The sequence below is a fragment of the Procambarus clarkii genome, chromosome 21 (genome assembly GCF_040958095.1).
Source record: "Procambarus clarkii isolate CNS0578487 chromosome 21, FALCON_Pclarkii_2.0, whole genome shotgun sequence".
NCBI classification, from domain to species: domain Eukaryota; kingdom Metazoa; phylum Arthropoda; class Malacostraca; order Decapoda; family Cambaridae; genus Procambarus; species Procambarus clarkii.
Genome location: NC_091170.1, coordinates 11,587,046 through 11,731,224, shown reverse-complemented (window position 1 = coordinate 11,731,224; position 144,179 = coordinate 11,587,046).

Genomic DNA, 144,179 nt, shown 5'->3' with positions numbered 1-144,179 from the left:
CTGCCCGCCAGACCACGCTGACCCGCTCCTGCAGGTGTGGAGCGACCTACATAAGACCACACCGGTCCGCTCCTGCAGGTGTTGAACGACCTACACGCCAGACCATACCGGTCCGCTCCTGCAGGTGTGGAACAACTTTCACGCCATGCCACATCGGTCCGCAACCTACAAGCCAAACAACCCCAGTCCTCTTCTGCAGGTGTGGAGCGACCTATACGCAAGACCACACTGATCCGCTCTTGCAGGTATTAAGTGACCTACACGCCAGACCACACCGGTCCGCTTCTGCAGGTGTGGAATGACCTGCATTCCAAAATACATCGGTCCGTTTATGCAGGTGTGGAGTGACATACGCCAGACCACACCAGCCCACTCCTGCAGGTGTGGAGGTACCTACCCACCAGACCACACCAGCTCGATCCTGCAGGTGTGCAACAACCTACGCTAGAAATCAACGGTCCGCTCCTTCAGGTGTGGAGCGACCTGCACGCCAGATCACACCGATTCGCCTCTGCAGGTGTGGAGCGACCTGCATGCCAGACCAAACCGGTCAGCTGCTGCAGGTGTGGTGGCAACCTGCCCGCAAGACCACACCGGTCCGTTCCTGCATGTGTGGAGCGACCTACACGCCAGACAACACCAGTCCGCTCCTGCAGGTGTGGAGCGACCTATTCGCCAGACAACACCGGTCCGCTCCTGCAGGTGTGGAGCGACTTGCACGCCAGACCACACCGGTCCATACCTGCAGGTATTGAGTGACGAACGGAAGACCACACCGGTTCGCCCTTGCAGGTGTGGAATGACATGCATTTCAAACCACACCGGTCCGCTCCTGCAGATGTGGGAGCGACGTGCCTGTCTAACTCACCACTCGGCTCATGCAGGTGTGGAGCGAATTGCACACCAGACCACACCGGTCCGCTCCTACAGATGTTGAACGACCTACTCGAAATACCACATCGGTCAGCTCCTGCAGGTGTGGAGCGACCTACACTCAAAACAACCCCAGTCCGCTCCTGCAGGTGTGGAGCGTCCTACACGCCAGACCACACCGGTCAACTCCAGCAGGTGTGGAATGACCTGCATTCCAAACCACATCGGTCCGTTTCTGAAGTTGTGGAGTAACGTACGCCAGACCACACAAGCCCACTCCTGAAGGTGTGGAGGTACCTGCCCACCAGACAACACCAACCCGCTCCTGCAGGTGTGGAGCGACCTGCACGCCAGACCACACCGTTTCGCTACTGCAGGTGTAGAGCGACTTGCACGCCAGACCACACCCGTCAGCTGCTGCAGGTGTGGTGGCAACCTGCCCGCAAGACCACACCGGTCCGTTCCTGCAGCTGTGGAGCGACCTATACGCAAGACCACACTGGTCCGCTCCTGCAAGTGTGGAGTGACCTACACGCCAGACCGCACCGGTCCGCTTCTGCAGGTGTGGAGTGACCTACGGCAGATCACACTGGTCCGTCCCTGCAGGTGTGGAATGACCTGCATTCCAAACCACATCGATCCGTTTCTGAATGTGTGGACTTACGTACGCCAGACCATACCAGCCTACTCCTGCTGTTGTGGAGGTACCTGCCCACCAGACCACACCAGCCCGCTCCTTCAGATGTGGAGCGACCTACACGCCAGACAACACAGGTCCCCTCCTACAGGTGTTGAGCGACCTGCTTGCCAGACTACACCCGTCCTCTCCTGCTGGTGTGGAGCGACCTGCACGCCCACCACACTTGTCCGGTCCTGCAGGAATGGAGCGACAAGCTCGCCAAACGACACCCGTCAGCTCCTGCAGGTGTGGGGCGACGTGCTCGCCAGACCACACCGGTCTGCACCTGCAGGTGTCGAGCGACCTACATGTCAGACCACACCGGCCCGTTCCTGCAGGTGTGGAGCGACCTACACGTCATACCACACCGGTCCGCTCCTGCAGGTGTGGTGGCGACCTGCCCGACAGGCCACACAGGTCCGTTCCTACAGGTGTGGTGGCGACCTGCCCGCCAGACCACTCCGGTCAGCTCCTGCAGGTGTGGAGCGACCTGCCCACCAGACCACACCGGTCCGCTCCTGCAGGTGTGGTGGCGATCTTCCCGCCAGACCACACAGGTCCGTTCCTGCAGGTGTGGTGGCGACCTGCCCGACAGGCCAGACTGGTCCGTTTCGGCAGGTGTGCCGGCGATCTGCCCGCCAGACCACTTCGGTCAGCTCCTGCAGGTGTTGTAACACCGCTCTATTGTAACACCACTATAATGCACCACTATAATGGAATACTAAACTAATAATGTAAACACTACTTATCCTGAGTAACACTTCCCCATCGGTTGCACTTGATAACATTGTTATGAGCTGACATATGATGGTTACACCGGAACCAAAAGTACACTGCCAACCAGGGAATGCTAACCCAGGATTAAATACGCTGCCACCATCTGCCTTTGACCATTGAGACTATATCAAGCAACGAGGCAAGAAACATTGCTTGACTTGGAGAGTACTTTCTATGATTGTCATTAATTATGAAAACGGTTGTCAGCCACTATATCCAAAAGGCTAAGAGGATTCAACAATTGACACAGACGGGAAATTTAACATGAGACTATTGAGACCAAAATTATGCTAATCACCACTTATAAATTCTACTCTAACACTGGCAAAAATTTAAGAAATTTGGACATGGAACAAAACCTCAGAGATCACACACATTACCTTAAGATATCTGTCTCTCCCTGGCTGAGATGTTCTTCACAGCCCTCTCTGGGCCCTGGTGTCCGGCACTCTGTCCTTACTAAGTCCCTACAGGACCTCTATATACATCCCCCACAGGGGGGAGGGGGGAGATCTGTTGTTGCTACCTACACCAAGAATGTAAGAGATCGGCCACACGTGTACAAACTCTCAAGAAATATTTCAATAAGCTTGTTTGACATTCACCATACACTCTTCAAGAGAGGAGTTATTAATTACGTGTGTGACTGACCTCTGACCTGGCCAAAAGGGGGAGATCCAAGGATGTTTACACATAAGGATCTGGAGTCTAATTCCCTTGCATGACATATTACATACTTGAAACTATGCTGACTAAGACTAACCCAGGATTTTTTTTTAATCAACATACAAGATAAACCAGAGGTCATCTGGGCTGACCTCTTGGAGAAGGCTTCCCTGGGTGTGAACTCTAAGAGGGGGGGGGGGAGGTCCTGGGTGTGAACTCTAAGGGGGGGGTAGGTCATGGGTGTTACAGCTCCCTTTCCCCGGAGTTAAGACAAAATCGGGTGTATGATAATTAAGCCCAATTTTGTCTTATCCTAACTCATCCAAAATACCACAACTAACCCTAAAAGAAAAAAAAAATTGCCAGTGACATAATGATAAAAGTAAGCTAACTAAATTAACATGATGCAAAGTACATTATACAGTTACACTTCAGTAAGAACAACACATAAATGTACAATGAAAGAAACAAAAGTACAAAAATCCTGGCAAAAATACCAGCAACGATACCCTCACACATGATACGATTCTGATATCATAATAAGACAATAAAATATATCAATGAAAAAAAAATAATCCCGACTGCACCAAGGCAGTCCAGCAAGGCTCCCTCAGAAGGCTGGAAGGCCAAAACAAAAATCGCCTTAAAACAAGCATGACATAAAAAAAATAAAAAAAAATTCTAATGGAACAGGAAAATTACAAGTAACTAAAAGTAATATAATGTCAAAATACAAGGGATAACACAAGGCTACATAATACAACCCTGAGGTACAATATATGGCAATAAAGACTTCTATGAAACAATGACATATCCTGCCTGCACACTAGGCAGACTAGCCAGTCTTCCTCAGAAGGTCTGAAGAACAAAACATACAAAATAAAATGATCACCAACATGAAAAAAATATATATATAATATTCCTACTGTAACATTTAAATCTAAGTAATTAAAAATAACAGGAAACATTATACCTAAGTGGGGCATACCCCAAACATCTGCTGGGTACCTCATGACCCACAGCCAAACGTATGAGTATTACAAGTTATAAAACAGGGTAAAAATACAACAACAACTGACATGAAAACTCTGCAACAGAACCGTAAATTAACAGAACACTTGTGGGCCAATCCATATACCGCACAAGACAATAGTGCCAGGGTCAACCTCCATGCACCCTGCACACACCGATAGTAAGACTACCTCTTACCACAACAGAAACATTACTTAACATTACAACATTTTAATGAAATAAAAAGGCGTGCAAATATAAAAAAAATTATGTACCCATACACTGGTACCAAACAGGAAACCTGGACACTCATCACCAGGACAGACTTATCACATAGATACATACATGAAACAAAATAAATTTCAAGATAAAGTTTGTGCTAGAGACCGAAGTCATCTAGCTAAGAACACTGTCTAGGACCACTTTTTCTAGACCTAGTTACTTTACATCCCCATAAATGTTACACTTTTAACCCGATTAGACAAAACTATTTGACACCATAACATGAGTTTATTGAGCCCAAAATTATGCTAATCACCACTTATAAATCCTACTCTAACGCTGGCAAAAATTTAAGAAATTTGGACATGGAACAAAACCTCAGAGATCACATACATTACCTTAAGATATCTGTCTCTCCCTGGCTGAGATGTTCTTCGCAGCCCTCTCTGGGCCCCGGTGTCCGGCACTCTGTCCTTACTAAGTCCCTACAGGACCTCTATATACAACCCCCACAGGGGGGAGGGGGGAGATCTGCTGTTGCTACCTACACCAAGAATGTAAGAGATCGGCCACACGTGTACAAACACTCAAGAAATATTTCAATAAGCTTGTTTGACATTCACCATACACTCTTCAAGAGAGGAGTTATTAATTACGTGTGTGACTGACCTCTGACCTGGCCAAAAGGGGGAGATCCAAGGATGTTTACACATAAGGATCTGGAGTCTAATTCCCTTGCATGAAATATTACATACTTGAAACTATGCTGACTAAGACTAACCCAGGAATTATTTTTAATCAACATACAAGATAAACCGGAGGTCATCTGGGCTGACCTCTTGGAGAAGGCTTCCCTGGGTGTGAACTCTAAGGGGGGGGGGGGAGGTCCTGGGTGTGAACTCTAAGGGGGGGGGGAGGTCCTGGGTGTGAACTCTAAGGGGAGGGAGGTCATGGGTGTTACAGTGTGGAGCGACCTGCCCGCCAGACAACACCGGTCCACTCCTGCAGGTGTGGTGGCGATCTTCCCACCAGACCACACAGGTCCGTTCCTGCAGGTGTGGTGGCGCCTACCCGACAGGCCACACCGGTCCGTTCCTGCATCTGTGCTGGCGACCAGCCCGCCAGAGCACACCGGTCTGTTCCTGCAGGTGTGGAGCAACCTACTGGCCAGATCACACCGATCCGCACCTGCATGTGTGGAGCGATCTGCCCGCTATACTACACCAGCCCACTCCTGCAGGTGTGGAGCGACCTGCCCGCCAGACCACACCGGTCCGTTCCTGCAGGTGTGGAACGACCTGCCTTGCAGACCACACTGGCTCGCTCCTGCAGGTGTGGAGCGACCAACACTAGACCAAATCGGTCCGCTCCTGCGGGTGTGGAGCAACCTGCCTGCTAGACCATACCAGCCTGCTCCTGCAGGTGTGGAGTGGCCTACGCTAGGCCACATCTCCCAGCTCCTGCAGGTGTGGTGGCGATCTGCCCGCCAGACCACACCGGTCCGTTCCTGCATGTGTGGTGGCGACCTGCACGCCACTCACATCCTTTCCGTTTCTGCAGGTGTGGAATGACCCATGGCAGACCACACTGGTCCACTCCTGCAGGTGTGGAGTGACCTACGCCTGATTACACCGGCTCACTTCTGCAGGTGTAGAGCGACCAACGCCAGAGCACACCGGTCCTCTCCTGCAGATGTGGAGCGGCCTACGCTTGGCCACTTCAGCCTGCTCCTGCAGGTGTGGAGCAGCCTACGCTAGGCCACACCAGCCTCCTTCTGTAGGTGTGGAGTGACCTGCACGCCAGACCACACCAGTCCGCTTCAGCAGATGTGGAGCGACCTACGGCAAATCACACTGATCCGCTCCTGCAGGTGTGGAATGACCTACACGCCAGACCGCACAGATTCGCTCTTGCAGGTGTGGAGCGACCTGTTTGCCAGCCCACACGGATCCGCTCCTGCAGGTGTGGAGCAATCTGCCCGCTAGACCACACCTTCCCGCTCCTCCAGGTATGGAGCAACCTGCCCACCAGACCACACCGGCCCGGTCCTGCAGGTGTTGAGCGACCTACCCTGGACCACACCGGTCCGCTCCAGCAGGTGTGGAGCGTACAGCACGCCAGACGACACCGGTTCGCACCTGCAGGTGTGGAGCAGCCTACGCTAAGCTACACAGTCCTGCTCCTGCAGGTGTGGAGCGACCAGCACATGACAAAACCTGTCCGCTTCTGCAGGTGTGGAGCGACCTGCACGCCAGACCACACTGGTCCGTACCTGCAGGTATAGAGTGACGATCGGCAGACCACACTGGTCCGCTCCTGCAGGTGTGGTGGCGACCTGCCCGCGAGACCACACCGGTCCATTCCTGCAGGTGTGGTGGCGACCTGCCCGCAAGACCACACCGGTCCATTCCTGCAGGTGTGGTGGCAACCTGCCCGCAAGACCACACCGGTCCATTCCTGCAGGTGTGGTGGCAACCTGCCCGCAAGACCACACCGGTCCGTTCCTGCAGGTGTGGTGGCAACCTGCCCGCAAGACCACACCGGTCCGTTCCTGCAGGTGTGGTGGCAACCTGCCCGCGAGACCACACCGGTCCGCTCCTGCAGGTGTGGTGGCGACCTGCCCGCGAGACCACACTGGTCCATTCCTGCAGGTGTGGTGGCGACCTGCCCGCGAGACCACACCGGTCCATTCCTGCAGGTGTGGTGGTAACCTGCCCGCAAGACCACACCGGTCCATTCCTGCAGGTGTGGTGGCAACCTGCCCGCAAGACCACACCGGTCCATTCCTGCAGGTGAGGTTACCTTACCTTGAGGTGCTTCCGGGGCTTAGCGTCCCCGCGGCCCGGTGCTCGACCAGGCCTCCTGGTTGCTGGACTGATCAACCAGGCTGTTGGACGCGGTTGCTCGCAGCCTGACGTATGAGACACAGCCTGGTTGATCTGGTATCCTTTGGAGGTGCTTATCCAGTTCTCTCTTGAACACTGTGAGGGGTTTGCCAGTTATGCCCCTTATGTGTAGTGGAAGCGTGTTGAACAGTCTCGGGCCTCTGATGTTGATAGAGTTCTCTCTCAGAGTACCTGTTGCACCTCTGCTTTTCAACGGGGGTATTCTGCACATCCTGCCATGTCTTTTGGTCTCATGTGATGTTATTTCTGTGTGCAGGTTTGGGACCAGCCCTCTAATATTTTCCACGTGTGAATTATTATGTATCTCTCCCGCCTGCGCTCAGGGGAGTACAGATTTAGGCTCTTTAGTCGGTTCCAATAGTTTAGATGTTTTACTGAGTGGATTCTAGCAGTAAAGGATCTCTGCACGCTCTCAGGTCAGCAATTTCTCCAGCTTTGAAAGGGGCTGTCATTGTGCAGCAGTAATCCACTCTAGAGAGCACTAGCGTTTTGAAAAGTATCATCATCGGTATAGCATCTCTAGTGTGAAAAGTTCTTGTTATCCAACCTGTCATTTTTCTTGCAGTTGTGACGGCTACTTTATTGTGTTCTTTAAAGGTAAAGTCTTCCGACATGAGTACACCCAGATCCTTTACATTGCCTTTTCGTTCTATGTTATGATTTGCCTGAGTTTTGTACGTGGTTTCCGTTTTTTTATTTTAATTTTTTCCATAGCGCATGAGCTGGAACTTATCTTCGTTAAACACCATATTGTTTTCTGTAGCCCATAGAAAGACCTGATCTACATCTGATTGGAGGTTTGCCGTGTCCTCTATGTTGCCTACTCTCATGAAGATCCTAGTGTCATCCAGGGTTGCCAGATTGGGCTACAAGTAGCGAATTGGGCTACTTTTGAGAGCCCCGCGCTCCCAAATTTTTAATTTCGCTACTTGCGACTTTTTGTGCTAGTTTAAAAGCAAGTTTGGCTACTTTGGGCTATTAATATTAAAAAACTCAACGATGATTATTTATGCTTTAATAATATACTGTGTACAAATCACAGCCGCGTCCAACAGCCTGACTGACTAGACCACTTACCCCAGGAGGCCTTGTCCAAGACCGGCCCCCTGGGGACATTGATCCTAGGAACCTTCGAAAGAAAAAGTAACCGCAAGGCAAGGTAATCCTCCCCAGGGGCCATAGATTTCCCAACCTTGTCATTAATACTTCATCCCAAAAGCTACACCTGGTTGAACAGATCTTCATTAAGGGGAAAAAGTTATCTAGAAATTTCCAGATTGATAAATGATTGGAAAGATCCCCTACAGTTAATACCTTTGTCAGGAAGACGATGGTTGGCAAGGAGCGGTAGTGTAAAGCGGCTGTTAGATCAGTGGAATTCTCTAACAACTCATTACCAAATAGCTCTTTTCCTCTTGTGATAAATATGTTGCAAGGCAACTATTTTCAATGTACGCTGATCCCTCCAATAAGCTATATTTCACATGTCTCAAACCAATCCTAAATGATTTTGAAAGGATGATTTGACTTTATCAAAAAGATGAAGCAGATCAGTGTAGCCTTCACACTGTCTTAGAAAACTTCACTCTTGGAATACTCAGAAGAATCGTGCATCCTCATCATGCAAAGCTTCATGTTAATTTGAACTACATTTCTATGTATCTGCCCCCTGGAGAAAGTTGACTCTAGTACGAATTTTCAACACTTCGGGCCACTAACAGACAAAAAAATTTCATAACCCAGGAAAAGTTTCAAAATATTCAAGAAAGATGCGATATTTTTTTAGTGAAAGCTTGCAAATAGCTTCTTTCTCGTATTCTTAGTAATGTTGAAACTTTAAAAAAGGTGAAAAATCTGTCACCTGTCATATGCCTTAGCCACACATGTCCACCATTTTCAGAACATCCATTAGTACAAGCTGACCAGTCTAAGCTTAGTGAAATTGAAGGTCAGTGGCGCCTACCGTTAACCATTGACTGATCCAACATTTGTGAGGGACAAATTCCAACATCTGAATCGTCATTTTAGACCAAGACAATAACTGTCAAGAACGCTGCTGGCGATCCTATAATGATTGACCTCGCCCAATTTGCCTTGAAAATATACGGCTTGCAAATCAGTAATGCCCTGGTTGAACGGGTATTTTCGAGACGAACGTCTGTGAAAACTAAACTGAGAAATCGAATGGGACTTGAGCTTTTGACATCACTCTTGAGAATTAAAACATATCTTGAAGAATATGTAACTGGTTGCTCGTCATTTGAACCACTCATGTCAATGCTTAAATATGAGTCTGCAATATACAAGAACGAGGTTGTGGATGCATATCAAGATCTTGGTAATCTTCAACTGTAAAGACGTGGAAGGACTCCACACCCATTAGGCTTCATACAGTAAATATTGGTAAGTTATCATATTATCATATTGGTTAAATATATATGTGCAGAGATAATATTACCAAACCAATTAAAACCGTTTAATGTACTCTATATATCATAATATATTACTTTGAAACCCATATTAGTCACTAAACAAATAATTGGGCTACTCTTATTACAAATTTGCTACCTTTAGACCGCCAGCTCGCTTCTTTCAGAAATTTGGATCTGGCAACCCTGGTGTCATCTGCAAAGGATGATACAGTGCTATAGGTTGTGTTCTTGTCTATGTCCGATATGAGGATGAGAAAAAGAACTGGAGCAAGCACAGTACCTTGGGGGACTGAGCTCTTCACGGTTGATGGGTTGAATTTTATTTTGTTGACTATTACACATTGGGTTCTGTTAGTCAGGAAATTGTAGATCCATCTGCCTATTTTTCCGGTAATTCCTTTTGAACGCATCTTATGTGCAATAACACCATGGTCACATTTATCAAAAGCTTTTGCGAAATCTGTGTAAATTATATCAGCGTTTTGTTTGTCTTCCATAGCATCTAATGCCATATCATAGTGGTCCAGCAACTGCGACAGGCAAGAGCGCCCTGTTCTGAAACCATGTTGTCCGGGGTTATGGAGATGCTGTGATTCCATGTATTTTGTGATCTTACTTCTTAGCACTCTCTCAAAAATTTTTATGATGTGCGATGTTAGTGCTATCGGTCTGTATTTTTTTGCCTCTGCCTTATTTCTTCCTTTATGAAGTGGTCCTATCTCTGCTGGTTTTTAGTATATCAGGGATAACTCCAGTATCTAGTGTTATGATCTCAGCCTACAGGAGAATCGAGTCTCCCTCCTTGAGAGTTATTCAGCAAACCTGACCTGATTAGAAGGTCTAGCAAATATTGAGGTAATAACCCATATGTAAAATAATTGCTTGGATATGTATAACAATTTGAGATTATGGGCAATGAAGAAGAAAACAGATAAATGACTGGCTAGATGTGGATATTTTGCTGGAGGCGTGAGGCTCGCTTCTGGAGGGGCTGTGACCTCACTTGAGTGCCAGACATCGCAGGGGAAAGCCGCGCTCCGTTGAGCTCCCGTCAGAAGGGAACCCCTAGTGATATATCTCGAAGAGAAGAGAAGTATGCAGATGTGCCAGCTGTAGAATCGAGCTGGGAACGTTGTGGTCTCAAGTCCTGGTCGACGAGCAGATATTAAATCGCCCAGAGGCATTATTGTGGGCCGTGGAAGCGCCCTGACCAAGCTCTGTCAGAGGGATAGCGCCCTCGACTAGACAATCTGTGGTAAGCACGATTTAAGCCAGTTCATAGTGATTGCTTGTAGTTGGTCGTGTGCCCAGCGACAGTAGCGATGTTTATTTATAAGTTAGACATGTTTTAATAAGGCAGAAGGCCTGAAATAAGAGAGTGGAGAGGGAGGAACACGGAGCGACGTCCGTCCCCTCTGAGCGCTGGCAGGCAACTGAGGAAGCCCGGCTCCTGACGGCGAAGGACCCTCCCAGCGTGAGTGAGGCCCGCCGGGCGAGGTGGAGTATGGACCCGCCCAAAACGGGGTAGTCACTGTATGTACAGGACAGATAGAGGTTAGAGGCAAACATATTGTGTGATTATTTTTGTTTATGTGTTAAAGGGGAAACAATTTTATTGGAGTGTCGATGGGTTGCAGGTTTGTCTTTGGGGAAGAAGTTGCTGAGAACTTCGATGCCAGCACAGATGAAGTAGTTGATGAGACTCCAAGGTAGTGGAGGCGAGGACCTCGAGCTGTGAGGAGAAGCAGTGAAGAGGAGTGTCACGTGCTTCTGTAGAGGTGGTGAAGCACCATAGTTGCTCGAGGAAACTTCATGGTGTAGCAGCCAAGAGAGCTGTGGAGGAACCTAGCAGAAGTAGAAGAGCACCATAGTTGCTCAAGGAAACTTCATGATAGCAGCCTGGAGGAGCTGCACAGGATCCTGGTAGTGAAGCCCGGAAGAACCTGAAGATATCAGGGTAGTGAACTTCCAGAGGTGGAAGGGAAGATCTGGTGGACTACTTGTAGGGAGTTGATAGTGTTTGGTTGTCATTAGCGTGCAAGACGCAGTGAGAGGTGAGTGATTGTTGGCATTCTTATGTCAAGGAGTGTTTTATACTGAAGTTTAGAGTTACAGTCGTAGGCTGGATTACCTACAGATGTATGTGTTCTAGGACTGCTAGAGTGATCAATTGATCATTGTTGTGTATCAAGGAACGTTTATAATGATATATGTTATTGCATTCAAATGCTGATTTTCTTTGTACACATTTATAGATACATATATATATTCTCTTGTTGATAGTGCAACAGTGTATGTAGACTTGATCTACTTAAGGAGGTTGATAGTATCAGGTGGTGAACCAGGAGATAGGATACCACTTGATAAGCTGATGATAGAGTTCTGATGGTGTTGGAGTGCAACCTGATTGTAATATTATAGAGTATAGGATTCATTATTATTATATGTGTGTATGTATCGTGTATGTGCTTTGTCCAGTAAATGTATCCCAATTTGCTGGTGTTTGCCCTTGTCCTAGTGAGGCTTCCCAGGAGGTAGTAAAGAAGGAGAGAGAGAAAGAACCAAGAACCACTGTTGTGGACAGGGTAGAAGGTAATACTAATAAGTCAAAGGGGGATTGAGGAGATCATATCACCTAAGGAGAGAGTGGGGAGTCACAGCGGCTCGAGTGGGTGTGTGCACGTGACAACGAGGCTAAGTGTTGGAGCCGCATCCCCTAAATGTGTGACGTTGAGCCCCTCTCCAAGGGCCAGAAGCGCCTAGTGTGATCTCCTAGCGAGGTATTAGCACTCTACCGAGTTGTGGGTTGGGTTGTCTGCAAAGGAGGAACAACGACGACAACACCAACCAACCCACAAGACTATAATACTAGGCTTTGTCTCCACAGAATGTGGAGGGCCTGCGATAGTGTTTTTTTTACAGTTCTTGATGAATATGGAGTTCCAAGAATTCGGGCCTGGTGCAGAGTGCATAGGCATACTGTTTATGGCTTCTTCAAAATCCAGTGAGGATAGGGTAACATCTGATATATGATTTGATGTTGGTATCATATCCATGAAAAATTCATTTGGTTATCAATCTTTAGTGCATTTAATGGCTCACTGAAAACAGAGTCGTACTGCTTCCTCAGTAGCTCGCTCATTTCTTTGTTGTCATCGGTGAAAGTTCCATCTCCCTTTCGCAGGGGCCCGATACTAGATGTGGTTTTTAATCTTGATTTTGCATAGGAGAAAAAATATTTCGGATTTCTCTCTATTTCACTGATGGCCTTTTCCTCTCTTTGCCTCTCCTGGGTTTTGTATGATTCTTATAGCTTGAGTTCAATTGTTTCTATTTCTCTATCTAACCTTCTTCGCCGTTCTTGAGATAGGGTGCGACTCTCAAGTTGTTCCGCAATTTGTTTTCTTCGCCTATATAGGGAACGACGTTCCCGTTCCAATCTGCATCTTTTCCTCTTTTTTTCTTAGGGGTATGCGGTTTGAACATATTTCTAGTGCTACTGAGCTTATTTTTTCCAGGCACTGGTTCAGGTTTGCATTTTCTAGCTGTTCTTTCCAGTTTATTTCTGTGAAGTCCTGGTTTATTTGCTCCCAGTTTATCTGTTTATTATTGAAGTTGAATTTGCTGAAATCTCCTCCACCGGGAATCTGGACTGGTTTTAAAGGTCTATTCCCCATGGTTGTCATAACTTCAATTAAGTTGTGATCTGAGTAACAGGTATGTTCATTATGTTCCTGATCAATTCATCATTATTAGTGAAAATGAGGTCCAGCGTGTTCTCCTTCCTAGTTGGTTCTACTATTTGCTGGTTAGAGGCAAACCTGTCGCACATCCATAGCAGGTCATTTGCATATGCCTGTTCATTTAGGCTACTTCCTGGTATTCTTTCTGATATTATTGAATTAGCCAGGTGCTTCCATTTCAGGGGCCGTAGGTTGAATTCCCCAAGCTGGATGATGTTCGGAGCTGGATTTGTGAGGTTTTCCAAGAGGTGTTCTATTTCCATTAGTTGGTCTTTAAACTGCTGAGAGTTTGCCTCCGGTGACTTATATACTAGGACAATAACTACATTTAGGATCTCTATTTTGATTATCAGCACTTCCACCATATCATTTGAGGTGTTTAGCAGCTCAGTACAGATGAGTGTGTCTTTGATGTAGAGGCTGACCCCACCCTGAAGCCGGTGTTTCCTATCACATCTGAAAAGATTGTACTCTGAGATCCATATTTCGCCATCATGGTTGTCCTTTGTGTGCGTTTTTGTTAGGGCTGCAAACACTGCATTTGCCTCATGAAGGAGGCAAATATCTATAAAGTGAACTTTGTTGGATTTTCGTGTTTTTATACCCTGGATGTTGGCAAATATAAATAATGTTATTGTGTTAGTGGAAGTGCTGGATGCCTTACCTGGTGTTAATATCTGAGGCTCTGGTAAGGAAGCCAGTGTGTTTGCGTCCTCTCTAGCATTTGACCGAATTGGTGGTAGAGTCTGGTCATTTTTAGCCATTCTTCTCCTCCTCTTGCTAAAAAATTATCTCGGTCGATGGAGTAGTGGCTGTTTTCATAGTGGTAGTCTGTCGGTTTTATTCGCCTTGTACCTCTTATATGAAAAGCTGGACATTCAGCATTGAAGCACTCTTTCCTGTCCAAAGTGTTCTTGCAAATTTCTGGGTGAAAGAATTCACAGCTTTTGGTACATTTACCTGTATTGAGGAGGTTTCTGCACGTTCTAGGGTGATCGTACTTACATGTTCCATTTGTTCTTCCCGATATCCCATGTTTACAGGTTGCCCATTTGTAATACCAACAGATTTTGGGGCCTTGTTTTGTTTGTGTCCCTTTGCCACGGACCGCACTCTGCTGCAGCGTCCCCGACACTGTGCTCTGCTCTGGGGCCTACGACACCTCACTCTGCTCCGGTGCCATCGACACCGCGCTCTGCTCTGGTGCCCGTGACACCACACTTTGCTCCGGCGCCATTGACACCGCGCTTTGCTCAGGCGTCCCCGAGTCCGCGCTCATCTCAGGTGCTCCCGACTCCGCGCTCTGCTCAGGCGCCCCCAACTCCCCGCTCTGCTCCGGCGCCGCTGTCACCGAGCTCTGTGCTGCATCTGGTTGTACCTTGGTGTCATGTGCAGTTTGTTTGAAGACATTAGAAATTGCTATGCAAGCATTTATTAGTGATTCTATGTTTTCGGCGGGAGTTTTATCTAGGATTTCCATCATCTTCAAAAAAGTTACATCATCCTTTTTGCAGAGCCAGTACACAGAGTGGTCATGTTGGCACATTTTTTGTGTATGGCTGCTGAACAGAGTTGGCATTGAAAGCTCTGTTGGTAATCTACCTTCATGTTGCATTCTATGCACGTTTTTATCAAAGATATTTTTGTCGAACACTTCTGTTCAGTGGTGGTGGCCTTACAAGGTCTTACAAGGTGGGGGTGTTAACCGTGGGTGTTGACGGACCAACTTGAGATAGGCCTGGAGGAGGCTGTATAGACTGGCAGTGTTGCTACCACGTGTCGCACTCTTAATTTGTTTTGTTCACTTGTTAGATTACATTACTTGCATTTCTTCACTAGTTATCTTACAGCGGAGGTGTCTAGTTTCTGTGTCTGGGCACTAGTTACCTGAGTACGTTCACTATTTGGAAGAACACACACACAGTGGGTAATGGGGTGGGCTTACCTCCAAATGGCCCTTGTTTACATACACACGACAGACTTATTTAGTGTATAAATTGTTCACTTGGTATTAAGATATGTTATCTTATTTTTTTAATAGACACACGTTTTGCATAGAGAGCTTAGCACTATGGGCACTGATTTCTTGATATTTCTATAGCGAGGGTTGTGATTTAATGACGACTTGGCAACTATCGCCTAAGGCCTCCTGGCACCACGAGGGCAGGCCTTGACTACACACGAAATTCACATATTTTTCCTTGAACACAAACGGTCGGATGGTAATCACTATGATATATTGTTTAATATGTTGAGACACACTTTAAAAGTTATCTGACTGTGTTTAGTTCGTTTTAGTTTAGTTCGTTCGAGGTGGCGACCTGCCCGCCAGACCACACCGGTCCGTTCCTGCAGGTGTGCTGGCGACCTGCATGCCATACCACACTGGTCCGATCCTGCAGGTGTGGAGCGACCTACACGCCAGACCACACCGGTCAGCTCCTGCAGGTGTGGTGGCGACCTGCCCACCAGACCACACCTATCAGCTACTGGAGGTGTGGAGCAACCTACACGCCAGACCACACCGATCCGCTCCTTCATGTGTGGAGCGATCTGCCCGCTAGACTACACCGGCCCACTCCTGCAGGTGTGGAGCGACCTGCCCTCCAGACCATACCGGCCCACTCCTGCAGGTGTGGAGCGACCTGCCCACCAGACCACTCCGGCTCGCTCCTGCTGGTGTGGAGCGACCATCTCTAGACCACACCGGTCCGCTCCTGCAGATGTAGAGCGACCTGCGCGCTAGACCACACCAGAAAGCTCCTGCAAGCGTGGAGCGACCTGCCCGCTAGGCCACACCAGCCTGCTCCTGCAGGTGTGGAGCAGCCTACGCATGACCACACCAGCCAACTCCTACAGGTGTAGTGGCGACCTGCCCGCCAGACCACACCGGTCCGTTCCTGCAGGTGTGGAGGCCACCTGCACGCCAGACCACACCGGTTCGTTCCTGCAAGTGTTGAGCGACGTATACCAGACCACACCGGTTCACTCCTGCAGGTGTTGAGTGACCCACGCCAGACCATACCGGTCCACTCCTGCAGGTGTGGAGCGACCAACGCTAGACCACACCGGTCCGCTCCTGCAGGTGTGGAGCGACCAACGCCAGACCACACCGGTCCGCTCCTGCAGATGTGGAGCGACCTGCACGCTAGAGCACACCAGCCTGCTCCTGCAGGTGTGGAGCGGCCTACGGTAGGCCACACCAGCCAGCTCCTGCAGGTGTGGAGCGACCTGCACGCCTGACAACACCGGTCCGCTCCTGCAGGTGTGGAGCGACCTAAACGCCAGACCACACTGGTAAAGCTCCTCCAGGTATGGAGCGACCTGCCTGCCAGACCACACCGGCCCGCTCCTGCATGTGTGGAGCGACCTGCCTGCCTGACCACACTGGCCCGCTCCTGGAGGTGTTGAGCGACCTGCACGCCAGACCACACCGGCTCGCTCCTGCATGTGTGGAGCGACCTGCCTGCCTGACCACACTGGCCCGCTCCTGGAGGTGTTGAGCGACCTGCACGCCAGACCACACCAGTCCGTACCTGCAGGTATGGAGCGACCTGCACGCCAGACCACACCGATCTGCTCCTGCAGGTGTAGAGCGACCTGCACGCCAGACCGCACCGGCTCGCTTTTGCAGGTGTGGAGCGACCTGTTTGCCAGAACAAACGGATCCGCTCCTGCAGGTGTGGTGCGATATGCCCGCTAGACCACACCAGCCCGCTACTCCAGGTGTGGGGCAACCTGACCACCAGACCACACCAGCCCTCTCCAGCAGGTGTGGAGCGACCTACGCTAGACCACACCGGTCCGCTGCAGGTGTGGAGCGACCTGTACGCCAAACGAAACCGGTTTGCACCTGCAGGTATGGAGTGACGAACGGCAGACCACACCGGTTTGCCTCTGCAGGTGTTGAGCGATATGCACGCCAAACCACACTGGTCAGCTAATGCAGGTGTGGAACGACCTGGCCGCCAGACCACACCTGTCAGCTACTTCAGGTGTGGAGCAACCTACACGCCAGACCACACCGATCCGCTCCTGCATGTGTGGAGCGATCTGCCCGCTAGACCACACACCGGCCCACTCCTGCAGGTGTGCAGCGACCAATGCCCGATCACACCGGTCCGCTCTTGGAAATGTGGAACGACCTGCACGCTAAACCACACCGGAACGCTCTTGCAGGTGTAGACCGGCCTATGCTAGGCCACTCCACCCTGCTCCTGCAGGAGTGGTGGCGACCTGCACGCCAGACCACATCCTTTCCGTTCCTGCAGGTATGGAACGACCTACACGCGAGACCACACCAGTCAACTCCTTTAGGTGTTGAGCGACCAACGCCAGACCACACCGGTCCGCTCCTGCAGATATGGAGCGGCCTATGCTAGGCTACACCAGCCTGCTCCTGCAGGTGTGGAGTGACCTGCATGCCAGACCACACCTATCGTCTTCAGCAGATGAGGAGCGACCTATGGCAAACCACACTGGTCCGCACCTGCAGGTGTGGAGTGACCTACACGCCAGACCACACTGGACCGCTTCTGCAGGTGTGGAACGACCTACACGCCTGACAACACCGGTCCGCTTCTGCAGGTATGGAGCAACCTGCCTGCCAGACCACACCTGCCCGCTCCTGCATGTGTGGAGCGACCTGCCTGCCTGACCACACTGGCCCACTCTTGCAGGTGTGGAGCGACCTGCAAGCCAGACCACACCGGCCCGCTCCTGGAGGTGTGGAGTGACCTGGACGCCAGACCACACCGGTCCGTACATGCAGGTATGGAGCGACCTACACGCCAGACCACACCGATCTGCTCCTGCAGGTGTGGAGCGACCTGCACGCCAGACCGCACCAGCTTGCTCTTGCAGGTGTGGAGCGACCTGTTTGCCAGACCACACCAGCCCGCTCCTCCATGTGTGGAGCGACCTACACGCCAAACGACACCGGTTTGCACCTACAGGTATGGAGTGACGGACGGCAGACCACACCGGTTTGACTCTGCAAAGTGTGAAATGACCTGCATTCCAAACCACACCGGTCCGCTCCTGCAGATGTGGGAGCGACGTGCCTGCCAAACTCACCAGTCGGATCCTGCAGGTTTGGAGTGAATTGCACGCCAGACCACATCAGTCCGCTCATGCACGTGTGGAGCGACCTACACGCCAGACCACACCGGTCCGGTCCTGCAGGTGTGGAGCGACCTACACGACAGACCACACCGGTCCGCTCCTGCAAGTGTGGAACAACTTACATTCCATACCACATCGGTCCTCTCCTGCAGGTGTGGAGCGACCTACACGCTAAACAACCCCGGTCCGCTCCAGCAAATGTGGAACAACCTACACGCCAGACCACACCGTTCCGCTCCTGCAGGTGTGGAGTGACCTGCACGCCAGATCACACCCGTCCGCTCCTGCAGGTTTGGGGCGACCTGCATGCCAGACGACACCGGTTCTCTGCTGAAGGTGTGGGCCGACCTGCTCGCCAGACCACACCTGTCAGCTTCAGCAGGAATGGAGCGACCTGCTCGCCAGACCACACCCATCCGCTCCTGCAGGTGTGGGGCGACCTGCTCGCCAGACCACACCGGTCCGCTCCTGTAGGTGTGGAACGACCTACTCGCCACTCCACACCCGTCCGCTCCTGCAGGTGTGAGGCGACCTGCTCGCCAGACCACACCTTTCCGCTCCTGCAGGTGTGGAGCGACCTGCTCGCGAGACCAAACCCTTCAGCTCCTGCAGGTGTGAGCGACCTGCTCGCCAGACCACACCGGTCAGCTCCTGCAGGTGTGGAGCAACCTACACGCCTGACCACAGCGGTCCGTTCCTGCAGGTGTGGAGCGGCCTACACGCCAGACAACACCGGTCCGCTCCTACAGGTGTGGAGCGACATACACGTCAGACCACACCTGTCCACTCCTGCAGGTTTGGAGCAACCTACACGCCAGACAATACCGGTCCGCTCCTGCAGGTGTGGAGTAACCTGCACGCCAGACCACAACGGTCCGCTCTTGCAAGTGTGGAGCGACCTACACACCAAACAACCTCGATCCGTTCCTGCAGGTGTGGAATGACCTGCATTCCAAACCACATCGGTCCGTTTCTACAGATGTGGAGTGACATACGCCAGACGACCCACGCCCACTCCTGCAGGTGTGGAGGTACCTGCTCACCTGACCACACCGGCCCGCTCCTGCAGGTGTGGAGCGACCTACTTGCCATATCACACCCGCCCTCTCCTGCAAGTGTGGAGGGACCTGCTCGCCAGACCACACCTGTCAGCTCCAGCAGGTGTGGAGCGACCTGCTCGCCAGATCACACCCGTCCGCTCCTGCTGGTGTGGAGCCACCTGCTCGCCAGACCACACCTGTCCGCTCCTGCAGGTGTGGAGCCACCTGCTCGCCAGACCACACCTGTCCGCTCCTGCTTGTGTGGGGCTCCCTTATCGCAAGACCACACCGATCAGTTACTGCAGGTGTGGAGCGACTTACACGCCAGACCACACCGGTCCGTTCCTGCAGGTGTGGAGCGGCCTACACGCCAGACAACACCGGTCCGCTCCTACAGGTGTGGAGTGACCTGCACGCCAGACCACACCGGTCAGCTACTGCAGGTGTGGAGCGACCTACACGCCAGACCATACCGGTCCGTTCCTGCAGGTGTGGAAAGGCCTACACGCCAGACAACACCGATCCGCTCCTACAGGTGTGGAGCGACCTGCACGCCAGACCACACCCGTCAGCTGCTGCAGGTGTGGAGCGCCCTGGTCGCAAGACCACACCGGTTTGCTCCTGCAGGTGTGGAAGGACCTGCCCGCCAGACGACACCGGTACACTCCTGCAGGTGTGGAACGGCGTACGCTAGTTCACACCAATCGGCTCTTGCAGATGTGGAGCGAACTGCACGCCAGACCACACCTGTTCGATTCTACTGGTGAGGAGCGACCTACACGCCAGGCCATACCGGTCAGCTCCTGCAGGTGTGGAGCGACCTATACGCCAAACAACACTGGTCCGCTCCTGCAGGTGTAGAGCGACCTACACGCCAGACAACACCGGTCCGCTCCTGCAGGTATGTAGTAACGAACGGCAGACCACACCGGTTCGCCCCTGCAGGTGTGGAATGATCTGCATTCCATACCAAACCGGTCCGCTCCGGCAGATGTGGAAGCGACGTGCCCGCCAAACTCACCAGTCGGCTCCTGCAGGTGTGGATCGAATTTCACGCCAGACCACACTGGTCCGCTCCTACAGATGTAGAACGACCTTCATGCAATACCACATCGGTCCGCTCCGCAGGTGTGGAGCGACCTACACGCCAAACAACCCCGGTCCGCTCCTGCAGGTTTGGAGCGACCAACACGCCAGACCACACCGGTCCGCTCCTGCAAATGTGGAGCGACTTGCTCGCCAAACCACACGGGTCCGCTCCTGCAGGTGTGGAGCGACCTGAACGGCAGACCACACGGATCCGCTCCGGCAGGTGTGGAGCGACCTACTTGCCATATCACACCCGCCCTCTCCTGCAAGTGTGGAGGGACCTGCTCGCCAGACCACACCTGTCAGCTCCAGCAGGTGTGGAGCGACCTGCTCGCCAGACCACACCCTTCTGCTCCTGCAGGTGTGGAGCGACCTGCTCGCCAGATCACACCCGTCCTCTCCTGCTGGTGTGGAGCCACCTGCTCGCCAGACCACACCTGTCCGCTCCTGCAGGTGTGGAGCCACCTGCTCGCCAGACCACACCTGTCCGCTCCTGCTTGTGTGGGGCTCCCTTATCGCAAGACCACACCGGTCAGTTACTGCAGGTGTGGAGCGACTTACACGCCAGACCACACCGGTCCGTTCCTGCAGGTGTGGAGCGGCCTACACGCCAGACAACACCGGTCCGCTCCTACAGGTGTGGAGTGACCTGCACGCCAAACCACACCGGTCAGCTACTGCAGGTGTGGAGCGACCTACACGCCAGACCATACCGGTCCGTTCCTGCAGGTGTGGAAAGGCCTACACGCCAGACAACACCGATCCGCTCCTACAGGTGTGGAGCGACCTGCACGCCAGACCACACCCGTCAGCTGCTGCAGGTGTGGAGCGCCCTGGTCGCAAGACCACACCGGTTTGCTCCTGCAGGTGTGGAAGGACCTGCCCGCCAGACGACACCGGTACACTCCTGCAGGTGTGGAACGGCGTACGCTAGTCCACACCAATCGGCTCTTGAAGATGTGGAGCGAACTGCACGCCAGACCACACCTGTTCGATTCTACTGGTGAGGAGCGACCTACACGCCAGGCCATACCGGTCAGCTCCTGCAGGTGTGGAGCGACCTACACGCCAAACAACACTGGTCCGCTCCTGCAGGTGTAGAGCGACCTACACGCCAGACAACACCGGTCCGCTCCTGCAGGTATGTAGTAACGAACGGCAGACCACACCGGTTCGCCCCTGCAGGTGTGGAATGATCTGCATTCCATACCAAACCGGTCCGCTCCGGCAGATGTGGAAGCGACGTGCCCGCCAAACTCACCAGTCGGCTCCTGCAGGTGTGGATCGAATTTCACGCCAGACCACACTGGTCCGCTCCTACAGATGTAGAACGACCTTCATGCAATACCACATCGGTCCGCTCCGCAGGTGTGGAGCGACCTACACGCCAAACAACCCCGGTCCGCTCCTGCAGGTTTGGAGCGACCAACACGCCAGACCACACCGGTCCGCTCCTGCAAATGTGGAGCGACTTGCTCGCCAAACCACACGGGTCCGCTCCTGCAGGTGTGGAGCGACCTGAACGGCAGACCACACGGATCCGCTCCGGCAGGTGTGGAGCGACCTACTTGCCATATCACACCCGCCCTCTCCTGCAAGTGTGGAGGGACCTGCTCGCCAGACCACACCTGTCAGCTCCAGCAGGTGTGGAGCGACCTGCTCGCCAGACCACACCCTTCTGCTCCTGCAGGTGTGGAGCGACCTGCTCGCCAGATCACACCCGTCCGCTCCTGCTGGTGTGGAGCCACCTGCTCGCCAGACCACACCTGTCCGCTCCTGCAGGTGTGGAGCCACCTGCTCGCCAGACCACACCTGTCCGCTCCTGCTTGTGTGGGGCTCCCTTATCGCAAGACCACACCGGTCAGTTACTGCAGGTGTGGAGCGACTTTCACGCCAGACCACACCGGTCCGTTCCTGCAGGTGTGGAGCGGCCTACACGCCAGACAACACCGGTCCGCTCCTACAGGTGTGGAGTGACCTGCTCGCCAGACCACACCGGTCAGCTACTGCAGGTGTGGAGCAACCTACACGCCCGACCATACCGGTCCGTTCCTGCAGGTGTGGAAAGGCCTACACGCCAGACAACACCTATCCGCTCCTACAGGCGTGGAGAGACCTGCTCGCCAGACCACACCCGTCCGTTCCTGCAGGAGTGGAGCGGCCTACACGTCAGACCACACCTGTCCATCCTGCAGGTGTGGAGCAATCTACACGTCAGACAACACCGGTCCGCTCCTGCAGGTGTGGAGTGACCTGCACGCCAGACCACAACGGTCCGCTCCTGCAGGTGTGGAACAACCTACACGCTATACCACATCGGTCCGCTCCTGCAGGTGTGGAGCGACCTTCACGCCAGACCACACCGGTCCGCTCCTGCAGATGTGGAGTGACCTGCACGCCAGACCACAACGGTCCGCTCCTGCAGGTGTGGAACAACATACACGCTATACCACATCGGTCCGCTCCTGCAGGTGTGGAGCGACCTACACGCCAGACCACAACGGTCCGCTCCTGCTGGTGTGGAACAACATACACGCTATACCACATCGGTCCGCTCCTGCAGGTGTGGGGCGACCTACACGCTAAACAACCCCGGTCCGCTCCTGCAGGTGTGGAACGACCTACACCCCAGACCACACCGGTCTGCTCCTGCAGGTGTGGAGCGACCTACACGCTAGACCACACCTGTCAGCTCCAGCAGGTGTGGAGCGACCTGCTCGCCAGACCACACCCATCCGCTCCTGCAGGTGTCGAGCGATATGCATGATAGACCACACCTGTCCGCTCCTGCAGGTGTGAGGCGACCTGCTCGCCAGACCACACCCGTCAGCTCCTGCAGGTGTGAAGCGACCTGCTCGCCAGACCACATCCGTCAGCTCTTGCAGGTGTGGAGCGACCTGCTCGCCAGACCAGACCCGTCAGCTCCTGCAGGTGTGGAGGGATTTGCTCGCCAGACCACACCCGTCAGCTCCTCAGGTGTGGAGCGATCTGCTCGCCAGACCAGACCCGTCAGCTCTTGCAGGTGTGGAGCGACCTGCTCGGCAGACCACACCCGTCAGCTCCTGCAGGTGTGGAGCGACCTGCTCGCCAGACCACACCCGTCAGCTCCTGCAGGTGTGGAGCGACCTGCTCGCCAGACCACACCCGTCAGCTCCTGCAGGTGTGGAAGGATTTGCTCGCCAGACCACACCCGTCAGCTCCTGCAGGTGTGGAGTGACCTGCTCGCCATACCACACCCGTCAGCTCCTGCAGGTGTGGAGGGATTTGCTCGCCAGACCACACCCGTCAGCTCCTCAGGTGTGGAGCGATCTGCTCGCCAGACCAGACCCGTCAGCTCTTTCAGGTGTGGAGCGACCTGCTCGGCAGACCACACCCGTCAGCTCCTGCAGGTGTGGAGCGACCTGCTCGCCAGACCACACCCGTCAGCTCCTGCAGGTGTGGAGCGACCTGCTCGCCAGACCACACCCGTCAGCTCCTGCAGGTGTGGAAGGATTTGCTCGCCAGACCACACCCGTCAGCTCCTGCAGGTGTGGAGTGACCTGCTCGCCATACCACACCCGTCAGCTCCTGCAGGTGTGGAGGGATTTGCTCGCCAGACCACACCCGTCAGCTCCTGCAGGTGTGGAGCGACCTGCTCGCCAGACCACACTCGTCAGCTCCTGTGGTAAGTGTCCTGAACGACTGTAGATTCTCTCATATATAATCTATACTATATTTAGGTATGTAAATGTGTGACTTAGGGTACTCTAATTACCCATCACTTGTTATAAGTCATACGCAGGGAGCCCCACCCGGGGCAGCACAGTATACCAATCTGGTAGTATACTAACACACGCAGGGGCCCCCCACCCGGGCCACCACAGTATACCAATCTGGCAGTATACTAACACACGCAGGGGCCCCCCACCCGGGCCACCACAGTATACCAATCTGGCAGTATACTAACACACGCAGGGCCCCCCACCCGGGCCACCACAGTATACCAATCTGGCAGTATACTAACACACGCAGGGGCCCCCCACCCGGGCCACCACAGTATACCAATCTGGCAGTATACTAACACACGCAGGGGCCCCCCACCCGGGCCACCACAGTATACCAATCTGGCAGTATACTACCACACGCAGGGGCCCCCCACCCGGGCCACCACAGTATACCAATCTGGCAGTATACTACCACACGCAGGGGCCCCCCACCCGGGCCACCACAGTATACCAATCTGGCAGTATACTACCACACGCAGGGGCCCCCCACCCAGGCCACCACAGTATACCAACCTGGCAGTATACTACCACACGCAGGGGCCCCCCACCCGGGCCACCACAGTATACCAATCTGGCAGTATACTACCACACGCAGGGGCCCCCCACCCGGGCCACCACAGTATACCAACCTGGCAGTATACTACCACACGCAGGGGCCTCCCACACGGGCCACAACAGTATACCAACCTGGCAGTACACTACCACACGCAGGGGCCCTCCACCCGGGCCACCACAGTATACCAACCTGGCAGTATACTACCACACGCAGGGGCCCCCCACCCGGGCCACCACAGTATACCAATCTGGCAGTATACTACCACACGCAGGGGCCCCCCACCTGGCCCACCACAGTATACCAACCTGGCAGTATACTACCACACGCAGGGGCCCCCCACCCGGGCCACCACAGTATACCAATCTGGCAGTATACTACCACACGCAGGGGCCCCCCACCTGGCCCACCACAGTATACCAACCTGGCAGTATACTACCACACGCATGGGGCCCCCACCCGGCCCACCACAATATACCAACTTTGTAGAAGGCAAAGAGGAAGAATTTTGACAATCAAGTTAATTATACAAGACTGCTAGATTACAGGGCAGAGTGGGAGGGGGCCCCATCATGTATGTTCGAGGGCCCCCTCCTCATACATGCTCGAGGGCCCCCTCCTCCTCATGCATGCTAGAGGGCCCCCTCCTCCTCATGCACGCTCGCAGGGGATTTTATGCATGCAAGAGGCTTCCGAATCCCATGAGACCTGCTGCCACGCCTTAACATGCAATAATGCATGTTACCTCGACCTGCACACCCCCACGACCCTTACCCTGCACACCCCCATGACCCTCACCCTGCACACCCCCACGACCCTCACCCTGCACACCCCCACGACCCTCACTCTGCACACCCCCACGACCCTCACCCAGTCGTGGGGGTGTGTAAGATGAGGGTCGTGGGGATATGCTGGGTAAGGGTCGTTGGGGTGTGCAGGGTGAGGGACGTGGTTGTGTGCTAGGTGAGGGTCGTGGGTGTGTGCAGGGTGAGAGGTCGTGGGGGTGTGCTGGGTTAGGGTCGTTGGGGTGTGCAGGGTGACGGTCGTGGGGCTGTGCAGGGTGAGGGTCATGGGGGTGTGTTGGGTGAGGGTCGTGGGGGAGTGCTGGGTGAGGGTCGTGGGGGTGTGCAGGGTGAGGGTCATGGGGGTGTGTTGGGTGAGAGTCGTGGGGGTGTGCAGGGTGAGGGTCGCGGGGATGTGTAGGGTGAGGGTCGTGGTGGTGTGCAGAGTAAGGGTCGTGAGGGTTTAGGGTGAGGGTCGTGGGGTTGTGCAGGGTGAGGGTCATGGGGGGTTTAGGGTGAGGGTCGTAGGGGTGTGCAGGGAGAGGGTCATGGTGGTGTGCAGAGTGAGGGTCGTGAGGGTTTAGGGTGAGGGTCGTGGGGTTGTGCAGGGTGAGGGTCATGGGGGGTTTAGGGTGAGGGTCGTAGGGGTGTGCAGGGAGAGGGTCGTGGGGGTGTGCAGGGAGAGGGTCGTGGGGGTGTGCAGGGTAAGGGTCGTGGGGGTGTGCAGAGTAAGGGTCGTGAGGCTGTGCAGGGTGAGGATAGTGGGAGTGTGCAGGGTGAGGGTCCCGGGATATGCAGTTTGAGTGTCGTGGGGGTGCAGGGTGAGGGTCGTGGGGGTGTGCAGGGTGAGGGTCGTTGGGGAGCGCAGGGTGAGGGTCGTGGGGGTGTGCAGGTTGAGTGTCGTAGGGTGTGCTGAGTGAAGGGTCGTAGGGATGTGCAGGGTGAGGACCGTGGTGGTGTGCTGGTTAAGGGTCGTGGGAGAGTGCTGGGTGAGGGTCTTTAGAGTGTGTAGGGTGAGGGTCGTGGGGGTGTGCAGGGTGAGGGTCGTCGGGGGTGTGCAGGGTGAAGGACGTGGGGGTTTGCTGGGTGAGGATCGTGGGATGTGCAGGGTGACGGTCGTGGAGGTGTGCTGGGTGAGGGTTGTAGGGTGTGCTGCGTGAGGGTCGTAGGGGTATCGTGGGTAAGGGTCGTGGTGGTGTGCAGGCTGAGGGTCGTAAAGTGTGCAGGGTGAGGGTCGTAGGGTGTGCTGGGTGAGGGTCGTGGGGGTGTTCTGGGTGAGGGTCGTGAGGGTGTGCTAGGTGAGGGTCGTGGTGGTGTGCTGGGTGAAGGTCGTAGGGGTGTGTAGAGTGAGGGTCGGAGGGGTGTGCAGGGTGAGGGTCGTAGGGGTGTACTGGGTGAGGGTCGTGGGGGTGTGCAGGGTGAGGGTCTTGGTGGTGTGCAGGGTGAGGGTCGTGTTGGTGTGCAAGGTGAGGGTCCTGGGGGTGTGCAGGTTGAGGGTCGTGGGAATGTGCAGGATGAGGGTCGTGGACATGTGCAGGGTGAGGGTCGTGGGAGTGTGCAGCGTGAGGGTCGTGGTGGTGTTCAGGGTGAGGGTCGTGGTGGTGGGTAGGGTGATGATCGTAGTTGGTATGCTGGGTAAGGGTCGTGGGGGTGTGCAGGGTGAGGGTTTTGGGGGGGGGTGCAGAGTGAGGGTCATGGGGGTGTGCAGGGTGAAAGTCGTGGGGTGTGCAGGGTGAGGGTCATGGGGGTGTGTTGGGTGAGAGTCGTGGGGGTGTGCAGGGTGAGGGTCGCGGGGATGTGTAGGGTGAGGGTCGTGGTGGTGTGCAGAGTAAGGGTCGTGAGGGTTTAGGGTGAGGGTCGTGGGGTTGTGCAGGGTGAGGGTCATGGGGGGTTTAGGGTGAGGGTCGTAGGGGTGTGCAGGGAGAGGGTCATGGTGGTGTGCAGAGTGAGGGTCGTGAGGGTTTAGGGTGAGGGTCGTAGGGGTGTGCAGGGTGAGGGTCGTGGGGTTGTGCAGGGTGAGGGTCATGGGGGGTTTAGGGTGAGGGTCGTAGGGGTGTGCAGGGAGAGGGTCGTGGGGGTGTGCAGGGAGAGGGTCGTGGGGGTGTGCAGGGTAAGGGTCGTGGGGGTGTGCAGAGTAAGGGTCGTGAGGCTGTGCAGGGTGAGGATAGTGGGAGTGTGCAGGGTGAGGGTCCCGGGATATGCAGTTTGAGTGTCGTGGGGGTGCAGGGTGAGGGTCGTGGGGGTGAGCAGGGTGAGGGTCGTTGGGGAGCGCAGGGTGAGGGTCGTGGGGGTGTGCAGGTTGAGTGTCGTAGGGTGTGCTGAGTGAAGGGTCGTAGGGATGTGCAGGGTGAGGACCGTGGTGGTGTGCTGGTTAAGGGTCGTGGGAGAGTGCTGGGTGAGGGTCTTTAGAGTGTGTAGGGTGAGGGTCGTGGGGGTGTGCAGGGTGAGGGTCGTCGGGGGTGTGCAGTGTGAAGGAAGTGGGGGTTTGCTGGGTGAGGATCGTGGGATGTGCAGGGTGACGGTCGTGGAGGTGTGCTGGGTGAGGGTTGTAGGGTGTGCTGCGTGAGGGTCGTAGGGGTATCGTGGGTAAGGGTCGTGGTGGTGTGCAGGCTGAGGGTCGTAAAGTGTGCAGGGTGAGGGTCGTAGGGTGTGCTGGGTGAGGGTCGTGGGGGTGTTCTGGGTGAGGGTCGTGAGGGTGTGCTAGGTGAGGGTCGTGGTGGTGTGCTGGGTGAAGGTCGTAGGGGTGTGTAGAGTGAGGGTCGGAGGGGTGTGCAGGGTGAGGGTCGTAGGGGTGTACTGGGTGAGGGTCGTGGGGGTGTGCAGGGTGAGGGTCTTGGTGGTGTGCAGGGTGAGGGTCGTGTTGGTGTGCAAGGTGAGGGTCCTGGGGGTGTGCAGGTTGAGGGTCGTGGGAATGTGCAGGATGAGGGTCGTGGACATGTGCAGGGTGAGGGTCGTGGGAGTGTGCAGCGTGAGGGTCGTGGTGGTGTTCAGGGTGAGGGTCGTGGTGGTGGGTAGGGTGATGATCGTAGTTGGTATGCTGGGTAAGGGTCGTGGGGGTGTGCAGGGTGAGGGTTTTGGGGGGGGGGTGCAGAGTGAGGGTCATGGGGGTGTGCAGGGTGAAAGTCGTGGGGTGTGCAGGGTGAGGGGCGTGGGGGTGTGCAGGGTGAGGATCGTAGGGTGTGCAGGGTGAGGGTCTTATTAGGGAGTGCTGGGTGGGGGTCGTAGGGTGTGGGCAGGGTGAAGGTCGTAGGGTGTGTGCTGGGTGAGTGTCGGGGGGGTTTGCTGGGTGAGGGTCATGGGGGCGTGCAGGGTGAGGGTCGTGGGGGTGTGCAGGGTGGGGGTCGTGGTGGTGTGCCGGGTGAGGAACGTTGTTGTGTGCAGGGTGAGGGTCGTGAGGTTGTGCAGGGTGAGGGTCATAGGGATGTGCTGGGTGAGGGTCGTGGTGGTGTGCAGGGTGAGGGTCGTGGGGTTGTGCAAGGTGAGGGTCGTGGGTGGTGTGCAGAGTGAGGGTCGTGGGGGTGTGCAGGTTGAGGGTCGTGGGAATGTGCAGGATGAGGGTCGTGGACGTGTGCAGAGTGAGGGTCGTGGTGGTGTGCAGGGTGAGGGCCGTGGTGGTGGGCAGGGTGAGGATCGTGGGGGTATGCTGGGTGAGGGTCGTGGGGGGTACAGCGTGAGGGATGTGGTGTGGGCAGGGAGAGGATCGTGGGGGTATGCTGGGTGAGGGTCGTGGGGGTGTGCAGGGTGAGGGTTGTGGTGGTGTGCAGGGTGAGGGTCGTGGTTGTGGGCAGGGTGAGGATCGTGGGCGTATGCTGGGTGAGGGTCGTGGGGGTTGTGCAGGATGAGGGTCGTGAGGATGTGCAAGGTGAGGGTCGTGGAGAGTACTGGGTGAGGGTCGTGGGGGTGTGCAGGGTGAGGGTCGTTGTTGTGTGCTGGGTGAGGGTCGTGGGAGTGTGAAGGGTGAGGGTCGTGTTAGTGTACAGGTTGAGGGTCGTGGGAGTGTGCAGGGTGAGGGTCGTGAAGGTAGGGTGGGTGAGGGTCGTTGTTGTGTGCAGGGTGAGGGTCGTGTTGTTGTGCAGGGAGAGGGTCGTTGGGATGTGCTGGGTGAGGGTCGTGATGGTGTGCAGGGTGAGGGTCGTGGGGGTGTGCAGGGTGATGGCCGAGAGGGTGTGCAGGGTGAAGGTCATGAGGGTGTGCTGGGTGAGGGTCGTGGGGGTGTGCAGGGTGAGGGTCGTGGGGGTGTGCAGGGTGAGGGTCATGGGGGTGACCTGGGTGAGGGTCCTGGGGGTATGCCGGTTGAGGGTCGTGGGGTATTTATAGGGTGAGGGTCGTGGGGTTGTGCAAGGTGAGGGTCGTGCGGGGTGTGTAGGTTGAGGGTCGTAGGGGTGTGCATGGTGGGGGTCGTGGTGGTGTGCAGGGTGAGGATCGTTTTTGTGTGCAGGGTGAGGGTCGTGGGGTTATGCAGGGTGAGGGTCGTTGGGATGTGCTGGGTGAAGGTGGTGGTGGTGTGCAGGGTGAGGGTCGTGGGGTTTTGCAAGGTGATGGTCGTGGGTGTTGTGCAGGTTGAGGGTCGTTAGGGTGTGCAAGGTAAGGGTCTTGGTGGTGTGCAGGGTGAGGGTAGTGTTGGTGTGCAGGGTGAGGGTCGTGCTGGTGTTCAGTGTGTGGGTCGTTGGGGTTTTCGGTGAGAGTCGTGGGGTTGTACAGGGTGACGGTCATGGGAGGTTAAAGGTGAGGGTCGTGGGGGTGTGCAGGCTGAGGGTTATGGGGTTGTGCAGGTTGAGGGTCGTGGGGGTTTAGGGTGAGGGTCGTGGGGGTGTGCAGGGTGAGGGTCATGGGGTAGTGCAGGGTGAGGGGCGTGGGGGTTTGGGGTGAGAGTCGTGGGGTTATGCAGCGTGAGGGTCATGGGGGGTTTAGGGTGAGGGTCGTAGGGGTGTGCAGGGAGTGGGTCGTTGGGGGTGTGCAGAGTAAGGGTCGTGGGGCTGTGCAGGGTGAGGAAAGTGGGAGTGTGCAGGGTGAGGGTCGTGGGGGTGTACAGCGTGAGGGTCGCGGGGGTGTGCAGGGTGAGGGTCGTGGGGGTTTGGAGGGTGAGGGGTCTTGGTGGTGTGCAGGGTGAGGGTCATGGGGGGTTTAGGGTGAGGATCATAGGGGTCTGCAGGGAGAGGGTCCCGGGATATGCAGTTTGAGTGTCGTGGGGGTGCAGGGTGAGGGTCGTAGGGGTCTGCAGGGAGAGGGTCTTAGGGGTGTGCAGGGTGAGAGTCTTAGTGGTGTGCAGGGTGAGGGTCGGGTTGGTGTGCAGGGTGAGGGTCGTGGGGGTGTGTAGGATGAGGGTCGTAGACGTGTGCAGGGTGAGGGTCGTGGGGGTGTGCAGGGTGAGGGTCGTTGGGGTGTTCAGGGTAAGGGTCGTGGAGGTGTACAGGGTGATGCTCGTTAGGGTATGCTTGGTGAGGGTCGTGGGGGTGTGCAGGGTGAGGGTCGTGGGGGTTGTTCAATTTGAGGGTCATAGGGTGTGCTGGGTGAGGGTCGAGGGGGTGTGCAGGGGTGAAGGTCGTGGGGGTGTGCTATGTGAGGGTCGTGGAGGTGTGCTGGGTGAGGGTTGTGAGGGTGTGCTGGGTGAGGGTCGTAGGGGTGTACTGGGTGAGGGTCGTGGGGGTGTGCAGGTTGAGGGTCGTGGGGGTGTGCAGGGTGAGGGTCGTGTGGGTGTGCAGGGTGAGGGTCGTTAGGGTGCGCAGGGTGAGGATCGTGTTGGTGTGCAGAGTGAGGGTCGTAGGGTGTCCAGGGCAAGGGTCATAGGGTGTGCTAGGTGAAGATCGTGGGGGTGTGCAGGGTGAGGGTCGTAGGGGTGTGCAGGGTGAGGATCGTGGTGGTGTGCTGGTTATGGGTCGTGGGGGTGTGTTGGGTGAGAGTCGTGGGAGTGTGCAAGGTGAGGGTCGTTGACGTGTGCAGGGTGAGGGTCGTGGGGGTGTGTAGGGTGAGGGTCGTTGGGGTGTTCTGAGTGAGGTTCGCGGTGGTGTGCAGTTCAGGGTCGTGGGGGTGTGCTGGGTGAGGGTCGTGGGGGTGTGCAGGGTGAGGGTCGTGGGGGTGTGCTGGGTGAGGGTCGTGGGGGTGTGCAGGGTGATTGTCGTGGGGGATGTGCAGTGTGAAGGACGTGGGGTGTGCAGGGTGAGGGTCGTGGGGGTGTGCAGGGTGAGGATCGTGGTAGTGTGCCGAGTAAGGGTCGTAGGGTGTGCTAGGTGAAGATCGTAGGGCTGTGCAGGGTGAGAGTCGTAGGGTGTGCAGGGTGAGGATCGTGGTGGTGTGCTGGTTAAGGGTCGTGGGGGTGTGCAGAGTGAGGGTCGTAGGGTGTCCTGGGTGAGGGTCGTATGGATGTGCAGAGTGATGGTCAGGGTTGGTGTGCAGGGTGAAGGTCGTAGGGTGTGCTGCGTGAGGGCCGTAGGGGTGTGCTGGGTCAGGGCGTGGTGGTGTGCAGGGTGAGGGTCGCAAAGTGTGTAGGGTGAGGGTTGTAGGGTGTGCTGGGTGAGGGTGGTAGGGGTGTGTAGGGTGAGGGTCGTGAAGGTGTTCTAGGTGAGGGGTTGTGGGGGGTTTGTTGGGTAAGGGTCGTGGAGGTGTGAAGTGTGAGGATCGTGGGATGTGCAGGGTGACGGTCATGGAGGTGTGCTGCGTGAGGGTCGTAGGGGTATCCTGGGTAAGGGTTGTGGTGGTGTGCAGGCTGAGGGTCGTAAAGTGTGCAGGGTGAGGGTCGTAGGGTGTGCTGGGTGAGGGTCGTGGGGGTGTTCTGGGTGAGGGTCGTGGTGGTGTGCTGGGTTAAGGTCGTAGAGGTGTGCAGAGTGAGGGTCGTGGGGGTGTGCAGGATGGAGGTCGTGATGGTGTGCAGGGTGAGGGTCGTGAGGTTGTGCAGGGTGAGGGTCGTTGGGATGTGCTGGGTGAGGGTCGTGGTGGTGTGCAGGGTGAGGCTCGTGAAGGTGTGCAGTGTGGAGGTCGTGATGGAGTACAGGTTTAGGGTCGTGGGGGTGTGCAGGGTGAGGGTCTTGGTGTGTGCAGGGTGAGGGTCGTGTTGGTGTGTAGGGTGAGGGTCGTGGGGGTGTGCAGGTTGAGGGTCGTGGGAATGTGCAGGATGAGGGTCGTGGACGTGTGCAGGGTGAGGGTCGTTGGGGTGTGCAGGGTAAGGGTCGTGGTGGTGTGCAGGGTGATGTTCGTGGGGGTATGCTTGGTGAGGGTCGTGGGGGTGTGCAGGGTGAGGGTCGTGGGGGTTGTGCAGGGTGAGGGTCGTAGGGTGTGCTTCGTGAGGGTCATGGGTGTGTGCAGCGTGAGGGTCGTGGAGGTGTGCAGGGTGAAGATTCACGGGGGTGTGCAGGGTGAGGGTCGTGAGGGTGTGCTGGATGAGGGTCGTAGGGGTGTGCTGAATGAGGGTCGTGGGTTGTGCAGGGTCAAGGGTCGTAAGGGAGTGTAGGGTGAGGGTCGTGGGGGTGTGCAGGGTGAAGGTCCTGGGATGTGCATGGTGATGGTCGTGGGGGTGTGCAGGGAGAGAGTCGTAGGGTGTGCTAGGTGAGGGTCGTGGTGGTGTGCAGGGTGAGGATCGTGTTGGTGTGCAGAGTGAGGGTCGTAGGGTGTCCAGGGCAAGGGTCGGAGGGTGTGCTAGGTGAAGATCGTGGGGGTGTGCAGGGTGAGGGTCGTAGGGGTGTGCAGGGTGAGGATCGTGGTGGTGTGCTGGTTATGGGTCGTGGGGGTGTGTTTGGTGAGAGTCGTGGGAGTGTGCAAGGTGAGGGTCGTGGACGTGTGCAGGGTGAGAGTCGTGGGGGTATGTAGGGTGAAGGTCGTTGGGGTGTTCTGGGTGAGGTTCTCGGTGGTGTGCAGTTTGAGGGTCGTGGGGGTGTGCTGGGTGAGGGTCGTGGGGGTGTGCAGCGTGAGGGTCGTGGGGGTGTGCTGGGTGAGGGTCGTGGGGGTGTGCAGGGTGATTGTCGTGGGGGGTGTGCAGTGTGAAGGACGTGGGGTGTGCAGGGTGAGGGTCGTGGGGGTGTGCAGGGTGAGGATCGTGGTAGTGTGCCGAGTAAGGGTCGTAGGGTGTGCTAGGTGAAGATCGTAGGGCTGTGGAGGGTGAGAGTCGTAGGGTGTGCAGGGTGAGGATCGTGGTGGTGTGCTGGTTAAGGGTCGTGGGGGTGTGCAGAGTGAGGGTCGTAGGGTGTCCTGGGTGAGGGTCGTATGGATGTGCAGAGTGATGGTCAGGGTTGGTGTGCAGGGTGAAGGTCGTAGGGTGTGCTGCGTGAGGGTCGTAGGGGTGTGCTGGGTCAGGGTCGTTGTGGTGTGCAGGGTGAGGGTCGCAAAGTGTGTAGGGTGAGGGTTGTAGGGTGTGCTGGGTGATGGTGGTAGGGGTGTGTAGGGTGAGGGTCGTGAAGGTGTTCTAGGTGAGGGGTCGTGGGGGTTTGTTGGGTGAGGGTCGTGGGGGTGTGAAGTGTGAGGATCGTGGGATGTACAGGGTGACGGTCATGGAGGTGTGCTGGGTGAGGGTCGTAAGGTGTGCTGCGTGAGGGTCGTGGGGGTGTGCTGGGTTAAGGTCGTAGGGGTGTGCAGAGTGAGGGTCGTGGGGGTGTGCAGGGTGGAGGTCGTGATGGTGTGCAGGGTGAGGGTCGTGAGGTTGTGCAGGGTGAGGGTCGTTGGGATGTGCTGGGTGAGGGTCGTGGTGGTGTGCAGGGTGAGGGTCGTGAAGGTGTGCAGGGTGGAGGTCGTGATGGTGTACAGGTTGAAACTCGTGGGGGTGTGCAGGGTGAGGGTCTTGGTGTGTGCAGGGTGAGGGTCGTGTTGGTGTGTAGGGTGAGGGTCGTGGGGGTGTGCAGGTTGAGGGTCGTGGGAATGTGCAGGATGAGGGTCGTGGACGTGTGCAGGGTGAGGGTCGTGGGAGTGTGCAGGGTGAGGGTCGTAGGGTGTGCTTCGTGAGGGTCATGGGTGTGTGCAGCGTGAGGGTCGTGGAGGTGTGCAAGGTGAAGATTCACGGGGGTGTGCAGGGTGAGGGTCGTGAGGGTGTGCTGGATGAGGGTCGTAGGGGTGTGCTGAATGAGGGTCGTGGGGTGTGCAGGGTCAAGGGTCGTAAGGGAGTGTAGGGGGAGGGTCGTGGGGGTGTGCAGGGTAAAGGTCCTGGGATGTGCATGGTGATGGTCGTGGGGGTGTGCAGGGTGAGAGTCGTAGGGTGTGCTAGGTGAGGGTCGTGGTGGTGTGCAGGGTGAGAGTCGCAGAGTGTGCAGGGTGAGGGTCGTAGGGTGTGTTGGGTGAGGGTCATAGGGGTGTGTAGGGTGAGGATCAAGTGGGGTGTGCTAGGTGAGGGTCGTGAAGGTGTTCTATGTGAGGGGTCGTGGGGGTTTGCTGACTGAGGGTCGTGGGGGTGTGCAGTGTGAGGATCGTGGGATATGCAGGGTGACGGTCGTGGAGGTGTGCTGCGTGATGGTCGTAGGGTGTGCAGGGTGAGGGTCTTGGGGGCGTGCAGGGTGAGGGTCGTGAGTGTGTGCAGGGTGAGAGTCGTGGGGGGTGTGCAGGGTGAGGGTCTTAGGGTGTCCTGGGCTAGGGTCGTAGGGGTGTGCAGGGCTAGATTCGTGGTGGTGTGCAGGGTGAGGGTCGTAGGGTGTGCAGGATGAGTGTCGTAGGGTGTGCAGGGTGGGGGTCGTGGGGGTGTGCAGGGTGCAGGTCGCAGGGTGTGTGGGGTTAGGGTCGTGAGGGTGTGCAGGGTGAGGGTCGTGGTGTTTTGCAAGTTGAGGGTCGTGGGTGGTGTGCAGTTTGAGGGTCGTGGGGGTGTGCAGGGTGAGGGTCGTGAGGGTGTGCAGGGTGAGGGTCGTGATGGTGTGCTGGGTGAGGGTCGTAGGGGTGTGCACGGTGATGGTCGTGGGGGTGTGTAAGGTGAGGGTCATAGTGGTGAGCTGGGTGAGGGTCTTGTGTTTTTTTCAAGGTGAGGGTCGTGGGGTTGTGCAAGAAGATGGTCGTGGGGTTGTGCAGGGTGAGGGTCGTGGGGATGAGTAGGGTGAGGATCGTGGTGGTGTGCAGGGTGAGGGTCGTGGGGATGAGTAGGGTGAGGATCGTGTGGGTGTGCAGGGTGAGGGTCGTAGGGTGTGCTGGGTGAGGTTCGTGGTGGTGTGCTGGGTGAGGGTCGTGGGTGTGTGCTGGGTGAGGGTCGTGGGGGTGTGCAGGGTGAGGGTCGTGGGGGTGTGCTGGTTGAGGGTCGTGGTTGTGTGCAGGGTGAGGGTGGTAGGGGAGTGCAGGGTGAGGGTCGTGAGGATGTGCAGGGAGAGTGTCGTAGGGGTGTGCAGGCTGAGGGTAATTGAGGTGTGCTTTGTGAGGGTCGTGGATGTGTGCTGGGTGAGGGTCGTGGGGGGAGTTCAGGTTGAGGGTCGTGGGGGTGTGCAGGGTGAGGGTCATTGGGGTGTGTAGGGTGAGGGTCGTGGGGTGTGCAGGTTGAGATTCGTGGGGATGTCCAGGGTGAGGGTCGTGAGGGTGTGCAGGGTGAGGGTCGTGGAGGTGTGCTGTGTGAGGGTCATGGGGTGTGCAGGGTGATGGTCGTGGGGGTGTGCAGGGTGAGGTCCGTGAGGGTGTGCAGGGTGAGAGTCGTGAGTGTGTGCGGGGTGAGGGTCGTGGGGGTGTGCAGGGTGAGTGTCATTGGGGTGAGCTGGGTGAGGGTCGTGGGGTTTTTGCAGAGTGAGGGTCGTGGGGTTGTGCAAGGTGAGGGTCGTGGAGGTGTGCAGGGTGATGGTCGTTGGGGTGTGTAGGGTGAGGGTCGTGGGGGTGTGCAGGGTGACGGTCGTGGAGGAGTGCAGTGTGAGGATCCTGGGGTTTTGCAGGGTGAGGGTCGTGAGGGTGTGCTGCGTGAGGGTCGTTTCGGTGTGCTGGGTGAGGGTCATGGGGGTGTGCTGGGTGAGGGTCATGGGGGTGTGCTGGGTTAGGGTCGTGGGGGTGTGCTGGGTGAGGGGTCGTGGTTGTGTGCTTGGTGAGGGTCGTAGAGGTGTGCAGGGTGAGGGTCGTGAGGATGTGCAGGGAGAGTGTCGTAGGGGTGTGCAGGCTGAGGGTAATTGAGGTGTGCTTTGTGAGGGTCGTGGAGGTGTGCTGGGTGAGGGTCGTGGGGGGAGTTCAGGTTGAGGGTCGTGGGGGTGTGCTGGGTGAGGGTCGTGGAGGTGTGCTGGGTGAGGGTCGTGCGGATGTGCAGGGTGAGGGGTCATAGGGGTGTGCTGGGTGAGGGTCGTGGGGTTTTGCAAGGTGAGGGTCGTGGGGGTGTGCAGGGTGAGGGTCGTGAGGATGTGCAGGGTGAGGATCGTGAGAGTGTGCAGGGTGAGGGTCGTAGGGTGTGCTTGGTGAGGGTCGTGGGGGTGTGCAGGGTGATGGTCGTGGGGGGAATGCAGGGTGAGGGTCATTGGGGTTAGCTGGGTGAGGGTCGTGGGAGTGTGCAGGGTGAGGGGTCGTAGGGGTGTGTAGGGTGAGGGTCGTGGGGTTGTGCAGGGCAAGGGTCGTGGGGATGTGCAGGGTGAGGGTTTGTAGGGGTGTGTTGGGTGAGGATCGTCAGGTGTGTGCAGAGTGAGGGTCGTGGGGTTGTGCAAGGTGAAGGTCTTGGGGGGTGTGCAGGTTGGGGGTCGTGGTGGTTTGCTGTGTGAGGGTCGTGGGGGGGTGTGCAGGGTGATGGTCGTGTGGGAGTGTTGGGTGAGACTCGTGGGGGTGTGCAAGGAGAGGGTCGTGGGGGTGTGCAGAGAAAAGGTCGTGAGGGTGTGCAGGGTGTGGGTCGTGGGGTTGTGCAAGGTGAGGGTCGTGGTGATGAGTAGGGTGAGAATCGTGTGGGTGTGCAGGGTGAGGGTCGTAGGGTGTGCTGGGTGAGGGCCGTGGGGATGAGCAGGGTGAGGGGTCGTGGGGGTGTGCAGGGTGAGGGTCGTGGGGTTGTGCAGGGCAAGGGTCGTGGGGATGTGCAGGGTGAGGGTTCGTATGGGTGTGTTGGGTGAGGATCGTTGGGGTGTGTAGGGTGAGGGTCGTAGGTGAGTGTTGGGTGAAACTTGTGGGGGTGTGCAGGTTGAGGGTCGTGGGGTGTGTGCAGGGTGAGGCTCGTGGGGTTGTGCATGTTGAGGGTCGTGGGGGTATGCAGGGTGAGGGTCGTGTGGATGAGTAGGGTGAGGATCGTGTGAGTGTGCAGGGTGACGGTCGTCGGGGTTTGCAGGGTGAGGGGTCGTGGGGGTGTGCTTGGTGAGGATCGTGGAGGTGTGCTGGTTGAGGGTCGTGGGGATGTGCTGGTTGAGGGTCGTGTTGGTGTGCAGAGTGAGGGTGGTAGGAGAGTGCAGGGTGAGGGTCGTGAGGGTGTGCAGGGAGAGTGTCGTAGGTGTGTGCAGGCTGAGGGTCGTAGGGTGTGCTGGGTGAGAGTCGTGGGGGTGTGCTGGGTGGGGGTCGTGGAGTTTTGCTGTTTGAGGGTCGTGGGGGTGTGCAGGTTGAGGGTCGTGAGGGTGTGCAGGGTGAGGGTCGTGGGGGTGTGGAGGTTGATGGTCGTTGGGGTGTGCAGGGTGATGGTCACAGGGGTGTGCTGTGTGAGGGTCGTGTGGGTGTGTAGGTTGAGGGTCGTTGGGATGTGCAGGGTGAGGGGTCGTGTGGGTGTGCTGGGTGAGAGTCGTGGGGGAGTGCAGGGTAAGGGTCGTGGGGGTGTGCAGCGTGAGGGTCGTGGGAGTGTGCTGGGTGAGAGTCGTGGAGTTGTGCAGGGTGAGGGTCGTGGGATTTTTGCAGAGTGAGGGTCGTGGGGTTGTGCAAGGTGAGGGTCGTGGGGGTGTGCAGGGTGAGGGTCGTGAGGGTGTGCAGGGTGAGGGTCGTGGAGGTGTGCTGGGTGAGGGTTGTGTAGGTGTGCAAGGTGATGGTCGTTGGGGTGTGTAGGGTGAGGGTCGTGGGGGTGTGCAGGTTGAGGATCGTGGGGATGTGCAGGGTGAGGGTCGTGAGGGTGTGCAGAGTGAGGGTTTAGGGGTGTGTGCAGGGTGAGGGTCATGAGGGTGTGCAGGGTGAGGGTCGTGGGGGTGTGCAGGGTGAGGGTCGTGAGTGTGTGCAGGGTGAGGGTCGTGGGGTACTGCAAGGTGAGGGTCGTGGGGCTATGCAGGGTGAGGGTCGTGGGGATGAGTAGGGTTAGAATCGTGTGAGTGTAGAGGGTGAGGGTCGTAGGATGTGCTGGGTGAGGGTCGTGGGGGTGTGCAGGGTGAGGGGTCCTGGGGGTGTGCTGGGTGAGGGTCATGGGGTGTGCAGGGTAAGGGTAGTGGGGGTGTGATGCGTGAGGGTCGTAGGGGAGTGCAGGGTGAGGGTCGTGAGGGTGTGCAAAGTGAGGGTCATGGGAGTGTGCAGGGTGAGGGTCGTGGGTTTTGCAGGGTGAGGGGTCGTGGGGGTGTGCTGGGTGAGGGCCGTGGGGGTGTGCAGGTTGAGGGTCGTGGGGGTGTGCTGGGTTAGGGTCGTGGGGGTGTGCTGGGTGAGGGTCGTGGTGGTGTGCTGGGTGAAGGTCGTGGGGGTGTGCATTATGAGGGTCGTGGGGGTTTGCAGGGTGAGGGGTCGTGGGGGTGTGCTTGGTGAGGATCGTGGAGGTGTGCTGGTTGAGGGTCGTGGAGATGTGCTGTTTGAGGGTCGTGGGGGTGTGCAGGTTGAGGGTCGTGAGGGTGTGCAGGGTGAGGGTCGTGGGGGTGTGGAGGTTGAGGGTCGTTGGGGTGTGCAGGGTGATGGTCACAGGGGTGTGCTGGGTGAGGGTCGTGTGGGTGTGTAGGTTGAGGGTCGTTGGGATGTGCAGGGTGAGGGGTCGTGGGGGTGTGCTGGGTGAGAGTCGTGGGGGTGTGCAGCGTGAGGGTCGTGGGAGTGTGCTGGGTGAGAGTCGTGGGATTTTTGCAGAGTGAGGGTCGTGGGGTTGTGCAGGGTGAGGGTCGTGAGGGTGTGCAGGGTGAGGGTTTAGGGGTGTGTGCAGGGTGAGGGTCGTGAGGGTGTGCAGGGTGAGGGTCGTGGGGGTGTGCAGGGTGAGGGTCGTGAGGGTGTGCAGGGTGAGGGTCGTGGGGTACTGCAAGGTGAGGGTCGTGGGGCTATGCAGGGTGAGGGTCGTGGGGATGAGTAGGGTTAGAATCGTGTGAGTGTGCAGGGTGAGGGTCGTAGGATGTGCTGGGTGAGGGTCGTGGGGGTGTGCAGGGTGAGGGGTCGTGGGGGTGTGCTGGGTGAGGGTCGTGGGGGTGTGCATGGTAAGGGTAGTGGGGGTGTGCTGCGTGAGGGTCGTAGGGGACTGCAGGGTGAGGGTCGTGAGGGTGTGCAAAGTGAGGGTCGTGGGAGTGTGCAGGGTGAGGGTCGTGGGGTTTTGCAGGGTGAGGGGTTCTGGGGGTGTGCTGGGTGAGGGCCGTGGGGGTGTGCAGGTTGAGGGTCGTGGGGGTGTGCTGGGTTAGGGTCGTGGGGGTGTGCTGGGTGAGGGTCGTGGTGGTGTGCTGAGTGAAGGTCGTGGGGGTGTGCATTATGAGGGTCGTGGGGGTTTGCAGGTTGAGGGTCGTGGGGGTGTGCAGGATGAGGGTCGTAGGGTGTTCTGGGTAAGGGTCGTGGGGGTGTGCAGGGTGAGAGTCGTAGGGTGTTCTGGGTGAGGGTCGTGGGGGTGTGCATTGTGATGGTCGTGGGGGTGTGCAGTGTGAGAGTCGTGGGGGTGTGCAGGGTGAGGGTCGTAGGGTGTTCTGGGTGAGGGTCGTGGGGGTGTGCAGTGTGAGGGCCCTGGGGTGTGCTGTGTGAGGGTCGTGGGGGTGTGCTGGGTGAGGGTCGTGTGTGGCAGGTCAAGGACGTGTGTGGCAGGTCAGGGGCGTGTGTGGCAGGTCGGGACGTGTGTGGCAGGTCGGGACGTGTGTGGCAGGTTAGGGACGTGTGTGGCAGGTCAGGGGCGTGTGTGGCAGGTAAAGGACGTGTGTGGCAGGTCACGGGCGTGTGTGGCAGGTCAGGGACGTGTGTGGCAGGTCAGGGACGTGTGTAGCAGGTCAGGGGCGTGTGTGGCAGGTCAGGGACGTGTGTGGCAGGTCAAGGACGTGTGTGGCAGGTCACGGGCGTGTGTGGCAGGTCAAGGGCGTGTGTGGCAGGTCAGGTGCGTATGTGGCCGGTCAGGGACGTGTGTGGCAGGTCAGGGACGTGTGTGGCAGGTTAAGGACGTGTGTGGCAGGTCAGGGACGTGTGTGGCAGGTCAAGGACGTGTGTGGCAGGTCAGGGTCGTGTGTGGCAGGTCAGGGGCGTGTGTGGCAGGTCAGGGACGTGTGTGGCAGATCAGGAACGTGTGTTGCAGGTCAGGGACGTGTGTGGCAGGTCAAGGACGTGTGTGGCATGTCACGGGCGTGTGTGGCAGGTCAGGGGCGTGTGTGGCAGGTCAGGACGTGTGTGGCAGGTCAGGGACGTGTGTGGCAGGTCAGGGTCGTATGTGGCAGGTCAGGGACGTGTGTGGCAGGTCAGGGACGTGTGTGGCAGGTCAGGACGTGTGTGGCAGGTCAGGGACGTGTGTGGCAGGTCAGGGTCGTGTGTGGCAGGTCAGGAACGTGTGTGGCAGGTCAGGGACGTGTGTGGCAGGTCAGGGGCGTGTGTGGCAGGTCAGGGGCGTGTGTGGCAGGTCAGGGGCGTGTGTGGCAGGTCAGGGGCGTGTGTGGCAGGTCTGGGACGTGTGTGGCAGGTCAGGGACGTGTGTGGCAGGTCAAGGACGTGTGTGGCAGGTCACGGGCGTGTGTGGCAGGTCAGGGGCGTGTGTGGCAGGTCGGGACGTGTGTGGCAGGTCAGGGACGTGTGTGGCAGGTCAGGGACGTGTGTGGCAGGTCAGGGACGTGTGTGGCAGGTCAGGGGCGTGTGTGGCAAGTCAGGGGCGTGTGTGGCAGGTCAGGGGCGTGTGTGGCAGGTCAGGGAAGTGTGTGTCAGGTCAGGGAGGTGTGTGGCAGGTCGGGGGCGTGTGTGGGAGGTCAGGGGCGTGTATGGCAGGTCAGGGACGTGTGTGGCAGGTCAGGGACGTGTGTGGCAGGTCAGGGACGTGTGTGACAGGTCAGGGTCGTGTGTGGCAGGTCAGGGACGTGTGTGGCAGGTCAAGGACGTGTGTGGCAGGTCACGGGCGTGTGTGGCTGGTCAGGGACGTGTGTGGCAGGTCAGGGACGTGTGTGGCAGGTCGGGACGTGTGTGGCAGGTCAGGGTCGTGTGTGGCAGGTCAGGTACGCGTGTGGCAGGTCAGGGACGTGTGTGGCAGGTCAGGGGCGTGTGTGGCAGGTCAGGGACGTGTGTGGCAGGTCAGGGACGTGTGTGGCAGGTCAGGGACGTGTGTGGCAGGTCAGGGACGTGTGTGGCAGGTCAAGGACGTGTGTGGCAGGTCACGGGCGTGTGTGGCAGGTCAGGGGCGTGTGTGGCAGGTCAGGTGCGTATGTGGCCGGTCAGGGACGTGTGTGGCAGGTCAGGGACGTGTGTGGCAGGTTAAGGACGTGTGTGGCAGGTCAGGGACGTGTGTGGCAGGTCAAGGACGTGTGTGGCAGGTCAGGGTCGTGTGTGGCAGGTCAGGGGCGTGTGTGGCAGGTCAGGGACGTGTGTGGCAGATCAGGAACGTGTGTTGCAGGTCAGGGACGTGTGTGGCAGGTCAAGGACGTGTGTGGCATGTCACGGGCGTGTGTGGCAGGTCAGGGGCGTGTGTGGCAGGTCAGGACGTGTGTGGCAGGTCAGGGACGTGTGTGGCAGGTCAGGGTCGTATGTGGCAGGTCAGGGACGTGTGTGGCAGGTCAGGGACGTGTGTGGCAGGTCAGGACGTGTGTGGCAGGTCAGGGACGTGTGTGGCAGGTCAGGGTCGTGTGTGGCAGGTCAGGAACGTGTGTGGCAGGTCAGGGACGTGTGTGGCAGGTCAGGGGCGTGTGTGGCAGGTCAGGGGCGTGTGTGGCAGGTCACGGGCGTGTGTGGCAGGTCAGGGGCGTGTGTGGCAGGTCTGGGACGTGTGTGGCAGGTCAGGGACGTGTGTGGCAGGTCAGGGACGTGTGTGGCAGGTCAAGGACGTGTGTGGCAGGTCACGGGCGTGTGTGGCTGGTCAGGGGCGTGTGTGGCAGGTCGGGACGTGTGTGGCAGGTCAGGGACGTGTGTGGCAGGTCAGGGACGTGTGTGGCAGGTCAGGGACGTGTGTGGCAGGTCAGGGGCGTGTGTGGCAAGTCAGGGGCGTGTGTGGCAGGTCAGGGGCGTGTGTGGCAGGTCAGGGAAGTGTGTGTCAGGTCAGGGAGGTGTGTGGCAGGTCGGGGGCGTGTGTGGCAGGTCAGGGGCGTGTATGGCAGGTCAGGGACGTGTGTGGCAGGTCAGGGACGTGTGTGGCAGGTCAGGGACGTGTGTGACAGGTCAGGGTCGTGTGTGGCAGGTCAGGGACGTGTGTGGCAGGTCAAGGACGTGTGTGGCAGGTCACGGGCGTGTGTGGCTGGTCAGGGACGTGTGTGGCAGGTCAGGGACGTGTGTGGCAGGTCGGGACGTGTGTGGCAGGTCAGGGTCGTGTGTGGCAGGTCAGGTACGCGTGTGGCAGGTCAGGGACGTGTGTGGCAGGTCAGGGGCGTGTGTGGCAGGTCAGGGACGTGTGTGGCAGGTCAGGGACGTGTGTGGCAGGTCAGGGACGTGTGTGGCAGGTCAGGGGCGTGTGTGGCAGGTCAGGGACGTGTGTGGCAGGTCAGGGACGTGTGTGGCAGGTCAAGGACGTGTGTGGCAGGTTAGGGTCGTGTGTGGCAGGTCAGGGACGTGTGTGGCAGGTCAGGGTCATGTGTGGCAGGTCAGGGACGTGTGTGACAGGTCAGGGTCGTGTGTGGCAGGTCAGGGACGTGTGTTGTAGGTCAGGGGCGTGTCTGGCAGGTAAGGGACGTGTGTGGCAGGTCAAGGACTTGTGTGGCAGGTCACGGGCGTGTGTGGCAGGTCAGGGACGTGTGTGGCAGGTCAGAGACGTGTGTGGCAGGTCAGGGACGTGTGTGGCAGGTCAGGGGCGTGTGTGGCAGGTCAGGGACGTGTGTGGCAGGTCAGGGACGTGTTTGGCAGGTCAGGGACGTGTGTGGCAGGTCAAGGACGTGTGTGGCAGGTCACGGGCGTGTGTGGCAGGTCAGGGGCGTGTGTGGCAGGTCGGGACGTGTGTGGCAGGTCAGGGACGTGTGTGGCAGGTCAGGGACGTGTGTGGCAGGTCAGGGGCGTGTGTGGCAGGTCAGGGGCGTTTGTGGCAGGTCAGGGACGTGTGTGGCAGGTCAGGGACGTGTGTTGCAGGTCAGGGACGTGTGTGGCAGGTCAGGGACGTGTGTTGCAGGTCAGGGACGTGTGTGGCAGGTCAGGGGCGTGTGTGGCAGGTCAGGTAACACGTCAATAGCTCCTATGGGTCTATATTGATCTACTTACATTGATTTATATTGATCTATATTGATCTACATTTGTCACTCCAAGTCCCCTGAGGCTCGTCCAGGTCACTCCAGGTCCCCTGGGGGCTCGTCCAAGTCACTCCAGGTCCCCTGCGGCACGTCCAGGTCACTCCAGGTCTCTGTATGTTTGGTCGCCTCTGGGGGTCGCCCAGGTCACTTCAGGTCCCCTGGGGGTCGTCCAGGTCACTCCAGGTCCACTGGGGGTCGTCCAAATCACTCCAGGTTCACTGGGTGTCGTCCAGGTCAGTCCAGGTCCCGTCGGGGGGCGTCCAGGTCACTCCAGGTCCTCTGGGGGTCGTCCAGGTCACTCCAGGTCCCTTGGGGGTCGTCCAGGTCACTCCAGGTTCCTTTGAGCTCGTCCAGGTCACTCCAGGTCCCATGGGAGTCGTCCAGGTCACTCCAGGTCCCTTGGGGGTCGTCCAGGTAACTCCAGGTCCCCTGGGAGTCGTCCAGGTCACTCCAGGTCCCTTGGGGGTCGTCCAGGTCACTCCAGGTCCCTTTGAGCTCGTCCAGGTCACTCCAAGTCCTCTGGGGGTCGTCCAGGTCACTCCAGGTCCCCTGGGAGTCGTCCAGGTCACTCCAGGTCCCTTAGGGATCGTCCAGATCATTCCAGGTCCCTTTGGGCTCGTCCAGGTCACTCCAGGTCCCCTGGGGGCTCGTCTAGGTCACTCCAGGTCTCTGTGTGTTACGTCCACCCTGGGAGTCGTCCAGGTCACTCCAGGTCCTATAGGGGTCGTCCAGGTCACTCCAGGTCCTATAGGGGTCGTCCAGGTCACTCCAGGTCCTATAAGGGTTGTCCAGGTCACTCCAGGTCCTCTGGATGTCGTCCAGGTCACTCCAGGTCCCCTGGGGGTCGTCCAGGTCACTCCAGGTCCTCTGGGGGTTGTCCAGGTCACTCCAGGTCTCTTGGGGGTCGTCCAGATCACTCCAGGTCCCTTTGAGCTCGTACAGGTCACTCCAGGTCCCCTGGGGGTCGTCCAGGTCACTCTAGGTCCTTTGGGGGTCGCCCAGGTCACTCCAGGTCCCCCTGGGAGTCGTCCAGGTCACTCCAGGTCGCCTGGGGGTCGTTCATATCCTCTGAGGCTCATTCAGGTCACTCCAGGTCCTCTGGGTGTCGTCCAGGTCACTCCAGGTCCCCTGGGGGTTCGTCCATGTCTCTCTAGGTCCTCTGGGGGTCGGACAGGTCACTCCAGGTCCTCTGGGGGTCGTACAGGTCACTCCAGGTCTCTTGGGGGTCGTCCAGGTCACTCCAGGTCACCTGGGGGTCGTCCAGGTCCTCTGGAGGTCGTCGAGGTCACTCTAGGTCCCCTGGGGCTCGTCCAGGTGACTCCAGGTCCTCTGGGGGTCGTCCAGGTCACTCCACGTCCCCTGGAGGTCGTCCATGTCCTCTGGGGGTCGTCTAAGTCTTCTGGGGGTCGTCCAGGTCACTCCAGGTCCTCTGGGGGTCGTCCAGGTCACTCCAGGTCCCTTGGGGGTCGTCTAGGTCACTTCAGGTCCCTTGGGGCTCGTTCAGGTCACTCCAAGTCCCCTGGGGCTCGTCCAGGTCACTCCAGGTCCTCTGGGTGTCGTCCAGGTCACTCCAGGTCCCCTGGGGGGTCGTCCAGGTCACTCCAGGTTCCCTGGGGTTCGTCCATGTCTCTCTAGGTCCTCTGGGGGTTGTACAGGTCACTCCAGGTCCTCTGGGGGTTGTACAGGTCACTCCAGGTCCCTTGGGGGTCGTCCAGGTCACTCCAGGTCACCTGGGGACGTCCAGGTCCTCTGGGGGTCGTCGAGGTCACTCTAGGTAACGTGGGGCTCGTTCAGGTCACTCCAGGTCCCCTGCGGGTTGTCCAGGTCACTCCAGGTCCCGTGCGGGTCGTCCAGGTCACTCCAGGTCCTCTTGGGGTCGTCCAGGTCACTCCAGGTCCCGTGGGGGTCGTCCAGGTCACTCCAGGTTCTCTGGGGGTCGTCCAGGTCACTCCAGGTCCCCTGGGGCTCGTCCAGGTCACTCCAGTTCCCCTGGGGCTCGTCCAAGTCACTTCAAATCTCCTTGGGGTCGTCAATGTCACTCCAGGTCCCTTAGGGCTCGTCCAGGTCACTCCAGGTCCCTAAGGGCTTGTCCAGGTCACTCCAGGTCACCTGGGGGTCGTCCAGGTCACTCCAGGTCCCCTGGGGATCGTTCAGGTCTTCTGCAGGTCGTCCAGGTCTTCTGGGGGTCGTCCAGGTCACTCCAGGATCCCTAGGGGTCGCCCAGGTCCTCTGTGGGTCATCCAGGTCACTCCAGGACCCCTGAGGCTCGTCCAGTTCACTCCAGGTCCCCTAGGGCTCGTCCAGGTCACTCCAGTTCTCTCTATGTAAGGTCGCCCCTGGGGCTCGTCCAGGTCACTCCAGGTCCCCTGGGTGTCGTCCAGGTCACTCCAGGTCCCCTGGGGGTCGTCCAGGTCACTCCAGCTCGCCTGGGGGTCGTCCAGGTCACTCCAGGTCGCCCGAGGGTCGTCCAGGTCACTCCAGGGCCACTGGGGGTCATCCAAGTCACTCCAGGTCGCCTGGGGGTCGTCCAGGTCACTCCAGGTCGCCTGGGGGTCGTCCAGGTCACTCCAGGTCCCCTGGGTGTCGTCCAGGTCACTCCAGGTCCCCTGGGTGTCGTCCAGGTCACTCCAGGTCCTTTGGGTGTCGTCCATGTCACTCCAGGTCCCCTGGAGGTCGTCCAGGTCACTCCAGGTCCCGTGGGGTTCGTCCAGGTCACTTCAGGTCCCCTGTGGATCGTCCAGGTTACTCCAGGTCCCCTGGAGATCGTCCAGGTAACTCCAGGTCCCCTGGGGCTCGTCCAGGTCACTCCAGGTCTCCTGGGGATCGTCCAGATCCCCTGGGGGTCGTCCAGGTCCCCTGGGGGTCGTCCAGGTCACTCCAGGTCCCTTGGTGGTCGTCCAGGTCACTACAGGTCCCCTGGGGGTCGTCCAGGTCACTACAGGTCCCCTGGGGGTCGTCCAGGTCACTACAGGTCCCCTGGGGTCGGCCAGGTCCCCTGTGGGTCGTCCAGGTCCCCTGGGGGTCGTCCAGGGCACTCCAGGTCCCCTGGGGGTCGTCCAGGTCACTACAGGTCCCCTGGGGTCGTCCAGGTCACTACAGGTCCCCTGGGGTCGGCCAGGTGATATATGAATGACAAAGGAACGTTACACACTGTTCTGATCTACATACACAATAGACTTAACAGTAAATCTATCGTCAGGCCAAGATAATTATCGAATTATTCACTTGAATGGTCCTTCGTGAGTCATGGTAATTATATTCGACATTCACCGGTACACTTTTACACTGAACACACACACGACTTTCCTGCTTGTAATGCTTAGAGATGTACACCTCTCACACACACACCACAGGGGCCCGGTAGCTGAGTGGATAGCGCTCGGGATTCGTATTCCTGGAAACCGAGGATCAATCCCCGGCGATGGCGTATACAATTGGGCAGGGTTTCTTTCACCCTGATGCATCTGTTCACCTAACAGCAAATAGGTACCTGGAAGTTAGACAGCTGCCTAGGGCTTCTTCCAGTGTGTACTCACCTAGTTGTAGTCACCTAGTTTTGTTTGCGGGGGTTGAGCTCTTTGGTCCCGCCTCTCAACTGTCAATCAACTGGTGTAATGGTTCCTGAACCAACTGGACTCAATCATATCTACACTTGAAACTGAGTATGGAGTCAGCCTCCACCAAATCACTTCCTAATGTATTCAATTTGTCAACAACTTTGACACTAAAAAAGTTCTTTCTAACGTCTCTATGGCTCATTTGGGCACTCAGTTTCCACCTGTGTCCCCTATTTGGGCACTCAATTTCCCCCCTGTGAGAATCTGTGATTCTCAGATTCCTCTGAGAATCTTGTATGTGGTGATCATGTCCCCTCTACCTCTTCTGTCTCCCAGTGATGTGAGGTTTAATTCCTGTAGTCTCTCCTCGTAGCTCATACCTCTCAGTTCGGGTATTAGTCTGGTGGCAAACCTTTGAACCTTTTCCAGTTTAATTCTATACTTGTCTAGATATGGACTCCATGCTGGAGTTGCCCACTCCAGGATTGGTCTGACATATGTTGTGTACAATGTTCTGAAAGATTTTTTACACAAGTTTCTAAAGACCGTTGTTACTTTAGCCAACCTGGCATTTGCCGCCGATGTTATCCTCTTGATATGAGCTTTAGGGGACATGTCTGGCTTGATATCAACCCCTAGGTCTTTCTCTCTCTCTGACTCTTGAAATATTTCATTTCCCACGTGTTTCCTTGTATCTATATTTCCATGTATCTTTGCTTACTGCTCCCTACACCTATCTTCATTACATTACATTTGCTTGAGTTAAACTCTAACAACCATTTGTTCGACCGTTCCTGCAGCTTGTCCAGGTCTTCTTGAAGCCTCAAGCTGTCCTCCTCTGTCTTAATCCTCATAATTTTGGCGTCGTCAGCAAACATTGAGAGGAAAGAGTTTATACCCTCTGGGAGATCATTTACGTATATCAGAAACAGGAAAGGTCCGAGTACAGAGCCCTGTGGGACTCCAATGGTGACTTCACGTCAATCTGAGGTCTCACCCCTCACTGTAACTCTTTGCTTCCAATTGTTTAGGTACTCCCTTATCCACTGGAGCGCCCTATCAGTTACTCCTGCCTGTTTCTCCAGCTTATGTCAGGCTTTCCGACAGTCCCAAAAAATGCAGTCCACCCATTCTTCTCTTTCTTGTTTAATCTTTGTCACCTGATCATAGAATTCTATTAAGCCTGTAAAGCAAGATTTACCCTTCCTGAACCCATGTTGATGGGTTGTCACGAAGTCCCTTCTCTCTAGACGTGCAACTAGGTTTTCCTCACAATCTTCTCCATCACCTTGCATGGTATACAAGTTAAGGACACTGGCCTGTAATTCAATGCCTCTTGTCTGTCACCCTTTTTGTATATTGGGACTACATTACCCATCTTTCATATTGCTGATAGGTCTCCCATTTCCATTGACCTACTATACACTATGGAGAGTGGCAAGCAAATCGCTCATGCACACTCTTTCAATATCCACGGTGAGATTCCGTCCGGCCTAACAGCCTTTCTCACGTCCAGCTCCAATAGGTGCCTCTTGACCTCATCTCTTGTAATTTCGAACCCTTCCAAGGCCGCCTGGTACATTGCCACCTCTCCTAGCACAGTGATCTCTCCTTGTTCTATTGTGAAGACCTTCTGGAACCTCTTGTTGAGTTCTTTACTTTGTCATTCTCTGTGAACCTGTACTCACCCGTTCTAAGTTTCATCACTTGTTCCTTCACAGTTGTTTTCCTCATGATGTGACTATGTAGTAGCTTTGGTTCGGTCTTGGCTTTATTAGCTCTTTCATTTTCATACTTTTTCTCAGCTTCTCTTCGCTCACAAGCATACTCGTTTCTGGTTCTCTGGTATCTCTCTCTGCTTTCTGGTGCTCTGTTATTTCGGATGTTCCTCCACGCCCTTTTGTTCAGTTTCTTTGCTTTCATACATTCCCTATTAAACAACGGATTCTTCTTTTGCTTCTCGTTTTTTTCCTGTCGGGACGGGATAAACCTGTTTACTGCCTCCTGACACTTCTGGGTAGCATAGTTCATCATGTCTTGTACGGATTAAGTTCTGAGTTCTGTGTCCCATGGTATAACCCTTAGGAATTTATTCATCTCCTCATAATTTTCCTTTTGGTATGCCAGCCCTTTATGTCCCAGTACTTTTTTCGGAGAGATAATTCCTAGCTCTTCCAGGAACTCAAAGATCAATACACTGTGATCAACCATTTCCAAGGGAACTTCCAACTTAACTTCCATTACATCCAACTCATTCTGGGTAAATATCAGATCATGCATAGATGGTTCATCCTCTCCTCTCATTCTTGTTGGTTCCTTGAAGTGCTGGCTTAGAAAGTTTCTTGTTGCCACGTCCAGCATCTTAGCTCTCCATGTGTCTGGTCCTCCATGTGGGTCTCTGTTCTCCCAGTCAATCATTCCGTGGTTAAAGTATCCCATGATTAGTAGTCTGGATCCGTTCCTGCTAGCTACAGGAGCTGCTCTCTCTATTATATTGATGGTGGCCATGTTGTTTCTGTCATATTTCTGTCTGGGTTATATATGACTACTACTATAGTTTTTTGTCCTCCAATTGCTATGGTACCTGATATGTAGTCACTGAAATCTTCAGTCTTGAATACCCATCTCTTCAAAACTCCAGACTTTTTTTTATCAGCAATGCTACCCCACCTCCTCTTCTCCCTTCTCTCTCTTTCCTCACTACATAGTAGTCCTGTGGAAACACTGCATTTGTTATGATTTTCGTTAGCTTTGTTTCTGTGAGTGCTATTATGTCTATGTTTTCTTCTAGTGCCCATTCTCCAAGTTCACTTGTTTTATTTGTAATCCCATCTATGTTAGTGTACATTGCCTTGAAGCTAACTTTCTTCTGTTCATTCTCTTGTCCCCTTCTTGGTGAGCATTCTGCTGATGGAGGAAGCTGTTCTGTGGGTGTGAGGATCTGTGAGGTGGTTAACAGGGTCTCAGAGGATTCTGGAGTGAGGGGTGGGGGATCAAGGGAAGGGGGACAGGTAGGGTTTGGGGTAAGGAGGTAGGGGGAACATGGAGGATACGGGGTGAGGGGGGAGGAGGGATAGAGAGGGTATGTGATGGGGAAGAGGGGGGGACAGGGAGGAAAGGGGGGGGGGAGGGGGGACAGGGGGTAAGGGGGGAGGTGGGACAAGGTGGGAATGGGGGAGGGGTGATCTGGTCGGAATTAGGGTTGAGTGAGCATTTGAGTGGGGGCAGGTAGGGTGAGGGGTAGGGAGGGTTTCTATGCAGATTAGGGTGGTGGCATTGCCCTCCCCTCTGGTGTTGCTGGGATGCTGGTTGTGCGTTTCCCTCTTGTCTTTGGGAGTGTTGCGTCGGGGCTGCACTTTCTTGGTTTACTCCTCTCTCCCTGCGCTTCCTCCTTGCCTATGCTGCCTCTCTCCTCCTTCGTCCTGTCTCTCTGGAGGAATACTTTTTTTGTATTCCTCCACATACTGCAGATGACTCTTCCTTTCTAGAATAACCTCCTTCGTGGTCTCGTTTGCAAACACAATCTTTACCAGGCGGTTTCTGTCCTTGTTGTACTAGCCCAACCTGAAACCCTTCTCAATGTCTTGTTCAGCCCCTTCCATATTTAACCCTTTCAGTATCCCATTTACTGACTCTCTGTCCTTGCTATTCCATTATTCCCTCAGCTAACACTGATCTTCTTTCCAGCAACTGACTGGTGAACCTTGCTGCTTCCTGTGAGGTAGCTGCTTCCTGTGAGGTAGCTGCTTCTTGCGAGGTAGCTGCTTGCATGGTTACCTCCTTCACTGTGTCCATTGCTTCTGACCTCTTTCTTAGTATATCTGCAAATGTTTTAGGTACAGAGGCATTTCCCTCCAAATGTACCATATCCAGTTTCCCTTTGGATGATAATCTGATGCTCAGCCTCATTGTTTTTCTCTGTAAGGGATTTTATTTCCTGCCTTACTACTGTCAGCTCACTTTGCAGGTTGTTAATTGTATACTTCATTTCATGTATCTCCCTCCTGATTTCCTCCCAAACTTGGGCTAACATTTCCTTCATTTTGTCACTTCAGCTGTTCCCTGTGTCCCTGGTGCGTCCTCCTGCAATCTTTGTCCCTTTCCCTGATGTGTTTTGATAGGGTTAGACAGGGAGAGTGGCATAGAGGAAGGGGGAGAGAGGGAGTGAGAGAGAGAGAGAGAGAGAGAGAGAGAGAGAGAGAGAGAGAGAGAGAGAGAGAGAGAGAGAGAGAGAGAGAGAGAGAGAGAGAGAGAGAGAGAGAGAGAGAGAGAGAGAGAGAGAGAGAGAGAGAGAGAGAGAGAGAGAGAGAGAGAGAGAAAGGGAGGCCGAGATAGGGAGAGGGCGAGAGAAGGGGAGAGGGTGAGAGAGGGGTAGAGGGTGAGGGGGGAAAGGGCGAGGGGGGGGAGAGGGCGAGAGAGAGGGAGAGGCCGAGAGTGAGGGAGAGGGCGAAATAGAGAGGGAGAGGATGAGAGAGAGGGAGAGGATGAGAGAGAGGGAGAGGATGAGAGGGAGGGAGCGTGCGGGAGAGAGGAAGGGCGAGAGAGGGGTAGGGCCAAAAAGAGAGAGGGATCGAGGGAGGGCGAGAGAGAGAGAGGGAGGGAGGGCGAGAGAGAGAGAGGGAGGGACTGCGAGAGAGGGAGGGAGGGCGAGAGAGGGAGAGAGGGAGCGCGAGAGAGAGGGACCGAGGGAAAGCGAGAGAGGGAGAGAGGGAGGGCGAGAGAGAGCGAGAGAGGAGAGAGAGGGATCGAGGGAGGGCGAGAGAGGAGAGAGAGAGAGCGAGAGAGAGTGGGAGGGCGAGAGAGAGAGGGAGGGAGGGCGAGAAGGAGAGGGAGGGAGGGCGAGAGAGAGAGGGGGGTGAGGGCGAGAGAGAGGGAGAGAGCGCGAGAGAGAGGGAGGGAGAGAGACTGACAGACAGACAGATTTTTTTTTTTGTGTGTGTGTGTGTGTGTGTGTGTGTGTGTACTCACCTAGTTGTACTCACCTAGTTGTGTTTGCGGGGGTTGAGCTCTGGCTCTTTGGTCCCGCCTCTCAACCGTCATTCAACAGGTGTACAGATTCATGAGCCTATCGGGTTCTGTCATATCTACACTTGAAACTGTGTATGGAGTCAGCCTCCACCACATCACTTCCTAATGCATTCCATTTGTCAACCACTCTGACACTAAAAAAGTTCTTTCTAATATCTCTGTGGCTCATTTGGGCACTCAGTTTCCACCTGTGTCCCCTTGTGCGTGTTCCCCTTGTGTTAAATAGACTGTCTTTATCTACCCTATCAATCCCCTTCAGAATCTTGAATGTGGTGATCATGTCCCCCCTAACTCTTCTGTCTTCCAGCGAAGTGAGGTTTAATTCCCGTAGTCTCTCCTCGTAGCTCATACCTCTCAGCTCGGGTACTAGTCTGGTGGCAAACCTTTGAACCTTTTCCAGTTTAGTCTTATCCTTGACTAGATATGGACTCCATGCTGGGGCTGCATACTCCAGGATTGGCCTGACATATGTGGTATACAAAGTTCTGAATGATTCTTTACACAAGTTTCTGAATGCCGTTCGTATGTTGGCCAGCCTGGCATATGCCGCTGATGTTATCCGCTTGATATGTGCTGCAGGAGACAGGTCTGGCGTGATATCAACCCCCAAGTCTTTTTCCTTCTCTGACTCCTGAAGAATTTCCTCTCCCAGATGATACCTTGTATCTGGCCTCCTGCTCCCTACACCTATCTTCATTACATTACATTTGGTTGGGTTAAACTCTAACAACCATTTGTTCGACCATTCCTTCAGCTTGTCTAGGTCTTCTTGAAGCCTCAAACAGTCCTCTTCTGTTTTAATCCTTCTCATAATTTTAGCATCGTCCGCAAACATTGAGAGAAATGAATCGATACCCTCCGGGAGATCATTTACATATATCAGAAACAAGATAGGACCGAGTACAGAGCCCTGTGGGACTCCACTGGTGACTTCACGCCAATCGGAGGTCTCACCCCTCACCGTAACTCTCTGCTTCCTATTGCTTAGATACTCCCTTATCCACTGGAGCACCTTACCAGCTACACCTGCCTGTCTCTCCAGCTTATGTACCAGCCTCTTATGCGGTACTGTGTCAAAGGCTTTCCGACAATCCAAGAAAATGCAGTCCGCCCAGCCCTCTCTTTCTTGCTTAATCTGTGTCACCTGATCGTAGAATTCTATCAAGCCTGTAAGGCAAGATTTACCCTCCCTGAATCCATGTTGGCGATTTGTCACGAAGTCCCTTCTCTCCAGATGTGTTACCAGGTTTTTTCTCACGATCTTCTCCATCACCTTGCATGGTATACAAGTCAAGGACACTGGCCTGTAGTTCAGTGCCTCTTGTCTGTCGCCCTTTTTGTATATTGGGACCACATTCGCCGTCTTCCATATTTCTGGTAGGTCTCCCGTCTCTAGTGACTTACTATACACTATGGAGAGTGGCAGGCAAAGTGCCTCTGCACACTCTTTCAGTACCCATGGTGAGATCCCATCTGGACCAACAGCCTTTCTGACATCCAGATCCAGCAGGTGTCTCTTGACCTCCTCTCTCGTAATTTCGAACTCCTCCAAGGCCGCCTGGTTTACCTCCCTTTCTCCTAGCACAGTGACCTCACCCTGTTCTATTGTGAAGACCTCCTGGAACCTCTTGTTGAGTTCCTCACACACCTCTCTGTCATTCTCTGTATACCTGTCCTCGCCTGTTCTAAGTTTCAATACCTGTTCTTTCACTGTTGTTTTCCTTCTGATGTGACTGTGGAGTAGCTTTGGTTCGGTCTTGGCTTTGTTTGCTATATCATTTTCAAAATTTTTCTCTGCTTCTCTTCTCACCCTGACGTACTCATTCCTGGTTCTCTGGTATCTCTCTCTGCTTTCTGGTGTTCTGTTATTCCGGAAGTTCCTCCACGCCTTTTTGTTCAGTTTCTTCGCTTCCATACATGCCCTATTATACCATGGATTCTTCTGTTGCTTCTCGGATTTTTCCCTTTGAGCCGGGATGAACCTGTTTACTGCCTCCTGACACTTTTGGGTAACATAGTCCATCATACCCTGTACAGACTTGTCTCTGAGGTCTGTGTCCCAAGGTATTTCACTTAGGAAACCTCTCATCTGTTCATAATTCCCCTTTCGGTATGCCAGCCTTTTGATTCCTAGTTTTTTTGGGGGGGAGATAAGTCCTAGCTCTACCAGGTACTCAAAGTTCAATACACTGTGGTCACTCATTCCCAAGGGCGCTTCCATCTTAACTTCCCTTATATCCCATTCATTTAGGGTAAATATCAAATCAAGCATTGCTGGTTCATCTTCTCCTCTCATTCTTGTTGGTTCTTTGGTGTGCTGGCTTAGAAAGTTTCTTGTTGCCACGTCCAGCAGCTTAGCTCTCCATGTTTCTGGTCCTCCATGCGGGTCTCTGTTCTTCCAATCTATCTTCCCATGGTTGAAGTCTCCCATAATTAGTAGTCCAGATCCATTCCTGCTAGCAACAGAAGCTGCTCTTTCTATTATGTTAATGGTGGCCATGTTGTTTCTATCATATTCCTGTCTAGGTCTTCTGTCATTTGGTGGTGGATTATATATGACTGCGACTATAATTTTTTTCCCTCCATTTGTTACAGTACCTGCTATGTAGTCACTGAAACCTTCGCAGCCCTGAATATCCATCTCCTCAAAATCCCAGCCTTGTCTTACCAGCAGAGCTACACCACCCCCACCTCTTCCTTCCCTCTCTTTCCTCATAACATAATAGTCCTGTGGGAACACTGCATTTGTTATCGTTTTCGTGATCTTTGTTTCTGTGAGGGCTATTATGTCTGGGTTTTCCTCTAGTACCAGTTCTCCAAGCTCATTTGCTTTATTTGTAATTCCATCTATGTTTGTGTACATCGCTTTGAGGCTCACTTTCTTCTGTCCCTTCTCAAATCGCCTCCTTGGTGAGTGTTCTGCTGGTGGGGGAGGCTGTTCCATGGGTGTGAGGACCTGTGAGGTGGATAACAGGGTCTCAGAGGATACTGGGATGAGGGGCGGGGGATCCAGTGAAGGGGGAGGGACAGGGAGGGTATGGGGTGAAAGGGGAGGGAGGACGGGAAGGAAAGGGGGGGAGGGAGGACTCGGGAGGAGGGGAGGGGTAGAAAGGTGGGGATTGGGTGTGGGGGGAGGGAGATTTTGCTGAACATTTGAGTGGGGGCAGGGAGGGTTTGGGGTAGGGGGGTTTTCTATGCAGTGTGTGTGTGTGTGTGTGTGTGTGTGTGTGTGTGTGTGTGTGTGTGTGTGTGTGTACTCACCTAGTTGTACTCACCTAGTTGTGCTTGCGGGGGTTGAGCTCTGGCTCTTTGGTCCCGCCTCTCAACTGTCAATCAACAGGTGTACAGGTTCCTGCGCCTATTGGGCTCTATCATATCTACACTTGAAACTGTGTATGGAGTCAGCCTCCACCACATCACTTCCTAATGCATTCCATTTGTCAACCACTCTGACACTAAAAAAGTTCTTTCTAATATCTCTGTGGCTCATTTGGGCACTCAGTTTCCACCTGTGTCCCCTAGTGTGTGTGCCCCTTGTGTTAAACAGCCTGTCTTTATCAACCCTGTCAATTCCCTTGAGGATCTTGAATGTGGTGATCATGTCCCCCCTAAATCTTCTGTCTTCCAACGAAGTGAGGTTTAATTCCCGTAGTCTCTCCTCGTAGCTCATACCTCTCAGCTCGGGTACTAGTCTGGTGGCAAACCTTTGAACCTTTTCCATTTTAGTCTTATGCTTGACTAGATATGGACTCCATGCTGGTGCCGCATACTCCAGGATTGGTCTGACATATGTGGTATATAACGTTCTGAAAGATTCCTTACACAAGTTTCTAAAGGCCGTTCTTATGTTAGCCAACCTGGCATATGCTGCTGCTGTTATCCTCTTGATATGAGCATCAGGGGACAGGTCTGGCGTGATATCAACCCCCAGGTCTTTCTCTCTCTCGGACTCTTGAAATATTTCATCTCCCAAGTGATACCTTGTATCTGGTCTCCTGCTTCCTACCCCTATCTTCATTACATTACATTTGCTTGGATTAAACTCTAACAGCCATTTGTTCGACCATTCCTGCAGCTTGTCCAGGTCTTCTTGAAGCCTCAAGCTGTCCTTCTCTGTCTTAATCCTTCTCATAATTCATAAACACACACACACACACTGTGTGTGTGTGTGCGTGTACTCACCTATACTCACCTATTTGTGCTTGCGGGGGTTGAGCTTTGGCTCTTTGGTCCCGCCTCTCAACCTGTGTGTGTGTGTGTACTCACCTATTTGTGCTTGCGGGGGTTGAGCTTTGGCTCTTTGGTCCCGCCTCTCAACTGTCAATCAACTGGTGTACAGATTCCTGAGCCTACTGGGCTCTATCATATCTACATTTAAAACTGTGTATGGAGTCAGCCTCCACCACATCACTGCCTAATGCATTCCATCAGTTAACTACTCTGACACTGAAAAAGTTCCTTCTAACGTCTCTGTGGCTCATGTGGGTACTCAGTTTCCACCTGTGTCCCCTTGTTCGCGTCCCACCAGTGATGAATAGTTTATCCTTGTTTACCCGGTCGATTCCCCTGAAGATTTTGTAGGTTTCAATCATGTCTCCCCTTACTCTTCTGCCTTCCAGTGTCGTAAGATGCATTTCCCGCAGCCTTTCCTCGTAACTCATGCCTCTTAGTTCTGGGACTAGTCTAGTGGCATACCTTTGGACTTTTTCCAGCTTCGTCTTGTGCTTGACAAGGTACGGGCTCCATGCTGGGGCCGCATACTCCAGGATTGGTCTTACATATGTGGTGTACAAGATTCTGAATGATTCCTTACACAGGTTCCTGAATGCTGTTCTGATGTTAGCCAGCCTCGCATATGCCGCAGACGTTATTCTTTTTATGTGGGCTTCAGGAGACAGGTTTGGTGTGATATCAACTCCTAGAACTTCTCTCTGTTCGTTTCATTAAGTACTTCATCTCCTATTCCGTATCCTGTATCTGGCCTCCTATTTCCACTGCCTATTTTCATTACTTTGCATTTACTCGGGTTGAACTTCAACAGCCATTTGTTGGACCATTCACTCAGTCTGTCTAGGTCATCTTGTAGCCTCTTACTATCGTCCTCAGTTTCAATCCTCCTCATAATTTTTGCATCATCGGCAAACATTGAGAGGAACGATTCTATACCCTCTGGGAGATCATTTACGTATATCAGAAACAGTATAGGTCCAAGGACCGACCCCTGCGGTACTCCACTCGTAACCTCTCGCCAATCTGAGACCTCACCCCTCACACTGACTCGTTGTCTCCTGTTACTTAGGTACTCCTGTATCCAACGGAGTTCCTTCCCTTTCACTCCAGCCTGCATCTCCAGTTTTTTCACTAGCCTCTTGTGTGGCACTGTATCAAAGGCTTTCTGACAATCCAAAAATATGCAGTCTGCCCACCCTTCTCTTTCTTGCCTTATTTTTGTTGCCTGGTCGTAGAATTCAAGTAACCCTGTGAGGCAGGACCTGCCATCCCTGAATCCATGTTGATGCTGTGTTACAAAGTTCTTTCGCTCTAGGTGCTCCACTACCTTTCTTCGCACAATCTTCTCCATCATCTTGCATGGTATGCAAGTTAGGGACACTGGCCTGTAATTCAGTGCCTCCTGTCTATCCCCTTTCTTGTATATCGGGTCTACGTTAGCCGCTTTCCAAATTTCTGGCAGTTCCCCTGTTGCCAGTGATTTGTTATACACTATGGAGAGTGGGAGGCACAGTTCTTCTGCTCCTTCCTTTAGTATCCAAGGGGAGATTCCATCTGGGCCTATAGCCTTTGTCACATCCAACTCTTGTAAACACTTCCTTACTTCCCCGCTGGTAATCTCAAACTCTTCCAGTGGTTCCTGGTTAGCTATTCCCTCTCTTATCTCTGGGATTTCTCCTTGCTCTAAGGTGAAGACCTCTTGGAATTTCTTATTCAGTTCCTCACACACTTCCTTGTCGTTTGTAGTGAATCCTTCTGCCCCTATCCTTAATTTCATAGCCTGTTCCTTTACTGTTGTTTTTCTCCTGATGTGGCTATGCAGCAATTTATGCTGAGTCTTTGCCTTGCTTGCGATGTCATTTTCGTATTGTCTTTCTGCCTCTCTTCTCATCCTGACATATTCATTCCTGGCATTCTGGTATCTTTCTCTGCTCTCCAGTGTCCTGTTATTCCTATAGTTTCTCCATGCCCTTTTACTTTGCTGCTTAGCTAGCCTACATCTCTGATTAAACCATGGGTTTCTCATCTTCATTTCACTGTTTTCCTTTTGGACTGGGACAAACTTGTTTGCTGCGTCCTTGCATTTTTGCGTGATGTAGTCCATCATATCTTGGGCCGTCTTTTCCCTGAGCTCTGTTTCCCATGCTATATCTGTTAGGAATTTTCTTATTTCCTCATAGTTTCCCTTTCGGTATGCTAACCTTTTGGTTTCGGTATCCCTCCTCGAGTTCAATAGCCCTTCTTCAATCAGGTACTCAAACACCAATACACTGTGGTCGCTCATTCCTAGTGGGGCCTCAAAACCGATTTCTCTTATGTCAGAGTCGTTCAGAGTGAAGACCAGGTCGAGTCTCGCTGGTTCGTCATTTCCTCTCATCCTTGTGGGTTCTCTGACATGCAGGGTTAAGAAGTTTCTAGTCACTACCTCCAGTAGTTTGGCTCTCCGCGTATCCTCGCCTCCATGCGGTTCCTTGTTCTCCCAATCAATCCTGCCGTGATTGAAGTCCCCCATGATGAGCAGGTGGGATCTATTTCTACAGGCAGCAGTGTGTGTGTGTGTGTGTGTGTGTGTGTGTGTGTGTGTGTGTGTGTGTGTCTGCCTTTACCTCAGAGCGAGTAGGGCGAGTAGGGAGCGTGTGTGTGTGTGTGTGTGTGTGTACTCACCTAGTTGTACTCACCTAGTTGTGTTTGCGGGGGTTGAGCTCTGGCTCTTTGGTCCCGCCTCTCAACCGTCAATCAACAGGTGTACAGATTCCTGAGCCTATCGGGCTCTGTCATATCTACATTTGAAACTGTGTATGGAGTCAGCCTCCACCACATCACCCCCTAATGCATTCCATTTGTCAACCACTCTGACACTAAAAAAGTTCTTTCTAATATCTCTGTGGCTCATTTGGGCACTCAGTTTCCACCTGTGTCCCCTTGTGCGTGTTCCCCTTGTGTTAAATAGACTGTCTTTATCTACCCTATCAATTCCCTTCAGAATCTTGAATGTGGTGATCATGTCCCCCCTAACTCTTCTGTCTTCCAGCGAAGTGAGGTTTAATTCCCGTAGTCTCTCCTCGTAGCTCATACCTCTCAGCTCGGGTACTAGTCTGGTGGCAAACCTTTGAACCTTTTCCAGTTTAGTCTTATCCTTGACTAGATATGGACTCCATGCTGGGGCTGCATACTCCAGGATTGGCCTGACATATGTGGTATACAAAGTTCTGAATGATTCTTTACACAAGTTTCTGAATGCCGTTCGTATGCTGGCCAGCCTGGCATATGCCGCTGATGTTATCCGCTTGATATGTGCTGCAGGAGACAGGTCTGGCGTAATATCAACCCCCAAGTCTTTTTCCTTCTCTGACTCCTGAAGAATTTCCTCTCCCAGATGATACCTTGTATCTGGCCTCCTGCTCCCTACACCTATCTTCATTACATTACATTTGGTTGGGTTAAACTCTAACAACCATTTGTTCGACCATTCCTTCAGCTTGTCTAGGTCTTCTTGAAGCCTCAAACAGTCCTCTTCTGTTTTAGTCCTTCTCATAATTTTAGCATCGTCCGCAAACAATGAGAGAAATGAATCGATACCCTCCGGGAGATCATTTACATATATCAGAAACAAGATAGGACCGAGTACAGAGCCCTGTGGGACTCCACTGGTGACTTCACGCCAATCGGAGGTCTCACCCCTCACCGTAACTCTCTGCTTCCTATTGCTTAGATACTCCCTTATCCACTGGAGCACCTTACCAGCTACACCTGCCTGTCTCTCCAGCTTATGTACCAGCCTCTTATGCGGTACTGTGTCAAAGGCTTTCCGACAATTCAAGAAAATGCAGTCCGCCCAGCCCTCTCTTTCTTGCTTAATCTGTGTCACCTGATCGTAGAATTCTATCAAGCCTGTAAGGCAAGATTTACCCTCCCTGAACCCATGTTGGCGATTTGTCACGAAGTCCCTTCTCTCCAGATGTGTTACCAGGTTTTTTCTCACGATCTTCTCCATCACCTTGCATGGTATACAAGTCAAGGAACCTGGCCTGTAGTTCAGTGCCTCTTGTCTGTCGCCCTTTTTGTATATTGGGACCACATTCGCCGTCTTCCATATTTCTGGTAGGTCTCCCATCTCTAGTGACTTACTATACACTATGGAGAGTGGCAAGCAAAGTGCCCCTGCACAGTCTTTCAGTACCCATGGTGAGATCCCATCTGGACCAACAGCCTTTCTAACATCCAGATCCAGCAGGTGTCTCTTGACCTCCTCTCTTGTAATTTCGAACTCCTCCAAGGCCGCCTGGTTTACCTCCCTTTCTCCTAGCACAGTGACCTCACCCTTTTCTATTGTGAAGACCTCCTGGAACCTCTTGTTGAGGTCCTCACACACCTCTCTGTCATTCTCTGTATACCTGTCCTCGCCTGTTCGAAGTTTCAATACCTGTTCTTTCACTGTTCTTTTCCTTCTGATGTGACTGTGGAGTAGCTTTGGTTCGGTCTTGGCTTTGTTTGCTATATTATTTTCAAAATTTTTCTCTGCTTCTCTTCTCACCCTGACGTGCTCATTCCTGGTTCTCTGGTATCTCTCTCTGCTTTCTGGTGTTCTGTTATTCTGGAAGTTCCTCCACGCCTTTTTGTTCAGTTTCTTCGCTTCCATACATGCCCTATTATAACATGGATTCTTCTGTTGCTTCTCGGATTTTTCCCTTTGGGCCGGGATGAACCTGTTTACTGCCTCCTGACACTTTTGGGTAACATAGTCCATCATACCCTGTACAGACTTGTCTCTGAGGTCTGTGTCCCAAGGTATTTCACTTAGGAAACTTCTCATCTGTTCATAATTCCCCTTTCGGTATGCCAGCCTTTTGATTCCTAGTTCTTTTTGGGGGGAGATAAGTCCTAGCTCTACCAGATACTCAAAGTTCAATACACTGTGGTCACTCATTCCCAAGGGCGCTTCCATCTTAACTTCCCTTATATCCCATTCATTTAGGGTAAATATCAAATCAAGCATTGCTGGTTCATCTTCTCCTCTCATTCTTGTTGGTTCTTTGGTGTGCTGGCTTAGAAAGTTTCTTGTTGCCACGTCCAGCAGCTTAGCTCTCCATGTTTCTGGTCCTCCATGCGGGTCTCTGTTCTTCCAACCTATTTTCCCATGGTTGAAGTCTCCCATAATTAGTAGTCCAGATCCATTCCTGCTAGCAACAGAAGCTGCTCTTTCTATTATGTTAATGGTGGCCATGTTGTTTCTATCATATTCCTGTCTAGGTCTTCTGTCATTTGGTGGTGGATTATATATGACTACGACTATAATTTTTTTCCCTCCATTTGTTACAGTACCTGCTATGTAGTCACTGAAACCTTCACAGCCCTGAATATCCATCTCCTCAAAATCCCAGCCTTTTCTTACCAGCAGAGCTACACCACCCCCACCTCTTCCTTCCCTCTCTTTCCTCATAACATAATAGTCCTGTGGGAACACTGCATTTGTTATCGTTTTCGTGATCTTTGTTTCTGTGAGGGCTATTATGTCTGGGTTTTCCTCTAGTACCAGTTCTCCAAGCTCATTTGCTTTATTTGTTATTCCATCTATGTTAGTGTACATCGCTTTGAGGCTCACTTTCTTCTGTCCCTTCTCAAATCGCCTCCTTGGTGAGTGTTCTGCTGGTGGGGGAGGCTGTTCCATGGGTGTGAGGACCTGTGAGATGGATAACAGGGTCTCAGAGGATACTGGGATGCGGGGCGGGGGATCCAGTGAAGGGGGAGGGACAGGGAGGGTATGGGGTGAAAGGGGAGGGAGGACGGGAAGGAAAGGGGGGGAGGGAGGACTCGGGAGGAGGGTAGGGGTAGAAGGGTGGGGATTGGGTGTGGGGGGAGGGAGATTTGGCTGAACATTTGAGTGGGGGCAGGGAGGGTTTGGGGTAGAGGGGTTTTCTATGCAGAGGAGGGAGGCGGGGTTGTCCTCCCTTCTGGTGTTACTGGGTAGCTGGTTGTGGGTTCCCCCCTTGCCTCTGGGGGTGTTGTGTTCGGAGCTGCAACATCCTGGTTTTCCCCTCTCGCCCTGCACCTCTTCCTTGCTTCTGCCGCCATGGCTCTCTCCTCCCTTGTCATGTCTCTCTGGAGGAATACATTTTTGAATTTTCCCACGATTTTCAGGGAGCTCTTCCTTGATAGGATCTTCTCCTTTGTGTTCTCGTTTGCAAACACTATCTTTATCATTCCGTCTCGGTCTTTGTTGTAGCAGCCTAGCCTGAAAACCTTCTCAATGCTATGCTCAGCCCCTTCCATGTCTAGTGCCTTTAGTACTTCATTCACTGCTGCTTTGTCCTTGTCATTCCACTCTGTCCTATTAGATCCTTCCTGCTCTTTAATACCCACAGCAACCACTGATCTGTTCCTTTCCAGCAGTTGGCTAGTGGAGCGTGCCGCCTCCTGTGAGGTGGCTGCTTTCATGGCCACCTCCATCACTGCAGTCATTACTTCAGAGTTATTTTTTTTTAGTATTTCCGCAAATGTTGCTTTTATTGTGGCATTCTCATCAAAAAAACTATTACCACCTTCTCCCTGGATGGTTTTCTGATTCTCAGCCTCGATACCATTCTCTTTGAGGGCTCTAATCTCCTCCTTTGCTGCTGTCAGCTCTCTTTTCAGGTTGCTTATTTCGTTCTTCATTTCCTGCATCATTTCTTGCATCTCACTCTTGATGTCCTCCAGAAACTGGGCGAACATTTCCTTCATCTCGTCACCTTGGCTCTTTCCTGCTCCCCTGGTACCTCTGGCTGCCATGCTTGACCCTGTTGGGATGGGGGAGGGAGAGAGAGAGAGAGAGAGGAAGAGAGAGAGAAAGAGAGAGAGAGAAAGGGAGTGATAAACGGAGAGATAAATGGGTGGGTGGGGGGGATCCGACCCTTCCACTGAAGTGAGAAGAAAGTTGAAGGGGAGGGGGGGGGGAGGAGATGGAGAGAGAGGCGGGAGGGAGAGAGGGAGAGGGAGAGAGATGGAGAGGGAGAGAGTGGGTGAGGGAGAGAGCGGGTGAGGGAGAGAGGGGGGAGGTGTGTGTGTGTGTGTGTGTGTGAGTGTGTGTGTGTGTGTGTGTGTGTGGGCAGAGAGGGAGGGGGAAGGAAAGAGAGGGAGGGAGAGGGAGAGAGAGAGAGAGAGAGAGAGAGAGAGAGAGAGAGAGAGAGAGAGAGAGAGAGAGAGAGAGAGAGAGAGAGAGAGAGAGAGAGAGAGAGAGAGCAGGAGAGAGATAGTGGGAGTGGGAGAGAGGGAGTGGGAGAGAGGGAGAGTGGGGATGGGAAGAGTGTGTGTATGGGTGATGCGGGGGACTGGGGGTGGGGGGGGCAGAGATGGGGACTAGGTCAGGTCAGGTCAGATGGTGGGGTCAAGAGGGGGGGGATAGTAAGGTCCTGATCCCAGGTGTTAATGCCTTTTCCCCTGACTGGACAATTGTGTGTGTGTGTGTGTGTGTGTGTGTGTGTGTGTGTGTGTGTGTGTGTGTGTGTGTGTGTGTGTGTGTGTGTGTGTGTGTGTGTGTGTGTGTGTGTGTGTGTGTGTGTGTGTGTGTGTGTGTGTGTGTGTGTGTGTGTGTGCACGTGTGTGTGTGTGTGTGTCTGTTTTAGCGTGTGCACACTTGTGTGCGTGTATACGTACGTGGGCGGGCGTGCTTGTATGTGTCAAGATATCCCTTATGCGTTACCTCTGCCTAAATGAGCCACTCTGAGAATTTTAAATATATATGATATCCTGAACAAGAATTTGATAATATTTTACCTCAATCTGTACACTTGATTAATTGACCAGAGAGGGGGTACATACCAGTCTCCTCCCGCTCACACAACCAGATGAGTAAGGACGATGTATGATGACGATGGTTATCTGTCGTTGTCTCCCACTAGGTGATTCACTAAGTGCTGGTAGATTGATGAGGTCGGTTCTTCTCTGTCAACACAAAGCTCTGGAGTCAGTCACTGTATCGTTATGTGACAGTTCACTAATTCACTGTACCACTGATCACAGGCACCACTCAACAGCACAATCAGGTAGTTCCACGGCGGGGCGTCCCACGCGGTCAGGTCACACACTTACATGCACCGGTGAAGCCACTAGCTCCACTTTGGTTTCTTCGCCAAATCTTCGCACTATCGCTAGCGATATGACTATGCTATGTTGCACCCTGCTAGCTACACACTGCGAGAGGCCAAATACTATGATCTAGCCTCTATACTCCTTCAATGTCCCGAGAAATTGACGAATTTCCGCGGACCTCACTAATCGTGTGTCTCTCCTACCGTCTCCCGTGTGTGTGTGTGTGTGTGTGTGTGTGTGTGTGTGTGTGTGTGTGTGTGTTCCCACCTATACTCACCTATTTGTGCTTGCGGGGGTTGAGCTTTGGCTCTTTGGTCCCGCCTCTCAGCCTGTGTGTGTGTGTGTGTGTGTGTCTGCCTTTACCTCAGAGCGAGTAGGGGGCAGGAGGTGCAGAGATTAGCACAGTATTCAGTCCCCGAGTGAGGTCACTGAGTGAGGTTCCTTAAATGTCTCTTTCTCTAATCACATTACTATTATATCCTATTATTGAATGAGAATGCATTAGTGATTACAATATGATATTTTATTAACCTTGCACACTGTTGTAGACGTCAGAGAGGCATTCGTCAGTCCCCACAAGCACTTAACTCCTACAAGCACAGCTAGGCGAGTTTCACTGCAAGTTTCACTGAGATTCTCCTCTTATCCATCGATGTGTTGCCACTCCAATTTGGTTTCTTAACTGCAGTTGTTCTATCCTTTGCAAGTTCACCATCGCACGTTGCACCCTGCTTGCTGCACACTGCGTGAGGCCAAATACTATGATCTAGTCTCTATATCACTGCAGTGTCCCGACTATTTGACGATTATTCGCGGACCCCACTAACACGTGTTTCCCCGCCGATGGCCTACCCGGCGTGTGTGTGTGTGTGTGTGTGTGTGTGTGTGTGTGGGCACACACACACACATGGCTAATGGGCCAGCTAATGGAAAGGAAAAGAGCTGTAGCAGTGGTAGGTATTTAGGAACAAGAAGGTTCCACAAGGGAAGAGCAGAGGACAAAGCTGCAGCATTAGGGATACTAAACGAGATAGGATTGGAAGAGACAGAAAAAGACACAAAAAAGTTTATGCGAATTGGCCAGCATAGCAAAGACAAAGACTGGTAAATCAAGGTAGTGCTCAGAAACGGGTCCATCAAAGAGGACATCCTAATAAAAATGAGCAAAACTGAAATATGTAATGAGTTATGGAAAGGTATTCCTTCAGAGGGACATGATCAGGAAAGAGATAATACTGGCAGCAGATGCAAGGAAAACGCACAGGTTGAGGGAAGGGAGCCATGGAACCTCAACCTCCAACCCAGCAATTCCAGAAGGGAGTGGGGAACCGCAATCCAGCAAGTCGGGAATCCCAGAGGGGACTGCAACACCCAAACCTATCACCCCATAGGAGCCCCCCCCCCCCAAGCATAAATCCTTCCATGCCCTTACACAATGCCCACGACATCACCCAAATCCATCCTGCCTCCCTCCCTAACCTGAGTATCATGCCTTCCCATCCCCTGGTCTTCCTCCTGCCCCAAGCAGGCCCAGGCAAGATCTAAGTCCTCGAACCGTTGCCCCATCCCCCTCCAAACCCCTGTTAACTACCCCACAGGAGGATGAGCCTACCCAAGCAGCAATGACCATGGTTGATACCTGGTTGATGGGGTTCTGGTAGTTCTTCTACTCCCCAAGCCCGCCCCGAGGCCAGGCTTGACTTGTGAGAGTTTGGTCCACTAGGCTGTTGCTTGGAGCAGCCCGCAGGCCCACATACCCACCACAGCCCGGTTGGTCCGGCATTCCTTGGAGGAAGCAATCTAGTTTCCTCTTGAAGATGTCCACTGTTGTTCCAGCAATATTTCTTATGCTTGCTGGGAGGACGTTGAGCAACCGTGGACCTCTGATATTTATACAGTGTTCTCTGATTGTGCCTGTGGCACCTCTGCTCTTCACTGGTTCTTTTCTGCATTTTCTTCCATATCGTTCACTCCAGTATGCTGGTATTTTAGTGAGTAGATTTGGGACCTGGTCCACCAGTATTTTCCATGTGTATATTATTCAGTATCTCTCTCGCCTCCTTTCTAGTGAATACATTTGGAGGGCTTTAAGATGATCCCGTTAATTTAGGTGCATTATCTCGTCTATGCGCACCATATATGTTCTCTGTATTCCCTCTATTTCAGCAATCTCTCCTGCTCTGAAGGGGGAAGTGAGTACTGAGCAGTACCCAAGATGGGACAACACAAGTGATTTGAAGAGTACAACCATTGTGATGGGATCTCTGGATTTGAAGGTTCTCGTAATCCATCCAATCATTTTTCTGGCTGACGCGATATTTGCTTGGTTATGCTCCCTAAACGTTAGGTCGTCGGACATCATTATTCTCAGATCCTTGACATGCTGTTTTCCAACTATGGGCAGATTCGATTGTGTTTTATACCCTGTATTATGTATGTTTCAGATCCTCATTTTTGCCGTATCTGAGTACCTGGAATTTATAACTGTTAAACATCATGTTATTTTCTGCTGCCCAGTTGAAAACGTTGTTATCTGTTTGTAGTTTTTCAATGTCTTCAGCAGAGGTAATTTTCCTGGTGATTTTTGTATCATCTGCAAAGGATGACACGAAGCTGTGACTTGTATTTTTGTCTATATCTGATATTATAATAAGGAACAGCAGTGGTGCAAGGACTGTACCATGAGGTACAGAGCTTTTAACTGCGCACAGACTCGATATTATTTGATAGACTGTTACCCTTTTTGTTTTATTCGACAAGAAATTGAATATCCAGCATCTCACTTTACCAGTTATACCCATTAACCTCTTTTTGCGTGCTATCATTCCATGGTCACATTTATCGAATGACTTTGCAAAATCTATGTATAAAACATCTGCATTCTGTTTTTTTTCTAATGCCTCAGTGATTTTGTCGTAATGGTCAAGTAGCTGTGAGAGGCGTGATCTTCCCGCTCTGAATCCATGTTGGGCTGGATTGTGGAGGTCATTGGTTTCCTTGAATCTAGTAACCTGACTCCTGATCACTCTCTCAAATACTTTTATTATGTGGGACGTTAGTGCAACTGGTCTTTAATTCTTTGCCAATGCTTTGCTCCTTCCCTTGTGTAGAGGAGCTATGTCTGCTGCTTTCAGCGCATCTGGAATCTCCCCCATGTCCAAGCTCATCCTCCACACTATACTGAGTGCCTGTGCTTCTGGCACTTTGTATTTCTTTATAAATATTTAATTCCATGAGTCTGGACCCGGGGCTGAATGCATGGGCGAATTGTCAATTTCTCTTCCAAAATCTGCTACGCTCGTGTTGATATTAGTTATATTTACAGGGGTTTAGATATCACGCATAAAGAAGTTGTACGGATCTTCCACTTTCATGCTATGTATCGGAGTGCTAAACACGTCCTCATACTTCTTTTTTCAGGATTTCGCTTATTTTTTTCTCCTCCTCAGAGTATGATCTTTCACTAATACGAATAGGTCCAATACTGGTGGTGGTGTTTGCTTTTGATATAGCATATGTGAAGAACTTGGAAGGTTCCAAGGGTTGTTATAGCCGGGGGAAAGGGTTGTAGAGATAAGCTCCCACAGCCTGTAAAGTACCCCTGATGGCGTGCGTCTCAAATAGCCTCTGACAATCAAGTTCAGCTCCTGGCCTGCACGTGTGGCTTAGCCTCTAGGCCTGGCGGAACTGCTTCTACCAACAGGAGAAGGGGCGAAGGCGGGTGTCTGGCACCTTAAAACCGGTTGCTTCGGGCAGATGAGACTCGTTAGCCTGGAAAGGCAGCTTATCTAGGGAAAGGCAAACCCCGAATTCAAACCTCTGCTGTCTTGTGGCTAAACCCACCCATGGGAAAGACTTCGGGAGTCAACCCTGAGGAAAAATCCGGAGTCGGAGTCCCTAAGGCAGTTTGTCGCTGTTTACAACTACATTCCTGGCAACTCCTACGACGACACTGGTGCCAAGCGTAAAAGCGCCTGCCCTTCCCTTGGATCACATCGGTGGCGTGGAGAGGATGGATCTGCTGCATGGGCAACAGCTGGTCCTCCATAATTACTGCCCAGGCCTATGCCCTGGAGAGGACACGCCAGCATCGCCTTGGCGATGTCTCAACACGGGAAGCGACAGTTACCAGTGATAAGCCTACCACTCAATTGGCGTAGAGTGAGGCGCCAGGGGTTGCTTCCGTCGGTGGGAGAAATCATTCGATTTCATAGGACAGCTACCGCCCGTCTCAAGCTGGGAAGCCCCCAGCCAATAAGGTGCTGTCCCAGCACGGTCCGCCTACTCCACTGGGTGTGTGGGGCTTAGGACACAATCCAATAAGCGGATCGTCAACCATGCACCAGGCAAAAGAAAATAAAGACAGCCACCCAGCTCTCAAACTGGCACATGGAATGTAAGGACCATGACACCAGGTCTCTTGGAAGATCCACTGGAAGTGAACGACGCCTACAAGACAGCTGTGATCAACAATGAACTGTGCAGGCTCCAGATGGACAAAGTCGCCCTGCAAGAAACACGTCTGCCCGCGACTGGCAGCATATGGAAGAAGGACTTTACCTTCTTCTGGCAGGGCAAACCACCAGAAGAGGTAAGGGAGCATGGTGTTGGCTTTGCCATCAGGAGCAAGTTGTTAGGGTCCATAGTACCGCCCACAGAGGGGTCTGCAAGGATCATCAAACTTCAGCTTCATACAGCAGCAGGAATGGTCAGCCTCATCAATGCCCATTCTCCAACACTGACCTCCTCTACCGAAGCGAAGGACAAGTTCTATGATGACCTCGGTCTAGCTCTCAGAGACATACCTCAACAAGAGCCAGTCTTCCTCCTGGGAGATTTTAATGCAAGAGTTGGTTCTGATCACAGCTCTTGGCCTTCCTGCCTGGGTCCAGTTTGGATTTGGGAAGAAGAATGAGAGTGGGCAGCGCCACCTGGAGTCCTGCTGCTGTCATGATCTCTGCATCACCAATGCCTTCTTCGACACCATGTCAAAGCATAAGGTTTCCTGGAGACATCCCAGGTCTAAGCAGTGGCACCAACTCGACCTGGTGCTTATGAGGCGTAGCAATCTGAGAAATGTCAAACTGACCCGCAGCTTCCAGAGCGCAGATTGTGACACCGACCACTCTCTCGTCGTTTGCAGAGTAAAGTTCCAGCCCTGGAAAATCCACAGAGCAAAGAAGGAGGGAAGACCTCGCATTAACCCTTAAACTGTGCAACACGTCATATGTCGTGTTAAGTAACTTACCGAAAAAGTGTGCATCACGTCATATGACGTGTTGGAGTACTACGCAAGATTTAAACGGCCCACGGATACACGGGGTTCACCACACCTTCATCAGGACTCTTGTAAACAAACACCATTTAAAAAAAAATCGTGGGCCAAACTCCCGGGTGTACGGGCCTCAGTATTGAGTGAGCTACCAAGCCTAGCGCACGCAGCACGAGCTCACAGCACTGCTGTTCAGCTTGTGACCACAGCATCGCCTAAAAATGCCATAATATACTTGTTCATGCTATTATCTAGCGATGATATTATTACAGAAGACCCCTGACTGTGATAAAACTGAGCAGGGTTCTGATAATAGCAGAATTGTGGTGATATTTAGCGCTGTGCACCATGGAGGGAGGAGTAATGCTGTGGGAGGGAGGGTGGTGGCGATGTCTTCTGACTGTGTGTGGCCACCTTTTATTGACTGCACTCACCATACAAGCTTAGTGGTTCGCTATAGTGGACACAAATGTAGATACTTATATATAACGTGTGTATAGAGGGTATAAACAGCAAGAGGAGTAGGTTGGGAGCTGCCATTTTGGTGAGGGCGGTGGTTTCGTCTGCACGACGTCACCGTGCGGATGACGGTGTTGTTTACTGGTTACCACGATGGTCTTTGGGCACCATACCAGTTTACTTTTACAAGTATGGTGAATAAAACAGGTAGATATCTATATATAATGTGTGTATATAGCGTAATAACACCACAAACAGTATTGTTGGAGGAGAAATATTAGTGCGTCTGACCTTGAGGGCGGCAGCAATCAGCCGACTGTGTGAGGTCCTACGTCTTTGTGCCTTTACTCACCATACAAGCTTAAATGTACAGTTATGGTGAACAAAACATGTAAATACTTATATATAACGTCTGTATATAAAAGCAAAAACAGTATGGTGGGTGGAGAATGGTGGCAAGTCAGGTGAGGTGAGGGAGGGAGGGAGTGGCAGCCAGTGGCGGGCTGCCACTGCCACTCAGCATACCAACTTAGTGGTTCGTTATGGTGAACACGAATGTAGATACGTATATATAGCATCTGTATATAGTGAATAAAAGCAAAAACAGTATTGTGGGAGGAGAATGTGGGTGAGTCAGGTGACTTGAGGGAGGGCGTGAGTGGCTGGCTGGTACACGGCGGTCACTCCTCGTTACTTTTTGACTCATAATAGCAACTTAATAGTTCGTTATGGTGAACAAAACATGAAGATACTTATATATAATCTGTGTATATAGTGTAATAACCGACAAAGTATTTGTTCACTGATTGATGAACATAATTGAATCAACAATATGCACACCATATTTTTAAGTACAGCGATGATTCTCTCATTTTATTATATAAATATATCAAACTACACACTAATTGAATAATATTACAGCAAAAAAACTACGAAAAATCAATCAGAGACATTGAAATAATTAGGCAATTATCTCTTTGTGGCAACTCCGGCCTGACAGCTTGCGAGCAACAGACCGCTTGGGACGCATGCTGAGTCAGCGCCTGTCTTTTGCTAGACTTCCCTGCCCTATAGCTGGCAATATATGCCACTTACGACTTTTTTTATTATTTTTCCCATGATCAGTGAACACAAATTAACAGATTAGCAAGAATTTTTTTTTTTTTTTCAAAATTACATGCGCCTGTGGGGAACAAAGGATATTATATCCCTAGCATGTTAAGGGTTAAAGTACACAAGACCCTGTGACCTTACACAAGGTGGAGGAATTCACTGCGGCGTTGGTAAATGCCACCCTGCGATAGCACAAGTGAGAGGTGGTCACATCTCAGGGGCGCTATTTTCAACACTGCCATGTCCACCTTCGGTAAGAGGTAAAACAAGTCAGCAGATTGGTTCGAGGCCAGTGCAGAAGAACTTTTACCCCTCGTAGAGGAAAAGAGACGAGCTCTCTCATCATACAAGAACCTGCCTTCAGAAAGGTACCTATAGGCCTTCCGTACTGCCTGCAGTAGAGTTCAACAAACTGCGAGGCGTTGTGCTAACGATTACTGGCTTCGACTCTGTTCCAGCATCCAGACTGCGGCCACTGTCGGCAACATAAGAGGCATGTACGAAGGGATCAAACAGGCAACAGGCCCTACACAAAACCGGACGGCTCCTCTAAAATTAGCCACTGGAGAGATCATTAAAGACTGTGATCAACAGATGAATCGCTGGGTGGAACATTGGGCATGCAATCCCAATGCACTGGGCATTGGGATTGCATGCCCAGTGTTCCCAATGAACACTGGGCATGCAATCGATACCTGCCCATCATGGAAGAACTTGATCTTGAACCAACTGTGGAAGAAGTTGAGAAAGCAGTGGATTCACTTTCCTCAGGGAAGGCCTAAGGAGACGACGGGATTCCACCTGAAGTTCTCAAATGCGCTCGTGGAACTCTTAAGTCTGAGCTTCAATGAACTTCTGTGCCAGTGCTGGAAGGAGGGACTCGGTGCCACAAGACATGAAAGATGCAAACATCATCACTCTCTACAAAAATAAAGGTGACAGAAGCGATGTAAACAACTATCGTAGCATATCCCTCCTCAGCATCGTTGGCAAACTCTTCACTAAGGTCGTCTTGGTCAGACTTCAGATTCTTGCCGAAAGAGTATACCCCGAGTCACAGTGTGGTTTCTGAGCAGAGAGGTCGACCACTGACATGGTGGTCTCCCTGAGACAGCTTCTAGAAAAGTGCAGGGAGCAGAGACAAGCCTTGTACATCGCCTTCATTGACCTTACAAAAGGTCTTCGACCTCGTGAGTAGGGACAGGACTCTTCAAGATCTTGGCCAAAATTGGCTGCCCACCCACCCTACTCAGCATGATACAATCGTTCCACAAGGACATGAAGGGGACAGTCATGTACGATGGCTCAACTTCTGAACCATTCAACATTAACTGTGGTGTTAAACAAGGGGTGTGTTCTTGCTTCAACCCTGTTCGGCATCTTCTTCGTGATCCTCGTCAAGCATGCCTTTGGAACAACCACAGAAGGCATCTATCTCCGTACAAGATCTGATGGAAAGCTCTATAATCTTTCCAGACTCCGAGCAAAGACAAAAGTACAGATGCGAATCCTCAGGGAATTCCTCTTCGCCGACGACGCAGCGATCACCACACACACAGCAGAAGGCCTGCAGCAGCTACTCAACCGCTTTGCCGCAGCCTGTTCCACATTCGGCCTGACAAGTCAGCCCGAAGAAGACACAGGTGATGGGACTAGATGTCAATGAGCTACCCTGTATAAATATAGCAGACTATGTGCTGGAGGAAGTTCACGAGTTTGTGTACCTGGGCTCCACAATCTTAGGCACCCTTTCCCTGGACACTTAGCTCAACAGGAGTATCGGGAAGGCCGCAACAAGCACTGACCAGGCTCACAAAGTGCGTTTGGGAAAATCCCAAATTGACAGTGCACACCAAGGCACAAGTCTACATGGCATGTGTAGTGAGTACACTTCTCTACAGCTAGGAACCCTGCGCTCTCGCCAGGACAGACGGCTCAATACATTTCACATGAGGAATCTGAGACGCATTCTTGACACCACGTGGAAAGACGACGTCACCAACAACACATTACTCAAGAGAACAAGATTCCCTTCAATGTTCACTCTCCTGAAACAGAGACGCATGCGATGGCTGGGACATGTCACACGCATGGTCGATGGCCGCATACCAAGGGACCTCTTGTATGGAGAACTGGCATCAGGAAGGAGACCCACCAGAAGACCTCAGCTGTGATTAAAAGATGCCTGTAAACGCGACCTCAAGCAGATGAACATCGACATCAACACTTGGAGGCAGCAGCTGCGGACAGATCTGCCTGGAGATGCAAAGTGCAGAAGGCACTCCAGCAATTCGAGGATGAACTGAAGAGGCAGGCGGAGGTTAATAGACTTCAGAGGAAGTCTTGACCACTTTCAGACGCACCCACTTCGGCGTTTATGTGCGCTTGTTGCAGTCAGGACTGTCATTCGCGGGTTGGGCTTCACAGCCACAGCAGGACGCTGCATCCAACTAGACTACAACAACTAGACACCCAGGGCACAACTTCCATAACCCCACGCGATTGACGGATGCCTACTGTGTAAAGAAATATTTTGGGTTTTTCTTTATTTCTTGAATTGCTTTTTGTTCTAGTTGCCTTTCTTCAGTCTGGTATGAATGCTTCAGTCTCTGTTCGATTTCTTCAGTCTGATATGAATGCTTCAGTCTCTGTTCGATTTCTTCAGTCTGATATGAATGCTTCAGTCTCTGTTCGATTTCTTCAATCTCGCTGTTTAAATTTTTCCTTCTTTGTATGGAAAGTTGTGTCTGTTTAAGCATTTCCGGTAATTTCTTCGTTCTTTTGTAAAGCCGTCTGCATTCTCATTCTACATTGGACCTCTTTCTGGCTTTCCTCAAAGTAACATGTTTCAGACTTCCTATGCTTCAGACGTCAGTTTTCCTATTTCTTGTGTAGGATTTTTTTTACTTAGATCATTTCCCCAATGAATTTTTGTAAGTTCCCCTGTTTATTTTCTCCCAGTCTATCCTTTTATTATTAAAATTGAATTTATTGAATAACCACTCTCGCTTGTTGTTTCTCTTGGGCCTATTATCGTTATTAATGTTAGTTTGCACTTCAATGAGCTTGTGGTTCGAGTACGTAGTGTCTGAGACAGTAATGTCTCTGATTAGCTCATCATTGTTCGTGAATATCAGGTCCAGCGTGTTTTCGTTTCTAGTTTCTTCTGTAACCTGCTGACTGAGCGAGAATTTGTCACAGAATCTCAATAGTTCTGTGTCCTGTGGTTGCTTATTACCAGGTTGATTTCCTGCTAGTAATGTTATTGTTTACTATTCTCCATTTTAAACTGGGTAGATTGAAGTCTCCAAGGAAGATAATATGTGGTACTGGGTTTGCTAGGTTATCAAGGATATTCTCTATTTTGTGGATCTATTCAGTGAATTCCTCAACTTTTGCATCTGGCAGTTGGTATATGAAAATAATAAGTAGATTAATATTTTCTACCTTGATTCCAAGTGCCTCCACCAATTCATTGTAACAGCTTCCTACACTAGTGGGGAGGGTGGGTGAAATTGGATATCGGAAAGTGAGCTTCAAGTACTCAAACATCGATGAGAATACCAATAAAGCAAGTGAACTGGCAGAAAGGGCACAGGAAGAAAACCCAGATATAATAAGACTCACAGAAACAAAATTGTCAGGAGTCATAACAAACGCTGTGTTTCCAAAGGACTACTTTATAGTAAGGAAAGAGATGGAAGGGAGAGGAGGAGTGGCCCATGCTGTTAAGGAAGGACTAGAGCTTTGAATAGATGGAAATTCTGGGCTGCAACGGATTCAGAGACTATATAACAAGAACTATGACAATGGGTGGACCTAAGATAATAGTGGCAGTAATTTACAACCCTCCCCTAAACGACAGAAGACCCAGAAAGGAGTTTGATAGGAACAACATGGCAACCATTAATATAATAGAGAGAGCAGCTTCAGTTGCCTGCAGGAATGTATCCAGACTCTTAATCATGACCGATTTTCAACCATGGAAAGATTGACTGGGAGAATGAGAACCCAAATGGTAGTGAAGATACATGGAGAGCTAAACTCTTGGAAGTGACAACAAGGATTTTTCTGAGCCAACATGTCAAGAGACCCACAAGAATGAGAATGAATGATTAACCAGCTAGACTCGACCCTATATTCACGTTGAATGAGTCAGAAATAAGGGAAGTCAAATTTTAAACCTCCATAGGTAGGGAGATTTACACCATAGAGGGCCACCTCCATCTGGACCCGGGTACACCTGGGTGCACCGGAAGTCCAGATGGAGGGGACCCCTCTATGGTGTAAGTGTTTTTTGGAGAAGTGAATGTTGTAAGAGTGATTTTTGGATACGTACTGGAGTGGGCGGAATTTCTGTGCCCATGTGGAGAGGACCCTCTAAGGTGTAAGTTGTTTTTGGACGTGAACATTGTGTGAACGTTGTAATGGTGATTTATAGAGGGACCCCTTCCTGTGTATGAGGAATTTCTGTCTGTGTGCGTGTGAAAGTAAAACTGTGATTGGCTGAGAGATGAATGGGAGGAGCGAGAATTGTTTGTGAATAGCAAGAAGTGTTCGAGTGTAGTGAATGTAGTCCTGAAAAGGTTTGGAGAAGGTCGTGCAGCTTATTTTTTTGTTTTGAAGCTGAGAAGAAAGAGTATGAATGGAGGAGCGAGATGAGGGAGGAGTCTGAAGCCGAAAGATGCAGGTGAGTGGGTGAAAGGGTCTTAAAGTCGGTAAGCTCCTCCCCATGACTTTTTGACAGAGAGGGAGAATGTTTAGGGGAGCAGATGTGTTCAGGAGCTTGGTGAGAAGGTGTAACATAGGAAGAATAAGAAGCAACCAGAGCAGGAGAGGGAGACATAACAATCCTATAGGAAGCATGAGGTGGAGGAGAAAGTGGAAGTTGCAGGAGACGTAACAAAACCTGCAGGAGGAAGAGGAATGAGCAGAAGGAAGAGGAGGAGCAGAGTTAAGAAGCATTTTATCAGTAAAAAATGTAAACATACGTAAGTGGAGTGGAGCGGAGCGGCAAGACCTACATCTTCCTTCCACGACGTCCAAGGTGATACTACTAATGAATCCTTTGTTCACTTCAAAATATGGACCACGTGATTATTTGCGGTTTAGCGGTTGCATTTCCCCCTACCTGCGCAGGTGTCCCGCTCGCCACCGCATGCCCGCCCTGGTGTGTGTGTGTGCGGGCGCCCGACCACCTCCCTGCACGGGCTGTCTCATTGTCCCCTGTCGCCTGCACACAAAGGGGTGATGTGGATGTGGGCATCCCCCCTCAACCTGTACTAACAAACCATGTCTTCACCTCATTATGATATAACAATGTGAAGAGAGAGAGAGAGAAGGAGTTTCTCTTGCCATTACCCTCGCAATTCTTTTGTAACAGCAGTAACCGCATAAGCTTATGGTCATAGTTAAACGGGGACCTACCTGGAATGCCTTCTCAAACAGATGCAGAATGGTGTCAATTATACATTTGTTGTTCGCTCGCGCTGACCAATTTTAAGCTGACTATAACTTATTTGAGTTCAATGGGAGCTGCTGAGAGCGAAGGTCGATGACAGCCCTGTTAGCTGTGTGTGTGTGTGTGGGCTAGGGTGGTGTGTGTGTGTGTGTGTGTACTCACCTAGTTGTGTTTGCGGGGGTTGAGCTCTGGCTCTTTGGTCCCGCCTCTCAACCGTCAATCAACAGGTGTACAGATTTCTGAGCCTATTGGGCTCTATCATATCTACACTTGAAACTGTGTATGGAGTCAACCTCCACCACATCACCTCCTAATGCATTCCATTTGTCAACCACTCTAACACTAAAAAAGTTCTTTCTAATATCTCTGTGGCTCATTTGGGCACTCAATTTCCACCTGTGTCCCCTAGTGCGTGTGCCCCTCGTGTTAAATAGCCTGTCTTTATCTATCCTATCAGTTTCCTTTAGAATCTTGAATGTGGTGATCATGTCCCCCCTAACTCTTCTGTCTTCCAGCGAAGTGAGGTTTAATTGAGAGTGGGCAGCGCCACCTGGAGTCCTGCTGCTGTCATGATCTCTGCATCACCAATGCCTTCTTCGACACCATGTCAAAGCATAAGGTTTCCTGGAGACATCCCAGGTCTAAGCAGTGGCACCAACTCGACCTGGTGCTTATGAGGCGCAGCAATCTGAGAAATGTCAAACTGACCCGCAGCTTCCAGAGCGCAGATTGTGACACCGACCACTCTCTCGTCGTTTGCAGAGTAAAGTTCCAGCCCCGGAAAATCCACAGAGCAAAGAAGGAGGGAAGACCTCGCATTAAAGTAAACAAGACCCGTGACCTTCACAAGATGGAGGAATTCACTTCGGCGCTGGTAAATGCCACCCTGCGATAGCGCAAGTGAGAGGAGGTCACATCTCAGGGGCACTATTTTCAACACTGCCATGTCCACCTTCGGTAAGAGGCAGTACAAGTCAGCAGATTGGTTCGAGGCCAGTCCAGAAGAACTTTTACCCCTCGTAGAGGAAAAAGAGACGAGCTCTCTCATCCTACAAGAACCTGCCTTCAGAAAGGTACCTATAGGCCTTCCGTACTGCCTGCAGTGGAGTTCAACAAACTGCGAGGCGTTGTGCTAACGATTACTGGCTTCGACTCTATTCCAGCATCCAGACTACGGCCACTGTCGGCCACATCAGAGGCATGCACGATGGGATCAAACAGGCAACAGGCCTTACACAAAACCGGACGGCTCCTCTAAAGTTAGCCACTGGAGAGATCATTAAAGACCGTGATCAACAGATGAATAGCTGGGTGGAACATTACTCCGAACTCTACTCCAGAGAGAACTAGGTCAGCGTAGAGGCTTTGGATGCAATCGAATGCCTGCCCATCATGGAAGAACTTGATCTTGAACCAACTAGTGGAAGAAGTTGAGAAAGCAGTGGATTCACTTTACTCAGGGAAGGCCTAAGGAGACGACAGGATTCCACCTGAAGTTCTCAAGTGCGCTCGTGGAACACTTAAGTCTGAGCTTCATGAACTTCTGTGCCAGTGCTGGAGGGAGGACTCGGTGCCACAAGACATGAGAGATGCAAACATCATCACTCTCTACAAAAATAAAGGTGACAGAAGTGATGTAAACAATTATCGCGGCATATCCCTCCTCAGCGTCGTTGGCAAACTCTTCACTAGGGTCGTCTTGGTCAGGACTTCAGATTCTTGCCGAAAGAGTATACCCCGAGTCACAGTGTGGTTTCTGAGCAGAGAGGTCGACCACTGACATGGTGGTCTCCCTGAGACAGCTTCTAGAAAAGTGCAGGGAGCAGAGAGAAGCCTTGTACATCGCCTTCATTGAGGAAGGAAGAGGAATGCAGGAGGAAGAGGAGGAGCAGGAGGTTTAATTCCCGTAGTCTCTCCTCGTAGCTCATACCTCTCAGCTCGGGTACTAGTCTGGTGGCAAACCTTGGAACCTTTTCCAGTTTAGTCTTATACTTGACTAGATATGGACTCCATGTTGGGGCTGCATACTCCAGGATTGGCCTGAGATATGTGGTATACAAAGTTCTGAATGGTTCTTTACACAAGTTTCTGAATGCCGTTCGTATGTTGGCCAGTCCTGGCATATGCTGCTGATGTTATCCTCTTGATATGGGCTGCAGGAGACAGGTCTGGCGTGATATCAACTCCCAAGTCTTTTTCTTTCTCTGACTCCTGAAGAATTTCCTCTCTCAGATGATACCTTGTATTTGGCCTCCTGCTCCCTACACCTATCTTCATTACATTACATTTGGTTGGGTTAAACTCTAACAACCATTTGTTCGACCATTCCTTCAGTTTGTCTAGGTCTTCTTGAAGCCTCAAACAGTCCTCTTCTGTCTTAATCCTTCTCATAATTTTGGCATCGTCCGCAAACATTGAGAGAAATGAATCTATACCCTCCGGGAGATCATTTACAGAAACAAGATAGGATCCGAGTACCGAGCCCTGTGGGACTCCACTGGTGACTTCACGCCAATCAGAGGCCGCACCCCTCACCGTAACTCTCTGCTTCCTATTACTTAGGATACTCCCTTATCCACTGGAGCACCTTACCAGCTACACCTGCCTGTCTCTCCAGCTTATGTATCAGCCTCTTACGCGGATACTGTGTCAAAGGCTTTCCGACAATCCAAGAAAATGCAGTCCGCGCAACCCTCTCTTTCTTGCTTAATTTTTGTCACCTGAGCGTAGAATTCTATTAAGGCAGTCAGGCAAGATTTACCCTCCCTGAAGCCATGTTGGCAATTTGTCAAGAAGTCCCTTCTCTACAGATGTGTTACCAAGTTTTTTCTCACGATCTTCTCCATCACCTTGCATGGTATACAAGTCAAGGACACTGGCCTGTAGTTCAGTGCCTCTTGCCTGTCGCCCTTTTTGTATATTGGGACCACATTCGCCGTCTTCCATATTTCTGGTAGATCTCCCGTCTCCAGTGACCTACTATACACTATGGAGAGTGGCAAGCAAAGTGCCTCTGCACACTCTTTCAGTACCCATGGCGAGATCCCGTCTGGACCAACAGCCTTTCTAACATCCAGGTCCAGCAGGTGTCTCTTGACCTCCTCTCTCGTAATTTCGAAACTCTTCCAAGGCTGCCTGGTTTACTTCCCTTTCTCCTAGCACAGTGACCTCACCTTGTTCTGTTGTGAAGACCTCTTGGAACCTCTTGTTGAGTTCATCACACACCTCTTTGTCATTCTCTGCATACCTGTCCTCGCCTGTTCTACGTTTCACTACCTGTTCTTTCACTGTTCTTTTCCTTCTGATGTGGCTGTGGAGTAGCTTTGGTTCGGTCTTGGCTTTGTTTGCTATATCATTTTCATAACTTTTCTCTGCTTCTCTTTTCACCCCTGACATACTCATTCCTGGTTCTCTGGTATCTCTCTCTGCTTTCTGGTGTTCTGTTATTCCGAAAGTTCCTCCACGCCCTTTTGTTCAGTTTCTTTGCTTCCATACATGCCCTATTATACCTTGGATTCTTCTTTTACTTCTCGGATTTTTCCTTTTAGTCCGGGATGTATCTGCTTACTGCCTCCTGACACTTTTGGGTGACATAGTCCATCATATCTTGTTCAGACTTAGCTCTGAGGTCTGTGTCCCACGGTATTTCCCTAAGGAAGCTTCTCATCTCCTCATAATTTCCCTTTCGGAATGCCAGTCTTTTGTTTCCTAGTTCTTTTTCGGAGGGGATAATTCCTAGCTCTACCAGGTACTCAAAGTTCAATACACTGTGATCACTCATTCCCAAGGGTGCTTCCATCTTGACTTCCCTTATATCCCACTCATTTAGGGTAAATATCAGATCAAGCATTGCTGGTTCATCTTCTCCTCTCATTCTTGTTGGATCCTTGATGTGCTGGCTTAGAAAGTTTCTTGTTGCCACGTCCAGCAGCTTAGCTCTCCATGTTTCTGGTCCTCCATGCGGGTCTCTGTTCTCCCAGTCTATCTTCCCATGGTTGAAGTCTTCCCATGATTAGTAGTCCAGATCCATTCCTGCTAGCAACAGAAGCTGCTCTCTCTGTTATGTTAATGGTGGCCAAATTGTTTCTATCATATTCCTGTCTTGGTCTTCTGTCATTTGGTCACTGGATTATATATGACTACGACTATAATTTTTTGCCCTCCAGTTGTTATTGTTCCTATTATGTAATCACTGAAACCTTCACATCCCTGAACAACCAACTCCTCAAAATCTCAGCCATTTCTTACCAGCAGGGCTACACCACCACCACCTCTTCCTTCTCTCTCTTTCCTCATAACATAATAGTCCTGTGGGAACACTGCATTTGTTATTGTTTTTGTAAGCTTTGTTTTTGTGAGAGCTATTATATCTGGGTTTTCCTCTTAGTACTCATTCTCCAAGTTCATTTGCTTTATTTGTAATTCCATCTATGTTAGTGTACATTGCCTTGAGGCTCACTTTCTTCTGTCCCTTCTCAAATATCCTCCTTGGTGAGTGTTCTGCTGGTGGAGGAAGTTGTGCCATGGGTGTGAGGATTTGTGAGGTGGATACCAGGGTTGCAGAGGATACTGGGATGAGGGGTGGGGGGTCAAGTGATGCGGGAGGGACAGGGAGGGTATGGAGTGAAAGGGGCGGGAGGACAGGAAGGAAAGGGGGGTTTTCTATGCAGAGGAGGGTGGTGGGGTTGCCCTCCCCACTTGTGTTACTGGGTAGCTGGTTGTGGGTTCCCCCATCGCCTCTGGGGGTGATGTCTTGGGAGCTGTGGTTTCCTGGTCTTCCCCTCTCGCCCTCTGCTTCTTCCTTGCTTCTGCTGCCATGGCCCTCACATCCCTCGTCATGTCCCTCTGGAGGAATACTTTTTTGAATTCTCCCACATTTTCCAGGTGGCTTTTCTTTGTTAGAATCGTGTCCTTTGTGTTCTCGTTTGCAAACACTATCTTTAACACACGGTCTCGGTCTTTTTTGTACCAGCCTAGCCTGAAAACCTTCTCAATGCTATGCTCAACCGCTTCCATGTCTAGGGCCTTCAGTTTTTCATTCACTGCCGCTTTGTCTTTATCATTCCACTCTTTCCTATTAGAGCCTTCCTGCTCTTTAATACCCACAGCTACCACTAATCTTTTCCTTTCCAGTAGCTGGCTAGTGGAGCATGCCACTTCCTGTGAGGTGGCTGCTTTCATGGCTACCTCCATCACTGCAGACATTACTTCAGATTTTTTTTTTCGCATATCTGTAAATGTTGCATTTATTGTGGCATTCTCTTCTAAAATTCTATTACCACCTTCTCCCTGGGTGGTTATCTGAGTCTCAGCATTGATACTGTTCTTTTTGAGGGCTCTAATCTCCTCCTTTGCTGCTGTCAGCTCTCTTTTTAGGTTGCTTATTTCATTCTTCATTTCCTGCATCTCACTCTTTATGTCCTGCAGAAACTGGGCCAACATTTCCTTCATTTCGTCACCTGAACTTTTCCCTGTTCCCCCTGTTGCCTCTGGCTGTCATGCTTGACAGTCATGCTGTCATGCTTGACCCTGTTCCTAGTTGTGCCGTGATAGGATTTGTCAGAAGGGCAGAGCGGGGTGGGGAAGAGAGAGATAGAGAGAGAGAGATAGAGAGAGAGAGAGAGAGAGAGAGAGAGAGAGAGAGAGAGAGAGAGAGAGAGAGAGAGAGAGAGAGAGAGAGAGAGAGAGAGAGAGAGAGAGAGAGAGAGAGAGAGAGAGAGAGAGAGAGAGAGAGAGAGAGAGAGAGAGAGGTGTGTGTGTGTGTGTGTGTGTGTGTGTGTGGGTGGGTGGTCGTGGGTGTGAGGGTGGGTGTTAGGAAGTAATGGTGAATATGAAGTGATGAATGGTGATACAGAGCCCTGTGGGACTCCACTGGTGACTTCACGCCAATCGGAGGTCTCACCCCTCACCATAACTCTCTGCTTCCTATTGCTTAGGTACTCCCTCATCCATTGGAGCATGTGACCAGCTACACCTCTCTCTCTCTCTCTCTCTTACTCTCTCTCTCTCTCTCTCTCTCTCTCTCTCTCTCTCTCTCTCTCTCTCTCTCTCTCTCTCTCTCTCTCTCTCTCTCTCTCTCTCTCTCTCTCTCTCTCTCTCTCTCTCTCTCTCTCTCCTCTCTCTCTCTCTCTCTCTCTCTCTCTCTCTCTCTCTCTCTCTCTCTCTCTCTCTCTCTCTCTCTCTTTCTCTCTCTCTTACTCTCTCTCTCTCTCTCTCTCTCTTACTCTCTCTCTTACTCTCTCTCTCTCTCTCTCTCTCTCTCTCTCTCTCTCTCTCTCTCTCTCTCTCTCTCTCTCTCTCTCTCTCTCTCTCTCTCTCTCTCTCTCTCTCTCTCTCTCTCTCTCTCTCTCTCTCTCTCTCTCTCTCTCTCTCTCTCTCTCTCTCTCTCTCTCTCTCTCTCTCTCTCTCTCTCTCTCTCTCTCTTTCCCAACCAACACCACTCCATCTTGCTTACGACGATGCATAACATTTCCCTCACACACTACGTCCTTCCACACTCCACCTCAACATTTTCCACAAGGAAAATGGATTAACTTAAAAACAGTAAATTTAAGTTTAGGATGAAGTTATAGCTGCAAAAAGTAGCAAGGGAAGTGCCAGATGGACGAGCAGTAATGGGAAGAAATGGAGGCGGAGTCAAGACGTTGCTGGCGGGGAACACAGCAGTGTAGAGTGCTCTGCCTTCCTCACCCTGTACTGACAGTGCTCTGCACTGTGTCAGTACAGGGTGGGGAAACTCAGCCTCCCTCAGTACAGTGTCAGTACAGGGTGGGGAAACTCAGCCTCCCTCAGTACAGTGTCAGTACAGGGTGGGGAAACTCAGCCTCCCTCAGTACAGTGTCAGTACAGGGTGGGGAAACTCAGCCTCCCTTAGTACAGTGTCAGTACAGGGTGGGGAAACTCAGCCTCCCTTAGTACAGTGTCAGTACAGGGTGGGGAAACTCAGCCTCCCTTAGTACAGTGTCAGTACAGGGTGAGGAATCTCACCTTCCTCAACAGTGTGAATCTACAGGGTCAGTTAACACAGCTCTCCCCGGCACTATGTCAGTTTAGGGTGAGGTAACTCAACCTTCCTCAGCACTGAGTCAGTACAGGGTGGTGGTAACTCAGCCTTGCTCAGCACTATAACAGTACAGGTTGGAGGTAACTCAGCATTCCTCAAAAATATGTCAGTACAGGGTAAGGTAACTCAGACTCCTTCAGCACTGTGTCAGAACAGGATGAGTAACACAGAAGTTCAGAAGTTGAAGTTCAACCCGAGTAAATGCAAAGTAATGAAACTAGGCAGTGGAAACAGGAGGCAAAACACAGGATACAGAATAGGAGATGAAGTAGTTAATGAAACAGACAGAGAGAAAGATCTTGGAGTTGATATCACACCAAACCTGTCTCCTGAAGCCCACATAAAAAGAATAACATCTGCGGCATATGCGAGGCTTGCTAACATCAGACCAGCGTTCAGGAACCTGTGTAAGGAATCATTCAGAATCTTATACACAACATATGTAAGACCAATCCTGGAGTATGCGGCCCCAGCATGGAGCCCGTACCTTGTCAAGCACAAGACGAAGCTGGAAAAAGTCCAAAGGTATGCTGCTAGACTAGTCTCAGAACTAAGAGGCATGAGTTATGAGGAAAGGCTGGGGGAAATGCACCTTACGACACTGGAAGACAGAAGAGTTAGGGGGGACATGATTGAAACCTACAAAATCTTCAGGGGAATCGACCGGGTAAACAAGGAAAAACTATTTAACACTGGCGGGACGCGAACAAGGGGACACAGGTGGAAACTGAGTACCCACATGAGCCACAGGGACGTAAGAAGGAATTTTTTCTGTGTCAGAGTAGTTAACGGATGGAATGCATTAGGCAGTGATGTGGTGGAGGCTGACTCCATACACTTTTTTAAATGTAGATATGATAGAGCCCAGTAGGCTCAGGAATCTGTACACCAGTTGATTGACAGTTGAGAGGCGGGACCAAAGAGCCAAAGCTCAACCTCCGCAAACACAAATACGTGAGTACAAATAGGTGAGTACAGACTTCCTCAGTGTGTTAGTACAAGGTGAGATAACTCAGCCTTTCTCAGCACTATGTCAGTATAGGGAGAGGTAACTCAGCACTGTGTAAGTATAGGAAGAGGTAACTCGGCCTTCTTCAGCACTCTGTCAGTAGAGGGTAAAGGGTAACACAAAGGGTGTTACCTCCGCCTTGTGTCAGAACAAGGTGGAGGTAACAACCTTCGTCAGCACTGTGGCAGTAAAGGGTAACACAGCCTTCCTCAGCACTGTGTCAGAACAAGGTGGAGGTAACAACCTTCGTCAGCACTGTGTCAGAACAAGGTGGAGGTAACAACCTTCGTCAGCACTGTGGCAGTACGGAATGGAGGTAATTCAGCCTTCCTCAGCATTGTTTCAGAACAGGGTTTGGATAACTCAGCCTTCCTCAGCACTGTGTCAGTACAGGATGCGGCTAATACAGCCTTCCTCAGCACTGTGTCAATAAAGGGTTAGGGTAACACAACCTTCCTCAGCACTGTTTAAGTACAGGGTGGGAGTAACACAGCCTTCCTCAGAACTGAGTCAGTACAAGGTGGGGGTAACTTAGCCTTCCTCAGCAATGTTTCAGTACAGAGTGGGGGTAACTCAGATTTCATCAGCACTGTGTCAGTACATGGTGGGGGTAACTTAGCCTTCCTCAGCACTGTGTCAGTGTACAGGGTGGAGGTAACTCAGCCCTCCTCAGCTCTGTGACAGTACAGGGTGGGGGTAACACATTTTTCCTCAGCACTGTGTCAGGACCGGGTATGGATAGCTCAGCCTTCCTCAGCACTGTGTCAGTAAAGAGTGCGGTTAATACAGCCTTCCTCAGCACTGGTCAATACAGGGCAGAGGTAACACAGCCTTTCTAATTACTGTGTTAGTACAGGGTGGGGTGTAACTCATCCTTCCTCAGCATTTTGGCAGTACAGAGTGGGGAGTAACACAGCCTTTCTCAGCACTGTGTCAGTACGGAGCGGAGGTAACACAGCCTTCCTCAGCACTGTGTCAGTACAGAGTTGGGGTTACACAGCTTTCCTCAGCACTTTATCAGTACATGGTGGAGGCAATTCAGACTTCCTTAGCATTCTGTAGGGAGGGATTAACACAGCCTTCTTCAGCAGAGTCATTACAGTATAAAGGTAACTTAGCCTTCCTCAGCACTGTATCAGTAAAAGATGGGTTTACGCAGCCGACCTCAGCACAGAGTCAGTACAGGTTGAGATGCAACACAGCCTTCCTCAGCATTGTGTCAGTACAGGTTGGAGGTAACTCAGCCTTACTCAGCACCTTTTCAGTACAAGGAGGAGGAAACAATGCCTTCCTTACCACTGTGTCAGTAAAGTATGGAGGTAACTCAGCCTTCCTCAACACTGTGTCACCACAGGGTGGAGGTACCTCAACCTTCTTCAGCACTGTGTCAGTACAAAGTTGAAGTAACTCAGCCTTTCTCAGCACTGTGTCAGAACAGGATTGAGGTAACACTGCCTTCCTCAGCACTGTGTCAGCACAAAGTCGAGATAACTTAGCCTTTCTCAGCACCGTCTCAGTACAGGGTGGAGGTAACTGCCTTACTCAGCACTTTGTCAGTACAGGGTGGAGGTAACTAAGCCTTCCTCAGTACTGTGCCAGTAATGTTTGGAGGTAACACAGCTTTCCTCAGCTCCTTGTCAGCACAGGGTGGAAGTAACACTACCTTCCTCAGCACTGAGTCAGTACAGGGTGGAGGTAACTCAGCCTTTCTAAGCACTAGGACAGTACAAGGTGAAGGTAACACTACCTTCCTCAGCACTGATTTAGTACAAAGTCGGGATAACTTAGCCTTTCTCAGCACTGTCTCAGTACAGAGTGGAGGTAACTTTGCATTACTCAGCACTTTCTCATGACAGAGTGGAGGTAACTCTGCCTTACTCAGCACTTTGTCAGTACAGGTTGGGGTAACTCAGCCTTCCTCAGCACTGTGTCAGTTCAGGGTGGAGGTAACACTTCCTTCCTCAGCACTCTGTCAGTAAAAGGTGGAGGTAACTGAGCCTTCCTCATCATTGTGACAGTAAAGGGTGCAGGTAATTCAGCCTTCCTCAGCACTGTGTCAGTACAGGGTAGGGGTAACTCAGCCTTCTTCAGCACTCTTTCAGTATAGGGGAAACTAAGCCTTCCTCAGCACTGTCAGTACAAAGTGGAGGTAACTCAGCCCTCCTCTGCACTGTGTAAGTACAATTTTGAGGTAATTCAGCCATCCTCAGCACTGTGTCAGTACAGGGTGGAGTTAATACTGCCTTCCACAGCAGTGTCATTACAGGGAGAAGGTAACTCAGCCTTCCGCAGCATTGTGACAGTACAGGGTGGGGTAACACAGCCTTCCTCAGCACTCTGTCAAAACAGTATGGAGCTAACTCAGCCTTCCTCACCACAGGGTGGAGGTAACTCAGCCTTTCTAAGCACTAGGACAGTACAAGGTGAAGGTAACACTACCTTCCTCAGCACTGATTTAGTACAAAGTCGGGATAACTTAGCCTTTCTCAGCACTGTCTCAGTACAGAGTGGAGGTAACTTTGCATTACTCAGCACTTTCTCATGACAGAGTGGAGGTAACTCTGCCTTACTCAGCACTTTGTCAGTACAGGTTGGGGTAACTCAGCCTTCCTCAGCACTGTGTCAGTTCAGGGTGGAGGTAACACTTCCTTCCTCAGCACTCTGTCAGTAAAAGGTGGAGGTAACTGAGCCTTCCTCATCATTGTGACAGTAAAGGGTGCAGGTAATTCAGCCTTCCTCAGCACTGTGTCAGTACAGGGTAGGGGTAACTCAGCCTTCTTCAGCACTCTTTCAGTATAGGGGAAACTAAGCCTTCCTCAGCACTGTCAGTACAAAGTGGAGGTAACTCAGCCCTCCTCTGCACTGTGTAAGTACAATTTTGAGGTAATTCAGCCATCCTCAGCACTGTGTCAGTACAGGGTGGAGTTAATACTGCCTTCCACAGCAGTGTCATTACAGGGAGAAGGTAACTCAGCCTTCCGCAGCATTGTGACAGTACAGGGTGGGGTAACACAGCCTTCCTCAGCACTCTGTCAGTACAGTATGGAGCTAACTCAGCCTTCCTCACCACTGTGTCAGTCTAGGATAGGGTATCACAGCCTTCCTCTGAACTGTGTCAGAAGAGGGTGGGTGTAACTCAGCATTTCTCAGCACTGTGTCAGTAAAAGAAGGGGGCTAACACAGCCTTCCTCAGCATTGTGTCAGTACAGGGTAAGGGTAACTTATCCTTCCTCAGCAATGTGTCATTATAGGGTGGGGGTAACCCAGCCTTCCTCAGCACAGTGTCAGTACAAGGTGGAGGTAACTTAGACTTCCTTAGAGCAGTGTTAGTACAGGGTGGAGGTAACTCAGTCTTACAGAGCACATTGTCAGTACAGGGTAGAGAAAACAATGCCTTCCTCAGCACTGTGTCAGTACAGAGTAGAGGAAATTCAGCCTTCCTCAGCACTGTGTCAGTAAATATTGGAGGTAACTCAGCCTTCCTCAGCACTGTGTCAGCACAGAGTAGGGGTAACTCAGCCTTCCTCAGCACTGTGTCAGTTCAGGGTGGAGGTAACACTTCCTTCCTCAGCACTCTGTCAGTAAAAGATGGAGGAAATTGAGCCTTCCTCATCATTTTGACAGTACAGTTTGTAGGTAATTCAGGCATCCTCAGCACTTTGTCAGTACAAAATGGAGGTAACTCAGCCCTCCTCAGCACTGTGTCAGTACAAGGTGGAGGTAATTCTGCCTTCCTCAGCACTGTGTCAGTATAGGGTGTAGGTAACACTGCCTTTCTCAGCACAGTGTCATTACAAGGAGAAGGTAACTCAGCCATCCTCAGCATTGTGTCAGTACAGGGTGCGGCTAATACAGCCTTGCTCAGCATTGTGTCAGTACAGGGTAGAGATAACATCGCCTTCCTTAGCACTGTGTCAGTACAAGGTGAGGGTTAACACAGTCTTCCTCAGCTCTGTGTCAGAACAGGGTTGGGGTAATTCAGCCTTCCTCAGAACTGTGTCAGTACCTATTGAAAGTAACACAGCATTCCTCAGCACTGTATCAGAACAAGGTGGAGGAAACACAACCTTCATCAGCATTGCCTCAGTACAGGTTGGAGGTAACTCAGCCTTCCTCTGCACTTTGTCAGTACAGGGTAGAGGTAATTCAGCATTCCTCAGCACTGCGTCAATAAATGGTGGGGGTAACACATCCTTCCTCAATATTGTGACAGTACATGGTGGGGGTAACACAACCTTCCTCAGCACTGTTTCAGTACAGGGTGGGGTAACACAGCCTTCCTCTGCACCGTGTCAGTCTAGGGTAGGGTAACACAGCCTTCCTCAGCATTGTGTCAGTACAGGATGGGGGTAACTTAGCCTTCCTCAGCATTGTGTCATTATAGGGTGGTGGTAACCTAGCCTTCCTCAGCACTGTGTTAGTACACGGTGGAGGTAACTTAGACATCCTTAGAACAGTGTTAGTATAAGGTGGAGGTAACTCAACCTTACTCAGCACATTGTCAGTACGGGGTAGAGGAAACAATGCCTTCCTCAGCACTGTGTCAGTACAGGGTGGAGGTAACTCAGCCTTCCTCAGCACTGTGTCACCACAGGGTGGGGGGTAACTCAACCTTCTTCAGAACTGTGTTAGTATAGGGGGGGGGTAACTAAGCCTTGCTCAGCACTGTGTCAGTACAGGGTAGAGGTAACACTACCTTCCTTAGCACTGTGTCAGTACAGGGTGGAGGTAACTCAGCCTTTCTCAGCACTGTGTCAGTACAGGGTGGTAGGTAGTAATAGCTGAAAAACCAGTCTTCCCTCTGAAAATGGTTCTATCAGGCCTGACCTGAATGAGAGTCCAAAGAAATATAGACATGAAGATTTAAATGTAAAATAATTGGTTGGATTTGATAGATAATTTAAGAATGTGGCAGTGAATAAGAAATAAGGAAAAGACTTGATATAAGATGGAGAAAGTTTGCTGGGGGTGTTTGCGTGCTTTTCCAGCTGGAAAAGATGAAATTAGAACTCCAGATGAAAATTGAAGCCGAGAGGGAAAAAGAGAACACCAGACTGGAGGTAGAAAAACAGAAAACCAGAATGAGGGAGCAGGACTTAGAACAGGAGAAGGAAAAAGAAAAAGCCTAGGTCGAAAGGGAAAAAGAGAGAACAAAGCAAATGCAAATAGAAGCAAATAGAACCCTGGCTGAGCAAAGGATCGAACGTGGGTTGCCGGAGAGCACCACCCAGGTATCACACTCACCAGATGTTAGGGTTAGGGAAAAGGACATTTCCCTATTTGTGCCCGAAGAGGCAGAAAGCTTCTTCGAGCATTTTGAAAAGGTAGCAAACATTAAGGAGTGGCCACAGGAAGAATGGGCAAGCTGGACCAGTTAAGATTGACCGGTGCAGCCAGGGAGGCATACACCCAATTGTCACTGGATAAATGCCAGGATTATGCCACAGTGAAGAGCAGCACACTGCGCTCATTTCATTTAACCCCAGAAGCTTATAGGAAGAGCTTCAGATAGATGTTGAAGGTTGGTGCATGTACGTTTGCTGAGACAGCATGGGATCTGGAAAGGAGATTCCCGGAGTGGATTGAGACTGTCGGAGTTGGATCGTATGCTGACCTAAAGCAATTGATGGTCATGGAAAAGTTCTTGGAGATCATGCACCCCGAGACAAAGTTCAAGATCCAAGAAGCAGGGATAAAGGAGGGTGAGAGATGCCACAGATAGGGCGGATATGATTACGGAAGCATACAAGACCTTGAGGGAGAACAGAATGAGGAATGAGGTGAGACGCAGCAATAGCAGACCCAGTGGAGTCTGGGGAGGAAGAAGTTTTGGGGGACAGACAAGCAGACCAGCTAATTTTAAGCCCCAAGAAGGAAAATTGCCGAGTCGGCCTGCTGGAGGTAAGTAGAAAAATAAAAATGTGCAGAGGAGACAAGGGCCCAGTGAAGCTCCACAGAGAACAAGTAGTGCGTCTGGCCCGAGGAACTCCAATATGAGTGGGCAGAGTCAGAGCCACTCGGGAGCGTATAGGAGAGACTTCTCCCAAATGAGGTGCTACAAGTGCAACAGATCGGATCACATGATGAGACTTTGTCGGCAGGGTAAGAAAGTCGTGACCCTGACCATGTGTGATCCCTGGAAGAAGTAAGTCGATGTACAACAAGACTAACCACAGAAGGTAGATTTGACGAACGAGCGGTATTTTCCGTTCATCAGTAAAAGTTGATTCGGCATAGAGGAGTCAATCCGAGGTGGAGGTTAGTTTCCTCAGGGATACTGGAGCCAATCAGAGTTTGATTCTGAGAGGCCTAATCGTAAACGATCGACTGTTAGCTGGCAGTAGGAGGATAAAGGTTCATGGGTTGTTGTCTAAGAGTGACATGCCCGTGTGTGCTGTCCAGTTGAAGTCAGATTATTTGTCGGCGGAGGTGATGTTGGGTGTGTGCCCCAACATACCTGTTCCAGGAGTCCAAGTGATACTGGGGAATGACTTGTGTGGGTCCAAGGTGTTGCCAGAGCTGATAGTAAAAGCTGTGCCGGAGGAGTACCAGAAGGACCGCGGTACGAGTGGAACACCGGACAAGGTAGATCTAGCCAGCATCATCGAAGATGAAACAGAGGACAATCAAGTCATTGTATACCCGGCGTGTGTAGTGGCAGAGTCGGAAGTAGCCGCCGAGGTCGACACTGAAGATGATGTGGCAGTGTCGACTCCATGAAGGTAGGAGGTCAACGTGGACATGTCTGGGCTGTTCGGCGAAGGTCCAGCTCAGAAGAATGAAGATTCAAGGAGACAGGAAGTGAAGATGACCCTACCTGAAAAGTTCAGCGTGAACTGAATGGACCTGATTAGGGCACAGAAAGAGGAGTTTATAGATCTAATCAGGGAGGCGAAAGGGGGAAACTCATGTCCGGAGTCCCCGTGCATTGCTTCTTAGACAATGACGTACGAATGAGGAATTGGCGACCAAACAAAGCCGGCGCAGATAAGGTATGGTTAGAGAAGCACCAAGTGTTAGTGCCGGAGGAGTTCAGGACGGCAGTGCTAGAACTAGCCCACTCCGTAGATATGGCAGGACACTTAGGGGTGAAGAAGACCTTAAATATGGTGCAGGAGCACTTCCAATGGCCGAACGTGTGGAAGGATGTAAAGAGGTATTGTAGGACATGTTTGCCGTGCCAACGTGCAGGTAAGCCAGTTCCGGCTATACCTAAGGCACCTTTAAAGCCCATCCAGTGTTTGGTGAGCCTTTTGAGAGGGTCTTGATAGATTGTGTAGGTCCGTTGCCAAGGACCAGAAAAGGCCACGAGTATTTACTGACCATAATGAGCACAGCCATCCATTTCCCCGACGCGATCTCCATGAGAAGAATGACGTCACGAGCCATTTTGGATAGACTACAGAACTACATTGCATGGGTAGGCATGCCCAAGGTTATCCAGACGGACCAGGGGATCGTCTTCTAGTCGAAGTTGTTCAGAGAGACAGTGAAAGGATGGAGGGTGGAGTGCGCCGCTTGCTCCACCCTCTTGGAAAATTTGAGAATGTCCCAGGCAGCCATGGTGAGATATCACGACAGGAAGGCGAAGAACAGGAGATTTCAGGAAGGAGATCAGGTGATAGTCCTCCTATCGGTGAAAGGAAGTATATACGAGTTGAAATTTTGTGAACCATATACCATCCAGAAGGTACTAGGGGATGTGAATTATGTAACACATATGCCAGGTCGTAAGAGGAAGTCACAGGTTTGCCAAGTGAACCCGATAAAGAAGTACTATGACAGAGATAAGCCTCTAGGTCAGGGGTCTCCAAACTATGGCCCGCGGGCCACATCCGGCCCGCCACATAATTTCATCCGGCCCTCCAAACAAATCCCTGTGTGGTGGCCTTGAAAAAATAATTATCGTACGAATGGCATCGCAGAATTATTCAAAGCTGGGGCTGCTGACTGGTGGCGCTCAACCCGAGTCAGTTTTCCTCTCTCTCGATAGTGTGACGCACAGATACTAATACTGGTAGGTATGTGTTGTGCATTACAACCAATCAGTTGTGTATAACTGTATATTGTGGGGATGGAGGGCGAGTGTGGCTTCGCTGCTTCCGTTTCAGGGAGCACAAACACTGTACAATATTCTTTTCTCTGTACTTTGACAATGCATTTATCTTAGTTATACAAAATAGCAATTTCATTTTTTATTTCTCCGGCCTGCATAAATATGGGAAATATATAATGTGGCCCTTACATTGAAAAGTTTGGAGACCCCTGCTCTAGGTAAAGAAGAACAGATGGAAACCCCATCGCAGACGACTGTGCTTTGTGTGGGAGACGGCAAAGGAATAGAGGAGGAGAATGGTAAGTTAGAGAGGGCCGATAGCGTGAAGATATCGAATATGGAAATCCTGGCCAAGAAAGGTGAGCGTCTGGGTCATTTGGAGGATGACCAACGCCAGGAACTAGTGGAGATCGTCCGGAGGAATAAGTCGTTATTCACGGAAGTGCCCAGAAGACACCGCGGAACGGTGCATGAAGTAAATGTAGGGAGTGCTGAACCCATCCAGCAACACCTTTACAGAGTTAACCCGGAGAAAGCAGCGGCGATTAGGGCAGAGGTAAAGTATTTGCTCGATAACGACTTGGCAGAGGTTAGCAATAGTGACTGGAGTTCGCCGTGCCTCCTCATGAAAAAGAGAAATGGCACGTACCGGTTTTGCACCGATTACAGGAAAGTGAATGCAGTCACAGTCGCGTACTCGTTCCCGATACCACGCAGAGATGACTGCATAGATCTAATTGGGAGTGCACGGTATGTCTTGAAAATAGAGCTGCTGAAGGGATCCTATCAGATTCCTCTGTCCGAGGAGGCCAAAAGAATCTCAGCGTTTGCAACACCCGACGGCTTGTACCAATATAAAGTGATGCCATTCGGAATGAAGACTAGTGGAAGCTGTTTCCAACGGGTAATGAACCAGGTATTACAAAGCGCGACCGGATGTGCAGTGTACATCGATGTAGATGCCAGTGATATAGGGGCTGGAGCTGTATTGACGCAGCAGAGTGATGGAATTTATCGCCCTGCGTCCTTCTTCTCGAAGAAGTTCGTTAAGCACCAGAGGTCGTACAGTACGGTCGAGAAAGAGACTTTGGCCCTGGTGATGGCATTGAAACATTTTGAAGTGTATGTGAGTGGGAGAGGACACCCATTGACGGTGTATACAGACCATAATCCTCAAGTTTTTCTGAGAAAAATGAAGCATGCGAATCAGAGGTTAACCAGGTGGTTTTTATTGCTCCAAGAGTATGACGTGGTGATAAAGCACATAAGAGAGCGAGGCAATATAGTGGCTGATGCGTTATCCCAAGCCTAGCCACTGGAATAATTATCAAAAACAAGGGGGAGAGAGTGTTATGATCCCAAGTAGCTGAAAAACGAGTCTCCCCTTTGAGAATTATTCTATCAGGGCTGACCTGACTAAGAGGCCAAAGAAATATAGACATGAAGATTCATATGTAAAATAATTGGTTGGATTTGATAGATAATTTAAGAATGTGGGCAGTGAATAAGAAAATAAGTAAATGGCTTGATATAAGATGTGGAGAGTTTGCTGGAGGTGTGAGGCTCGCTTGAGATAAGCTTGAGCTCACTTGAGCTGAAGAAATCGTGAGGGGAGGGCGTGCTCCGTTTGAGACCCTGTTAGAGAGGAATCCCTGTTTGATATACCTTCAAGAGGAAGGAAGTGGACAGACGTCTCGACTGAGGAATAAGTTAGGAGGCGTGTCAGTTCAAGTTAGGAACTGCAAAAGGTGTTGAGGGGGCAGTTAAAGCAATTCTGTGGGCAGCCTAAGGCGCCACGAGTGTCGCCGCCCCATCAGAGAGCGCCCTGCAGGAGACCTTTTTGTGGTAAGTACAATTTTATCTAGTTTACAGTGATTGCCTTTAGTTGATCGTGTGCCAGCGATCGTAGCGAATGTTTATTATTAAGGCAGAAGGTCTAAAATAAGAGAGTAAAATGGAGGAGGGTCCTGAAGGGCGGAGCGACATCCATCCACTCTCACCGCTAGAGGGCGACTGAGGGGCCAGCCGTCAGCTGCCTCGAGGGCCGCTGGGCCTGGCGGAGGATGGACCCGCCCAAACGGGGAGTCCACACTCACAGCATGTAGAGAGCAGAGAGATGTTGGGTGCAAACATATTGCGTGCTTTATTTCGTTTATGTGTTTATAGGGAAATATTTTTATTGGCATGTCGATCGGTTGCAGGTTTGTCTGGGGAAGGAGTTGCTGAGAACTTCGAAGCCAGCAGAGAGGGAGTAGTTGATGAGACTCGAAGGTTGTGGAAGGTACTGAGCTCTGTGGAAGAGCAGCCATACAGTGAGGAAGAGAACCTCAAGTTGTGAGAAGAGGAACTGTGGAGTGAAGTTTCAAATGCTTCTGTGATACCAGTGGTGAAGCACCATTGTTGCTCAAGGAAGACTTAATGGTGTAGCAGCCTGGAAGAGCTGTAGCAGATCCTGGTAGATAAATCCAGAAGAACCTGAAGATGTCAGGGTAGTGAACTCCCAGATGTGGATGAGAAGTTCTAGTTGATTACTTGTTGGGAGTTGGTAGAGTGTTTGGTTGTCATTATCGTGCAAGACGCAGTGAAAGGTGGGTGATTGATTACCATTTTTGTGCCAAGGAGTACTTATACTGAAGTATAGAGTTACAACCGTAAGCGGGATTACCTGCAGAGACATACATATGTGTTCTAGGGCTGATAGGGTGATTGATTGATCATTGTTGGTTATCAAGGAATATTTATGTTGATGTTTATAGAATTATAGCCATAGGCTGAATTGCCTGCAGATATTTATATGTTCCAGAGTTGGTAGCGCCATATCATATTGTATAGCATGATTTACCCACTTGGTGAGGCTGATAGTGCAACATTGTCTTATAAGACTTTACCTACTTGATGAGGTTGGTAGTAATAGGTGGTGAGACAGGAGTTCGGATACCACTTGATAAGCAGATGGATAGAGTCCCGATGGTATTGGAGTGCAACCTGAGTACAATAGTATAGAGTATTGGAGATATATATTATTATACGTGTATATGTATTGTCCATGTGCCTTGTCCAGTAAATGTATTCAAATTTGCTGACGTTTGCCCTTGTCCTAGTGAGGCTTCCCATAAAATAGGAAAGAGAGAGAGAGAGAGAGAGAAAGAACCAAGAACCAAAGCTGCAGACAGTGTAGTACGGAGTAATATCAAAGAAAAGGGGATTGAGGAGATCATACCACATAAGGAGAGAGTGGGGAGTCATGGCGGCTCGAGTGGGTGTGTGCACGTGACAACGAGGCTAGTATTGGAGCCACATCCCCTAAACTTGTGATATTGAACCAAGTACCAGAAGCATCCAGGGTGATCTCCTGGTAAAAACAGGCACTCTCCAGGTTTTGGGTTGGCTTGTCCGAAAGGAACGACCAACAACAACATCATCAGCAACACCATCATAATAGGGGGGTTACACAGCCTTCCTCAGCACTGTGTCAGTTAAACGGTGGGGTAACACAGTTTTGCTCAGCACTGTCTTAGTACAGGATGGAAGTAACTCAGCCTTTCTCAGCACTGTGTCAGTTAAACGGTGGGGGTAACAGCCTTCCTCAGCACTGTGTTAGTACAGGGTGGGGGCTACACAACCTTCCTCAGCACTGTGTCAGTACAGGGTGGAGGTAACTCAGCCTTCCTCAGCATTGTGACAGTACAGGGTAGGGGTTATCTTGAGATGATTTCGGGGCTTTAGTGTCCCCGCGGCCCGGTCCTCGACCAGGCCTCCACCCCCTAGGAAGCAGCCGTGACAGCTGACTAACACCCAGGTACTATTTTACTGCTAGGTAACAGGGACATAGGGTGAAAGAAACTCTGCCCATTGTTTCTCTCCGGCGCCTGGGATCGAAACCGAGAACACAGGATCACAAGTCAAGCGTGCTGTCCGCTCGGCCGACCGGCTCCCGGTCGGAGTAACACAGCCTTCCTCAGCACTTTGTCAGTACATGGTTGAGGAAGCTCAGCCTTCCTCAACATTGTGTCAGTACAGGGTGGGGGTAACTCAGCCTTCCTCAGCATTGTGTCAGTACAGGGTGAGGGTAATTCAGCCTTCCTCAGCATTGTGTCAGTACAGGGTGGGGGTAACTCAGCCTTCCTCAGCATTGTGTCAGTACAGGGTGGGGGTAACTCAGCCTTCCTCAGCATTGTGTCAGTACATGGTTGAGGAAGCTCAGCCTTCCTCAACATTGTGTCAGTACAGGGTGGGGGTAACACTTGTTCTCTGATTATGCCTATGGCACCTCTGCTCTTCACTGGTTCTATTCTGCATTTTCTTCCATGTCGTTCACTCCAGTGCGTTGTAATTTTACTGTGTAGATTAGGGACCTGGCCCTCCAGTATTTTCAATGTGTATATTATTTGGTATCTCTCTCGTCTCCTTTCTAGTGAGTACATTTGGAAAGCTTTGAAACGATCCCAATAATTTAGGTGCTTTATCGTGTCTATGCGTGCCGTATATGTTCTCTGTATTCCCTCTATTTCAGCAATCTCTCCTGCTCTGAAGGGGGAAGTGAGTACTGAGCAGTACTCGAGACGGGACAACACCAGTGACTTGAAGAGTACAACCATTATGATGGGATCCCTGGATTTGAAACTTCTCGTAATCCACCCAATCATTTTTCTGTCTGACGCAATATTTGCTTGGTTATGCTCCCTAAACGTTACATCGTCGGACATCATTATTCCCAAATCCATGACATGCTGTTTTCCTTTTATGGGCAGATTCGATTGTGTTTTGTACCCTGTATTAAGTATCACTTCCTCATTTTTGCCGTACCTGAGTACCTGGAATTTATCGCTGTTAAACATCATGTTATTTTCTGCTGCCCAATCGAAAACTTTGTTGATATCTGCTTGTAATTTTTCCATGTCTTCAGCAGTGGTAATTTTCATGCTGATTTTAGTGTCATCTGCAAAGGATGACACGAAGTTGTGACTTGTCTTTTTATCTATATATGATGAGAATAAAGAACAGCAGTGGTGCAAAGACCTTGAGGTACAGAGCTCTTAACTGCGCTTGGACTTGATTTGATTTGATTGCCTGTTACTCGTTGTGTTCTGTTCGACAGGAAATTGAGTATCCAGCGTATTCCCATTGACCTCATTTTGTGTGCAATCACTCCATGATCACATTTGACGAATGAATTTGCAAAGTCTGTGTATACTACATCTGCATTTTGCTTTTCTTCTAGAGCTTCTATGATTTTGTCATAATGGTTGAGTAACTGTGATAGACAGGATCTTCCCGCTCTAAATCCATGTTGTCCTGGGTTGTGTAACTCATTATTTTCCATAAAAGTAGAAATTTGATTCCTAATCACTCTTTCAAAAACTTTTATAATGTGTGATGTTAGTGCAACTGGCCTATAATTTTTTGCCAAGGCTTTACTTCCCCCCTTTTGCAAAGGAGCTATATCTGCAGATTTAAGTGCTGCTGGTATCTTCCCAGTATCTAGGCTCTTTCTCCATATTACGCTGAGTGCTCGCGCTACTGGTATTTTACATTTCATTATGAATATTGAATTCCATGAGTCAGGCCCAGGAGATGAGTGCATGGGCATAGTGTCAATTTCTTTTTCAAAGTCTTCAGAGTTCGTGTTAATATCCGTTATATTATTTGCAGCTTGAATGTCATTCATAAAGAAGCTGTCTGGGTCATCAAATTTCATGTTGTTTATTGGTGTGCTAAACATAGCCTCATACTGGCTTCTAAGAATTTCATTAATTTCTTTGTTGTCCTCTGAGTACGTACCTTCAGTTGTAATTAAAGGTTTAATACTGGTGGAGTTTTTTTTTATTTTGATTTTGCATATGTGAAAAAATATTTTGGATTTTTCTTTATCTCTTGTATGCTTTCTGTTCCAATTCCATTTCTTCAGCCTCGTATGATCGCTTCAATGTTTGTTCTATTTCTTCCATCTCCCTGTTTAGGTTTATTTTCCTTGCTTGTGATAGTCGTGTTTGCCTAAACATTTCTGTTATTTGTTTCCTTCTCCTGTACAGTCGTCTGCGTTCTCTTTCTAGAGTGGTCCTCTTTCTGCCCCTCCTCACAGGTACGTGCTTCAAGCAGACCTTGTATGCTTCAGCTGTCAGTTAAGCTATTCCCTGTGTGGGAGTTTTGTCGCTTAAGACCGTCTCCCATTGAAGGGTTGCAAGGTCTACTTTATTTTTTCCCAGTCGATCCTCTTATTGTTGAAATTGAATTGATTGAATACCCCTTCTCGCTTGTTGGGTCTCTTGGACCTAATGCCGTTATTTATGCTAGTTCACACTTAATGAGCTTATGATCTGGGTATGTATTATCAGAGATTGTAATGTCTCTGATTAGTTCATCATTGTTTGTGAATAGCAAGTCTAGTGTGTTTTCGTTCTAGTGTGTTTTAGGTGTGGGAGCAGTACTCTACACAAGGGTAGGGTGGGAGCTGCCGCAGGTGTGGGAGTAGTACTCTACACAAGTGTAGGGTGGGAGCAGCCGCAGGTGTGGGAGTAGTACTCTACACAAGTGTAGGGTGGGAGCAGCCGCAGGTGTGGGATTAGTACTCTACACAAGGGTAGGGTGGGAGCTGCCGCAGGTGTGGGAGTAGTACTCTACACAAGGGTAGGGTGGGAGCTGCCGCAGGTGTGGGAGTAGTACTCTACACAAGTGTAGGGTGGGAGCAGCCGCAGGTGTGGGATTAGTACTCTACACAAGGGTAGGGTGGGAGCTGCCGCAGGTGTGGGAGTAGTACTCTACACTAGGGTAGGGTGGGAGCTGCCGCAGGTGTGGGAGTAGTACTCTACACAAGTGTAGGGTGGGAGCAGCCGCAGGTGTGGGATTAGTACTCTACACAAGGGTAGGGTGGGAGCTGCCGCAGGTGTGGGAGTAGTACTCTACACAAGGGTAGGGTGGGAGCTGCCGCAGGTGTGGGAGTAGTACTCTACACAAGGGTAGGGTGGGAGCTGCCGCAGGTGTGGGAGTAGTACTCTACACAAGGGTAGGGTGGGAGCTGCCGCAGGTGTGGGAGTAGTACTCTACACAAGGGTAGGGTGGGAGCTGCCGCAGGTGTGGGAGTAGTACTCTACACAAGGGTAGAGTGGGAGCCGCCGCAGGTGTGGGAGTAGTACTCTACACAAGGGTAGGGTGGGAGCTGCCGCAGGTGTGGGAGTAGTACTCTACACAAGGGTAGGGTGGGAGCTGCCGCAGGTGTGGGAGTAGTACTCTACACAAGGGTAGGGTGGGAGCTGCCGCAGGTGTGGGAGTAGTACTCTACACAAGGGTAGGGTGGAGCTGCCGCAGGTGTGGGAGTAGTACTCTACACAAGGGTAGGGTGGGAGCTGCCGCAGGTGTGGGAGTAGTACTCTACACAAGGGTATGGTGGGAGCTGCCGCAGGTGTGGGAGTAGTACTCTACACATGGGTAGGGTGGGAGCTGCCCCAAGTATTAGACTAGTACTCTACACCAGGGGAGAGTGGGTAGCTGGGCCAGCTGTAGTCACCTATTTTTACTCACCTATTTGTGCTTGCGGGGGTTGAGTTTTGGCTCTTTGGTCCCGCCTCTCAACTGCCAATCAAATGGTTTACAGATTCCTGAGCCTACTGGGCTCTGTCATGTCTATATTTGAAACTGTTTATGGAGTCAGCCTCCACGACATTACTGCCTAATGCATTTCACCTTTTAACTACTCTGACACTGAGAAAGTTGTTTCTAACGTCGCAATGTCTCATGTGGGTACTCGGTTTCCACCTGTGTCCCCGTGTTCGCGTACCACCAGTGTTGAATAGTTCATCCTTGTCTACCTGGTCGATTCCCCTGAGGATTTTGTAGGTAGTGATCATGTCTCCCCTTGCTCTTTTGTCTTCCAGTGTCCTAAGGTGTATTTCCCGCAGCCTTTCCTCGTAACTCATGCCACTTAGTTCTGGGACTAGTCTTGTGGCATATCTTTGATTTTTTTCCAGCTTCGTCTTGTGCTTGACAAGGTTCGGGTTCCATGCTGGGGCTGCATACTCCAGGATTGGTCTTACATATCTGGTATACAAGATTCTGAACGATTCCTTACACAGGTTCCTGAAGGCTGGTCTGATGTTAGCCAGCCTCGCATATGCCGCAGACGTAATTCTTTTATGTGGGATTCAGGATACAGGTTTGGTGTGATTTCAACTCCTAGATCTTTCTCTCTATTAGTTTCATTAAGTACTTCTTCTCCTATTCTGTATACTGCGTCTGGCCTCCTGTTTCCATCGCTTAGTTTCATAACTTTGCATTTACTCGGGTTGAACTTTAACAGCCATTTGTTGGACCATTCATTCAATCTGTCTAGGGCATCTTGTAGCCTCCTACTATCATCATTTATTTCAAATCCTCCTCATATTTTTTGCATCATCAGCAATCATTGTAAGAAACGAGTCTATACCCTCTGGGAGATCAATTACATATATCAGAAACAGTATAGGCCCAAGGACTGACCCCTGCGGGACTCCACTTGTAATGTCTCGCCAATCTGAGACCTCACCCTTCACATTGACTCTTTGTCTCCTGTTGCTTAGGTACTCCTGTATCCAATGGAGTACCTTCCCTTTCACTCCAGCCTGCATCTCCAGCTTTTTCACTAGCCTCTTGTGTGGTACTGTATCAAAGGATTTCTGGCAATCCAAAAATATGCAGTCTGCCGACCCTTCTCTTTCTTGCCTGATTTTTGTTGCCTGGTTGTAGAATTCAAGTAACCCTGTGAGGCAGGACTTGCCATCCCTGAACCCATGTTGATGCTGTGTTACAAAGTTTCTTCACTCCACATGTTCCACTAGATTTCTTCGCACAATCTTCTCCATCAGCTTGCATGGTATGCAGGTTAGGGACACTGGCCTGTAGTTCAGTGCCTCCTGTCTATCCCCTTTCTTGTATATCGGGACTACGTTAGCTGCTTTCCAAATTTTTGGCAGTTCCCCCTGTTGCCAGTGATTTGTTATACACTATGGAGAATGACAGGCACAGTTCCTCTGCTCCTTCCTTTAGTATCCAAGGGGAGATTACATTGGGGCCTATAGCAGGCGATGGGTGACAATAACGTGGCTAAAGTATGTTGACCAGACCACACACTAGAAGGTGAAGGGACGACCTGGACCATTCTCAAGTCGATTGCCATTTTCACAATCAACTTGAGAATGGTTCAGAACGGACCGAAACGTCGTCGTCCCTTCACCTTCTAGTGTGTGGTCTGGTCAACATACTTGGGCCTATACTCTTTGTCACATCCAACTATAGTAAGCACTTCCTTACTTCCCCTCTCGTAATCTCAAACTCTTCCAATGGTTCCTGGTTAACTATTCCCTCTCTCATCTCTGGAATTTCTCCTTGCTCTAAGGTGAAAACCTCCTGGAATTTCTTATTCAGTTCCTCACACACTTCCTTGTCGTTTGTCGTGAACCTTTCTGCCTCTATCCTTAATTTCATAACCTGTTCCTTTACTGTTGTTTTTCTCCTGATGTGGCTGTGCAGCAATTTAGGCTGAGTCTTTGCCTTGCTTGCGATGTCATTTTCGTATTGTCTTTCTGCCTCTCTTCTCATCCTGACATTTATTCCAGACACTCTGGTATCTTTCTCTGCTCTCAAGTATCATGTTATTCCTATAGTTTCTCCACGCCCTTTTACTTTGTTGCTTAGCTAGCCTACATCTCTGATTAAACCATGGGTTTCCCATCTTCATTTCACTGTTTTCCTTTTGGACTGGGACAAACTTGTTTGCTGCGTCCTTGCACTTCTGCGTGATGTAGGCCATCATGTGTTGGGCCGTCTTTCCCCTGAGCTCTGTTTTCCATGCTATATCTGTTAGGAATTTTCTTATCTCCTCATAGTTTCCCTTTCGGTATGATAACCTCTTGTTTTCGGTATCCCTCCTCGAGTTCAATAACCCTTCTTCAATCAAGTACTCAAACACTAGTACACTGTGGTCGCTCATTCCTACTGGGATCTCAAAGCCGATTTCTCTTATTTCGGAGTCGTTCAGAGGGAAGACTAGGTCAAGTCTCGCTGGTTTGTCATTTCCTCTCATCCTTGTGGGTTCTCTGACATGCTGGGTTAGGAAGTTTCTAGTCACCACCTCCAATAGTTTGGCTCTCCACATATCCTCGCCTCCATGCGGTTCCTTGTTCATCCAGTCAATCCTTCCGTGGTTGAAGTCAGTCAATCCTTCCGTGGTTGAAGTCGCCCATGATGAGCAGGTGGGATCTATTTCTACAGGCAGCAGAGGCTGCCCTCTCAATTATAGTGTTAACTGCCATGTTGTTGTTGTCATACTCTTGACTGGGTCTTCTGTCATTTGGTGGAGGGCTGTATATCACTGCTACTACTATTCTTGGTCCTCCCATTGTCATGGTGCCTGCTATATAGTCTGTGAAACCCCTCACAGCCCGAGATAGCCATCTCCTTGAAACTATATTCCTTTGTCATTAATAAGATCACTCCACCTCCGCCCCTACCTTCCCTCTCTTTCCTTATTACTGTGTATTCCTGGGGGAAACACGGCATTCGTTATGATTCCTGAGAGTTTTGTTTCAGTGAGTCCGATCACATCTGGGTTCACTTCTTGTGCTCTTTTCCTTCGTTCACTTGCCTTGCTTGTGATCCCATCTATGTTCGAGTACATCACCCTGCAACTAACTCTCTGCTGCTTCTCCATTAGGGGGACCTGTGGGATCTGGGGTGAGCGAGAGCTGGGAGGATCTGGTACGGGGAGATTGGTGGAGGAGGAAGGGCATGGGGGGGGGGAGGGGGAGGGTGGAAGGGAGGGTGAAAGAGGGAGGATTGGGGGGGGGGGAATGAGAGGAGGGAGGGTTGGGGGTGAGAGGGGGAGGGTTGGGAGGTGTGGGAGACGGGAAGGTTTAGGGGGGCATGGGGGGGGGAGAGGCTTAGAGGGATGGGGGAGATGGGGGGGGGCAGAAAAGGGGGGAGGGCTTGAGGGGCGTGAGGGGAAAGGGAAAGGTGAGGAAGAGGGGAGGGTTTAGGGGAGTGGTGGAGAGGGGAAGGCTTAGGTGGGGTGGGGGAGAGTGGGGGCTTAGGGGGGTGGGGGAGAATGGAGGGCTTGGAAGTAGGAGAGACTGGAGGGCATGTGGGAGAAGGGAGGGCTTGGGGGGATGGGGGAGAAGGGAGGTCCTGGGGAGAGGGGCGAGTGTGAGGAGGGGGTGGATGGGGTGAGGGTGCCCTAGGTAGGTACTTCGTGGGGGGCTGTCAGGGGATGGGGCAGGTGGGTGTCTGTTGGGTAGAATGTGGGGGTGGTGCTCCACTCCATGTGGCTGTTGCACTGTTTGAAGAGGATTCCCCACTCTCCACAGGTATTGTAGGGATCGGGGTTGTGGCTCTCTGATTCCTTTTTCTCTCCCTGCACTCCCTCCTTGCTTCTGCTGCCCTTCTTCTCTCTTCCCTTCCCTTCTCATATCCCTCTGCAGGAATACTTTTTTGAACTTCTGTACAGTTGCTAGACCGCTCTTCCTTGCTAACTGTTCCTCTTTCGTGTTCTCATTCATGAATACCAGCTTTATCATTCGATCTCTGTCCTTGTTGTACTTTTCAAGCCTGAAAACCTTTTCAATATTTTGGTCAGTTCCCTCCATCCATTCCTCTTTAAGGATCTCGGTAACTATGTTTTGGTCTTTGTCTGGTGTGGGAGTAGTACTCTACACCAGGGTAGTGTGGGAGCTGCCGCAGGTGTGAGAGTAATACTCTACACCAGGGTAGTGTGAGAGCTGCCGCAGGTGTGAGAGTAATACTCTACACAAGGGTAGTGTGAGAGCTGCCGCAGGTGTGGGAGTAGTACTCTACACCAGGGTAGTGTGGGAGCTGCCGCAGGTGTGGGAGTAATACTCTACACAAGGGTAGGGTGGGAGCTGCCGCAGGTGTGGGAGTAGTACTCTACACCAGGGTAGTGTGAGAGCTGCCGCAGGTGTGAGAGTAATACTCTACACAAGGGTAGTGTGAGAGCTGCCGCAGGTGTGGGAGTAGTACTCTACACCAGGGTAGTGTGAGAGCTGTCGCAGGTGTGGGAGTAGTACTCTACACAAGGGTAGGGTGGGAGCTGCCGCAGGTGTGAGAGTAATACTCTACACCAGGGTAGTGTGAGAGCTGCCGCAGGTGTGGGAGTAATACTCTACACCAGGGTAGTGTGAGAGCTGCCGCAGGTGTGAGAGTAATACTCTACACCAGGGTAGTGTGAGAGCTGCCGCAGGTGTGAGAGTAATACTCTACACAAGGGTAGGGTGGGAGCTGCCGCAGGTGTGAGAGTAGTACTCTACACAAGGGTAGGGTGGGAGCTGCCGCAGGTGTGGGAGTAGTACTCTACACTAGGGTAGTGTGAGAGCTGTCGCAGGTGTGGGAGTAGTACTCTACACTAGGGTAGTGTGAGAGCTGTCGCAGGTGTGGGAGTAGTACTCTACACAAGGGTAGGGTGGGAGCTGCCGCAGGTGTGGGAGTAGTACTCTACACAAGGGTAGGGTGGGAGCTGCCGCAGGTGTGAGAGTAGTACTCTACACTAGGGTAGTGTGAGAGCTGTCGCAGGTGTGGGAGTAGTACTCTACACTAGGGTAGGGTGGGAGCTGCCGCAGGTGTGAGAGTAGTACTCTACACAAGGGTAGGGTGGGAGCTGCCGCAGGTGTGGGAGTAGTACTCTACACAAGGGTAGGGTGGGAGCTGCCGCAGGTGTGGGAGTAGTACTCTACACAAGGGTAGGGTGGGAGCTGCCGCAGGTGTGGGAGTAGTACTCTACACTAGGGTAGGGTGGGAGCTGCCGCAGGTGTGGGAGTAGTACTCTACACAAGGGTAGGGTGGGAGCTGCCGCAGGTGTGGGAGTAGTACTCTACACAAGGGTAGGGTGGGAGCTGCCGCAGGTGTGGGAGTAGTACTCTACACAAGGGTAGGGTGGGAGCTGCCGCAGGTGTGGGAGTAGTACTCTACACAAGGGTAGGGTGGGAGCTGCCGCAGGTGTGGGAGTAGTACTCTACACAAGGGTAGGGTGGGAGCTGCCGCAGGTGTGGGAGTAGTACTCTACACAAGGGTAGGGTGGGAGCTGCCGCAGGTGTGGGAGTAGTACTCTACACAAGGGTAGGGTGGGAGCTGCCGCAGGTGTGGGAGTAGTACTCTACACAAGGGTACGGTGGGAGCTGCCGCAGGTGTGGGAGTAGTACTCTACACAAGGGTAGGGTGGGAGCTACCGCAGGTGTGGGAGTAGTACTCTACACAAGGGTAGGGTGGGAGCTGCCGCAGGTGTGGGAGTAGTACTCTACACAAGGGTAGGGTGGGAGCTGCCGCAGGTGTGGGAGTAGTACTCTACACAAGGGTAGGGTGGGAGCTGCCGCAGGTGTGGGAGTAGTACTCTACACAAGGGTAGGGTGGGAGCTGCCGCAGGTGTGGGAGTAGTACTCTACACAAGGGTAGAGTGGGAGCTGCCGCAGGTTATTGAAGGTTAAGGAAAGATTCACTGTTTGAGTAAGAGTATTAACAACAATCTTTTCTGATATACTCTACCTGTCATTGTTCTGTAGTATAACATTGTATACTCACAGTGCTCTGTTGCAGAACATTGTATACTCTCAGTGTTCTGTAACAGAACATTGTATACTCTCAGTGTTCTGTAGCATAACATTTGTGTACTTTCAATGTTCTGTAGCAGAACATTGTATACTCACAGTGTTCTGTAGCAGAACATTGTATACTCACAGTGTTCTGTAGCAGAACATTGTATACTCACAGTGTTCTGTAGCAGAACATTGTATACTCTCAGTGTTCTGTAGCATAACATTTGTATACTTTCAAAGTTCTGTAGCAGAACATTGAATACTCACAGTGTTCTGTAACAGAACATTGTATGCAGACAGACAGGGTTATGTTGCTAAACATTGTACAGACACAGACTGTGTTCTGAAGAATATTTTTTTATAGAGAGAGCAATGTTTTGTACAGAACATTATGAACAGACAGACAATATTCGGTATCAGAACTTTGTGTAGAGACAGAAAGTGTTCTGTAGCAGAACATTGAACAGAGAAAGACAAAATAATATGAAGCAGAACATTGCATACAGGCAAACAATGTTCTGTAGCAGAACATTGTATACAGACAGACAATGCTCTTAAGAAGAACATTGTATACAGAACGAAAATGTTCTGTAACAGAATATTGAATACAGACAATCAGTGTCTTGTAGCAGAACACTGTATACAGACTGACAATGTTCTGAACAAGAACACTGTATACAGACAATGTTCTGCAGCAAAACAATGAATACAGACAGCCAGTATTCTGCTGCAGAACAATGTATATAGACAGACAGTATTCTGCTGCAGAACAATGAATACAGACAGCCAGTATTCTGCTGCAGAACAATGTATATAGACAGACAGTATTCTGCTGCAGAACAATGAATACAGACAGACAGTATTCTGCAAGAGAACAATGAATATAGACAGAAAGTATTTCTGCAAGAGAACAATGTATACAGACAGACAATATCCTGCTGCAGAACAATAAATATAGGCAGACAATATTCCGCAGGAGAACAATGTATACAGAGAGTCAGTATTTTGCGGCAGAACAATGTATATAGTGTTACGGTGCCCTCAACTATTTCTACCATATACCAGCTTTAAAAGTCCTATCAGCTTTCCCTGCAGATTTTCTGAGATGCAGGGAGTCTGTTGAGATATGTGGCGACCCGATCGGCTGCCTGAAAATGGAGAAATTTACATTTATAAGTTTGAAGGTAAAGGGGGAAGTAGCACCCTTGACACAAACAAAATGGCGCCTCCTTACCTGCAGATCCGCCATTTTGTGGACGACGCCAGCTGGCTGCGGATGGCTAGCTTAGGTCACGTGCCGTGTGCGACGAATTAGTGCCAGCCTTGACGTTACCGAGCGCCCCTGGCGACACCGGTGGTGTTAACATCAGAGTTGATCTGACTGTGAGAGCGAGAGGACGTTCCTCGATCAGCTCTCGAGGATTAGTGGCTCTGGGAAGCTCTCTCAGTGGATTATAGCTAATCATCACAGCTCACCGTTGTTACTGAAGACCCTGTGCTTATGGGAAGCTAGAAAAAACAAGTTTATTGGGCAAAAAAGTGACAAAACTTGAGGAATCGATCGGCGATGACGCTGGAGGGCACCACCTGACGGTCGACGGTCTAGATGGTGTGGCGGGCAGGCCTGCTGTGACCGGGTCACATTCACTGAGGATGCTGGAGGGACGACACCGATCCAAGAACATAGAGCATCGCCTTGTGAAAGGAACGAATGTGTGTATACAGTGATTATCTCAGTGCCCACTGGATGGACCAGGATTGGGTTATCTGAAACTCTGGAAGTCTTTGGAGGTGACGTGGCCGCTTCACAACACCTGAGGGCTTGCAGCATGGTACTGGATCATCAAGGACTGATTCATATACCGTGGAAACCTCACACACCATCGAGGGACAGGAGTTGTGAGCCAGGAATGTTGAAGGTAGATTAAATTTTCCCTTCCATTACCCCTTGTTTGAGTAGGCTAGATAGGCCACGATATTTATCTATGAATGTTTCAGTATAACATTGATACACTAGTAGTAGGATAGGTTTAAGGCAGCTTGTGTCCAGGGCCCAGATTCACGAAGGTACTTACGAAGGCTTTTCTTCTTAGGTACGAATGTTTTCCTTCTTAGCGCCTTCGTGGCGGCTACGTCGGTATTCAGGTAGCTACACTAAGTCGAAAAACCTTCGTAAGTTTGGTCCAGGATCTAAGTGTGGTTTCGACCACTCGTAGCTTTACGTAAACTGGATATAACTCAATTTTTCTCTACTACTTAACACTGGGATCGATTTTAAGATTTTGGAACATAAACAAAAGATTATAAAAATTGAATCTCATGAAGAGGAGTCCTTCGTGTTAGTTATAAATGCATTCTCTGCTTGAAACTTTGAGTAAATATGTCTTTTATGATATTAGAATTAGTTTTATAATAGCAAGATATTATACCTGTAGTTATTAAGTGAATAAACACAGGTGAACATGAAATATGAGAGGTGATGAGCCCTGCTTGATGGGATCATTTACTATCACCAAATGCCTCTGTTCACCTAGTAGTAAGGGTGTACCTTACCTATATATACCCATTTCTAATTTATTTAGTTTGGTTTTATTTTTAAATTAAATTTGTGTCCAAGACCTCTTCCTGTTACACAATTTGACTGTGTGTAACCAAACTAGAAGTGCTCTTCAAATCAAGGGACCCAGAATGTGAAATGACCTCCCTAATCATGTCAAAGGCTGTACCTCTCTCAACCAGTTTAAGAGTAAAACCAAGTACTACCCAATTAACTCCATGTACCCTACCTTACCCCCTAAATATCAACCCATGTCTTGCTATTTTTTATACAATGCTGTTTGTTCACCAACGTGTACAATTGCTGATTTCTGCTATGTTACCCCCCTTATTTATTTTTTATTCCTTCTTTCAACACAATTTATACCTAATCCCGCATACTAATAAGTTTTAGTCTAAGTGTTTTTTCCCCCACACCTTGCCCGAAATGCTATGAGTATTAGTGGCTTTAGGTGATGTATGTACTAGCTCTGTCTAGAAATCCAACATTATTTTTGTAAATCAACTGTATGTACTTTTCGTGAATAAAATTTACTTATTATTTATTTATTAATCAGTAAGTAAGTATTAAAAGAAGGCACCAAGCTGGGAAGGCTATGTAGCACCATTGTGTGTGTAACAATAAATAATTTTTTTGTAACAAATAATGCACCTGTATGGTAAAACAAATCCTGTCAGCTGTAAAAATATTGATGCAGTTATTTAAATAAAAAAAATATAATGAAAGAAATATTACTGGTTTATTTTTATCCTATCTTTTGTACTGTACAGTATATCCAGGGAAGTGAAAAATTGAGACATAATGCACAATTTAATGAATGATTAAAAAATTATTAGCATGGATTAGCAGTTCAAAAGAAATATGACTATTACATATCAACATGAGATATTAATGATCCATGGTTAACATGATTTAATAAGGATAATACAGTATTTGTAATAATACAAACTATAATTTAAAATCTTTATTACTTATTTTTTTATTAAAAAGATTAGGTATACATAGCAATGTGCTGCTACCCAATTCTATATGGAATATTACACAGTGTAGATAAAAAAACTAGCTATAAGTTTATCTAAACTCCCATCTCACAGGATGGTTAGACATATATGGAATCAAGGTACAAAATACCAGCCTCAATACAAAAAAACAAATCAACTCTGACTAAACAACTCTTCACGATTTTCACAAGAGGTAAGCACTGAATCATGGAAACATTATATTATAATTACTGTTATCAGTTTCTACAAGACTCCTCTCAAACAATGTATTTTTTAACATGTTTAGGTATACACAGCAATGTGTTGCTTCCCTATTCTGTATGAAGGACCACACAGTGTAGATCAAAAACCAGCTACAAGCTCATCCAACATCCTCACCTCACAGGATGGCCAGTCATACATGGACTCAGGAGAGAACAAAATACTTATGGCTGATCTATTAGCCTTCTCTGGCAAAATCTGGGTACAGCACAAGAATATCTTCCAATATTCCTGAGTGTATAAAGTAATTACAGAGCTCAAAGTACCTCATACCATTTGGTATGAAGTCACTGATAACAGGGCAATCACAGATATAGTGTTGGAGAGTATGTTCTCTCAAGTAGGACTGAAAACAGATGTTTTATCCACCAAGAGGGTTATAAACCAATGGAACCGCCTACCCGCTGATGCCGTAAATGCCAAATTCCAGCTAAAAAATATCATTAAGACAATTGGCGGGCCCTTTAACAAGTCGCCGGCTTTCTGTCTTCGTCGAGGCCACTAGATAGTTAGTGGCCCTTGTGTAAATTCAGTAAATATATACAATAATTGTCAGCGCATCTTCCGAGCAACAAGGACAGCTACACAGTATCTCTTAGAATTACGTAGGTAAACAACAAATGTAACATATTTGTTTACTACAATGTCGGTGATGGCTGTAGAAGTTGAAAAGACAGAGCTACTTCGAAATATACTAATTTTATAAGAAAATTCGACGTAAATAGGAGGCAGTAGAGCTCCGATAATCCAGCGCTAAATCTTCAATATGAAGAATGTTGCTGCTCTCTGATTAGCCAAACGAAACACAATAGTGACCTCTATCGGCACGCAGGTGAACCAACAAATATCTTCCTAAGTGGACCTACGTGAATTGCACCTAAGCATCTGCTTAGGGCATACTTAGGAACCTTCCTACCTACTTACTTAGGAACCAAACCTACTTACGAAGAAATACATGGAGCTTCGTGAATCTAGGTCCAGGACTGTTGAAGAGGACAGTGTGTGTGGAGGTTGAGGCAGTTGGAGAGGAGGAGGCCGTAGTGGACTAAGCAGCCCCCTTTTGTGAGAGGGTGTGAGACCCCTTTTAAATCTGCCCAGCTGATGGCGTTGTCGGAGGTCATGAAAGAAGAGTTGCTAACGATCTCCAGATTGTTTATTCTTTATTTCCATCTCTGTATTATTATTACTTCTATATGTGATCATGTAGCTCATGTCAGTAAATATCACATGTTTTATCATTGTGTTAAAGTGCGCCTCCATATTAATATCTATAAGCATACACGAGGGATATCATAGTCCCACCTGGTGAACATTACGTTTTCTATAGAAGTTCTTAGTGGCTGGAGAGTGGTAAAGCAGCACAGACTTTTATGAAAGTGTACCCTAGACTGATGGTCTTGTGTCTATGCTGTATGAGTAGCAACACTTTGGCAACAGGCAATATATTGTACACCCACTGAACTGCATTGCTGGGGTGCAGAGATATCAACCCAGCTAGTAACCTTGTTAAGACAATAGAAGGCAGATGGGAAAGGAATTTCTGCAACTTTTTGTCTGGCAGGCAAGACTCAGGGACTGTATTGTTAAAAGGTAAGCGTGGGTCTTCTTTCACTCCTCCATGGGTCTAGGCCGGAATTGCTAATAGCAGTTTCCCCGTGGTTGACTGAAGGGCTCCCAGGGTGAATCAGTGGCAACCCCAGTGGTGGGAGCGAAGACCTGCAGTGGTTGGTATTACTCTTTCCTCTCCTGTGGGACCAAGTGACGCTGGTGAGTCACGTGAATAGGGGAGACTGAGGACTCTGTCTCCTAATCTCCTAGCAGCTCCCTTGCTAGCAGAGCCCAGCCCAACCCCCAACCCCCCCCCCCCTCCCCCGTGACAATAGACAGCCAGTATTCTGCTGCAGAATAATATATATAGACAGAAAGTGTTCTGCTGAAAAACAATTTATACAGAGATACAGTAATCTGCTTCTGAACAAGGAATATAAACAGACAGTATTCTGCAGCAGAACAATGTATACAGATACACAGTCTTCTGCTGCAGAACAATGTATATAGAGAGTCAGTATTCTGCAGCTGAACAATGTATACAGCAAGTGGAGAAAGGTTGTAGATTACATCCAAAAATTAGTTTTTTAATACACCTACACCAATAATGGATCCTTCCTGCTCCTTCACTCAACCACTACGGCAGTGTAGCTAACTTTTCCTCATAATTGTTTTTCACAATTATTCACCAGATACGTCCCATTTCATGTACTCGCTGCTGGCGCCATTGCTTGCTGGCTCTACATGGCTTTGTTCCTTAGAAAACTTAAGGTTCTAAGGACCCATCAGCGCAAATTATCGTGGTTTTATGAGGAAAAATACATCAATTCTCCAAGACCCAGAGAATATCTTGTTTGGAAGGAAGCAATACCGATTTCGTCTGCAGTTGATGGACAAACAATATTGTTGATTATCTGCTGTCCAGCTGAAAGGTATTCTGCGCAACCCTTTATGCAGACGACCCAAATTGTTGTATCGCATTCTTCGCCCTTGACCGATTTTTTTTGTGAGGACAGTATCACTGACCAGGTCACTTAGAGTCCAACCCTGAAGAGTGAGGCGATACCCTGTGGGCATCGCCACAAGGGGGGGGGGGGCACCTTAGAAGGTGTACTAAGTCTTTTCTGGGAAAGGTAGACCAAACAGCTCAGTTAGGTGTTAGGTATCGCTGATTCCACCTGGAGGAATCATTTTATGACCTCCGTCTGAGGGGAATGAATTTCACCAGGCCTAGGACTGTCTCAGGCATTAGGCAGTGCAGTGAATCGGTCCTTATTACGAGGAGAGTTATGGGAAAGTCTACGAGAAAGAGCCAATGGAGGCAGCTTTCAGACGAGGAGAGACAGTGGACCGAGGTGCAGCAGGTACCGAAGAAAACTGCTATCGATGCCTCACCACGTGCTTCTACCAGCAAGACAGCAGATATTATGAACCCAGAGAGGACAGGACCAGTCACTCACCAGGCAGTGTACCTCTCTCCACAGCCCAGCCACAGGACAACAGTATGAGACAGGAGAGGACAGCACTAGTGACACACCAGACATCGTCACACTCTGCAGATCTTCCAAAATTCAAGATAATGCAGACAGACCACTTTCCTACAGCATGTGAAGTAGTAACGGCAATGGAAAAGAAACAACCAGAGCTCAAACCTTCCATCACAGTCAACCTGAAAGGAGACATAGTAATGACACCACGAGACCAACTGACTGCAAATTACGTAGAAAAAGTAAGTCCTGCAAGGAAAACCTGTATGCTTGGATGAGCTGGACCTTCAGAGAGATACACACGAGTCGTGCTTTTGGTATATCCGATCGACTTTCATTGGATCCAGTACTTGAACATAACCAAATCCTGAATGCGGAATGATGCCGCACAAAAGTAAACAAAGCAGCGACACGTCAGTTCCTGATGACCGTCATGGGACTTATATCAGAAACATTCAGTCTTGGAAATTGGGGAATATAGCGACAGAGACCATACGTCCCGGAACCCCTGGGCTGCTTCAGGTGTCAGAAATACGGCCACCATCAATTACACTGCACCGGACAGGAGAGATGCGGAGTGTGCAGCCTGAGACATTCAACCAAAGACCGTATAACCAAGCACAAGGCAAACCAGGCCACAACAGCCAAGTGCCTATATTGTGGCGGCAAACATCATGCCTGGAGCACAACCTGCTCTGCACGGAAAGAACAGGTGCAGACAGCTCAGGCCAGGATAAACACACAGACCAGCACCACATACACCAACACCAACGTCTGGTACACTCGTGCACAGCCACAACAGAGACTCACTCTCTCACAGAACAAAATTGGCCGAATCAATCAATTCCAAATCAGAAAATACACAAAAATGCTGCAGAAATACAACAAAAGCAAAAAGCAAATACTTTCGGAATCAACACAACAAATTTACAGTTTTACCGAGCTCCAGCTGAAAAACATGGTGAAGATCATGGTAGAGACCATTATCAATTGTCTACAGATGACGCAGAACGCCTCACAGCAACAAACTTAAGAAATCACTAGTGTAATAATGGACAGGATCGTGCAGCAGACCACAGTTACACAAGAAAGAGACAGTCTGAGACAAGACGAAGCACAAGAGGACAAACAACGCAACATGGACATACAGACTACCAACAACAGTCGGGTAGTCAACACAGACTACCAAAAACAGTCGGGTAGTCAATGTTACGTACTCCTAGCAGAATACGTATATAAATTTAAAATAACTTGTTTTGTTATCATTGCCTGTATATGTACACACATTTGTGTTATTGGTAAATTGTCGTATGGTGTGGCATTTTTAGTGGAGACAGGAGCGGGGTTGCGTTGCACACGTCTAGTACCTGTTTGATTCCGGAAGCTGGACCTGTTCAGTTTGGAAGTTCCAGATGTCACTTTTATTTAGTTAGGTAATGGTTCATAATCTGTAATTAAACAGGTGGCATTGTACTTATATATTTTGTAAGTAACTATTATCTGTAATTTGCATTCCTGTGTGTTTTGAGAACAAGTGGTTGTTCAATTAGTTTAAAATATTAAAAAGTCCTTAGTTTCCATCCCTCATCCTGGGATGAGGCAGACGGGAGGTGAGAATGTGAGTGGCGACAGAGCGAGAGTCAGTAGCTTCGGGGAACCAGGAGGAGTAACATGTGGGAGATAAGTCTGTTATTTCTTGTTGTGCCATATTTACTATTAATTTTTACGTGAAATGACAATACTTTCATTTATTGTATAAGTTAACTTAACCATCTGTGTTTTACATTATACTGTCTTGAATATATATCTATATAATATTTTGTATCTATTCTTCAGTCCTAAAGGAAGAGTTTATTTATGTGCTCATTACTTATCAAGGGGTTATACTGGTGACGCGCTTTAGAGAGCAGCAGTGGTATCCCTAGACGTAATTAAAGCTTGGCTGCTGTAGGGTCACGAGCCGTAACGAACCCGAGGTTCGTTAAAAGTAACAAAGAGTTATGGGGGCCTGTGCCGGGAAATATTGTTCCCACTTAACCTTAATTATGCTAATCTAACCTTGCCTTCCTAGGTACCATTGTGTCAAGTGTCTGTGTGTTTCTTAAGAACTATTCCATGTGCCAAGCAAGCTTCCTGTGTGTCAAGTAACAACGTTTCACGATTTTGAGGTAAGTCATCCTATATATTTTGTTTGTGCAGTGAGGCCAAGCGAATTTTCAGTGTGGTGACAATTTTACAGTGAAGTGTAGTGCAGTGCCATTGTTTTAATTATTTTTGTGAATCAAGTGCCAAGTGTTAGTAACGATGGAGGAGAAAGTTGCAGCGTTGGTGGCTCACCCAGACTTTGAAAGGATTCAGAGCCTTAAAAAGACTGAGTTAATACAAATGGCAAATCATTTGGATTTGACCGCCAACAATAGAATGGTTAAAGCCCAAATATTGAAAGTCATTGTGACACATTTTGTTGAGAATGGAGAGTTGGATGAAGAATTTCTAGAAGAGTTAAGAGAGGAGTCGAGTGATCAGATGACGTTAAAGCATCTTGAGTTAGAAGCGCAAATAGCCAATGCTAAGCTTGAAGCTCAAAAAGAACAGAGAATATTAGAACTTGATGCTCAAAAAGAACAGAGAATATTAGAACTTGAAGCTCAAAAGGAACAAACTAGGCAATTAGAGATTCAACAACAAATGGCTGACACTAACTTCAGGCTTGAATCACAGCGTATGGCAGTTGGGCATGGAAATACTAGTAATGTTTCAATAAATAGTGATAATAATCCCATCAGGACGCATAAGTATATAGAGTTACCAAAGTTCAATGAGGAGGATCCTGAGGTTTTCTTTGCCCATTTTTATAAAATTGCCATCAGTATGAACTGGCCAAGGGATCAGTGGGTAGCCATTATGCAGTCTCAATTTAAGGGGCGTAGTCAGGAGGTTTTCACATCCCTACCTGACGCTCATAGCTTTGATTACGAATTTGTAAAGAAAAGCATCTTAAATGCCTACCAGTTAAATCCAGAGGCACACAGGCAAAAGTTTAGAAATCTAAGGAGGATAAGGGATCAGACAATAGCAGATTTTACTCGTCAGAAGACGAATTTTTGCAACAGATGGTTAAAGTCACTTTCAGTCACTGACTTTGATGCTTTAAAGAATCTTCTTATAATGGAAGAAGTATTGTCATGTCTCCCAGACCAGTTGTCTACTTTTATGGCAGAACAAAAGAATGTAACAGACATTTATGAGCTGTCAAAGCTCGCGGATGAGCATGAGTTGTTGACTAAGGCCCAGTTTACGGCCACTTCACCTAAGTCTAGTCGTAGAGTAAATTATAATGCTCACCGAACTCCTTATCAGAATCCATCCCGTCCTAGTACTCCAGTTACTCCCATGAGCTCTTCTCTTACAAAACCTAATCCAGCTACTTCATTGTCAGGAATGTCAAATAATAATAAGGTTATTTCTAAACCTACAGTTGGTTCTACCAGTGTGTCCACTGTAAGGTCCTGTTCCCATTGTAAGAGAAAAGGCCATGGAATTCATTCATGTTTTATATTGCACCCTGAGTTACGACCAACTGGTCTCATTTATTGCAGAGGTGTGCAAAATAAACTTACTAATAAACATGTAACTGTAAACCCCAATTGGGTGAAACAGTATTCACCATATATGTCTTCAGGTGAAGTCTTGTGTATTAATGGGAAGTGGAAGCCAGTGGTTATTCTTCGTGATACAGGTGCTTCCCAAACCATAATTTCATCCAGTATTCTTTCTGAGGTTGAAAAGAGAGATACTGGAAAGTTTGTTGTTCTTCAGAGTGTTGCAGGATGTAAAACTGTACCTCTAATAGACATTAATTTCAGATCCACCATTACACCAAGTTTATGCACTGTGGGTGTTAGTACACAGTTGCCCATCCCAGGTGTGGATGTTATATTGGGTAATGATGTGGCCATAAATCATGTTGTGGGTGAGATTTATCCCCGTTTGTGTAAACAGCCAGTTGCAGACCATGTTTATTCTGCCTGTGCTGAAGTTAGTTCTATGAATGAACCTGTTGTAGAAGATGGTTTTGTCCATTCTACCTGTGCTGATGTCAGTACTAATATAAATCCAGTTGTCAGTTCTGATGTTGTTACTCAAGCAATTGTTCCAGTAACCAGTACCCCTTCAGTGGAGAAGTGGGATGTGGTTGTTCCAGATTCCTGTGTGGCCGATTTAGTTGTTGAGAGTAAGCCTGATACTATGACTCTGCTTTATTCCAATAAATTGGGAAAGGATGTCCATGTACCATTGTCTTGCCCGCTCACTGCGAACGTTGTGCCAGGAGTTGAGAGAAACTTAAAAGCCACGACTCTGTATTCCAGCCAAGTGAATGGTTTAGGACAAGATGTCGGGTTGGCAGAAGTATTCCCGCTCACTCCAAGTTTAGAATCAGTTGTCGAGAGTAAGTCCGTTGTGGAGGCCCCGCCTCACCCTAGTCAAGGTGATATAATAGGGGAGGAGGTCAAACTACCTGTTACTTGCCCGCTCGTTTCAGATTCCCTTCATTTAAGTGCATTGAGTAGAACTGACCCTAAGATTTCAGAGAGAAGCAAGGAGACAGTCTGTACTGTAGATCCAGTTTTGGAGAGTGTGGGAAAGCAGCCAGAGGATCAGCTTCTGTTGAGTAGATGGAGACCCATTGAGCCTCCCTCTTCAGTTGTCTGTGAGGATGTGACCCAGCTTGGTAGTGATATTATTGATTGTGAGCAGACAGTACTCCAAGCAGCTCCAGAAGTCATGGGAGGAAATTTTGGTAAAATCATTAAGAGTGGTAAAGTAGCATTTGGATCTAAGTTGCAGAGTTGTGATTCTTATTCTATGTGGAGTAAGTATTTCTCATTGTGTACATTGAGTCAGAGTGTGTGTAGGATGTTGAAATCTACTTTTATTCTGCAGGAGCCATTTTCTTGTGAAGTAATGGACTGTGGGACATCTTTGTCAAGCCTTGTGGTGGAGCAGAGAGAGTTTACTCAAGTAGGTTGTGCATCCAGTTTTGAGGAAGTGGTGAGTTAGCTAGAGCAGTGTCTCTATATTCAGATCCAGTTAATTTTGATGCACGAGTGATAAAAGTGTATGTTCCACTTAAGTGTGGTGTTGACTTTCAGAGTCATATTGTGGGTGAAGGATTAAATCATACTGGGGAGCAGATGTTTGAGGCTCCAGGTGTGTATTTCAAGTTGGGGGATAAGGTTATCCTACCTAGTGTTAATCATTGTGAAGGGTTACAGATTATCCTTGGGTGTTTCCCAGGTAATCTGCTGTTCATCTTCAAGATGTTAAGACCCTTAAACCTCTTGGTTGATTGGTTGTCATCAGACGTAAATCACTTGGGAAGTGATGGTGAGGGTTGTAAAGTTTTCGGCATGTTTTATTTAGTCTTTTGGAAGCCTAGACGGTTGATGAAAGTGTGTGTTGTGTTCAAGTTCACCATCAGGGGGTGTGAACTTGTCTTCGGAGTTATGATTGAGATATGGTGCCTAGGCATATGCCTGTTTTCTTTCACTGATCGTTATGACAGAGTTATGAGGCAATTGATTTCTGTGTTCCTTATGGATCATCTGAGTCAGTTCGATCAGGTAGTCTTTGCACTTATCTTGGGTTGTATTTCTTGGTTTGAAGGTCAAAGGTTCGCTAAGTCGGTGTCTTGTGTTTCGGAAGGTTCTATGAATGGGAAAGTTTTATACATAATTGTGAGGTTTAATGCTAATTTCTCTAATTTTAGTATCCATTGGGCGAGAGTATGTGTTCCACAGAGGATCAAGAGTGATGAAGAGCAGATGTCTGTGTCAGAGCATACCCAGGAGAAGTCCCAAATCTACTCAACATCCAGTCAGCTTCAATTAAGCAGTTCAGCTCCAGAAAAAGGGAGTAATGGAAAATGGAGTCTGTCTTGGAAAAATTCACCATGTGGAAAAGGGATCACATGGAAATACGGGGCTGATCTTAGAGAAATAGTAGACACATATGAAAAGCAAAATTGCCATGATAACTGTGTGAAAGCAGCTACCTTTATTGACAATTCTATTCATGCTACTAATAATACTGTTGTAGATAGGAGTGTGAAATATGATCTGAAACAAAGTGAAATAAATGAGATAGTACCTTGGAGAGATAAATTTGCATACTCCAGTGACACATATGTAGAACATTGTCATAAGACTGAAATTTCTGAGTTTCCTGTAAGACTATATTTGGAGTGTTTTCATATTTGTCCAGAAATGTGTTCTTATTACTTATACATGTTTGGTGTAATCAATACCATAAATCTCAAGTGTCATACATTTTACTTTGAAAAAATGCCATTGATCTTCAATCTATTGCATTTTTTTTTTCTTGGAGGTGGAAGTGTTACGTACTCCTAGCAGAATACGTATATAAATTTAAAATAACTTGTTTTGTTATCATTGCCTGTATATGTACACACATTTGTGTTATTGGTAAATTGTCGTATGGTGTGGCATTTTTAGTGGAGACAGGAGCGGGGTTGCGTTGCACACGTCTAGTACCTGTTTGATTCCGGAAGCTGGACCTGTTCAGTTTGGAAGTTCCAGATGTCACTTTTATTTAGTTAGGTAATGGTTCATAATCTGTAATTAAACAGGTGGCATTGTACTTATATATTTTGTAAGTAACTATTATCTGTAATTTGCATTCCTGTGTGTTTTGAGAACAAGTGGTTGTTCAATTAGTTTAAAATATTAAAAAGTCCTTAGTTTCCATCCCTCATCCTGGGATGAGGCAGACGGGAGGTGAGAATGTGGGTGGCGACAGAGCGAGAGTCAGTAGCTTCGGGGAACCAGGAGGAGTAACATGTGGGAGATAAGTCTGTTATTTCTTGTTGTGCCATATTTACTATTAATTTTTACGTGAAATGACAATACTTTCATTTATTGTATAAGTTAACTTAACCATCTGTGTTTTACATTATACTGTCTTGAATATATATCTATATAATATTTTGTATCTATTCTTCAGTCCTAAAGGAAGAGTTTATTTATGTGCTCATTACTTATCAAGGGGTTATACTGGTGACGCGCTTTAGAGAGCAGCAGTGGTATCCCTAGACGTAATTAAAGCTTGGCTGCTGTAGGGTCACGAGCCGTAACGAACGATAGGTAACAGTCAACACACCAGAACATCAACATTCACAACAGCAACTGCAAGAAGCAGTGACCACCCAAGATCAACAGAATCTTACAACACAAGAGACAGACATCAACAGCCAATGCAGTCTGATATGTAACAACACCAACAAAGAAGTACTGAACAGCAGAGATGCACTGGTTCCAACAACACAAGAGGCGGGCACGAACAATCAATGCAGCCCGGTATGCAGCAACATCAACAACAAAATAAGGATGGTAGAGATGCACAAATTCCGACAGCACAAGAAGGGTCCACGAGCAATCAATGCAGTCTGATGTGCAGCAATACCAACAGCAAAGTGATGGACAACAGGGATGCACAGACTCCAACAATGCTGGGGATGACCATGAACAATCAGTGCAGTCCGATTTGCAGCGACACGACTTGCGAGGTGGAGAATATAGACGTCGATTCCGAAGAGGAGTTCTACTAGAACAGACAACACCAACCAAAACTCTCGTTTGGCCATCACTAATACTGTAGTGGAACATACACGGTATTGTAAATAAAAACCACACCCTTCAGGAAGCGGCAATCAGTACGAAAGCAGATATAATCGTTTTGGAAGAAACTCTTTTCCCAGCCACGAAGTCCTTCAGATTAGCTGGATATCTACACTATATTAGCACCGTATGAACAGGGTAGACAAAGAGGGTTAATGATCATAGTCAGAAACACCATACCCAGCAAGAAGATAGACCCAGTGTCATGTGGGGATGGAGTAGAGGTATAAGCAGTAAGAGTGAATATAGCTAATATTGAGCTCCTCATATACAACGACTTCAGGCCCTCTAGAAGTAAACTAGAAGCAGAGGCAGTGCTTGCTTTGGCGATGCATGAAAATGAAATTGTTACTTGGGATTTTAATGTTCATCAGCCAATGCAGATGGCCGTCATTCAGCTGCAGCTCTGCGAGAAGTACCTGAAATTACGCTTCTTAACACTGGGGAACCCACCCACATTCAAGGGGGTTCCCTTGATCTTTCATTAATCTCAACAGCACTCAAGCATCAGGCGAAGTTAGAGGTCGACCCGGCGATCACCAATGACCACTATGCTATTGTCATAACACTAAACATTGAACGACCTCCTACACCACCTGCACAACCTAAGTGGGATTTAAAAAAAAGCCAACTGGAATATATACCAAGAGGAACATAAAAAAATGGTATGCAACACACACGCCACCTGAGTATTTGAATATACACGAGACCAATCTGCAGGAAGCCATTGCAGCTGCTGCAAACAAAGCTATTCCAATCATTATCACAGGAAACACAAAACGAAAGAACTATTGGTTCTATAATAATGAAGGTAAAGAACGAAACCAGAGTCAACATCTTCAGAAAACATCTAAAGAGAAACCCCCAAACCCGAAGGAAGAACTCTTCTAAGAGCGGTGATATTTGAAGCAAGACCAGTTTCTAGAGAAGTAAAGGAGGCAAGATGGTTTGAGTAATGTCAAACTCTAAATGAACATAGAGGTCTTATCAAGATATGGGGTCAGATTAAAACCATATCAGGATGACCAGCCCGACCACAGGCATGTATTCAACCATTGCAGGAGGCTGAGAGACTTGCTCTCCAATTTGCAGAAAGAGCAGCTACGTATCAGCTTCCTGCAATAGTAAGAAGGCAGCACGAACAATTAAAATAAAAGAGATTGACAGCCATTCACGAGAGCATAGCTACAAATGATGAATGTGACTGGTCCTTCACCAAACAAGAACTTATTGAGCCAAAAAAGGTGGTAAGGACACTGCACCAGGTGCTGATAACATTACATACTCAATGGTCGCACATGCAGGTCCTGCGGGAGAACAAGGAATATTGGACGTTATCAATGCAACTTGGCAGCAAGGCAAACTACCGACCTCTTGGAAGAAAGCAGACATCATTCCGATTCTTAAGCCGAAAGAACCTGGCAATTACAGACCTATTTCATTAACATCACGCAATAGTAAAACTTCAGAACGGATGGTTTTAAATAGGCTACTGTGGCAGACTGGAGACCTGCAAAAAACTCATATTTGGCTTCACTAGAGGAGTAGTTACAGCCAACTTCATAGCAACATTACTAGGAACAGTTAGCTCAGGTCCAGCTATAGTGATCTTCCTTGATCTAGAAAAAAATCCGAACTTGTAAACCCACAAACAATTCTACACACCTTAGTTAAAAAAGGTGTAAATGGAAATATGCTAGCATGGATTCAAGATTACCTAAGTCACAGGTATGCGAGAGTAACGTTGTAAGGACAAGCGTCGGACTACCACTTGCATGAGAATGGGGCTCCACAAGGTGGAGTCCTAAGTCCTAGTCTTTTTAACATCCTTATGGAAAACCTCGCTACCTTAACATTTGCAGAAGGGGGTTAAATTGCTAAGCTATGCTGATGATACAGCTTTAGTCATTACTAGTTCTTCACTTCTAAATAAAGTACAAGAAGCGTTAGATAAAGTAACATTTGAATGCAGCTTTCTAGGACTAAAAATATCTGCAGAGAAGTCTAAGGCAATAAGACTAGGTGGCAACACTCCAGACAGTCACCTACAAGACCCTCAGAGGCTTACACAATATCAATATCTCAGAATGTGGAGAGATTCCAAAATGATATTTAACAAGCAAATTCAACATATGAAAGAGAAAGCAAAATCACGACTGAATATAATGAGAGCAATCATAGGGCACGTCTAGGAGCGGGACACAAAATAGTATATTAAGAAAGTTTTACATACACACCGTTCGTTCCTTAATTGATTATGCGCACCTACTTTACTCACTCTCTCGTCTGGCCAGTGGGCAAACGTTGAGGTTTGCCCACTGACCAGAAGCATTGCAAAATGACGCATTGCAAAATGATGCAATGCGAGTAATAACAGCGGCTCCCAGATGGACTAAAATACTGAACTTAAAACTAGAAACCCTCACCTTCTAGTGCGTGGTCTGGTCAAACTACTTAAGCCACGTTATTGTGACTCATCGCCTGCACTAGAAACCATGCTAACGTCTATTGAAATACAGATAAAGGGATTGCTGTGTGCACGCTGACCAAAATTATCGACTAGACCTAGAATTATTTCAATTAAAGATATAATCACTGGTGCACTAACTGGAGATAGAAGAGTCTCCAATAGCAATAGGTGGACCCATTGTGCGATAAACACTATTAAAACATTCGATATAACAAATACAGTCACTGAGAGGGGTGTCGACGAAATACATGCAGACTTCGTTATGCAAGCCCCTTGGTAATCACTGCCAACAAACTATAAGATTGCGACTCTTGAAGGCAGAAAGAACCAGACTAATCTTCATTTGCTACGTAATATTGCACAGATGCATATAGAAGCAAACTTGGCATTTGACAGCTTCACTTACTTCACAGATGGATCAGTAGACCAGCAGGGACAAGAAACCGGAGCTGCTGTTAAGGCAGGTAACTCTGTAAATAGTTGGAGACTCAGACGGGTGTTCGACTTTACAAACAGAGATGCTAGCCATTCAAAAGGCTCTGGAACATGCTCTTGCTGAACACCGACAACATGTTATCATTCATACAGATTCGAGAACTGCCACTGAAACCTTGCAACAAAAACACATACATGACAAAATCCATCTGATTACAAATGTCACATCATTAATGCCAACACTCAAACGTCAGGGCCGTCGGGTACTTATCAACCGGGAATAATAGGAAATTATTGGAATAATAGGAAATGACATTGTAGACGAGGCTGCAAAACTGGCAACTAAGAGAAGAAATGTAGAGTGTTACATACTACAGTCTATCACAGATTAAGAAAGTAATTAGAAATAAAGCAATGCAAAAGATATACAGTGACCACAACACAGCAGTTGCAACATCAGGATCTGTGCGTTGGTACAAGAATTCAACTAACTACGAACCACTTAGTTTGATGAAATGGAGCATTAGAACAACAGAAGTACACTTACATCGCATCAGGCTTGGATACACATATGCACGGAAACTAGGCTTACAAGTTGCAGAAGATGAGAGGAAATGTCAACACTGAGGAGAAATGCCCGACAGACCACTGGAACATTACCTAACACAGTGCACACTTACAAACCCAGTAAGATTTCAACTTAGATTCAACAGAGCAGAAGAAGTTGTAAAACACATGGGGAAAAATCTTACTGAAGCGACCATACGAGTCATAAATACTCATATTCCGCCCAAGTAAAACAGAAACAAGCAACACTTAGTGGGCCGGCCAGAGGCTTAGGGCCCGTACAAGAATATCCCTGTAAAAAAACAGACCCATTTCACTGTGCAACATGTGCCAAGAGGAGGAGGTACGACCTGTCTATGGACACATGAAACTTTGTTACTCCTGTAAGAATATAATTGACAGAAACACAGGTTAAGTACACAGTATATAATTAGAGGATGGTGTAGTGAGTGATGAAGAGGAAGCTTCCTGAGCAGCAGCAGGAGGAGGTGCGTTCCTTCCTGTGCTTGGGAATAACAACGTTACTCTCCCCCTCGTCACCCTAGCAGTAAACAATTGGGCTCCTCCGTCCCTAACATTCACTGCTTTTACTGTTAATTGGAACGGGCCCTCCTGCAGGCTACGCCCGCCCCAGGTGATCAATACTCAGCACCCATGTTCTTGTGCACACTGGTGCTCAGGGCACAGTAACCCCGCTCCTGTGCACACCACACTCAGTGCACAGTAACCCCGCTCTTGTGCACACAACGCTCAGTGTACAGTAATACCGCGCCTGTGCACTCAACGCTCAGTGCACAGTAACCCCGCTCTTGTGAACACAACGCTCAGGGTTACCTTACCTTGAGGGTAAGGTAAAGGGTACAGTAATCCCGCTCCTGTGCACACAACGCTCAGTGCACAGTAACCCCGCTCTTGTGCACACAACGCTCAGTGCACAGTAACCCCGCTCCAGTGCACAGTAACTTTACTCCTGTGCACGCTGGTGCTCAGTGCACAGTAACCCAACTCCTGTGCACACCCCGCTCAATGCACAGTACCCCGCTATTGTGCTAACCGTGCTCAGTGCACAGCGCCCCCACTCTTGTGCACACCATGAACAATGCACAATATTCCCGCTCTTGTGCACACAATGTTCATCTCTCTCTCTCACTCCCCCCCACACACGTCTCTCACCTGCCCTTTCTCTGACTCCCCCACACACACGAATCTCACACCAGCCCTCTCTCTCACTCCCCTCACACGTCTCTCACCAGCCCTCTCTCTCACTTCCCCCATGTCTCTCACCAGCCCTCACTCTCACTCCCCCCACACACGACTCTCACCCCCGACACGTCTCTCAACAGCCCTCTCTCTCACTCCCCCACATGTCTCACCAGCCCCCTTTCTCCCTCCCCCATAAGTCTCTCACCAGCCCTCTCTCTCTCCCCCACATGTCTCTCACCGTCCCTCTCTCTCACTCCTACACATGTCTCTTACCAGCCCTCTCTCTCACTCCCGCCACTCGTCTCTCACAAGCTTTCTCCCATACTCCCCCACAAGTCTCTCACCATCCCTCTCTCTCTCTCTCTCTCTCTCTCTCCTCCACATGTGTCTCACCATCCCCCTCTCTCTCCCTCCCCCACAAGTCTCTCACCATCCCTCTCTCTCTCTCTCTCTCCCCCACATGTGTCTCACCATCCCCCTCTCTCTCACTCCCACACATGTCTCTCACCAGTGCTCTCTCTCACTCCTACACATGTCTCTCACCGCTCCTCATCTCCCCCCTTCCCTCCGTGGTCCAGGAGGACATTATTCTCCCCGAGGATAATCTGGCATTCCATTCACCTGAGCTCTAAGAGACTCGAACCCCGGACCCCATTTTATAATCTGGCCAAAAAATCGGATTTGTTTATAATCTGGCTGTTGGTTGCTTTGACGGCGGGCCTTAAACTGCGGCAACACACAAGAGCTTCCAGTAATCGGATCAGGCGGCTCTCATGGCCATTACCCTCTGCCCTATTGACAAAGTTGTTTCATTATTAACTTGGGTTATTATAGGACACGGCGATCGTACTGGAGGCTGATGCGGTACTGAGCCCCCCTCACGCTACCTCCACCCCGCTCCCTCTCTGGGGTGGTACTGAGCCCCCCTCACGCTACCTACACCCCGCTCCCTCTCTGGGGTGGTACTGAGCCCCCTCACGCTACCTCCACCCAGCTCCCTCTCTGGGGTGGTACTGAGCCCCCTCACGCTACCATCATCCCGCTCCCTCTCTGGGGTGGTACTGAGCCCCCTCACGCTACCACCACCCCGCTCCCTCTCTGGGGTGGTACTGAGCCCCCTCACGCTACCACCACCCCGCTCCCTCTCTAGGGTGGCCCTGAGCCCCCTCACGCTAACGCCACCCCGCTCCCTCTCTGGGGTGGTACTGAGCCACCCTCACGCTACCTCCCCCCTCTCCCTCTCTGGGGTGGTACTGAGCCCCCTCACGCTACCTCCACCCCTCTCCCTCTCTGGGGTGGTACTGAGCCCCCTCACGCTACCTCCCCCCTCTCCCTCTCTGGGGTGGTACTGAGCCCCCTCACGCTACCTCTATCCCTCTTCCTCTCTGGGGTGGTACTGAGCACCCTCACGCTACCTCTATCCCTCTCCCTCTCTGGGGTGGTACTGATACGATCCAGGAAACCTGTACCTCTGGGGTGTTCCAGGCCACTGTACCTCTGGGATGTTCCAGAACACTGTACCTCTGGGGTGTTCCAGGCCACTGTACCTCTGGGGTGTTCCTGGTCTCTGGAGCTCTGGGGTGTTCCAGAACACTGTACCTCTGGGGTGTTCCAGAACACTGTACCTCTGGGGTGTTCCAGAACACTGTACCTCTGGGGTGTTCCAGGCAACTGTACCTCTGGGGTGTTCCAGGCAACTGTACCTCTGCGGTGTTCCAGGCCACTGTACCTCTGGGGTGTTCCTGGTCTCTGGAGCTCTGGGGTGTTCCAGAACACTGTACCTCTGGGGTGTTCCAGAACACTGTACCTCTGGGGTGTTCCAGAACACTGTACCTCTGGGGTGTTCCAGAACACTGTACCTCTGGGGTGTTCCAGAACACTGTACCTCTGGGGTGTTCCAGGCAACTGTACCTCTGGGGTGTTCCAGAACACTGTACCTCTGGGGTGATCCAGGCCACTGTACCTCTGGGGTGTTCCAGGCAACTGTACCTCTGGGGTGTTCCAGAACACTGTACCTCTGGGGTGTTCCAGGCAACTGTACCTCTGGGGTGTTCCAGAACACTGTACCTCTGGGGTGTTCCAGGCCACTGTACCTCTGGGGTGTTCCAGGCAACTGTACCTCTGGGGTGTTCCAGAACACTGTACCTCTGGGGTGTTCCAGGCCACTGTACCTCTGGGGTGTTCCCGGTCTCTGGAGCTCTGGGGTGTTCCCGGTCTCTGGAGCTCTGGGGTGTTCCCGGTCTCTGGAGCTCTGGGGTGTTCCCGGTCTCTGGAGCTCTGGGGTGTTCCAGAACACTGGAGCTCTGGGGTGTTCCTGGTCTCTGGAGCTCTGGGGTGTTCCCGGTCTCTGGAGCTCTGGGGTGTTCCCGGTCTCTGGAGCTCTGGGGTGTTCCAGAACACTGGAGCTCTGGGGTGTTCCTGGTCTCTGGAGCTCTGGGGTGTTCCCGGTCTCTGGAGCTCTGGGGTGTTCCAGAACACTGGAGCTCTGGGGTGTTCCTGGTCTCTGGAGCTCTGGGGTGTTCCCGGTCTCTGGAGCTCTGGGGTGTTCCCGGTCTCTGGAGCTCTGGGGTGTTCCAGAACACTGGAGCTCTGGGGTGTTCCTGGTCTCTGGAGCTCTGGGGTGTTCCCGGTCTCTGGAGCTCTGGGGTGTTCCCGGTCTCTGTACCTCTGGGGTGTTCCCGGTCTCTGGAGCTCTGGGTGAAACATTTACATCTTTGTGGTTCGAACAAAAGTCGTCAGCTAAGGACTTGTTCCAGAAGTGTCCAGACGTCTTCTGTTGTGAGTCTTGCGTAACCCGTTTTTCACAAATAAACAGCGGGTGTGGCGGGTGCATGGAATAGACTTCGGGCTTTTGTTTATGAGGACTGGCTGAATGCAGTGTTAACACGCACGCGACGCGCCTCGCCAGCGATTTGGTCCGGGATTGAGCTGTGTTCAGGGAGGATTGCCAGAGTACTAAGCCTTTATTGTCCGCCTCTGTTCACCCAACAGTAACTAGGTGTTTGGTTGTTAACCTGTTGTCAGGTAGTGCTCCAGGGAAAAGTAGTGGGAAAGGCTTTCATTAGCTATAGGAAGAGAAAGATTTCGGGAGTCACAAGTCGTACAATTCCTGCTACATATTGAAAAAAAAAACAAAGAAATGACATGCATTGCTCTACATATTAACCAAAGTTTCAATATCACTTTACTATTAACTTTTTTACATACAAACTTGATTTTAAAATCGCATTCATCATGCATATATTTATATGAAATTGTAATTCATTACTCTGTGAAAAACGGCATTACTAATACTCATTGCTGTAATTAAATAGTGCTAATAAAACAGTACAGTTGGGAATGGGGCGAACCAATCTAAAATATAATTCTGTATACGCGAAATATGCTGCAGTTTCTGACAAATTTAATTATTCAGGTTTGACGTTAGCACTGAAATGCATTTATTGTATAATATAATATATACATTAGTATAAATTGTATTAATCTATCTATTTATCTACCAGTAAATGTGTGGCAATCATTTTAATGAATATATGAATGTTTATATATGTGTTTATTTATATATTTCAGCTTACGTATGTACTTATGTGTTCACGATTCTTGCTGTGTTCTTATGTATACAATGTATACACGAGTCTTGCTATGAGCTTAAGCATACAATGTATACATGGGTCTTGATATGTGCTTATGTATTCAATGTATACATGAGTCTTGATATGTTCTTATTTAAACAATGTATACACGAGTCTTGATATGTGGTTATGTATACAATGTATACATGAGTCTTGATATGTGCTATTTAAACAATGTATACACGAGTCTCTATATGTGTGCTTATGTATACAATGTATACACGAGTCTTGCTATGTGCTTATGTATACAATGTATTCATGAGTCTTTCTATGTGATTTTGTATACAATGATACAATGTATACATGAGTCTTGATATGTGCTTATGTATACACGAGTCTTGCTAGAAGACTGAAGGCTGGTATCTTGACATTGTTTCGGGGCTCAGCGTCCCCACGGCCCGGTCGTCGACCAGGCCTCCTCGTTGCTGGACTGGTCAACCAGGCTGTTGGACGCGGCTGCTCATACGTCACCCAGGCTGTGACGTATGAGTCACAGCCTGGGTGACCAGGTATCCTTTTGAGGTGTTTATCAAGTTCACTTTTAAACACTGTGAGGGGTCGGCCAGTTATGCCCCTCATGTGTAGTTGAAGTGTGTTAAACAGTCTCGGGCCTCTGATGTTGATAGTTCACTCCTGAACACTGTGAGGGGTCGGCCAGTTATGCCCCTTATGTGTAGTGGAAGCGTGTTGAACAGTCTCGGGCCTCTGATGTTGATAGAGTTCTCTCTCAGAGTACCTGTTGCACCTCTGCTCTTCAACGGGGTATTCTGCACATCCAACCATGCCTTCTGGTCTCATGTGGTGTTATTTCTGTGTGCAGATTTGGGACCAGCCCCTCTGTTATTTTCCATGTGTAATCATTATGAATCTCTCCAGCCTGCGCTCAAGAGAATACAGATTTAGGTATTTTAGTCTGTCCCAATAGTTTGAATGTTTTACTGAGTGGATTCTAGCAGTAAAGGATCTTTGCACGCTCTCCAGGTCAGCAATTTCTCCAGCTTTGAAAAGGGCTGTCATTGTGCAACAGTATACCACTCTAGAAAGTACTAGCACTCTTGAAATATATCATTATTGGTATAGCATCTCTAGTGAATGGGTCTTGTTATCCATCATTTTTCTTGCAGTTGTGACAGCTGCTTTATTGTATTTTTTAAAGGTAAGGTCTTCCGACATGAGTACACCTAAATCCTTTACATTGCCTTTTCGTTTTCTTATTATATGACTGCATTTTGTATGTGGTTTCCGTTTTCATATTTTCATTTATTACGTAACGTAGGAGCTGGAACTTATCTTCGTTAAACGTCATATTATTTTCCGTAGTCCATAAAAAGACCTGATTTACATATGATTAGATGTTTGCCGTGTCCTCTATGTTGTCTACTTTCATAAAAATCCTAGTGTCATCTGCAAAGGAAAATACAGTACTATAGAATGTGTCCTTGTCTTTGTTTAGCATGAGGATTAGAAAAAGTACTGGAGCAAGCACAGTACCCTGAGGGACTGAGCTCCTCATGGTTGATGGTCCGGATTTTATTTTGTTGACTATTACACATTGGTTCTGCGAGTCAATAAATTCTTTTTGAACGCATTTTGTGTGCAATAACACCATGGTTACATTTCTCGAAGGGTTTTGCGAAATCTGTGTATATTACATCAGCGTTTTGTTTATCTTCCATGGCATCTAATGTCATATCATAATGGTCTAGCAATTGTGATTGACAAGAGCGTCCTGTTCTGCAACCATGGTGTCCAAGGTTATGGAGATGCTGGGATTCCATGTATTTTGTGATCTTACTTCTTACCACTTTTTCAAAGATTTTTATTATACGTGATGTTAGTGCTATCGGTCTGTAATTTTTTTCCTCTGCCATATTTCCTCCTTCATGGAGGGATTGTGTCTCTGCTGTTTTTAGTAAGTCAGGGATAACGCCATTATCTAGGCTTTGCCTCCAAAAAATATGAAGGGCCTGCAAAAGTGTTTTTTAAGTTCTTGATATATAAAGAGTTCCAAGAGTGAGGGCCTGGTGCAGAGTGCAGAGGCATACTGTCAATGACCTCCTCAAAATCCAGTTGGGATAGGGTGTCAACTGATACATGATTTGATGTTGGTATCACATCCACGATTCTAGGTGCTATGTGTGTATTGTGTATACTGCTATGTTCCTATGTATACAAAAGCCTTTGCTATATGTGCTAATGTATAAACAAGTCTTGCTATATGTGCTAATGTATACACACGTCTCTATATATGTGCTTATGTGAACAACGTATACACGAATCTTGCTATATGTGCTTATGTATACATAAGTCTGGCAATATGTGCTGATGTGAACAACGTTCACACCAGTCTTGCTATGTGCTTATGTATATTTCCTCTGCATGTCAGGGCAGACGATGATAATATTCTCAGGGAACTCTCTTGAGCTTGGAGCTGACGTCTCAAATTACCGTGACTTTCTTATTAGGAGTTAGTAAGGTGCTGACCTCAAGGTCACTGACCTCAGTGTTGTTACCATCGGTACTGACCACAAGGTACCACTTGAGTGTTGTTACCTTCGGTGATGACCCCAAGGTACCACTTGAGTGTTGTTATCTTCGGTGATGACCCTAAGGTAACCACCTGAGTACTGTTACCTTTGGTGCTGACCACAAGGTAACCACCTCAGTGTTGTGACCTTCGGTGATGACCCTAAGGTAACAACACTCAGATGGTTACCTTGGGGCCTGCACGGAAGGTAACAGTAGTAGGGATGACAGCACAGCGAGGGTTTTTTATTGTCCCAGTCCTCGCTAAGCTGTGGGGGTTTCCAGGTTAATTTTTCAGTCTTAGTGGTCGCTCTGTCACACTCGTTTAAGACCAAAAATAATTTCAGAATACATATAATCATAGAAGTTTCTTTAGAAATTGTTAAAGAAAAAATTGTGGACAAAGTCCTCTTCAGTCTTTTTGAAAATAATTGGCCCAATTTGGACGTAAAGAGTTCTGGGAAAAATACAGGAAAAAAGTGCTGCTGTGCTCCACCGGCTTGAGAGATTTTTTAGAATGGCGCCGCTGAGTTCTTAAAGGTTTCTTATGGAGGAAATTTCAAACTAAACTGATTGATTTATATTTAAAGGTTTCTTTTGGGGAAAATTCGAGGCAAAAGTTGACGCTACATTCTAAAAGGTTTCTTATGGGGAAAATTCAAATTTTTTTCAGAGTTCAGTTTTATGAAAATATTTCCGAGTTCATATAATCATAGAATCTTAGCCGTGACTTTTAGTGTTACATCCATTTATGTTTGTTTCATCAGTAAAAGACCTAAATTATTCAGAGACCAGTAGAAGACCAAAACTAATCAGAGTCCAGTTTGAAACCAATATTAGTTAAATACCAGTTTGAGCCCGAAAAATATTCAGAGTCCAGTTAAAGACCAAAAATATGATAGAGACTATTTTTTTAGACCGATTTTCATCAGAGATCAGTTGAAGACCGAAATTAGTCAGACACCGAAAGACCGAAAAAACCGAAATTATTCGTAGACCAGTTGAAGACCGAATTTCTTCAGAGACCATTTTAAGAGTCCAGTTTGAGACCAATTTTTTCAGAGTTTTAATCCTCCCTGAGTTCTTAAGAGTTCATATGGATATAATTAATGAGCAGATATTTTTAAAAAAGTTCATCAAATATTAGCTCTTAGACCCAGCTCTTTACGTTTATAAGTGTAGTTTTGCTACTAAGAGTCAAATTTTAGCCAGTCATATTTCAGACATAGTACAATAAATAAAAACAATTACCGAACTCTAACTCCTGTCCCCGCCTTAACCTCTCTTGTATCTACGTTAATACCAAATAAATTTCACTGAAATTTATCACAGCTGCATTTCAGACATAGTAAAATACAATAGTTTAGTTATTGAACTCTAGCTCCCTTCCCTGCCTTAACCCCCCTTCCCGTATCTGTAAAGGGTGTGGGGAGATAAGGGAGATAAAAGGTAAGGTGTAATATGACAGTGTGATTATTATTACCGTGTGAATGATTGTTTACATTACAGGTGAATAAACAAAGGGTACTGAAGGGCAGGATGTGTTTACTTTTATAAGGTGATAGACTGGAGAGCATCTTGATCTCAAATAATTAGGTTTGATGAATTAAGGTGGAGGACGGAAGTTGGAGCTCGGTGATTGCGTTGTCTTTACTTACTCAGTTTAAAGTATGACTACTTTAAGTTTCAGGGGAATTGATTAGGCATTAACAAAGATACGAGAGGGAAGTTAAGGCAGGACCGGAGCTAGAGTTCGGTAATTGTTCGGATTTATTGTACTAAGTCTGAAATATGACTGTTTAAAATTGGGCCAAAATTTGGCTATTAGTAGCGAAACAATACTTTTAAACGTAAAGAGCTGGGTCTAAGAGCTAATTTTTGATGAACTTTTAAAAAATATTGCTCATTAATTATATCCATATGAACTCTTAAGAACTCAGGGAGGATTAAAACTCTGAAAAAATTTGGTCATTAACTGCATTTGTTAAATAATTCGGCTTTAAATGTAATTCGGTCTTAAATGATCTCTGAATAATTTCGGGTTTAAAATGTTCTCTGAAGAAATTTTAGTGCAGATCACAAGGTTATCATCTGAGTGCTATTACCTTAGGTGCTGACCCAAAGGTAACTACCTCGGTGTTGTTACCTTAGGTGCTGACCCAAAGGTAACTACCTCAGTGGTGTTACCTTAGGTGCTGACCCAAAGGTAACTACCTCGGTGTTGTTACCTTAGGTGCTGACCCCAAGGTAACTACCTCAGTGTTGTTACCTTAGGTGCTGACCCAAAGGTAACTACCTCGGTGTTGTTACCTTAGGTGCTGACCCCAAAGTAACTACCTCGGTGTTGTTACCTTAGGTGCTGACCCCAAAGTAACTACCTCGGTGTTGTTACCTTAGGTGCTGACCCCAAAGTAACTACTTCAATGTTGTTACCCAGGAGGTGTCCTGGTTGACACCATGGATGAAGATTGGCTGATACAACGGTTGTGACCAAGCTGACACCCTTGTTGGGGGCTGGCTGACACCTTTGTTCGGGGCTGGCTGACACCCTTGTTGTGAGCTGGCTGACACCCTTGTTGGGGGCTGGCTGACACCCTTGTTGTGAGCTGGCTGACACCCTTGTTGGGGGCTGGCTGACACCCTTGTTGTGGGCTGGCTGACACCCTTGTTGGGGGCTGGCTGACACCCTTGTTGTGGGCTGACTGACACCCTTGTTGGGGGCTGGCTGACACCCTTGTTGGGGGGCTGGCTGACACCCTTGTTGGGGGCTGGCTGACACCCTTGTTGTGAGCTGGCTGACACCCTTGTTGGGGGCTGGCTGACACCCTTGTTATGGCCTGGCTGACACCCTTGTTGTGAGCTGGCTGACACCCTTGTTGTGAGCTAGCTGACACCCTTGTTGGGGGCTGGCTGACACCCTTGTTGGGGGCTGGCTGACACCCTTGTTGGGGGCTGGCTGACACCCTTGTTGTGGGCTGGCTGACACCCTTGTTGGGGGCTGGCTGACACCCTTGTTGGGGGCTGGCTGACATCCTTGTTGTGAGCTGGGTGACACCCTTGTTGGGGGCTGGCTGACACCCTTGTTGGGGGCTGGCTGACACCCTTGTTGTGGGCTGGCTGACACCCTTGTTGGGGGCTGGCTGACACCCTTGTTGGGGGCTGGCTGACATTCTTGTTGGGGGCTGGCTGACACCCTTGTTGGGGGCTGGCTGACACCCTTGTTGGGGGCTGGCTGACATCCTTGTTGTGAGCTGGCTGACACCCTTGTTGGGGGCTGGCTGACACCCTTGTTGGGGGCTGGCTGACACCCTTGATGGGGGCCGGCTGACACCCTTGTTGTGAGCTGGCTGACACCCTTGTTGGGGGCTGGCTGACACCCTTGTTGTAAGCTGGCTGACACCCTTGTTGGGGGCTGGCTGACACCCTTGTTGTAAGCTGGCTGACACCCTTGTTGTGAGCTGGCTGGCACCCTTGTTATGGGCTGGCTGACACCCTTGTTGGGGGCTGGCTGACACCCTTGTTATGGGCTGGCTGACACCCTTGTTATGGGCTGGCTGGCACCCTTGTTATGGGCTGGCTGACACCCTTGTTGGGGGCTGGCTGACACCCTTGTTATGGGCAGGCTGGCACCCTTGTTATGGGCTGGCTGACACCCTTGTTGAAGGCTGGCTGACACCCTTGTTATGGGCTGGCTGGCACCCTTGTTATGGGCTGGCTGACACCCTTGTTGGGGGTTGGCTGACACCCTTGTTATGGGCTGGCTGACACCCTTGTTATGGCCTGGCTGACACACTGGGTGTGGCCCGCTGGCCTGGTGTGAGTACTCATAAATCAGAGCCTCAGCCGGCCTCTCCCCGGCCCCCCAGCCACTGTCAACACTTCCCTCGTGGCCGCACCTGTGTCCTGTTGACACACCCTCCCCTCTCCTGGCCCACCATCACACCCCATGTTGACCCACCCTCCCCTCTCCTGGCCCACCATCACTCCCCATGTTGACCCACCCTCCCCTCTCCTGGCCCACCATCACACCCCATGTTGACCCACCCTCCCCTCTCCTGGCCCACCATCACACTCCATGTTGACCCACCCTCCCCTCTCCTGGCCCACCATCACACCCCATGTTGACCCACCCTCCCCTCTCCTGGCCCACCATCACACCCCATGTTGACCCACCCTCCCCTCTCCTGGCCCACCATCACACCCCATGTTGACCCACCCTCCCCTCTCCTGGCCCACCAGCACACCCCATGTTGACCCACCCTCCCCTCTCCTGGCCCACCATCACACTCCATGTTGACCCGCCCTCCCCTCTCCTGGCCCACCATCACACCCCATGTTGACCCACCCTCCCCTCGCCTGGCCCACCATCACACCCCATGTTGAAACACCCTCCCCTCTCCTGGCCCACCATCACACTCCATGTTGACCCACCTCCCATCTCCTGGCCCACCATCACACTCCATGTTGACCCACCCTCCCCTCTCCTGGCCCACCATCACACCCCATGTTGACCTACCTCCCCTCTCCTGGCCCACCATCACACTCCATGTTGACCCACCCTCCCCTCTCCTGGCCCACCAGCACACCGCATGTTGACCCACCCTCCCCTCTCCTGGCCCACCATCACACCCCATGTTGACCCACCCTCCCCTCTCCTGACCCACCATCACACCCCATGTTGACCCACCCTCCCCTCTCCTGGCCCACCATCACACCCCATGTTGACCCACCCTCCCCTCTCCTGGCCCACCATCGCACCCCATGTTGACCCACCCTCCACTCTCTTGACCCACCATCACACCCCATGTTGACCCACCCTCCCCTCTCCTGACCCACCATCACACCCCATGTTGACCCACCCTCCCCTCTCCTGGCCCACCATAACACCATATGTTGACCCACCCTCCCCTCTCCTGGCCCACCATCACACCCCATGTTGACCAACCCTCCCCTCTCTTGACCCACCATCACACCCCATGTTGACCCACCCTCCCCTCGCCTGGCCCACCATCACACCCCATGTTGATCCACCCTCCCCTCTCCTGGCCCACCATCACACCCCATGTTGACCCACCCTCCCCTCTCTTGACCCACCAGCACACCCCATGTTGACCCACCCTCCCCTCTACTGGCCCACCATCACACTCCATGTTGACCCACCCTCCCCTCTCCTGGCCCACCAGCACACCCCATGTTGACCCACCCTCACCTCTACTGGCCCACCATCACGCTCCATGTTGACCCACCCTCCCCTCTCCTGGCCCACCAGCACACCCCATGTTGACCCACCCTCCCCTCTACTGGCCCACCATCACACTCCATATTGACCCACCCTCCCCACTCCTGGCCCACCAGCACACCCCATGTTGACCCACCCTCCCATCTACTGGCCCACCATAACGCTCCATGTTGACCCACCCTCCCCTCTCCTGGCCCACCATCACACTCCATGTTGACCCACCCTCCCCTCTCCTGGCCCACCAGCACACCCCATGTTGACCCACCATCCCCTCTCCTGACCCACCAGCTCACCCCATGTTGACCCACCCTCCCGTCTCCTGGCCCACCAGCACACCCCATGTTGACCCACCCTCCCCTCTCCTGGCACACCAGCTCACCCCATGTTGACCCACCCTCCCCTCTCCTGGCCCACCAGCACACCCCATGTTGACCCACCCTCCCCTCTCCTGGCCCACCATCACACTCCATGTTGACCCACCCTCCCCTCTCCTGGCCCACCAGCACACCCCATGTTGACCCACCCTCCCCTCTCCTGGCCCACCATCACACTCCATGTTGACCCACCCTCCCCTCTCCTGGCCCACCAGCACAACCCATATTGACCCACCCTCCTTTCTCTCCTGGCCCACCATCACATTCCATGTTGACCCACCCTCCCCTCTCCTGGCCCACCAGCACACCCCATATTGACCCACCCTCCCCTCTCCTGGCCCACCATCACACTCCATGTTGACCCACCCTCCCCTCTCCTGGCCCACCAGCACACCCCATGTTGACCCACCCTCCCCTCTCTTGGCCCACCATCACACCCCATGTTGACCCACCCTCCCCTCTCCTGGCCCACCAGCACACCCCATGTTGACCCACCCTCCCCTCTCCTGGCCCACCATCACACCCCATGTTGACCCACCCTCCCCTCTCTTAACCCACCATCACGCCCCATGTTGACCCACTCTCCCCTCTCCTGGCCCACCATCACACCCCATGTTGACCCACCCACCCCTCTCTTGACCCACTGGCACACCCCATGTTGACCCACCCTCCCCTCTCTTGACCCACCGGTACACATCATGCTGAGCCTCCCACCCACTGCTACACCAATGCTGACTCACCCCGCCCACTGCTACACCAATGCTGACCCACCCCGCCCACTGCTACACCAATGTTGACCCACCCCGCCCACTGCTACACCAATGTTGACCCACCCCGCCCACTGCTACACCAATGTTGACCCACCCCGCCCACTGCTACACCAATGTTGACCCACCCCGCCCACTGCTACACCAATGTTGACCCACCCCGCCCACTGCTACACCAATGTTGACCCACCCCACCCACTGCTACACCAATGTTGACCCACCTCACCCACTGCTACACCAATGCTGACCCACCCCACCCACTGCTACACCAATGCTGACCCACCCCGCCCACTGATACACCAATGCTGACCCACCCCACCCACTGCTACACCAATGCTATCCCACACCGCCCACTGGTACACCAATGCTGACCCACCCCGCCCACTGCTACACCAATGTTGACCCACCCCACCCACTGCTACACCAATGCCAACCCACCCCGCCCACTGTTACACCAATGCTGACCCACCCCACCCACTGCTACACCAATGCTGACCCACCCCGCCCACTGCTACACCAATGCTGACCCACCCCACCCACTGCTACGCCAATGCTGACCCACCCCGCCCACTGCTACACCAATGCTGACCAACCCCACCCACTGCTACACCAATGTTGACCCACCCCGCCCACTGCTACACCAATGCTGACCCACCCCGCCCACTGCTACACCAATGCTGACCCACCCCACCCACTGCTACACCAATGTTGACCCACCCCACCCACTGCTACACCAATGCTGACCCACCCCACCCACTGCAACACCAATGCTGACCCACCCCACCCACTGCTACACCAATGCTGACCCACCCCGCCCACTGCTACACCAATGCTGACCCACCCCACCCACTGCTACACCAATGTTGACCCACCCCGCTTACGGCTACACCAATGCTGACCCACCCCGCCCACTGCTACACCATTGCTGACCCACCCCACCCACTGCTACACCAATGTTGACCCACCCCGCCCACTGCTACACCAATGCTGACCCACCCCATCCAATGCTACACCAATGTTGACCCACCCCGCCCACTGCTACACCAATGTTGACCCACCCCACCCACTGCTACACCAATGCTGACCCACCCCGCCAACTGCTACACCAATGCTGACCCACTCCACCCACTGCTACACCAATGCTGACCCACCCCGCCCACTGCTACACCAATGTTGACCCACCCCACCCACTGCTACACCAATGCCAACCCACCCCGCCCACTGTTACACCAATGCTGACCCACCCCACCCACTGCTACACCAATGCTGACCCACCCCGCCCACTGCTACACCAATGCTGACCCACCCCACCCACTGCTACGCCAATGCTGACCTACCCCGCCCACTGCTACACCAATGCTGACCCACCCCACCCACTGCTACACCAATGTTGACCAAACCCGCCCACTGCTACACAAATGCTGACCCACCCCGCTCACTGCTACACCAATGCTGACCCACCCCACCCACTGCTACACCAATGTTGACCCACCCCACCCACTGCTACACCAATGCTGACCCACCCCACCCACTGCAACACTAATGCTGACCCACCCCACCCACTGCTACACCAATGCTGACCCACACCGCCCACTGCTACACCAATGCTGACCCACCCCACCCACTGCTACACCAATGTTGACCCACCCCGCTTACGGCTACACCAATGCTGACCCACCCCGCCCACTGCTACACCAATGCTGACCCACCCCACCCACTGCTACACCAATGTTGACCCACCCCGCCCACTGCTATACCAATGCTGTCCCACCCCATCCACTGCTACACCAATGTTGACCCACCCCGCCCACTGCTACACCAATGCTGACCCACCCCACCCACTGCTACACTAATGCTGACCCACCCCACCCACTGCTACACCAATGCTGACCCACCCCGCCCACTGCTACACCAATGCTGAACCACCCCACCCACTGCTACACCAATGCTGACCAACCCCACCCATTGCTACACCAATGCTGACCCACCCCGCCCACTGCTACACCAATGCTGATTCACCCCACCCACTGCTACACCAATGCTGACCCACCCCGCCCACTGCTACACCAATGCTGATTCACCCCACCCACTGCTACACCAATGCTGACCCACCCCGCCCACTGCTACACCAATGCAGACCCACCCCGCCCACTGCTACACCAATGTTGACCCACCCCGCCCACTGCTACAGCAATGTTGACCCACCCCGCCCACTCCTACACCAATGTTGACCCACCCCGCCCACTGCTACACCAATGTTGACCCATGTTGGATATTTCCAACATCGAATACAGCATTGTTGTATTCTCATTACTTATTACTAATCATATTAATATTGTAGTAAGTAAAATTAACAACTCGTAGAATTCTCCTGTACTAATAATTCATCTGTGCATTAGGCTAGAATTCTCACGTCATCTGACGCCAGTATTGCGTCAGATTTCTTTACAGTAAAACACATTATATACAATTTGTGTGAGAATTAAATACGATTCTCCATAATTAAGGCATTCTGTATGACAACTGATTGCAGACGAATTGTTCTCTAACTAAAAGCCGAATAGAGCGTTAGAATTATACCGTCTACCTCGCAGTAGTGTTAACGTCATCAATGAATGCTATGGGGAGACATTAATTCCTCTCCCTTGTATCTTTACTATTCTTAAATAGTTAAATAATAATATTTCGTTCCTCTAAATAATAAACCCGTCCAGTCTTTAGAGTTTCAAGCGCGAATGCGAGAAATATTAATGTTCATGCCAATAATTTGTGTAATGAACGTCGACTCGGCGTGGGGGGAGGGACGCGACGCCATGCTCAGTCGGTGACGGTGTCGGGAAGCGGACACGTGCAAAGCCAGAAGGAGGCAAAACCACGCTTACCGTACTCACAAAAGACGCCATTGTCCAGCAAATAGGACACGTGTGTCTATCCACAGATGAAAGCCGCCACTGTGAGGCGTGAACGACCTTGCAGATAATATCTTCAACTAGTGCTGGTGTTAAATAAGGGACCCCTAGACTTGGTTCCTGACGACACGTGATCAGCCAGCTTGAAACGCATCAATCCAGGATAGGTTCACCGGAGCCTGGGATGCGAAATTACGGCAATCTTAATACTTACACAGTGCCCACAGCTAAGTACCTTTTATTTGATGCATCATTTACAGGTTTAATAATAGCGGGGTGATTGCGCGTCACGCGGCACGACAACACCTAATAACAGGTGATTAGAAATTTCTCTGTAGATATCAATAATCTTGAATATGTATTGAGTAGTTAAATCAATTGCTACTGGTAGTTATTTATTTTGCAGCTCGAGAGACGAATTCCTCATGCTGTCTTCTCCATGTTAACCGTGTCAGACGTCGGCGTACCAGACTTGGAGATTAAGAGGACTGCCAGGGTTATCTAAAGGAATCTATTACCAGCTAAGGCTTATTTCTTTTATTCATAACATCGCAATTTGATACATTCAGAATGTTTTCAACATAATGTGTGATTTACTGTAATTCATTATTATGCTCATATTCATGTTCTTCTTTGTATGAATAATATTATATTCTACATTAATTATAGGATTAGATTATTATTAATAGAATTAGTGAACGAACCACACTGATTCCTGGACGTACTGACCTCCAGTAATAACCCCCCAATGTAGGTGTTTGAGGTTTGGTTTTAATAATACAGCCCATTAATTATTCTTATGATCATACTTTCTAGTCATATCCATAGTCACTGGTTTTCTCTAGAATTTTATCTAATGATCTGAAATTCTCAGTTTCCCTCTTTACTTTAAAAGCGGGTGGTCCTTCGTAATTTAATTTACTACTTTAATTATTAATTAATCAGAATCAAACCCAAATATCCCACAACCCACCCGCCTACTGCTTCATCAATGTTGACCCACCCCGCCCACTGCTACACCAATGTTGACCCACCCCACCCACTGCTACACCAATGTTGACCCACCCCTCCCACTGCTACACCAATGCTGACCCACCTCACCCACTGCTACACCAATGCTGACCCACCCCACACACTGCTACACCAATGTTGACCCACCCCGCCCACTGCTACACCAATGCTGACCCACCCCACCCACTGCTACACCAATGCTGACCAACCCCACCCATTGCTACACCAATGCTGACCCACCCCGCCCACTGCTACACCAATGCTGACCCACCCCACCCACTGCTACACCAATGCTGACCCACCCCGCCCACTGCTACACCAATGCTGATTCACCCCACCCACTGCTACACCAATGCTGACCCACCCCGCCCACTGCTACACCAATGCAGACCCACCCCGCCCACTGCTACACCAATGTTGACCCACCCCGCCCACTGCTACAGCAATGTTGACCACCCCGCCCACTCCTACACCAATGTTGACCCACCCCGCCCACTGCTACACCAATGTTGACCCACCCGCCTACTGCTTCATCAATGTTGACCCACCCCGCCCACTGCTACACCAATGTTGACCCACCCCACCCACTGCTACACCAATGTTGACTCACCCCACCCACTGCTACACCAATGCTGACCCACCCCACTCACTGCTACACCAATGCTGACCCACCCCGCCCACTGCTACACCAATGCTGACCCACCCCACCCACTGCTACACCAATGCTGACCCACCCCGCCCACTGCTACACCAATGCTGACCCACCCCGCCCACTGCTACACCAATGTTGACCCACCCCACCCACTGCTACACCAATGTTGACCCACCCCACCCACTGCTACACCAATGCTGATCCACCCCGCCCACTGCTTCACCAATGCTGACCCACCCCGCCCACTGCTACACCAATGCTGACCCACCCCGCCCACTACTACACCAATGCTGACCCACCCCACCCACTGCTACACCAATGTTGACCCACCCCACCCACTGCTACACCAATGCTGACCCACCCCGCCCACTGCTACACCAATGCTGACCCACCCCACCCACTGCTACACCAATGTTGACCCACCTCACCCACTGCTACACCAATGCTGACCCACCCCACCCACTGCTACACCAATGCTGACCCACCCCGCCCACTGCTACACCAATGCTGACCCACCCCGCCCACTGATACACCAATGCTGACCCACCCCACCCACTGCTACACCAATGCTATCCCACACCGCCCACTGGTACACCAATGCTGACCCACCCCGCCCACTGCTACACCAATGTTGACCCACCCCACCCACTGCTACACCAATGCCAACCCACCCCGCCCACTGTTACACCAATGCTGACCCACCCCACCCACTGCTACACCAATGCTGACCCACCCCGCCCACTGCTACACCAATGCTGACCCACCCCACCCACTGCTACACCAATGTTGACCCACCCCACCCACTGCTACACCAATGCTGACCCACCCCGCCCACTGCTACACCAATGCTGACCCACTCCACCCACTGCTACACCAATGCTGACCCACCCCGCCCACTGCTACACCAATGCTGACCCACCCCGCCCACTGCTAC